We start from the raw sequence: 144,179 nt of genomic DNA on the forward strand, positions 1-144,179 counted from the left end.
CTTCCAAATTTATCCCTAAAACTCCTTACGAACTTTGGACTGGAAGGAAACTGAGTCTTAGATATATGAAAGTATGGGGCTGCCTTGCTGAAGCTAAAGTTTATAACCCTTTCTTAAAGAAGTTTGACATGAAAACAGTAACTTGTCACTTCATCGGGTATCCCGATCACTCAAAGGGTTATAGATTTTATTGTCCTTCCCACGTCACCCGCATTGTAGAAACCAAGCATGCTCATTTCCTAGAGGATTTCAAGATCAGTGGGAGCAGTGGCAATCCTTACCTGGATTTACTAGAAGTACAAGAGGTGGGGGGGGGGGGAGATCTACATCGACTACTAATTTGCCTCTGATCACTCCTCTTGTACCCACTCCGCGCGTCACTGCATCACCTACTCCACGCTCAGAACCTGATGCTACTCTGAATCCATCCGAGAATGAAGGCACCCTGAACGACAAACATCAGTACAATGCAGAACCTGCTAATCAACTCAGGAGGTCATCTAGAACTAAAACTGCTACTAATTTTGATGATTATGTAACCTACCTGACTGAAGCAGAAATGGATGCCGGAAGGTATACTGATCCTACCTCTTACAATGAAGCCATTACTAGTGATCAGTCTTCTGAATGGAATAATGCCATGCTCGATGAGCTTGACTCCATGAAGAAAAACAATGTTTGGGATCTAGTAGAATTACCCGACGGAGTAAACCCGTAGGATCTAAATGGGTGTTCAAAACCAAGCTAGATCAGAATAGAAACATTGAACGCTTCAAAAAAAGATTGGTTGCAAAAGGGTTCACTCAGAAAGAGGGAATTGATTATCAAGAGACCTTTTCACCTATCTCTCGAAAAGATTCCTTAAGGATCATAATGGCCCTCGTAGCTCACTTTGATTTAGAGCTACATCAGATGGACGTCAAGACCGCTTTCCTTAACGGCGACTTGTATGAAGATGTGTACATGCAACAACCAGAAGGTTTTAAACCTGAAGGTCAAGAACACCTAGTCTGCAAGCTGAAGAAATCCATTTACGGGCTGAAGCAAGCCTCACGGCAGTGGTACATAAAGTTTGATGAAGTTATGAAGAAACAAGGTTTCCTTAAGAATCAAGTGGATCAATGCACATACCTCAAGATGAGTGGGAGCAACTTTACTATACTTGTCCTTTACGTAGATGACATTCTATTGATAAGTAATAGTATAGACATGTTGCATGAGTCAAAGCGCATACTTTTGCATAATTTTGACATGAAGGATCTCGGAGAGGCAGCTTATGTTATTGGCTTTGAAATATACCGAGATAGAGCTAAGGGGATTTTGGGATTATCCCAAAGGGCCTACCTTGACCGTGTCCTCACTCGTTATAACATGCAGCATTGCTCTCCTTCTGTGGCTCCAGTAATTAAGGGAGATGTTTTCGGTTCTTTTCAATGTCCGAAAACAGAGGCTGAAAAAGAGCAAATGGCGATGATACCTTATGCATCTGTAGTTGGAAGCATTATGTATGCTCAAGTCTGTACTCGTCCAGATATCGCGTACATTGCTGGAATGCTAGGCCGGTATCAATCTAATCCTGGTCTAGATCACTGGAAAGCAACTAAGAAAGTACTTCGATATCTACAAGTCACAAAAGACTATAAGTTGACCTATAGGAGAAGTGACAGTTTAGAAGTGGTGGGTTATTCTGACTCTGATTTTTCAAAATGCAAAGATAACAAGAAATCCACTTCTGGGTATACCTTTATGTTAGCGGGCGGGCCTATCTCATGGAAGAGTCATAAGCAACAATTAACAACAACCTCAACAATGATGGAAGAATATGTTGCATGCAACTTGTCATGGAATGTTGTTGCGAAATCTTATTGCTGGACTCAAAGTCATTAACTCCATTTCCATGCCATTGAAGTTTTATTGTGATAACTCAGCTGCCGTTAGTTTTTCGAACAATAACAGTTCGAGTGGCGCTGGATTATATCTTGATACAAAGTACTTGTTCGTACGTGAGCGAGTTGAGGAAAATAAGCTTTGTGTTGAGTATATTAGTACTAAAAATATGCTTGCGGATCCGATGACTAAAGGTCTCCCACCTAAAGTATTCGAAGAACATGTTTCGAAGATGGGATTATCTAAAGATCTTATTTAGCATATTTGTACTTATGTTTAATAAAATTTCCTCATTTACCTTGATTTGTGTGTCCTTAAATATGTTTATGCATGCCTAAATATACATAGACACTAACTATACAAATCAAAGTCTAAAGGGCTTACTTATCAATTGATCCTAAAATTTACTTAAGTTTTAAATTTGTATTGTAGTATGATTAATGGGGGTCTTGAGTTGAATACTGATTCAAAGACTGTATTTCTCTGCTACAATTACAGTTTAGGACTAAAATGAGTATTAAAATATGGTCAGACTTATCCAATGCTCATAATAAATAACCCTTTGGCCAAGTGGGAGAATGTAAGAATATTATATGGCACCTCACGATTATTTATCTTATTAATTGATCAATTACCATAATTATCCTATTATATTATTGGTAATTACTTGATGGACGTAATTACTATTACCATAAATAATTAGGGTTTCCCCTTGGGTGTATTATAAATAGAGATTATCAGACAACTAAAGAGACACTTCATATTCTAACATCACACGGTCGAAACTCATTCCCTAAAGGGATTTTCGAGCCTCTCATCTCTTTGTCTCTCTGCTCACATAATTCCATTCTAAGCAATACACCCTAAAGGGGAACCCGATCAAGATCATGTCTTCGTCCCTCGGCCATGCGATCAAGGGTTTACCAGGTATTATCTAATCATTATTCTCGTTTCATTATATGATTGAGGAATCCTAATCCAACATCTTATTCAAATTAAAATCACAAAATATGTAAAAATGTATAAATTCATAAGTGTTTTATGTTTATTTTATCAAGTAATACCCATAAGTGTTTGTATTTTAATATGAAATATTAGTGAAATCTGGCAGTTATCATGTATATTGATAGTGCTTATTTGAGACACATGATTGGTGACAAAAATAAGTTTATAAACATTACATTAAATGATAATGATTATGTCACCTACAGAGATAATAATGTTAGAATGTTTGACTCTATAATAGGAGTTGAAAAGAGTCTGAGGTCTTCTCATAGCACAAACAACACAGATAGATTTTATACTAGTTCACCCAAACTCATGGACTACGTCTAGTTCTCCCTTAAACCAATTGCTCAAGAGGTTTCACTAATCAAATCAATTGATTAAACCTAGTACACAAACTCTCCATCTACGACATAAACCACTCTTGATTAGATTTTCTTAACCTCTCCCTAAGATTAAAACCTCACAAAAAGAAACAAGAACAATTCTCAAAGAGAGAACAATTTAAGCTCACTAGGATTAGTTCACAAAGTGCAGAATTACAATAATTTTTGCTCACCCACAAAGAATATTTAGCATTCTATGATCACTAAAAGATAGAAAGAATTGCATATTCTTGTTGTGTATTTCTTCTTCGTCTTAAGTCCTTTATATAGACTTGTAAGACGATCGTTGTAAAACTTCTTTGCCTAAGATATGATTTTTGATTGATTTTCTTCATCTGCACATGTTCTTCTAAAAAATCCCTTCATCAACGCTTTAATAAGAAACTTTACGTAGAAAAATATTGTATACTTCTTCATTTGGGCTTTTGTCTTCTATATTGGCCAGACCTCAGACATCAGCATCAGAGATCGACATCAGACATTGACATCGGACATCGGTGGTCTGGTTACGGTGATGGGCCACGTAAGCGGGGCCCCAGAAATAGTATGACCTGACACCTAGATATGAGAAAGACCTAAATCACGAGAAGGTTCATGCATGTGGTGTGTATAGCACATTCGGGTCGAACACAAGTAAGTATTCTTTGGAGGCGCCTGAACCCACGAGCACTACGGTTTCCCAGGAATACTGCATGCATGGCACGTGAAAAATTAGGGCACCCACAGAACAGATGAGCATGCAGCGTTGGTACATGAGTTGGTACCCTAGCGACCATATTGTTAGACTTTGCACTCTAAAAGAGGAAGGTTATGCGTCGTTGTTCTGTTAAGATTGCACGACAACGTGACAGTATGTCTTCCTAGTAACCCTAATTTCACTAGAAAGGAGGTTATAGTGAGACAGGGAAGTTAACCTAAAAACAACCTATAAAAGGGAGTTAAGATCTCTGGTAAAGGTACGTCGTTTCTAAGACTAAAATTGTTTTACATACTTATTGTTTCTTAGCCCAGTACTGACTTGATCATTAGAGTGCAATCAACAGGTATGGCCCCCACTGTTTCAACGGAACCACTCTCTATCACCTGAAGGGAGAACAGAAACCCCCAGAAATAGGAGGAGCCACCACCTGCTGCTAAAGTCAACGGCGACTGAGTCAACAGGCGAGAACATCTTCAATTGTTATGAAAACAATTCAAACATGTGTATATATAATAATTAATCTCGTTTAATCATAATCGCTCAAATATTTTATTTCTTCATTTTGTATAATTTATTGATCGTTTGTTAAATAAAATCTTTCCAAACCTTTTATATATATATATATATATATATATGTTGAAGGAATTGCCTCAAATATGTTTTAAAACACTTTTTTATATCTAGAAAAAAAATTCATTACGGCTTGATTACTTATTTAATTCAAAGTGGTAGATCGTTTATCATCAATCTAGTGATACCACTGGATGGTCTAAAGATCATTCAGCTAATACAAAACACATATTAGAATGTTCAAATAATAAATTCAAAATGACCAAGTAAATCACGTTGAGTTTTTGTTATCATCAAAACTCATAGATAGTTTGTTGGTATTAGACCTTCCATAAGGGCTTTATGGCTTCTAGGGTCTCAAAAAATAACAAAGAAAAAAATTTGGAGTAGGAGATGTAGGTGATTCATCTATGGATATATAGAATGTGTTTCTTGCTAAAGGTGTGAAGCATAATTTGTTGAGTATTAGTCAACTATATGATAAGGCCTTAAAGGTAACATTTGAGGTAAATAATTGTTTAATTCCAGATAAAAATTCCCACCAAGTTGTGTTAATTTCTAATATATTTCATAACATTTGCATGATAGATTTAGATTATGTATCATCATGTCATATTTCTTATTTGATTTTCAAGAAAGAGGATCCATCACTATGGCATAGAAAAGTTGATCATATTCACATATCACATCTAAGTAAATCCATCCATAAAGAGATGGTAATTGGTCTACCTACAACTATATTTCAAAAGGATAAGGTTTGTTATGCTTATAAAAAGGAAAACAAACTAAAGCTTCTTTAAAATAAAGAAAATTGTTTCTACTAAAAACATTTGGAATTAGATCATATGGATTTGTTTAGTCCATCAAGAACTAAGAGTGTGTGTAGAAATTATTGTCCACTAATTTTAGTGGATGACTACTCTATATCTACATAAAGTATTTTTTTTTAGAGTTTCTAAAAGTGGTGCTTTTAAAATTTTCAATAAATTTTGCAAAATTATCCAAAATGAAAAAGATTTGAAAATTAAGTCTTTAAGAAGTGATTATGGTAGTGAATTTCAAAATGAGGTTTCCAAAAAAATTATGAAGAATGTGATATTTCACACAATTTTTCAATTCTAAGAACATCACAACAAAATGGTGTTTTTGAAAAGAAAATTAGATAATTGGAAGAGTTAGCAAGAACCATATTGAATGAAACTATTTTATTAAAATATTTTTGAGTTGATATTGTAAATACAACTTGTTGTGTTTTAAATAAATTTTTAATTAGGCCTATTTTCAAATTTACACCATATGAAGTTTTTAAAGGAAGAAGATGATAATATTAATTTTCACTTTTATTTTAGTCAATTTTTGTATTAACATAATCAACTCTTCTTCAACTTTTAACTTAGTCCCCATTTTGATCTCTTTTCTAAAAAAATGGATTTGGTTACTATCATCTAATTATACCACTAATTCCCATTAATATTTGTTTAACAATTGAACATGATGTGTGGAAGAAGAAATAAAAGGTTAAAGGTTGAATTTTCAAAATATCACATTACTCACGTTGAGCGCCAGTTGGACCGAGAGCTACTTTTGGTTGTTGCGCCCAATGTATAATGTCATGTGTTGCACGTTGTTTTTACTAACGTGGCATCCTAAGCTTATTTCTCCTTTTTTCTTTGAGTGAATGAGACTTTTTTGGTTTTGGAAGAGAAAAAAAAAATGTGTTTTGGACACAAAGATCTATGTTTGGGTTTGGGAGTCTTCCTTTCTTCTCTTTTATTTTCCATCATCCTCCATTGTTCATCTTTACTTTTTGGGCTCTTCATGACAATGAAGAGCTAAACCCATTTTCTTGGGGTAAAATGTAACCAACTAAAATCTCATGTAATTGGTATTCTTTATATTGATATATGTTTTTTCATTCAATTTTAGTATTTTATTTTTATGCTTAATGCTTGTTGTGGTTTGATAACCCATAACTTGATATTTGGCTCATTAGACACTTTAAAATATCTTTTTGTAATCTAGAATTGAATCAAAATACCTAATGAAACTTGTGTCTAGGAATGGAACTTGACTCATTAGTTGTCTTAAACCATTGTTGTGAAAGCGAGTTTGTTTTATTAAGTGCTCAAAGAATTGATTCTTAATAGGAAAACTTAGGCTCATTCTACTAATGAATTAGGGTTTGAGTATACTTATGGGTTGACTTTAGCATTAAATTGGAAAGACGTTGAGTTATTAGATGCATAAAAGTGAGGTTTGGGGAAGTCTACCCCTAACAATAACATATCATATCATTTCTAATGTATTCCGCATTCTAAGTGTTTGATAAAATCCCAAAAAATAATTAATTATTTTTTCATAGTATTAATTTCTTGAATAGAAACACAATTAATGAAAATATTCTTTTATCTAATTTTGTTATCAATTGCAAGTATTGTTTTGTATTGCACAAGTTTTTTGGGAGAATGAAAAATACTTACTACTTGTTATTATATGATTGGTACATTTCCAATTGAACGAATTGTGCTAACAAGTTTTTGGTTCTGTTGCTAGAGACTTGTGTTCCAATACAAGGAAATTGTGCATTTATAACTCTTTTAGACTTTATTCTTTTGTTCTTACTTTTTATTTTTTTTCTCGCATACAATTTATTTGGACTATCTTGTTCTAGTCTTATGTGTGTTCTTGTGTATGCAAGGTACCATCTGAATAAGAAGGATTGTTTCCTTGCAACCCTTACTTTTTTACCCAAAAATATAAAAGACTGTAAATCTTCCATTCTTATATCAAATTTTGAGATTGCAATGTTCTGATATGAGCTATGAATACGTCTTTGCCACATGATTTCTTTTAGAATGAATTTGTTGTGTGTGTTTCCTTTAAGAAATGACCGAATGACACTTTAATGCTTGATTGTAATAATCTTGTTCATCAATTTCATGGTATCTCAATCAGATGTTGAGTATAGAAACTATGGATATTGTCTTTGTACACGTCATTATGTTCTTAAAACACATTTAGAAACTCTTCACGAATCTCAACAATCAATATAATCTTTATATTAAAGCATGAGTATCGCTGAAAATAATATCTTCTAATATCTCTAAATTATCATGTCTTTCTATTCTCATGTATTAATTCAGAAACATATTATCAAGACTTTCCAGATTAACTTAAATTTAACACTTAAGCGTAATAATAGATTTAATTTGATTTATATATCATTTGAAAAACTCTTTAATATATTATCAATTATATACTCCATTTTTTTGAAATCTTTCTTATACATATTTGAATAAGATCCATAAGGCATAGTTGTATTCATAAACAATTTATGATTACATAGGAAACTATATTTCTTCTTTGAAATATTAAAGCACATGCATAGAAACAGTTTTGCAATGTATTTCAAATCAATTTCGCAAACACATTCTATTCTTAGTTTCAACTATTCGTTTTGATTTAAATCATTTTCAATGATTTCACTATATCAAAACAAGTTTGAAAACATTTGATAATCATTTAAACATATATAGAATGTAAATATAAGTTTGTGAACTTCCCTTTGAAGATCATGTAACAAATTATGTAAATTAATTTCTATAAAGTGACTCACATGACTTAGAGTTTGGGCTTTGGGCCTGAATATGATTTAATAATAATAATATAATTAAAGGCTCATTGGTTAACATGAGAATATTTATCTGATGATATACCTAATGAAATCCTACATCTAATGGAGATTGGGAATTAAGAGAAAGAGAAAAGGGTTTTGTCTCTGCAAATAGTAGTTGTCTCACTGTTAACCATCACAAAAGTGTGTGACAAGAACAAAATTGCTAAAAGATAGATTGGGACAAAGGAGATAAAGTAACTGCTCAAGTAGGATCACTCATGGATCAAGGTAAGTACCTATCCCTTCTTGATTGTGTGAGAATCATATCTGTATGTGAACATTATTGTATGTGTTCAATTGTACGTTTAGTTTATTCATGTTTTAATTTACATGTGGTATCAGAGCCTTGTTACTCATTTTGTGATTCTCCATTAATGTTTTTCCATAATTTTAAGAACCCTACTTTTGTTCTCAATTTAATTAATCCTAATTGAAGAACCCTAATTTTAAAATTAGGGTTTATGGATCAAAGTTTCCATTCCTCAATGAGAGAACCTAATATGCACCTAATGCCATTAACGACATTAAACACCCTATGAACCTATTAGTGGGACTGCAAGCCTTCGTCGCATCCTGCGTTTTTCCATCACCGCCCATAACTGCAACGACGCTAGTGGCGCGCGCGGCGCGACTGGGTTTTCTGACCTGTGTGCGAAGCGGTGACGAGGAGGTTGCGCGGCGCGAGCGGTGGTCGCAGTCCATGGACCTTGTTCACGAGGTGGTTCTCGTGGTGGTTCGTGGCTTAGGGCGTGTCGTCGGTGATTGCGATGGTAATGACAGGGAGAGCTATTGCGATCCTACTCCGTCGTGCACCACCACCGGCAGAACTCCGGTCACGCCGATCCTTAAGGCGTCGTTGGTTCATTGTGTGAAGGTCCAGTTTTCTGGATTAGGGTTTCATGAGAAATGTGAAAGGGGTTGAAATAGTGAACCCTTTACACTAATGCAGAAATATATGCTTTTGGTTGAATGATTGTCTTCCAAAAGAATGGTTCTAGGTTTGTAATACGGTGAATGATGGTGCGCTTGGCTCATGCATGTATGAATTAATTCGCCGCACCTTATGTCATCAGTTTTTTGGTGTGAGGAAGTATCAGCCTTGGCATGGATGATGCAATGTCCACGTCCTCACGCAATTTGAATGTGACCAAATGTTGGATTCAAAATATTATAATATAATATAATTAAATCCATGTATGAATTATCTGCACCTCAAGTTATTAATTCCCTCAACTTTACGTTATCAATTTTATTAATATTTTTGTTAAAGTTTAATGAAAGACTTTTCCAAATTTTATTATATTATAATATAAAATAATGAAATGCATGTATGAAAAGAATTCAATTAATGAAACATATGAATTCATTCTTGCACCTTACGTCATTTATTTTATTAATGTTTTTATCAAATTTTAACTAATATTTTATTATGTTATAATGTAATTTAATTTGCATTATATTAAAGTTTAATTAATTGATTGAAAGTGAGGAATGGAAAATTAATTTTTTCGCTTTATGCATTCAATTTTAAATTGAAATTTTGGAATTATTTGTATGATAGATTTGTAATCACCAAAGTGACCAAATCTTTATGTTTTATTTAATTCTAAATTGTGGATGAATTTTATTTCAATTAATGATATAATTTCTGGAATTATTTGTATGATAGATTTGTTAATCACCAAAGTGATCAAATCTTTAAGTTTTATTTAATTCCATATTATTGATAAATTTTATTTCAATTACCCATAAAATGGATGCTAAATTATTTAAATATGGGTAAATGGAAATTCATTATTATAAGACATTTTTGGATCACCCAAAGGTTGATTAGTTGTCCTTATAATTAATAGATATGATTGTTGGTAGTGAGTATGTGTTATTAGTTTTGTTTGTATATCCAAAGTTAATAAGTGTTATGTGTTATCTAGTTAATGCATATATCATGCCAAATAAAGTTAATATTATCAGCATCATTATGTTTTGTGTATTAATGAATCTCCCAAAGGAGAACATTAGTATACATAGAATGTTATGAATCTGTATTGTATGTTTAGTTTAAGACTCGAAGTATTAATGTTAAGCATGTGTGATTGCAGTATCTGTTCATGTAGCCTTACATTCACAAGCTACGTCTGTTCCAGTCTTTAATAGTCTAAATTTTTCTGACTGAAGTGAAAAGGGTCCAATTTCACTTAGGTGTATTGGATCTTGATTTGGCCATTCGAATCGAAAAACATGCTGCTATTACTGATGATAGTAGAAATGAGGAGAAAGCTCATTATAGGGCTTGGGAAAAGTCAAATAGACTTAGCCTGATGTTTATGCGAATGAGCATAGCAAACAATATTAAATCTGCTCTTTCCAAAACCGAGAATGCAAAAGAGTTTATGAAATTTGTAGAAGAGCGCTCCCAAAATCAAGTGGTGTTCAAGCTTTGAAGAATCCAAAACTCATTGAAGGATGTTGAAGGCTAGGTTGTGCTTGTTGTTGCTGAGTTGTCTTAGATAGGATCTGGGGTAGATTGAGTTTTGTAATCCACTCTTGATTGAATCCAAAGTGTAGGCATTCTCAATCTTTTTAAAAGAAAAAGTGTTTTTCAAGCTAAGTGAAAAACAACCTGTTGTTTTGTCGAAACAACCGATTGTTGTATACTTAGGTGTTTTTAGAAAAGATTGAAAACTTTTTTTCAAATGGTTGAGCTGTTAAAACCAAAACAACCGATTGATTCGAGGAAACAACCGATTGTTTGTTTTGGTACCATAACAGAAAAATGGTTTTTGTTTTGACTGAGCTTTAAATTATTTTAATTGATTACGCTCCAGTCTTTAATGCTTTGACAAATCTTTAAATGCAATGAATAGTTTGTTAAGATTTGGTAGCAAATATCATCTTTGAATATCTTCAGAAAAACATATTTGAGGGAGAAGAATTAACACAAGTTTTTGAGTTTTTCAAAGAGTTGAGATTTGCTTAGAGATTGAGATTGATCAAAGTGTGTGAGATAGGATTTCTTCTTGTATTGATTTCAGATTTGCTTCTGTAACAAGTGTAATCCCTGTATCTGTTGAACAAGAATCTTTGTGTGTTTGCTGAGAAGTGTTGTGTGTTCTTGAGGGGATCAAGATCAGCATTCTTAGTGTTGGTGTGTTGGGCAAGAGAAAGGTGTGTCTTGAGGGGATCAAGGTCACTTTCTTGGTTGTGTTGTAAGTGATCTAGGTTTGATTGCTTAGTGGTGTTCCTCAGTGGTTTCTGAGAAGACTGGATGTAGCTCTGGGTTTAGAGTGAACCAGTATAAATCTTTGTGTGCATTTTCTCTATCCCTTAATTCTTTAAATTCAGTTTTGATATTTGTAAACTGGTATAAACAACCGATTGTTTCTGCGAAACAACCGATTGTTTTGTTGGTGTTGTGCTTTTAGCTTTGTGTTTTGAAAAACTGATTTCTTAATCAAGATATTCTCGAAGTAATTTCGTTCAAGGCTTAAAAGTTTTCGAAATCCCTCTTTAAACCATTCACCCCCCCCCCCCCTCTAGTTTAAAGCCATATATTCTAACAATTGGCATCAAGAGCTTGGTTCTTGAAAGTTATTCAAGTTGATCCAAAAAAAAAATTCTATGGCTAGAAAACAATCTTTTGAGGAAGGTGCTTTAATCTACAAACCACCTTTATTCTGTGGATTGAATTTCAAGTACTGGGAAGCCAGAATGAAAATCTTTGTGGAATCTATTGATCAAGGAATTTGGGATTCAATTGAGAATGGTCATTACATTCCAAAGTTTAAAAACAATGGTTCTTTCATTGCAAAACCTTTGTCTCAATGGACCAATGATGAATGTAAAATGGCCAAGCTTGACTGTACTGCTCAAAACATAATAGCTTTTGCACTAGATACTAATGAGTTTTTCAGGATATCAAAATGCAAAATTGCTAAATAGATGTGGGACACACTCAAGGCTGCTCATGGAAACAATGAACAAAAGGAGGTAAGGTCAAAGAGTCAAGCAAGAAGGAAAAGAAGGCAAAACAAGAAAAGCCTCAACCTCTGCTTCACGGCCAGAAAGGAGGTTGATTCAAGTAGTGTAAGTTCATCTAACTCCTCAAACTCTGAAAATTATGGTCAATTACTTCAAGCTTTTCAAGAAACGCATGAAGAAGTCAACCGATTGGCCCTCTTAAACAATCGGTTAAAAGAAAAGAATAGCTGGCTTGAAAACAGAGTAAAATCACTAAAGAGGAATTAGAAAATTCAAAAACAGATTTTGAAAACCTTGAAATCATTTATAGAAACTCCTCTTGCAAGTGTAATACTCTTGTTTGTGAAAATTGCAAAAATCTTGAAAATAAGGTTCACTATCTTGTTAAAACTGTGGATAAGCTTTCTAAAGGTCAATCCAACTTTGAGAGTGTCTTGGCATCTCAAAAATGTGTTTTTGGAAAAGCTGGATTGGGTTTTAACCCACAAAACAAACAAGATAGATTTTCAAAATCATTTTCGAAAATGCCAGAAAAACAACTGATTGGTCCATCGAAACAACCAATTGTTACATGCTTCTATTGCATGAAAAGAGGTCATTCTGTGAGGTTCTGTAAAATCCGAAAATATGTTGTTCCTAGAGGCTTTATGAAGTGGATTCCTAAGTGCAATAAAGATTCAATTGATGAATATATACAAAAAGGACTCACATTCATAAGGGGACCAAATCTTTGTACTTGAAAATCTTCTTTGTAGGAAATCTTGGAGGAGAGCAAGCAACAATGGTACTTGGACAGTGAATGCTCCAAGCACATGACAGGGGACAAATCAAAGTTCTTGAGCATCTCCTTTAAGCAAGAAGGGCGTGTCACCTATGGGGACAACAATAAAGGAAGGATTCTTAGAAGAGGATCCATAGGAGACAAAGACATCTTGGTCATCCATGATGTGCTCTATGTAGAAGGTCTAAAGCACAATCTGTTGAGCATTAGCCAACTATGTGACAAGGGATATCAAGTGATGTTCAAGTCAAACACATGTGAAATCTGTCTACCCAACACAAAAGAGGTAATGTTGGTAGGTAAGAGAGTAAATAATGTGTATCTTCTAGATATCTCTTCACCATGTTCAATTGGATGTCTTCTATCCAAGCAAGATGAATCTTGGCTTTGGCATAGAAGAATTGTTCATATTCACATGAATCACTTGAACAAGCTAATTTCAAGGGATCTTGTGATTGGGCTACCAAAGCTCAAGTTTGAGAGGGATCACATTTGTGAAGCGTGCCGAAAAGGGAAACAAGTGAAAAGTTCTTTTAAAATCAAAAATGTTGTTTCTTCTTTAAAACCCCTTGAACTTCTTCACATGGATCTCTTTGGACCCTCAAGAACTATGAGTCTTGGTGGAAATTATTATGCTCTTGTTATTGTTGATGACTTTTCTAGGTTCACTTGGACTCTTTTCTTGGAATCAAAGAGTGATGCCTTTTTTGCATTCAAGAAGCTAGCAAGAAGGTTACAAAATACAAAGAACTGCAACATAGGCTCTATTAGAAGTGATCATGGAGGAGAATTCCAAAATGAGAAGTTCAGCAAGTTCTGTGAGAAGATGGGGATTCTGCACAACTTCTCTGCTCCAAGAACTCCACAGCAGAATGGTGTGGTAAAGAGGAAGAACAGGTCTCTTGAAGAGCTAGCAAGGACAATGCTTAGTGAATCATCTCTTCCTAAGTACTTTTGGGCGGATGCAGTGAGCACCTCGTGTTATGTGATCAATAGAGTGCTTATTAGGTCCATTTTGAAGAAAACTCCATTTGAACTCTTCAATGGAAGGAAGCCTAACATCAACCATCTCAGAGTTTTTGGCTGCAGTTGTTTCGTTCTCAACAATGGAAAGGAAAACTTGGGGAAGCTTAATGAGAAAGCGGATCTTAGCATCTTCATAGGGTATTCTCTCACAAGTCATGCATATAGAATCTACAATAAGAGGTTGATGACTGTAGAAGAATCAGTTCACGTTGTCTTTGATGAGGTAGAACACAGAAACATCCAAATCCCGAAGACCAGAGCTGAAGAGGATGAACAAAGCATCAGTTTGGATAAGTTGGAAATCTGTGCAGAAAAACAACCGATTGAAATTCTGCAACAGAGTGAGTTGCCCAAAGAGTGGAGGATTCCTAGAGATCTGTCAGTGGAAAACATCATAGGGCAAATAAAGGAAGGTGTCTCCACACGTAGCTCCATCACAAACTTCTGCAGGCACACAGCTTTCGTCTCACAAATTGAACCAAAGTCAATTGATGAAGCTCTCAAGGATGAGAAGTGGGTTGAAGCTATGCATGAAGAATTGAATCATTTTGCAAGGAATGAGGTATGGTTTCTTGTCCCTAGAACAGATGAGATGAACATTATAAGTTCAAAGTGGGTATTCAGAAACAAGTTAGATGAAGATGGTGTGATCACAAGGAACAAAGCAAGGCTAGTTACCAAATGCTACAATCAAGAGGAGGGCATAGATTATGGTGAAACCTTTGCCCTTGTTGCAAGGTTGGAGGTTGTGAGGCTGCTGCTGGCTTTTGCTTGTATGAGTGGTTTCAAACTCTTCCAAATGGATGCCAAGAGTGCCTTCTTGAATGGCTACATCAATGAGGAAGTGTATGTAGATCAACCATCGGGTTTTGAAGATCATAAGCATCCCAACCATATCTTCAAGTTGAAGAAAGCTTTGTATGGACTGAAGCAAGCTCCAAGGCAGTGGTATAAGAGGCTTAGCAACTTTCTGCTATCACATGGTTATGAAAGGGGAATGGTAGACAAGACTCTCTTCATCAAAAAGTCAAATTCAGAAATAATTCTTGTACAAATCTATTTTGATGACATCATCTTTGGTGCTACACAAGATAGGTTGTGTGAAGAATTTGTGGCTAAGGTGAGTTTGAAATTTCTATGATGGGAGAATTGTCTTTCTTTCTTGGATTTCAGGTTAAGCAAACAAAGGATGGGATCTTTCTATGTCAATCAAAGTATTGCAAGGAGATTATCAAGAAATTTGAAATGGAAAGCTGCAAAGAAGCAAGCACTCCAATGCCATCAAGCTGCTATATGGATGTTGATTCTGCTGGAAAGAGTGTAGATCAATCCAAATACAGAGGATTGATTGGCTCTTTGCTATATCTAACAGCAAGTAGGGTGGACATCATGTTCACAGTGTGTCTTTGTGCAAGATATCAAGCAAATCCTAAAGAATCACACTTCAAAGCTGCAAAAAGAATTCTGAAATATCTAAAAGGAACATCAATTGTTGGGTTATGGTATCCTTCTCACTCTCCAATTCACTTAATTGGTAATTCAGATTCTGACTTTGCAGGTTGCAAGCTATATAGGAAGAGCACAAGTGGCACTTACCACCTTCTTGGCTCAAGCCTAATCTCATGGCATAGCAAAAAGCAAGCATGCGTTGCTCTCTCTACTGCTGAGGCAGAGTATATAGCTGATGGAAGCTGTTGTGCACAGATTCTATGGCTCAAACAACAACTTGCAGAATTTGGATTAAAGATCAGCAAAGTCCCTTTGATGTGTGATAACACAAGTGCCATCAATCTTACCAAAAATCAGATTCAGTACTCAAGGACCAAACATATTGAGATAAGACATCATTTCATCAGGGATCATGTAAACAATGGGAACTGTGAAGTGAAGTTTGTGGAGACCAAACTGCAACTAGCTGACATCTTCACAAAACCACTACCAAAAGAGAGGTTTTTCTTTCTAAGAAATTAATTAGGTATCCTTGATCTTAATAATCTCTCCTAAATCTGTTTTGTTTCTGTTAAAGTAGATTTGTGAAGACAAATAGGGGAAGAATTAATTGGTCTTGTGTATCCTTATCTGAAACTGTTTAATTCTGTTAAAATCTCTGATATAAAACTGTTTTCTGCTGCTGCTGATAAAAACAACTAATTATTTCGAGTAAACAACCGATTGTTTATCAGGCTTTATGTTTTAAATGTGTGAAAAACTAACCTTCTGCTGTAAGAAACATTGGATGGTAGATATGCTATTTTTGTAGGTACTGCTTCAGATTCAATCAAGTCAAACACAAGCACCAGGGATTTGTCTTCATCAAATAGAGGGAGATTGTTGAACCAAGTGGTGTTCAAGCTTTGAAGAATCCAAAACCCTTTGAAGGATGTTGAAGGCTAGGTTGTGCTTGTTGTTGTTGAGTTGTCTTAGATAGGATCTGGGGTAGATTGAGTTTTGTAATCCACTCTTGATTGAATCCAAAGCATAGGCATTCTCAATCTTTTTAAAAGAAAAAGTGTTTTTCAAGCTAAGTGAAAAACAACCTGTTGTTTTATCAAAACAATCGATTGTTTTATACTTAGGTGTTTTTAGAAAAGATTGAAAACTGTTTTTCAAATGGTTGAGCTGTTAAAACCAAAACAACCGATTGATTCGAGGAAATAACCGATTGTTTGTTTTGGTACCATAACAGAAAAATGGTTTTTGTTTTGGCTGAGCTTTAAATGATTTTAACTGATTACGCTTCAGTCTTTAATGCTTTGACCAATCTTTAAATGCAATGAATAGTTTGTTAAGATTTGGTAACAAACATCATCTTTGAATATCTTCAGAAAAACAGATTTGAGGAAGAAGAATTAACACAAGTTTTTGAGTTTTTCAAAGAGTTGAGATTTGCTTAGAGATTGAGATTGATCAAAGTGTGTGTGAGATAGGATTTCTTCTTGTATTGATTTCAGATTTGCTTCTGTAACAAGTGTAATCCCTGTATCTGTTGAACAAGAATCTTTGTGTGTTTGCTGAGAAGTGTTGTGTGTTCTTGAGGGGATCAAGATCAGCATTCTTAGTGTTGGTGTGTTGGGCAAGAGAAAGGTGTGTCTTGAGGGGATCAAGGTCACTTTCTTGGTTGTGTTGTAAGTGATCTAGGTTTGATTGCTTAGTGGTGTTCCTCAGTGGTTTCTGAGAAGACTGGATGTAGCTCTGGGTTTAGAGTGAACCAGTATAAATCTCTGTGTGCATTTTCTCTATCCCTTAAGTCTTTAAATTCAGTTTTGATATTTATAAACTGGTATAAACAACCGATTGTTTCTGCGAAACAACCGGTTGTTTTGTTGGTGTTGTGCTTTTAGCTTTGTGTTTTGAAAAACTGATTTCTTAATCAAGATATTCTCGAAGTAATTTCGTTCAAGGCTTAAAAGTTTTCGAAATCCCTCTTTAGACCATTCACCCCCCCCCCCCTCTAGTTTAAAGCCATATATTCTAACAGCAAGTTCTTTCAATAAAGAAAGGTATTTTATCACCTTTATTGATGATTTTTCACGTTATGGTTATAAATCGCAAGCAGTGAATGCCTTGGAAGTTTATATAAATGAAATGGAAAGGCAATTAGACAGAAAGGTGAAAATTGTCAGGTCAGATAGAGATGGTGAATATTATGAAAGTGGACAACAACCTGGTCCGTTTGCTAAGTTCCTTTAGAGACGTGGTATTTGTGCTCAATACACAATGCCAGGTACACCAGAACAAAATGGTGTTTCAGAAAGGCGTAATCAAACCTTGATGGATATGGTTAGGAGCATGTAAAGTAAGTCAACTGTACATGTTTCATTGTGGATGTATGCTTTAAAAACTGTCATGTATCTGTTGAACAGGGTTCCTAGTAAGGCAGTTCAAAAGACACCTTTTAAATTGTGGACAGGAAGGAAACCCAGTTTGAGACACCTGCATGTTTGGGGATGTCAGGCAGAAGTTAGAATATACAATCCGCAAGAAAAAGAAATTGGATGCAAGAACAATTAGTGGATATTTCATTGGTTATCCAGCAGAGTCAAAAGGGTATATGTTTTACTGTCCTACCCATAGCACAAGAGTTGTTGAATCTGGAAATGCATGGTTCATTGAAAAATGGTGAAACCAGTGGGAGTGATACTTCACGAAATGTGGAGATTAAGGAAGTCAGAGTACAAGTTCCTTTGACTAGTACTTCAACTTCAAGTATTGTTGTTCCTAATGTAGTTGAACCACTCAACGATGATGAAAAACAACAAATTAATGATCACGAGGTTAACAACGAACATGTAGTAGAACAACCACAAGAAATAGAATTAAGAAGATCTCAAAGAGAAAGAAGGTCAACTATTTCGAATGATTATGTGGTTTATCTACAAGAGTCAGAAAATGACTTAAGTATTGATAATGATCCAGTTTCATTTTCAGACGCCATCAATGATGATAATTCTGATAAGTAGTTAGATGCCATGAAAGATGAGCTTAAATCAATGGCACAGAATGATGTATGGGACCTTATAGAATTGCCAGAAGGATGCAAGAGAGTCAGGTGTAAATGGGTCTTTAAGACTAAACGTGACTCTCATGGCAATATCGAACGTTACAAGCCCCGACTTGTTGCCAAAGGTTTTACTCAAAAGGATGGCATTGATTATAAGGAAACATTTTCACCTGTTTCTAAGAAAGATTCCTTTAGAATTATCATGTCGTTAGTAGCTCATTATGATCTTAAGTTGCATCAGATGGATGTTAAAACTGCCTTTTTGAATGGGGATTTAGAAGAGGATGTTTATATGGACCAACCAGTGGGGTTCATTAAAGAAGGAAAGGAACACATGGTGTGTAAACTTAAGAAATCAATATACGGGCTTAAACAGGCTTCTAGGCAATGGTATCTTAAGTTCAATGATATTATTGTGTCCTTTGGATTTAAGGAAAACATCGTTGATCGGTGTATATACCCAATGGGAGCAAGTTTATATTCCTGATTTTGTATGTTGATGATATCTTGCTTGCAACTAATGATCTTGGTCTGTTAAGTCAGACTAAGAAGTTTCTCTCTAATAACTTTGAGATGAAAGATATGGGTGAGGCATACTATGGTATAGGAATTGAAATTTTCCGTGACAGATCACAAGGACTATTAGGTTTGTCTCAGAAAGCATATATTAATAAAGTTTTAGAGAGATTCAGAATGGATAAATGTTCAACATCTCTTGTTCCAATACAGAAAGGAGACAAATTTATTCTCATGCAATGTCCAAAGAATGATTTGGAACGGAAACAGATGGAGAATATACCTTATGCATCTATTGTTGGGAGTTTAATGTATGCTCAAACTTGTACACAACCAGATATTAGTTTTGCAGTTGGTATGCTTGGAAGATACCAGAGTAATCCAGGATTGGATCATTGGAAACCTGCAAAGAAAGTTTTAAGATACTTGCAAGGAACGAAGGATCACATGCTTACTTATAAAATATTTGATCATCTTGAGGTGATTGGATATACAGATTCAGATTTTGCTGGTTGTGTGGATACACGAAAGTCAACATTTGGCTATGTGTATCTTTTAGCCGGAGGAGCGATTTCATGGGAAAGTGCGAAGCAAACAGTTATTGTTGAATCCACCATGGAGGCTGAATTTGCATGCTTTGAGGCCACAGTTCAGGCTAATTGGTTGCGGAATTTTGTTTCAGGACTTGGAATTGTTGACATTATTGCCAAGCCGCTGAGAATTTATTGTGATAACTCCGCAGCCGTCTTCTTTTCTAAAAACGACAAGTATTCCAAAGGTGTTAAACATATGGAATTGAAATACTTTGTTGTTAAAGAAGAAATTCATAAACATAGAGTGTCAAAAGAACATATTAGCATTAATCTTATGATTGCTAACCCTTTAACAAAAGGGTTACCGGCCAAAACATTTACTGGTCATGTTGTAAATATGGGCATTATGTCTACTAGTGAATAATGAATGTTGTTATTAATGCTTATTTGACACTCTGAGCTCATTGATAAATAAAGTTTCTAAAACTTATGTTTTCTACTTTATGTATATGCATGTAAATTATGTTGTGGAAAACAAACTATGTTGTTATTGATGAAAATGACATTATGTTTGAACCTATTATGGATTTCTCACTATAAAGTCATATTAAGGAGAAAGAATGATATAGTAGTACATGGAAGGATATGTGTTGATTGAAATGACATGTAACCGCCATGACTTTTATTATTTCTGTATCCTTGATTTTGATTAATGATATAACCAATTTATGTAAGGCCTTTTAAATGCGCATTTATGTAATTATTAAATCATGAAAGTGTTATAACTCATATGAGTCAAGTGGGAGAATGTAAGAAATTATGTAAATTAATTTCTATAAAGTGACTCACATAACTTAGAGTTTGGGCTTTGGGCCCGAATATGATTTAATAATAATAATATAATTAAAGGTCCATTGGTTAACGTGAGAATATGATGATATACCTAATGAAAACCTACATCTGATGGAGATTGGGAATTAAGAGAAAAGGGTTCTGTCTTTGCAAATAATAGTTGTCTCACTGTTAACCATCACGAAAGTGTGTGACAAGAACGAAATTGCTAAAAGATAGATTAGGACAAAGGAGTGCTAAAAGATAGATTAGGACAAATGAGATAAAGTAACTGCTCAAGTAGGATCACTCATGGATCAAGGTAAGTGTCTATTCCTTCTTGATTGTGTGAGAATCATGATATGATAAGATCTGTATGTGAACATTATTGTATGTGTTCAATTGTACGTTTAGTTTATTCATGTTTTAATTTATAGATCGTCCAACGCGCATCATCCTCTATCACATGTATGACTTGATCATCGTCTGATGCATTGTAGAGATTTCATTGTTTAACATTGTGCTAGCTCTCTCTAACACTATATAAAGAGTTTGGTCCATTAAGTTCTTATGTAGACATCATTTATCATCTCTATAATTCTTTGTATAGCTCTTTCATAACTTGAACATCATCTAGCGAGTTCCTCTAAGATATCGTGTGTCTCTTTCAACTAAGACTTCTTCTAGCTTGTTCGCTCAACGTCATCGTCTTTCATGGATATATCGTATTTGACAATGTCAAATAGATTTTGTGTAATGTCATCTTTCTTCCTTCTAACACATCATCTATTGTGCATTCACGGTATAGTCTAGAACTTGTATTCTTTACATTGTTTGACATGTTTATCCTTTGTCAGTTTCAGTTCTTTGATAATGTCTACCATGTATAAAGCATCGTTTGTCATATTGAATCTTCACAACGTGTACTATTTGATATGTTCTTTGTGAAGTCTATTAGTTCATATCATATGCTTGGCTCTCATGACCGTCTAATATATTATTTGTGAAGTTTATTAGTTTATATCATCTGCTTGGATCTCATGATCATCTAATATATAATTTCTAATTGTTATGTACATGAGTAAGCTTGGTTATAAACCAAAATACATCTTATAGTATTGGTGATGTGACCAAAAAGTACATGAAGATGACCAAGGATGTTAAACTTGACGGGTCATCTCAACAAGCAAATAAAGACTTCATCAATAGATGAAATGGACAAGGCCCAAAGCATTTGAAGTTCTTCTTATTAGTCTTCTCAAAAGATGAGGCCCAAGCCCAATTAATATCTTTTTTGTAATATCTTTAGAATAGATTTAAAATAGAACATAAAAAGGGAAGTATGAATAGGAGTATAGGACTTATGAAGAGTAGTACCAAAAGTCACATTTTCCATGGAGCATTTTGGGCGGCATTTTCATATGCCTTTGCCTTCCCATGCCTTTTCATGTGACCGACCCTCTTTTCTATATAAAGAGGAGCTTGACTATTGTAAAGATACATTAGATTGAAATTGAAGTAAAGTTACTATTCTCAAATTGAGAGAGATTTTGTGAGACTTGTGCTCCTTCTCCTAGTTTTATCTTGTAGGTCTATGGGAACTCTCAAGTAGCGGCATTCTTCACTCATCTTGGATCCATTCATCCTTCAAGTGGCGTGAGCATTCCCTTGTCTACAACCACTTAAGTTTTCACCAACCTTTCATCTTCTTCTTCCATTTTCATTCCATATCAAACTCTTCTTGTTGTTGTTTCTTGAATTACAATCGGTTGAATGTTGCTATTGTTTGATTCTAATCGGTGGAATTGTGTTGTTCTTTTTTTAATCAGTTCAAATGCATTTTACATCATTCTAATCGATTCATCTACTCTAAAATGGGTTTCTATTCGGTTCATTGAGTTTGTTTGACATTTCAATCGGTTTTCTTGTTCTTGTTGTGTTCTTGAGTTGTTTGATAATCTTGATCTTAATTCTTGAAAGTGTCTATTAATGAATCATCTCCTAATCAATTCACATCAATTGGTTATCATCAAAACTCTTAGACTCTTAGTTTGATGGGTGATAAATTGTCTGATATCTTTACAATTGAATGTGAAGAACAATGGTAAGGCAAGCCAAGCAAATCAAGTTATACAAGTGATCTTGTTGAAAATACTAGAGTGTCTAGTCTTTTAGATTGTGTGTGAAATCATTGTAATTCTTCTCTTTGTGAAGTTGTACTAGTGTGAGCTTTCTTTGTGGTTTCTTTGAAAGTGTTTTTTGTTTCTTGAGAGTACTTAATCTTAGGAAAAGTTTAAGTATAACCTAAAGAGGTAGGAATACTCGTTGTAACCTAAAGATATGATAATATTGGTGTAATTAGTTGGTTAGTGGAAGCTCTTAAGAAGTTACTTAAGAAGACTAAACGTAACTCAAATTTGATAAAGTAGGATAAAATTCTTGTGTTGATATCACATTACACTTGTTGTTATTTATACTTTAATTCTTATCGTTAGACAGTCTACTAAACAGTCTAATTATTTTATCAATGGTAAAAATAGAATTTTTTTCTCCAAGAAAATATGCATGAAAAACTCAAAAAAAGAACTTGCAACTTTTTTACTTCTTTTAATATGTAAACTCAAATGAAAAAACAAATAAATAATAAGTAAAAGTATAGTAAAATTCATATAAATTTTGTGCAAAAACATTTTGAAAAAAAAAATTGATAAGAGTTTCGTGCAAATTATTATTCATAGCAAAATTTATAAGTATTTCCTAAAGAAAATTTTAAAACCATTAACAGGAAATATTGTGTTTTTCAATAGTGTTAATTTAATAAATATTAATGACTAATTATTTTTTATCTTTAAATTAATTTATATTTAATAAACTTTTTATAGTGAAATCATGATTTAAAAAATACAAACAAATTGTATTCTATTTCATTTTATTTTATTTATTTATTTAATTAAAAAATTCTTTTAGTACATTTTAAAGAAAATAATATTATATATTAGCTTAGTTTTACTTATAATAATATTTCTATATAAAATATAACACTTTTATGTTTATATTATTTATAATAACATTTATATGAAAAATGTTACAACAATAATTGAAATTTGTTTATTATAATATTTTAAATATAATTACGAAACTGTTACTAAAAATAATAAATGGTCATATCATTTTGATAACCTCTTTGGTTCAAAATGGCAAGTCATTGAATTTTTTATATTAGAAAAAGGTAGATGTGCATTCAACACAGTCTCAACACACATCCATTATAAGTGACTAGAAAATTAATAAACAAAAAATTAAAAATAATGAATTAATTATTCATTCATTCTTAATAGTCAATTAGTGTGCAATCTTTCTTGATAATGAATCTTTTACCTTGTTATTGGCAACATATTTTATTCTATTATAAAATATTGTGGGTAAAATTTTGTTCTCAGTTGACTAAATTACACAAAGGAAAGGACAAAAGGAAAATACAAAAAGTGACAATGGCCATAAATGTTTGCTCCATTAGTGGACATTACACACACTACACAAAGTTAAGGTCCTACAATTCTCCTTCTAAGTTTGAAATGGGTATAAAAACTAATTTAGTTATTGAAATTGTATCTCTTTAGATGTATTAGTTAAAACCTAAGAAAATTTTGAAGAAGTTCATAAAAATTTTAATATTTTATCTAAATTTTTAAAAATAATATTGCTAATTAATTCGTTGGAGTAATGAACAAAATGAAAATAAAAATTAAAAAATATTTTTTTATCAGTAAATAAAATATTACTATAAATACAGACAATTCAGATATATCTCAACCTTCTCAAATAACTTAAACGAAACTTCTTACTAAAGTTATTCATTAAAGTCTCTAATAAAACTCTGAAAATTTTCTTAGATTCAGGAATTAATTTAAAAATGTAATACAATTCTATAAAGACTAAATTAATCATTTATTCCAAAAAGAAAAAATTTGATGGAACTGTTTGAGAGTTAAACGAGTCTGTACCTTGGGTTAAATACTTAAATGCGGTGAACTCATTAGTTACCATGTTAAAAAGAAAATGATATGTACAATCATAAATATTTTAAATATTAAAAGATGTTTTAAAAGGACTAATAAGAATATAATGAATATGGAATAAGAATATAATGAAGATTTTAAAATTTATTTATATCGTGGTGAAATCATCTTTATGAAAGTAATTTGACATTTCTTTACAATCTTCATATTCAAGGTCCACTATCCTCAAAATGGGTGAATATTAAGCATTTATAGACCTATAAATAGACCTTTATATAGTCCATATAAAAAAAAAAATATTGAATGTTCTGGCTTTAAGTTTCTCAAAAAAAAATTGCTAAAAAAATAAAACCACATCTTTTTTGGATTTTTTTTATCTCAAATTAAACAACATTCTATGACTATCATGTAAATGTTAAGTATATTAACATAATTAAAATTATCACATCTAAAATATCTAAAGTTTTAATCATGAGAGGGTATCATATTTTGTAGCATTGATAAGATCCAGTTTAAAAATGTTTGATGTTATAATTTTAGAAAGAGAAAAGGCAAAATTCACTTTTAAAATTGTAGTGTTGGTTTTTCTGTAGCAGATTTGATTTTATTACCTAGACAATATATGAACATGAAATGACTACAGTTTGATTATGCGCAACCGTGCAATAAAGACAGTAAAGTGGTTACTTCTTGTGGTCCACACAAACCACAATAATTTCCGACATCAGATGATATTATAATTATATTTGATTACAAAGCATTGTTCTAATGTGACCTAAAGAGATGTCCATTTCCCTATAATCAAATTTTGGTTTCTTTTCAAACTTTGGATAGTGATGCTTCATCAACCACCTAATCATACCTCCAATCAAAATTTTGTTCAAAATGAAAAAAAAAAAAAAAAAACTGAGATGTAGTACAATAAACTATAATTATAATATGATTATAGTCATTTTTAGAAGGTTTTGTCTTTTATAATTCAGAGTACACTAATTATGGAGGACTGTTTCTTTCTGCACCTCCATCTAACACTCCATATAAAATATTTTTTTATCCTTTGTGTGACCTCATATTTTAGATTATATAATTCGGAATTATATAATCCGAAAGTCTGAATTTGATAATAGTTTTCAGATTATATAATTCAGACACGTATTTAAAAAAAAATTCCAAATTACATAATCTGGAGATTAGAAAAAACTTTCGGATTATGTGTTTGGAAAAAAAAAGATTTTTAGATTATGTAATCCAAAAGTTAATTACAAATTTTAAAATTAATTTCTAAAATACATAATTCAGAATATTATATAAAAATATTTTTTGAAATACGAGAAAATTTATGAAAGAGAGAAGAACTTATGAAAATGCAAGAAGAAACTCGTTATTTTGGAGGGTGAAGCCCTAGTAATTGCCCTTAAAGATTTTTAGGCATGTCAAAAAAGTGGGCTTATCATTTTATAATCTTCTTCCAAAGTTATCAAAGTTAATTCTTCCTGCACCCCGATGAATTATGACATGCATCCGATATATTTTAAAATTTTCAAAGTTACCTTTTGTTTTGGAATTGAAAATCTAAAATATAAAAAAAATTAAAAAATTAAATCTATAATAGATTTTTGTATTTTATAAATAAAATTTCAGAATAGAATTGGAAAATCAAAATCTCATTCTGAAAAACAATTTCGAAATATAAAAATATAGTTCAAGAAATAAATTCCAAAAAATAAAATCTGAAAATAAATTTTAAAAAATGATTGCATAATCTGAAAAAAATGTTTTCTAAATCTGTCTACATTTTCTCTTTCATCTGGATCTATTTCTCTTCTATGCTCTTCGATGAAAAAAAATATATAATCCAAATAGGACTGACAAAAGGACTATTGCTAGAGTGAATCAATCACCCATCAGAGTTTGATCATGTTATGTTACATTTAAGACGTGTACGTTTAACAAGTTTGGTCGTGATCTTATCTTATACATGAGATATTGCTTGGTGTTGAAAATTTAAATTTAATTGGAACATTTGAAAAAGTATTTGTCAACAAAATTATCTTAATTATAGTGGGTTAAAAGAAATATCAGCACAAAATTATCTTTTTGTTATAGTTTAAACAAGTCAAGATAAAATTCTTGACATTTTGTAAATTGGGAGACAATTTGCAAAGGTACAATTCCTTTTGCAACTTTAAAAAGCAAAAAGTTTTAAGCCTTTTTTAAATATTTTATGAACTAATAAACATTATATTATATTTATGTTAAAAGCAATTTATTGGTTCATCAACCATTTTTAAAAACAATTAATTAGATCTTTTTGATATTTGCAATGTTATTTGATTGTTGAGTAAGCTGAATTGGTTTAAAAATTGCAGATATTGCAAAATAAATTGAAGAAAAAGCCTCCATATATTGATATTCCGTCCAACTTTGAACCTTTAATAACAAATTTGGCATTATCTCGAAATAAATAAGCTTTCATGATTATCAAGCCAGTTAAATAAATAATAAATACCTATAGCGGATCACAAGTTTCTGTTTCAAAGTACAATTAAATTAAATAAATAGAAATATATAAATTAAATACATATTTTAACTATAAATTAAAAAAAAAATCACATTTTCATTATTCAAACTAATGGAACATAAATGTGTCTAATAGGAAAACAAAAACAGTTACCAAAATAAATAAATAAATAAAAATAGTTACAACAATACGAGCAAAATAGCAAGAAAAATGTTTACATTAAAATAGTATCCTCTTTCATGTATTAGTGTAGAAGTATAGATATAGATAAGAAAACCTATTTTGCTTGCATTGTATTGAAAATGTAAAACCAGAAATAGAATATAAATAAATAATAACTATGCATGAGGCGACCGAAAAGGAGATGAATGAAAATAATGAAATATTTTCCATTTGATGGAATCTAAACCACAATTCTGTTGTAAATGCCACTGTGGAATGAAGCAAAAAGAAAGATAAAACAATGATGAAAAATTGATGGCACTACAAGACAACACAACACAAGTGTACCAGTTATCTCACTTCCATTTGAGAGACTGCCTAATGCCTGTATAAATGAGTCCTAAAGATCTCCCAATCAAGCTAACTAAAAAGAATGAGATAGCATCACTCACTTTATCAATAACTGCTCTGATTATGGGCATGGTGATGTCAGACAACTCCAGGAAAAGGCTGAAGGAATATCGCCTACAATACATCAAAATTAACACCAATTATACTTACTGAATGAAAGTTTCTCCAAAACGAGTGTTTCTAAAGTGAGAAAGGGTGGGAGCGTGTACCTTTATTTCTTGTAAAGTATCATGATCTTAACAGGCTAAAATTTAAGAGTAGATATACCCGAATTGCTCAAATTAAAAGAGCCTTGTTTAATTATAACAGGAAGATAGATATATAAGCTACTCTGATCCATTTTAGTCCACCTTTAACTGAACTACACGGGGCTAACCTGCTAACCAATAGGACGATATTTTGCATGGATTGCATCCAACACACTTGATCCACAGACTAATAATATGGTCCACGGGCCAAAAACAATATAAAAGTTTTGAAAATATGTAAGAAAAAATATTAAAAGAAAATAGAAGCAGATGGTTAAACCTGAATTTCCTTAAAAAAATTATAAAAACCAAAAAAAGTCTAAAATTCAATTAAAAAAACATGGATTAATGAAATAGTACAACAGAAAATAGCCAATACACTCAAAGTAATGGTTTACGACTGCTATACAATTTTAATTATAAGCAGTATTTAAGTTAATCCAAACACTATTATGCTCATCTTAGTTTCTAACCTTCGTCACATTTAGACACTGCCAACTGCGTTTCAATGTAATTCCTACAATCAACTACCATCCAAATTTGACAGTTAACAGTTTGTCTTGCATGCCGACGATGTCTCATTTTAACCTTGCAAATATGGCAACCTCTGTTTTGAAAACAGGACCAGCCAATTCGAAAATAAGACCAGGAGTTGATCTGGTCACCGGTCAGTTAATTCGAAAATAAGAAACAAATCTTCCCAAGACCAGTGCAAATCGCTTCAAACCAGACCAAAACCAGTGCAGAAAACCACATTGCACCGGCCTTTAAAAAAAATCATAATTTAATTTTTTTAATTTAATGTAAAATATTTTAAGATAAAAAAACGCATTTAAAAATTATGCATTGATATAAATTATTTTACCAGTTATTATTATTTTTTTCTCTTGTAAAACATAATTTAGTTATTTTTAGTAATTTACAATTTTTGTATCTAGATTTTCTTAGAATTTTATATTATTTTATTATTTAAAATATTAATTTAATTACTACTGGTTCAACTAATAAATCATTAACCAATGCAGTGCTTGTACAATTTCAATTACTCATTCGATTCAAAACCATTCCTTCCAGCTGACAGTTGTTAAAATATATCATTTGCTAAGCATTTAGAAGTCTAATTTGGACCCAACAGTAGAAAAGGGACCTTATTTTCCAAGTTAAACCCAACAATATATTAGCAAAGCATGTGCCAAACAATCTAATTTAGATAACAGTTGGCAATAACGACTACATTATGCACACACAAAATGTGGAACTCAGTTGAAAAAATTGGACAAGCAGGGTCTGATAGATTTGAAGGTATGATTTGATGTCTCCAACCATTTGAAGATGAAGAATTGAAGTTTGCTTCAACCTTGATACAGATTTGATGATTTTATTGTTCGAGTCTTGTTGAATTATAATTCTTAGGTTTAAGGTTTGTTTGAGGGAGGGTGTGATGTGATGCTTGACATTCATATATTATGTGCTAAAATTGTTTTCAAGAATTTTTACATTATTTCACTTGGTTTAAATGAAAGTCAAGAAATTTTAATTAATTGAAATATACCCTGCTTAGTAAAAAAACACAAGTTTAAACATTTCAATCTATTAAAACATGTTTTAAATTGGTCAAAATCTTGGAATTTTTGTTAAAAACCAAATTCGTACTGTTTCAACCAATTAGAATTTGAATCAATCGATTATAATCACTAAAGAAGTCAATTCAAGTGAATTCAATGGATTGAAACTCGTTTTAACCGATTGAAAATTCTTTTCTCTTCAAATAGAAAACTCAAAATAGTTTTTCAAGTAACTTCTTTACAAATTGAATTGAAGACTTTATTATTGAAGAACTTTCTTGGAGCTCTCATTTTGAAAAATCTTTCTAAAGATCAGGTTTTAAGTGTTGCATCTCATTCTTGGTGTGAATCACTAAGCATTGCTTCTAGAGGGAATTTTCTTAAACTTCATTGTCCAGGTGATTTTGTTCCAAATTTGTTTTCTTTGATTAGGGTTATCAAGACTTGCCAGTGGAAAGGTTTCACAAGTGTTGTATGATCTTGTAGGATTCAATAGTGTAAAGTGTTGAAAAACTTGAAGTGTCTGTAAAAACTTGAAGTGTCTGTAAAAACTTGAAGTTAGTGGACTGCCTTAATTAGGGTTCTTTGGGAAGTGAACCTGTATAAACTTCTGCATTTTTCTTCTTGATCTCCAACTCTTTCACATTTGAGCATATGAATTTTATTGTTTGTACATCTAGGATATAAACAAATTGATAATACATCTCAAAGATCTTGATCAAGACTTTCCTGAGTTAATTGATCCAAAGAAAATCTGAATTTAGTTTTCTTTCTGAGAAAGTGTTAAGTTTTTAAATTTCAATTCACCCCTCATGAAGTCAAACCTATTTTTCTAACAGTGTCTAAACAAACATAATGAGAAATGCAGTGACAAGATTTAATTAAGCATGAATATAACGGGTGAAGAGAAAATATACCATCCTGTTAGGGCTCTTAATTCCTTGGTCCGCTTCACAGGCATTGAGAAATGGCTAATCTCAATGCAATGTAATTCAGGTGACGTTGTTTTTGAATTTTGCTGGGTAAGCTTCTTCCACCAATTTTGCTCTTCGATCTGAATACTGTCTGTTAGATCAATGGGTTTGCTCTCAAGAGTACACAGGTCGAAACGATCCTCATACATTGACACTACTGTGTCCATGTTGTGGCATAACCACTGATTCAAAGCCACCTGATAACAAGAATATCACCGAAAGTCTCTGTGAAATTTCATACAAAATTTAAAATAAATAATAAATGTATGCCGCCAGAAATAGGTAAATCTCACAATACATTTGACTCTCCACTTTATTGGGTTTGGGTGCCAAAAAAGAGTTTAGTAAGAAATGAATCACCAAAAGCTAGTTAAAATGTATCATTTTATCCGACATTAATTTTTAAAAGTAATGCAAGAAATACATATTTTGTGTCGATAAAGAATTATTTTAATAAACTTTGTCATTATCTACTTATCTATCTCACACACCACGTATATCATGTAATAAATTTCAGGTTACAAAATTCGTGATTTTAAAGATGTATATTTTGGTTGGTAGGATAAGAATAAAAAAAAAACATGTAAGTTAACCATGACTAAATGAGCAGATATAAACTGTCAATATTACCTGTTCTCTCCCTATACTACTAAATATCAGGAAAACAAAGTTATGGGAATATCAAATAAAACAGGGATAATATCAGGAAAACATAAGTTGTGGGAATATCAAAATAGAACAGTGACAATTTCAGTTCAGTTGATTTTCTGAAAATAATTTTGCTATAACTCCAAAACACATTCTTCAACAAAAGATGGAGAACTTTATTTTAAGTGAATAATTACTTTTTACAGAGGAGCTGAGGAACCATAGTGGAAACTTCTCTCAGAAAAGTATTACACATTCAGTTCTTACAACTCATTGTGGGCAGCCAATGACCATGGGCAAAAAACAGAAACGAGACCCCCACGCTTGAAATTTGAAAACTACATTAAGTACCTCGTTACGTAGCTTTTGGAGTTCTCTGGTGGATAAAGCACATAATGACATATCCAAGCTATTGGTTTTACTTGACACATCACTATCAACCGAATTGAACTCCAGATATATGCTTGCAACCCCATCTGCTAGAGCTACCACTAAGTCTTCTAAAATTGAAATCCCATGCACAGCAAATATACACGAATCATAATAACAATCCTCCCTGATAATAGATGGATGACTGGTGAGTCTCTTAAATCAGAAGATTACTTTTAAGAAAGGAATATTCAAATTCGTCCATCACAGTTACACATCAGCACAGTAGTCTGCCAAAGATTTTTGTTCTAAACTAGTCTTTCCTCAAAGTTAGTCACTTAAAGACAAACTTGGTTGTTTTAAATTGAGGGACTAGCTTGGATTATAAATCTTCGAAAGACTTATAAGCTCATGCACACATAACTTAGGAGGACCAACTTGAGGGTTTGCCCTACAACAATATAATTTCAAAACTTAAAGTGGATTAAAAGAAAAAATGGCATAAGGGGGGGGTGCTCCTCAAAGGAAAATGGCAAGCCATGGACACAAAATATGTCAATATGGACACTAATCATTGATCTAAAACAGATTTCCTGAGTATACAAGGCCAGATTTGTAGATCCTGAATTTAGAAAATGCACACGAAATAGATAAACAATGAATAAAAAAAATAGATAATAAGGTTGCTTTTACCTGGGAGAATCAAAAGTAAGATACCAAAGTAATTCTGAATACAGATCTTTCTTGCCAGACCTTGCAATGCTCTCAACAACAGTGTTATCTCCTTTCACTTTTTCAAGTATCATAGATGCAAGTTCCTAAAAACAATGTCAAACTATAGTTTCACTATCTGTTTAATGGAAGGAAATAGGAAGGATAGGCCTTTCTCTGAGAACCCAAAAAGAATCAACCCCCAAGTTGGAGAGAAAGTGGGCAGAAAAGCCCCAAGTTTTCACTTTTTTGTTTTGTTATTTAAAAACTTAATAAATTATATTGGATAACAGTTTTTAATAATAAATAATTCGTGTTAGGGAAAAAATAATAAAGTTAAAAGTTTGAAGTTTTTGGATTAAATTTATTTCTTTAATTAGTATAAAAATATCATATAATTTAGTTATTTATTTCCACTCTCTTCTACTCATCCAAACAAGAGCAATTTATCCACTTCTTTCTTTCATTTTTCTGTCCACCCAAACCCAATGATTTCTATTCTATTTTTTTCATTTCTGTCCCACTTATTTCTCTCTTCCTTGATTTATTCCTGATCCAAACAAAGCATAAAAAGAGAAGCACCTCCCGTTAGCTTCAATAGAAGTTGTACCTTTTGCTCTTGTATTCATTAAGGGTAAGAAAAAACTTATCTAGAATTGTAATTGACCTACCTTCTCCTTTCAAGGAAAGTACAAGCCTCAAAACGGTTGGGTCAAACACTCCCTAAATGAAACAAATTGTTACACCCCTTCAAATCTTGTGCCCTCTTCATATATCCATTCTTACATTGAATTCAGCAATTCTAAGCGTTCTTTATGTGTAGAGTTATAGTCCTTGATTGCAAAATCAATGCAATATTTTATCTTGAGAATTGCTATATACATGCACATGCATAATACCGCAATCTCAATTAATAATTTTCTAATCAATGATTATAATTCTACACTTTTTCTCCATCTAAAGTAAACTCCTGACTTTGGAAAACCCGAATTGGACTATCTGATATTTTTTGGAATTTTGTCCAAAACCTGAAATTAGAACATTGTTGAAATAGCATTTATCTTACTTACTTGTCTTATGTTTTATATTTCTATATAATATATCCTCCCACTCGCACCCTTATTGTACTTTTAGAGTTTTAGCTGTACCCATATATATGCAACCTAGACTTCTAGCTGTAACGACAAAAGTTAAGTATTGAGTGATATTATACTTTCAATAAATACCTTGTCAGCATTTCCCTTTAGAAGGAAAAATTCCTTTTCCAGCCACGCAGCACAGATAGGGTGACAGGACCGCTGAATTATTTCTGAAAACCTTCCAAACAGACCATCCATACCAACAGCTCTGGAAATGCTTATGATATTGTTGACCTGGAAAACAATTTTAAACAATTGATAATAGCAATAAAATAATTGAAAAAATAGCATACACCTACTTAATCATTTAGGCCTGCATTTTAATTTTGTTCATAAAAATATTACAAGGGGGAAAATTAGCAATAGAGAATCAAACTTTGGGAGTATTATTTTTAATTTCGAGATAACATATGGTAGTCAAGTTTTGTAGGTAAGTTAAAAATTGAGAATTCATCTATATATTAGAACGAAGCAACTGAATCACTAAACGAGTTATTTGGATATTAGTAAAAATAGTTATATAGCATTCATTAAGATTTCATTCAAATAAATACGTATAGAAGAAAGATATTCCCCAATATATTAATCTTATTCAGACGTTTGAACACTAGCTCAATAAAAAGGTATGGTATCCAAGACATGTTTAGAAAAAACATTTCAAAGATTAATTAGAACAGATCCAATGTTCACTCCAATTTGTCAAAATTCTATATTATACCAAAACAACATAATATAGCATATGACAATATTGAAGAAAATAAAGACAATTCCTACCTCTTCTTCAACTTGCTGAAAAGCAGCCCAAAGCAACCTTAACTTTGGACCCCTAGCAACAGCACTTAAACTCAAGGGTTTCTTGGCAGATTGAAGGATGATGTCTCCAGAATAAGCCTTGTCCTCCAAGGCATTTAGAGAATTCAAAATTTTTCCTCTCACCACATTTAGTACATACTTTGACTCAAGTCCATAATTTTGCTTTGCTGAACTGCAAAAGACACAAAAGCTCTCCTGTAGTTAGAAATAGACTATAGGTCTTTCTCAACCCACCAAACAAAATATTCATCAAATTAAACTGATAAAAACAATTCAACCTTGACATCTTGGTGTGCTTACCCTTACCTACCAGAAATGTCTGAGCTTTCAGGAAAAACATTTTTATCAGAATTAGTCTTTCGATAACTAGCATGAGATCTCTCAACAGGAATTACTCCAGCCATATAAGTAAGAAATATACTGCCCATCAAAAGCATCTGGTCAACAACTGGAACCAATTTAGAGGTTGTTGCACCATCAAAGTCAACCAAAGCCCCTAAACCAATGCACTTTAATGGAAGCTCCCGAGTACGTGTAGTGAATTTCAAATATGTGACCCTAAATACACTTCTGGAACACTTTCTGAACAAGAGAAATATTAAAAGGTCAGACTGCCAAATTCAAAATAGCTGGCATGAAAAGCAACAAGGATCACTGTTTATTGCATTATTGGGAAACTGATCCTTCCCACCAATCAACATTACATATAACTAAAAACAGGGTGAATTAGCAGAATCATCAATGTGGAATGTATTTAGAATCTACTATAGGCAAAAAACCATGCAACGAAATGAAATCCAGGTTTCTATGAAACGCACTATAATTTTCTATCCACACTATGAAGGCGAATTCGAACTTTAAGAATTCACTTTTAAATGTCTAAAAATATGCTAGCCAAGATTTACGACAAGCTAATTCTCAGAATTCTCATTAATGTGCCTCCTTCAAGTGCTGGAGGGAGGAAATAGAAGACCTAAAAACACATGTAAGGAGAAAAAAAAAACAGTAGGAAAACTCTTTAAAAAAATGTATGATTGAGAGGAGTGAAACCTTGGAACAGTCTTGAGATTTGTAATCTGACCCGAGAAGCCTCTCCCAGTAACTAGCCTTCTCTGAGTATTCAGCTTAACACAGAATGCGGAAGCCACACATTCTGCCATTGATAGAAACGTTGTGGCTCCACACTCAACACATTGCACTACCCCTACAGGCGTATTTGATCAACCTGAACCCCAAAAAAAACAGAAAGTATGTAAAAAAAAGCAAAAATCAAAAACCAAACAACCATAAACTCAAGAACAATTCAATATTCAAATAGTAAACTAGGATGAATTACCCCTGACAGGCACACTAGTGAAGTTAACAGCGAAAAAGAAACAAAAGGAGACATTCGCATTCTAATGTGAAACAATTACAACAACTCCGGAAGCCTCAAGAATCCTAGTAAATAACGCGTAATCCACTAATCGTAACTAAAATGTACAAAACAAAATAGATATTGGGGGAAACAATGGCGGTGAAACAAAATTGCGGTTCGTTGCAATGATAGTAGGAAAAGAGAAGGCAAAATTGAAAGGAGAACGAAAGAATGCGAGTGAGAGAGCGAAGAGTGAAGATAACGAAGTCATAGGTTGACGGGGAAAGGGAGCACGTAGGTTTGGAAATTGATGAGATGAGGATTGAATTTGTGCGTACCTGATTCGTTTCTTCTTGGAGACCGTTTTCAGAGTACAGTGAAATGGCTGGTAACTAACGGCCAGATTAGGGCTTTAAACCTTCCAAAACCTGCGATGCTGACTAGTTTTCGTAGTTGTAAGAACCGCACCGGGTAAGGATTTTGATCCTATGCCACCCACACTAAGATCATATTGCTATACTATGTTGTAAAAAATATCACATCCATCACTATTTTAAGATGTCCTAATTTAATTTTTATAAGTTTTATAGTCCCACATTATCTTTAAGATATTTTGTAATTTTTTCTTTAATATAAAAAAATTTAAACTTAGACTTTCATTAATATTTTATTTGATTTTCAACTAAATATATATATAAGATAAAAATAGTTTTTTTTTATTTTTAGTTTTATATTTTATATTATGTTAACATATATTTAATATTGAGATCTTACATGAGTTATTGTTAATTTCTTTAATTTAAGAAAAATATTTTTATAAGAAAAAAGTTCATTCAATAAAAATATAAATTCTTTCTTTTAACAAATATTTAAATAAAAATTATCTAAATCTCAAGAGCACACGATTACATCAAAGATCTCTTAAAAGATATGCTAAAAGTTGTTTCATGCCATCAACCATTATGCATGCGCTTCCTGACAATTCTAGAAAGGTTATCTATCTTATATGGTCTCATGCTTTTGTCTAGTTTGGGAAAAACACTCTGAATGACTCATTAGTTATGAACCTCTAGTCACGTTAGGTTTTCAAAATAAAACTAAGTTTTTCATAAAATGGTATAGGATCAACCTAGGTCACTTTATAAACATGTCATACATGAATCATTGTATGTATTCTTTATTTCACAAATTGATGAGGGAGGAATTGGAATTGGAATTGAAATGTAAGATGAACTAAAAAGTTAAACATATATAGTGAAGACTATATCATATATAGACAATCGTCTAATGAACCGTCTAGCAACACCTAAGAATGTAATGACTAAAATGTAAATGACAGAATATTAAAAATATGAAAATAAAATTCAATGTAAACTAAAGACACAAAAACTTAAATGAAAATGATGAAATACAGTTGTTAGACGGTCTGGTCTACAATCGTTTGTTAAACTGTTTAACTACTGTTATGAAGAGAATAAAATGGATTATGTTTGAAGGGGTTAACTATCACTTTTGGAAAGTTGGAATGAAAATCTTTATTAAATACACTCATAGAGAGATCTCGTATGTAAAAAAAATGATCATTTATTCCTAAGCATGTTGTTTGAACGGTTGAAAGAACCTTGGTTTGATTGGTCTGAAATTGAAAATAAAAAGATTCAATATGTTTGCATGGACAAAGGCATTGTATTTGAGTCTTTTTCCTTATATGTTCTTAACTTTATCATTTTTACTCAATGTAAGACTCAAACTCACACTTAAATTTTTAATAATAATAGTTTATATATATGTTAAATAACTTTACTTAATGTTAATTGATGAAATCTAATAATAATATCATTTTATGAATTCATCCAAAGTCTTAATATCCTTCTTAACCTTTTCTAATTTGTTCTACATATTTATTTGAAAAAAAAAGGAAAAGAATTACATGATTTAATTCTATGATCACAAATCACAAATGTATTTGAAAGGTCGGCCTACACACTAGTCGCAATTAAACAATCAATCAATATTTATATAAAAGAGTTTTTATAATTCAACCTAAGTTATAATTTAATATATATGTATATTTTGATCGTACCCTATTTGATATCCTTGTTAAGGAATTAAAACATTAAAGTAGTGGTTGATGGTTGTTTCTCTTTATTCATCACAAATATAATAGTACTTAAAAGTGGTTCCAAAGTGTTGATATAATCCTAATTAGATATGGTTCAATTGAAACTACGGGGGAAAACATGAATTTTTGACTTCTAAGAAAAGCTTTGGTTTGATTCTAGAAAGTAAAAAAAATAAAATAAAAAATCAATTAAGTTTCTTCATAAATTGAATCTTAAATCGGCTTATACATATGTTAAAAATAAAAATTTATAAAACTTCTGTAAATTACATTTTTTTCTCTCCTATAAAAACTTGTCCAAAGAAGCTCTTGGAATAAATTCTAAGAGAAGCTTATGTACCTAAAATGTCCTACACCTCCTTTATTTCTTGGTCAAACTTTATAAAACTAAAGATATAACTAAACATTCATACTATTATTCTTATAACCAAACAAGAAGCTTATTCCAAAATATACTAAAAAATAAAACCCAAATTTTAAAAAGAGAAAATTTATTATCTATTCTAATTGTCTTGTTAGTCTTTCTCAACTCTTCTTCAAGCTTAGTAATATTATTTTTAGTAATTCTCCATTTGAACTCTTCTTGTAATTATTAGATTCTTAATTCCATTCCATGTTGACACCAATTTTTGTACGAGTAAGACTTTACGTTCTCTAGAAAGTGCATTTTGAGTATTTCAAGTGTTTTTATTCAATCTTTGTAAAGTTTGTTTTTTGAAATAGTAGATTAGATGTAAATTTGAGTAAAATCAACTATTAAAATTAATTTTATATTTTATTCTACTCCTTTTATCTTAAAAGTTTTTTTTTTATAAAAAAAAATCTGTGTATTTAAGGATATTAATTCTGCACTTAAAATTTGATTGATTCAAGAAATGGCCTTTACAAAGTTTAAACAAAATGTCTTGATTTTTACCAATTCCATTTTCTCTTGCTAATTTTCTAACCATCATATATTCTACCATGATAATTAAATATATCATGATTATGACTACCTCGGACCCACGAGAAAACAGGAGCTTATTTTTCATAATATTATATAATTGTATAATCATTTTTATTATTTTATGTTATTTTTATTAATTAATCGAAACTATTATTTGACTGTATTTTTTTTCTTCAAATTGAAATGTCTTATATGATTAAAAAAAATAGTATATATATTAGTTTAGTTTTTATTAATTAATTTATATTTATAAATTTGTATTATATGAATTTTTAGTTCATTGCAACATATCAAAGTGCAATTGATCTAAGATAATATATATTTTAATACGATAGAAAACATAAATGAAAAGTTAAATTACGGAAAAAGAACTAAAAGTTAGTATATATTAATAAAAAACAAAAATATTTGTAAGTTATGAAATAATAATATATGGGTATAATAAAAATAAAAACTCAAATATTCAATGTCTTAAAGTTTTGGATTAAAAGTGAATTTTGACTTTTTAATATGATGAAGAATTAGATTTAATCATAAAAATTCTAATTATATATATGTATGTAATTTTTTGAAAATGAAAATTAATACAATACGAAATGTAAATGAATAAAAAGTTTACAACAATCTACTAAAAATTATTAAAACTATATTATTTCTTTAATATAATAAATAAAAAGTTTTGTTAAATAAGTCAGAGAAGAGAAGGTGCAAGGGAAGTACGTTTACGTGTTTAATGACGTGTGTTTACTATTTAATATTATTGGTATTAGAATTCCCGGAAGGAAAGAGTCTTGTGGTGTGCCTCCTTCTCTTCTCTATGACGTTTCCTTCTCCGTTTCCCAAATTTTGAAAAACCCACACACGCTTTTTCTCCTTCACCTTAAAACCCTTCTTCTACAATCCACCACTATTCAACTCCTTTCTCTCTCTCTCTTCTCTCTCTCTCTTCTCTCTCTCTCTCTCTCTCTCTCTTTCTGAGTTGTTAATTTGTTTGCTTCATTGATCTCATGTCGAGGCAGCAATCGCTGATATACAGCTTCGTGGCGCGGGGCACGGTGGTTCTGGCGGAGCACACCGACTTCAATGGAAACTTCACGAAGGTAGCTTTGGACTGCCTTCTCAGACTCCCTGCTTCCAACGCCAAATTCACCTATAACGCCGATGCTCACACCTTCAACTACCTCACCGATAATGGATTCAGTAATCTCTCTTCCTCTATAGCTTTTATTATTTTCATTCCCGCAGATTTTCATATTTTTCTTCTGTTATGTTTTTTCGATTCACAATTTTAATTACTTTTATAATTTCTTTCTAAGCATATAAATATAAACAATCTCAATTACGACTTTAATTTTCACTATTTTTTTAAATTAGTTAGTGTAAATCACCTTACATATAATTTTAGAAATAGTTACTATATAAATTTTTTACTCCTAGTACGTATAACAACATGTTATTGAGAATATGTTTGATAAACTTAACTTCCAACTAATAAGATAGTTTATAATTTCTAAATGATAAGTTATCAATTTTAAAAATATTGTATTTTCGGAAAAAAATATATTATTATACAATTATAATTTAAATCTCAAATAATTAAATTTTTTATTACTTTGATTTATTTTTTAAATATTGTATATACTTTTTTTTATTTAGATGTTTTTTTATTTTTTAAATTAACTGATTTAATAAGTATTAATTAAATTTACTTTTTATTTTATTTTTATATTTTTTTGTCTAAAATTTTATTATATTGATTTTTTTATATATTTTTATTCTGTATAATTTTCATATAACACTATAAAATGGGATTAATTATTTTAATTCGTGATATTACATATTTTTTCATGTGAACATTATTATGTTGATTAGCCCCTAGTTAATTTCTATATTAGTAATTAATTTATTAATTTTCTTGAATATATTTTTAATAATAATATAAAAGTTGTATAAATTCAATGTATTTGAACTAAATTAAAAAGTTATCTTCTTCAAGATTTTGGGAGATTAACTTTCATATTTTATCTTCACCTCAAACCAAAAAAAATATATTAAGCTATCAATATATAAAAAACCTCGTATAATAAACAATCAAAATTAATTTTATTCGTGAAATTTAATATAATTATATGAAAATTAATAAATTTCTCATATATATATAACTAAATAATGATATAAAATTTATAATTATTTATATATTTTAATTACTTTTTTGAGAAAACTATATATGAATTGAGTATATATAATATTTTTTATTATCATTCGATTACAAATTATATATATGCGTATAATGATTTTATTATAATTTTTAATAATTATCTTAAAAACATATTAATATAAATCTTAGAAGTTATATTCAGTGTAGGTATCATTTTGTGCCGGTTTTTCCTTCTTTTTCTTTGGCTGCGGATATACTTTGAATTGCTCGGTGGTAGAAACGGTCTTAAGGAACATTCTAATTTCCACATTTTCATATAGTTGACTCGTCTTCATTTGTGTTCTATCATATGGACTTTCCCTAACATTGTATTATTAACTAAATTTTATAAGACTTTAACAAAATTTGGGAAACTCACTATTTATTTAATATGATTTTTTTTCTTATTCTATAATTTTAATAAATTTTAGCCCTTTATTAAATACAAGAAAGTATGTATTACTAGTATTTAAAGAATAATTAAAAAACAAAGTATCTTCTTTTTCTCCAAACTTCGTATTTATATTTATCTATATCTATATATAAAAGAGTATCTCTCTTTAATAGTTATCAAATTTTTTCTTATTTTATCCTTATATCAATATTTAATTTTATTATTGTATTATAGACATTGTGTTATTTTTTATTTTTTCTAAAATATATTAAAATAGTAAACAATTTTGAATGTAGAGCAGTTTTTTTTTTATTTTAATTTAATTTTTTGAAATACATCTTCATTTCTTCAATTTTTACGGACGATTATTGTTTTCCAATTTCAATTTTCAAATTTTTGGTACTTTATCATTGTTTTTTTTTTCTACGCTCTTACTCACTTTATTTCTATTCTACCTCACATCTTTTGAAATCCAATAACATCCAATAACATGACTATTTGACGACTTGAAACAATTTATGTAACAGAAAAATTATATTTGATTTTTTGTTCAGATGGATTAAAATTTGTGATTAAAATTAATCTTTGACTTAGTAGCTTAAAAAACATGTAACATCACTAAAAATAAAAAGTAAAATCAATTCTTATAGTTAGTTGAGAATTAAATAAACTATAGCGACATTCAAACTAAATTAACCATTCTTTATCACCAAACTTTACATCGCCAGCCCCCACCCCAGATTATAGGATAGTTGTTTTAGATTGCTGGTTGTGAAACATAATCCAATATTCATCACTTGTTTTGTCTTAATGTATTCGAATTGATGTTAAGTCATTTTAAATTATATTAAAATATTAGCTAATATAATTTTACAGATAAATGGTTAACTTCATGTTAAAGAATTTATTTATGTCTAAAATTAATTTTGAATTTGATTTAATTTTTTAAGTAGCTTTTATACTGAATGAATAATTTTATACTAAATTCCATTATTGACTACTTTTATTTTAGAATAAAATTATTCAAGTATTACTTCTCTTCAAAATCGATTTTAATCCAAATCAGATTTTATTTTTTTGGAAATGAAAGCATGTATGTATCAGTTATGGTTTGCTTACGAGCATATAGCGACTTTTAATATACATGGTGTTAACCAAAAACAGCTATGATGCGATACATAAATACGACAAGCTAGTGGTTGAAAGATTAAGATATAATAAGTACGACATATTAAGATAAACAAAAACATTATCGTGTACGCTTTGTTTGTTGTCAGTCTATGAAATGCAAAAAGTATGATTTCGGCCAAAAGTTTTTTTTTGTATATTTTTAATTAATGTTCATTTTAAAAATTGTGTTAAGCTTATTTCCTGTTCGTCCTTTTTGTATTTATCTGTCAGTATTGAATAACCAGTTGTGAGGAAAAATATAACTTTATATATTTCTCACATTTTATTAATTTATTTATATTTCTTTATTTGTTCTTAATATAGATTCTATTTATATTGGTTTGTCATTATTATAAGTTTTTATTTTGAAAAGATTAAAAATAAGATTAAATTATAATATATTAGTAAGATAATCTCATTTTCAAGTTGATTTTTGCAATTAAATTAAATATAAATTCACTATTAAAGTATTAAAATTAAAAATAAATGAGATACATATTTTAATTTTATAAAATTAAATATAAATCTAGTTACTAAAACCTCGTGAGAATATAACATAAAGTGATGGTAGTAAAATTTAGATAAAAGTGTTAAGAATAAAGTTTTGATACCAACATGCATGCACAATTTTTTTATTTAAGTATAATATGGTTAACCTCTACTGAAATGTATGTTTATAATTTGTATATGTTTGCTTGTGAATTAAACGACAAATAGTTGGACTCACATGATCTATTATTTTTAGCTTACTGTGTTGTGGCAGTGGAGTCCATTGGTCGCCAACTTGCAATGGCATTTCTTGAACGCATCAAGGATGATTTTAGCAAGAGATATGGTGGAGGAAAAGCTACAACAGCCACTTCTAAAAGCTTAAACAAAGAATTCGGGTATTACTTACTGTGTTTACCATGTTGTGTAAAGCAAATTCAAATGGGGCGTCTATGTATTGAAGAATTGTACTAATAAATGAAGCCTTTAATTGTTGTGTGTGGTTTTAGACCCAAGTTGAAGGAACATATGCAATATTGTGTGGAACACCCAGAAGAAGTTAGCAAGCTAGCGAAAGTGAAAGCTCAGGTTTCTGAAGTCCAACAAGTTATGAGGGCAAACATTGATCAGGTATATGGTAGAAAAATTATACTTTCACACGGAGTTGTATAAAAAAAATTAATAGAATAATTGAATTTATATATATATATATATATAATAATAATAATAATAAAAGATAAATTTATAATTAAATGATATATAAAATTATTAAAATAATAATATTTGTGCTAATCAATGTAATATGTGTTTAGGTTCTTGATCGTCAAGTTAAGATTGATGTTTTGGTGGGCCAAACTGAGGATCTTCGCAATCAGGTACTTCTAGATTATCACACAAATTAAATAAATGTGTATTTGGTTTTATGTTATCTCATCTTAAGTCGAAGTATAAATAAACATAATTATATTCGGTTGACACAAGTGAAGTGGTAGTAATTTGTGTTTTTTAACTAAGTGAATTAAGGTTCCAATAATAATAATTAAAAAACATTCTTTTTAATAATTTTATCACTTACTCTATTATGGATTGAAATTTATTGAAACTCGTCTAATTTATGATTTCATTTTCATATTAACAGCTAACCAATGATATATTAATAGCTAACCAAAAATAACATAATATTTGTGGATTTAAAAAAAAATTATGTGTCCACTTACATGTTTTATTTTCTGTTAAAGAATTAATAACAAGTTTAAAATTATTTTAAATTAAAACAATTTTGAATAACTTTTTCTTTAAATTGCAAACTTTAAACGAAACTTAATGTTTACTTACTTTTAGAATAAAAGCGCTTAAATTCAAGTTACTTACTTCACTTCAAAGTCATATTCAGTAGAAATCAATTTCTAAAACAGTAGCTCAAACACACTAAGTCTATGAAAAATTGAACTAAATGATTTTAGATCAAGCAGGTTAGTTAATCCTTTTTAGTTAAATAATGTCGTGAGCTGGGAAAAACTTAAAATAGAACATCACTAGCTAGTAAAAGTTTAATAATATTTTTAAATATTAAAAATTTATAATATTAAATTTAAAGATAGATGTTGATAAATTAAAGAGGATTATCTCAATAGTTTTCTTTACTTTATAAGCACCTTCTTCAAATTTAAAGTACGAGAATCACATTAAAATAAATTTTTTATTTATAAACCATTTTCCACGTAAATGAAGGGTTCAGTTGGCCTAATGTATCTAAAGTGAATAATTGTATAGCATGGTCACTTTGCCACGAAAGTATCACAAAAAAACTATCATAGATGACTACATGTTATTTCAATAGATTCTTCCTATGCTGCATTTATGTTGTAGCCCAAATGTACTTGTCAAGGCAAATTAATTGTGGCAAAAATGTACTTGTCAAGGAAAATGAAAGTGGTTGAAGTCATTTTGAAAGAAGATACTAGTCGACTAAAAATATCATACTATATCAGAATCTAGCTATTAGATGTATTAAGTAGTGTTATATGCACATTGTATTTTCATGGATCAAAACTTGCATTAAAAATTCGTGGGATGTAATTGGTATGTGTATGGTTTTGCAGAGTGAAGATTTCCGGCGGCAGGGAGGGCAGTTAAGGAGAAAAATGTGGTACCAGAACATGAAGATAAAGCTTATAGTACTTGCTATCATTATTGCCATAATTCTCATAGTTGTTCTTTCAGTGTGTGGTGGGTTCAATTGTGGTGGATGATACTTACCAATCACCTACAATGGTTATAAAACTCTCCCACTTTTGTAATTTAATATACTTGCATAACATGAACATTATATAAAATTTGTTTATTTCATTAGCATCATAAGGTTTCATGTAGGGTGAGGGAATGACATGCCTTGGCACCTTTAGCACATTGGTAGTTTCCCTTTTGTTTTTCAGCCAAACCACATATTTTAATGTATATTCATGAGTTTCATTTTGATACATAGTTATTTTAATAATTTCTTCTTATGATAACTTCATTTTAATTATTTTTTTTTGAAGTATTTTGATGTCACATCTCTAGTATGTGAATGAATAAAATTAAGTTTAAAATATATAATAGTATATTAAAAAATGACTAATTATGTTTTTCACCTATTATACCAATGAAATGATTCTCTATGAATAAATCCTAAATTAGCCAACTTATCAGCACATGCATTCCCTTCACGAAAAATATGAGTAACCCTAAACCTGATTTTCCCAAGGTAATTAAGACAAGTATTCCATCGATTACGAAACATCCAAGGAACATTGGTCTTAGCAGTAAACACTACACAAACCAAAGCAAAATCACATTCTAGCCAGACATTAGTAAGCCCCATCTTTTGAGCTTCCTCTATAACATGTATAACCTCATTAAACTCAGCAACCAGAGTAGTCTGAACTTCAAGAAACGCAGAGAAAGCTCCAATAAATTCCCCCATACTTCCATGGAAAATACCTCCACAAGTAGCAAGACCAAGATATCCCCTAGCAGCCCCATCAGTGTTAACTTTAACCCAGCTTGGTGAAGGAAACTCCCATATAACATGAAGAGGACGAATAATTTTACCAATACGAGTATTAATACCAAAAAACTTGATCATGTTAAAATCCAACATATCATTCTTTATTGAAGCTTTACACGAATTACTCACTAGACGAGTTAGATATTTAATAACCGAAATAACCCTAGAAACTTCAATCTTATCCTGAAAATGAGCATAATTCCTCATACGCCATAACATCCAAATAGAAAAAGTTATCACAACAAGTTTAATCTATTTAACCAAAGATCTACCATTATTCTTAATAAAAGATAGAAGACCGACCATCCTTATTAGAGAAATGAAAAGTAGAAAAAATCTGCCGAACCCAACTCCAAATACGCAAAGCATTAGAACATTCAAAACATAAATGATGAATAGATTCCTCGTGTTTTTTACAAAGCGTACACATAGAACAAATATGCAGACTTTTATCTTGAATATGTTGATCTGTAGGAAACCGCCCATGAAAAACTTTTCAAAGGACAAGAGTTTTGGAAGGCAGAAGATATGAAGACCAAATAAATTTACTCCAACCACAGGGAACTTCTGGATCCAAGAAAAAGTACTAGCTGATTTAAGAGTGAAACAACTAGACTCATATAGAATCCAATTAGGAATATCCTGTTCCGCCCTAACCATGATATGACTAAAAAGACGAGGCATCTACTGTAAAGACAATGGAATATTCCAATCACCACATGTCCAAAACTGAGAGACGATATTCGGAATGCTAGCACCGTTAGATAATCCTACAATATTTGCTAAAGAAGTAGTACCACACCATTTATCATTCCAAAAATTAATAAAAGAACCTGTACCAACAATCTGAGAAGTATAATCAAATATAGTAGAATAAAACTGTTTAATTCCAGGCCAAAGAGATGAGGATCTATAATCGAAACTCGTATTTTGATTTAAGAACCCTGGCTTTCAAGAGCAAAGACCAAGGCTTGTTGCTTTAAGCAAAATTCCAAGCAAGCTTATGAAGATATGTATTATTTTCATGGTGAAGGTTAATAATCTTCAAACCTCCATTTTCAAGGGGAGAATAAATCGTAGCCCAATTAACAATAGTTATACCTTTTTTCATAATATCACCAGTCCAAATAAAATTTTCACACCATTGCTCAACTTGCTTAAGAAGAGAAACATGCCATTTATACAAATTAAAACTATAAGTTAGAACACCCGTAATCACCGTATTGACCAACTGAACCCGACCCATCATGCTAAGAGATTTGCCCTTCCAAGAAGCAAGTTTCAATTTGATTTTATCAACTAAAGGTTGAAGAAAATGACCCCTTGGAGCACCAACAAAGATAGGTACTCCTAAATAAGTGAAAGGCAAACAACCATGATTACAAGAAAGAATACACTGAATTTTGGTGACAAATCTTGCACAATTATCCATGGTGAAAAAACTACTCTTAGAATTATTAACATATTGACCCAAGAAATCACCATATGTTTTTAAGAAAAATACTCAAATTTCTAAGAGACTTATTATCTGCCTGACAGAAAACAAAAAATGTCATCCACATATAAAATATGAGAGGGAGTGAGAAAACCTTACGGACTAGCCATATGTAGTATATTCTTATCATTCACAATTTTTGAGATACCTCTACTAAGAACTTCCTCTACTAAGAACTTCCTCTGCAAGACAGAAAAGTAGAGGAGACAAAGGATCACCTTGTCTAACACCTCTACTACAAGGAAAAAAATCCACCAAACTACCATTTATTATGACAGAAAGCATAGCTGAACGGAGAATAATAATAATTCAACCGAAAAACGAGGGGTGAAAACCAAAGTGTGACAAAACTAATAATAAAAACTTTTAACTCGGAGTGTCAAAGGCTTTGTGAATATCAACTTTGTAAGCCACGTTATCTCCATGAACCTTTTAAGAAAGCAAGTTAATAGCTTCAGAAGCAATACCATTACAATCCTGAATTTGATTGCCCTGCATAAACCCATACTGATTAGGAGAAATAATTATGGTAGCCACAAGAGCAAGCCGATCAGCCAAAATCTTAGAAATAATCTTAAATTTAAAATTGGCAATAACAATTGACATGTAATCTTTAATGATTCAACACCCTGAATCATAGGAAGAAGAGATACCACATTATTGTTCATTCTAGGAAGAACCCAGTTTTGTATAAAAAAAAACTATTGAACAACATTACAAACATCTGTCCCAATAATTTCTCAACAAGAATGATATAAAATACCACCAAAACCATCAAGAACACTATTACCATTAAGGTTAAAAACAACATTCTTGATTTTCAAAATTACTTATATGAATTAGTTAATGGTTTATTTACAAGTTTTTCTTAATTATTAAAATTTAATATAATCAAAAATGTAAAATTTCTTATCAAACTAACTCTTCTTTAAAGACTAAGATATCATTCTATATAAAGAAATTAAATTCTCTTAACTAGATCTTTTAATATCTTACACTATCATCTAAGTTTAACATGGTTTTATATAGTTTTTATATATTTTTTATTATATTCTTATGTGTTACTTGTAATAACTGTATACTAAGACCGCGATCTAATTAGAAATTGCTCATCAATTTTATAAAAAATCTATTATAAAAAAATATCTAAAATTAAATTATTAGTATATGCAAAATATCTAATCAAATATGCCAATAATTACACGTATTTAGTATGAATAGAAACATTTTTAAGGGAGAAGAAAAAAGAGAGACATATAAACTTTTTCTAAGAAAATAAATTTAAAAACTCAGGTATAAATGTAACGTTCTTCTAGAAAAGGACACCGTTCTTCCAAAACTCACGACTAATTTGAAAATGTATGGCAGCAAAATTTGAAAAGCAAGAAACTCTACGGTACGGCGTGGCACTTCCGTAATAAAAAACAAACCCGAGGGTATTTGAACAAGCCCTCTTTCTTCCATTTCACGCTTGCTTTACATCTAAGCCAACAAAATCAAACCCACTTCTTCTCTCTCTCTCTCTCTTTTCAACGCTCTGTGTACAGCGGAAGAACGAAGCCTCCTCGTTCTTCTTCTGCGCTTTCTCTCTCTACAACCGTAGCCGTTCCTTCATTCTTTCGTTCTCCTCAGCCTGCCACGTCACCTTCCTCTCATACTCTCTCGGCGTTGTTCCTTCTGCTACGGTTGTGGTTCCGGCGATGGGACAGCAATCGTTGATCTACAGCTTCGTTGCTCGCGGTACTGTGATCCTGGCCGAGTTCACCGAGTTCACCGGAAACTTCACGGGCGTGGCGGCGCAGTGCCTCCAGAAACTCCCTTCCTCCAACAACAAGTTCACTTATAACTGCGATGGCCACACCTTCAACTACCTCGTCGATAACGGATTCAGTAACTCTTCTCTCTCTCTCTCTATATATGTATATATATATATATCTACTTGTTATCTTGTTTTGCTGATCTGCTTCCGTTTTCTGATATTATTGTGTTCGTTCTCGGAACCGGATTCTGTGCGTTTAAGCGCTCGCGCTGTTGTCAACCAGCGCCGTTTGATGAAGATCGGACGGGTCAAATCTCGGATTGATGTTTCAAATATGATTTGCCCGATCTTCATCAACTTTGGATGTGCGATGTCCGTAACCTCTTGATCTGTGTGCTGGTAATGAAAAAAGAAACAGAAATAGCGTTCGACACACGGCGTGTGTTGCGTGATTGATCAGGTTAACGCTTGGGGATCGAACTTTGTTGCTCGAATGCGAAAAACTAAAAGTAAAGGCGGAAATGGAAGCAGTGAAGTAAATTTGTGTAACTGAGAATTGGATCATTTATATGTTATGTTTATATGCATATATGATAGTTTCTAGAGTTGTGTCTGTTGTTGCCGTTCTGTTGCTCGCTGGCTTATGACAAAGCAGTATTTGTAATTTTAGTAAAGCTATTTTTGGATAGTAAGGGATATAGAGGAATTTTTCCATTATTTTAGTAGCCGTTGGAAAGGATGCTTAAGGTTTTAAATTTCAGTTGTGGTTTCATCACAATTCTTGACTTGTGGAAAATTGTGATTGATGTGGCCACAGTTGCGGTTGCACTGAGATTCGACCATTGTGGAGAGTCCAAAAACCTTGATGTTGCTAAATCACGGTCAGGGATCTCTCTTAAAACCATTTAGATGATTGAGGAAAACTTAGTAGTGCTGTAAGGGTTTTGAATAGAAATCCTTTGTTTTTTCTGGCGATGGACTATATGGAATTAAAAAGGTTTAATTCGGGCTTTATTGCTAGTAGCTTTGTTAAAACAATCCTTCTCTTTATCTGCTGCCCAGCTTTTCATAAAGCTGTTTTTTCATGTATCTAGAAGGGTCATAGGCTATACCCTATTGCCTTTTCTTTTTTTTCTCTTGTACGCCTACCTTTTATGAGTAAAATATACACACAAGTGAGGAGCAAGAGACTCACTAGGTTCTGTCTCAAATTGCTTGACTGTTTTTTGAAATTCCTGCTTTCTGTTCTGATACTTTGTTTTGTTTTATTGACTGAAGTAATAGTTACAGTTAGTTAGGACTAACTAAATGCCGCTGAATATTGTAGCTTATTGTGTGGTTGCTGTTGAATCTGCTGGACGGCAGATTCCAATTGCTTTCCTTGAACGAATCAAGGAGGATTTTACCAAAAAGTATGCTGGAGGAAAAGCGGCAACAGCTGCCGCTCAGAGCCTCAACAGAGAGTTTGGGTATGTATGTGTACTGGAAATTTGTATTTATAATCTTCTGTAATGAGATCAATTATTGTGAAATATTTGTTGTAGTATAGACCTAAGTTGAAGGAGCAGATGCAGTACTGTGTTGATCATCCAGAGGAAGTTAGCAAGCTTGCTAAAGTGAAAGCTCAGGTTTCAGAAGTCAAAGGGGTTATGATGGAGAATATCGAAAAGGTAAGCCAATAATCTTTTTTGAGCTGAGTGGGTGGAAAGCGTTATTATGAGGGTAAAATTATCCCCTAGTTTATTTTTTGCTGTGGTAGGCATATTTGTCTGTAGGGGATTTGAATTTAAACTTGTATATTCTTGTAATGTTTTACTAAGTTGCTGTGACGTTTATATCTAATTTGGCAGGTTCTTGACCGTGGGGAGAAAATTGAGCTTTTGGTGGATAAAACAGAGAACCTGCGTTCTCAGGTCCATTTTTTTGCCATTGAACTGATATTTTATTGATTCAGTAAATTCGAAGTAATAGATTATTAGAGATTGAAGTGTGGGAACCTTGTGCGCACTGCATTCTATTTAAACCCCACTTTTTTATTGGTATTTTTTGTTGTCAATGTAATAGAAATAATTATATATTAGACATAGGCATCTACAAACTGACTAGGGAATGCTAATTTGCTGTTTATATCACCAGTTTGAGGAAACTATAAAAACATAATAATCTATTAGTGTGATATGGTCTTGGAGACAGATACAGCAAATAATCTATGTATTATTCATTTTTGGTCACATTTACATTATTAGAATAATAAATGGACAATTTTCGGCGAATTTGGTCTCTTATGATAAAACTGTCTTACTTACTATTCTGCCCTTTGATGCGTGTATGTTTCTAAATAGAAGTCATCAGTTAGGCAAGCCTATCACACTGTCAAAGTATTGTTAAGTATTGTGGGATGCAACTCTTGTTCATTCATGTTTTGTTGTATTTTTCCTTAATGTTTCCTTTGTAAACATTGAATTTGTTTTATGCGTGCTGACGTAGAGCAATTGGTAGTTTTATTGTACTGTATTTATGTCTTTCAAATAAAATTTTTCTGTGCCTCATCAGTTAAATTGATCTTGCAGGCTCAGGATTTCAGGCAGCAGGGAACCAAGATTAGGAGAAAGATGTGGTTCCAAAACATGAAGATAAAGCTAATCGTTCTGGGTATCATAATTGCCTTGATTCTCATTATTGTTCTTTCCGTTTGTGGTGGCTTTAACTGTGGTAAATGAGTCTTCCCACGTCTTGGCTTCAACTGTGGTATTTGTCTCCTCACTCGATAAGATTTTGCCACTGTGCGTGTCGACATGGTGCTTTTGAGTTTTTGGGATTTACATTCTTCCAAATTCGATGATCAATATTACATGGCATTGCTTGTATAGTGTGTAATGCATTTAGTCCTTCTCTTATTGTCTCCCATAGCGTAATGCTAGTTTGCCATTTTCTATAGTTTAGGTGGGAGTATTACATTTGGTTTTCAAGATTATGCTGTTTTATTTATGACACATTTAAGAAACCAACCCTTACGTAGTTGAGCTATTATTACCATAGTTTTTGGTTAGACTTGCATTTTGTGTGAACCTAATGTGCTAATTCTAAACGCTGGTGTTTGGTTGAATTGCTGGTTTTTAATTCATTCATTAGGTTTGCTCAATTAACTGAGTATTTCGTTATTAGCTAGCACCAAACAAAAACAAGCAAACGGACGTCAAACACGAACAATACAAATGGTGTTTGGGAAAACGTTGGGATAATCAGATGCACATTTTTTCCAGCCCATTTTTCCAGACCATTTACAAATGGTGTCTCTCGTAAACCAAGCACGTAAAATATTGCTTTTCAGTTTCATGCATTCGAAGAGTTGTTGGCATAATTCGTTTGCTGTACATTCAATTGTCCCAAATGTTCTTGTAATTTTCTTATGCAAAATTCAACGTCGTGAAATTTTGGTGAGCTGTAAGATTAGTTTCTTGTGATAACAAGAGGTCGTTCTTTCTGCTTGAGTCGCCAAATTTATTTAAGGTCCGTAGGTAAGTGAGTTAGTTGAGAAGTCTAAGGAATTAATAAACATTTGAATGAATGTTGTGAAATTTAATTTGACCAGCGTAGTTCTGACAAAGATATTCTGGTAATCGAGCTAAGATCCTTGCAATAGGGAACGCAAGTTGAACGACAGACTCTTGGGAGATCATAAACTGGAACCTCACGGGAAAGTGATTTATGCTTCCCCTCCGATACTGGAACATGATGAGGAAAAATAATCCAAGAAAAATTATTTAAGATTATCCATTATTTTCACACCAGTAAGATATTTCAAAATTTACTGAAGGGTGTGTATGAATATACGTTGGAATGAGTTGAACGGGAAAATTGCATTTTCAATGCTAAATGAAGAAGTAACGTGCAAGTTGGGTTGAGTTAAAAGTATAGGATGAAATAGATAAAGTTAAATCTATACACACACTAAATGTATCCTACCAAATGACAAGTTAACCATTAATTTTACACATATGCTCTTTCTAGACCTAGAATAGAAGGAAAAAAAACCTAAATTTTGATTAAGAATGTAAAATAGTTCTAATTATTCTTGACTAATTTATTGAAGATGGATTTTAAAAAAATTCAAAATAATGACATTAAACAAGATTAAATTGATTATGTTTATGTTCATAGGAAGTTATATTGATAATGCATTTTATTTATATTATAATTCAATCCTGTATTTTTATTTTTAGTAAGATGATGTACTTTTATAATATTTTTTTTTTCATTTAAGATGATTTCTAAATATTCGACAATGAACATGTTAAGATTAGTAATATAGAAATTGAAATTTTAATTTATATGGAGTTTGATGCAATATAGTATTTAGAACGGTTTATACACTATTAATATAAAATATTTTTGCGGACATACACTAAAAATTTATATTTCATCAAGTTATTAATGAATGCATGTAATATAAATATTTTTGCGCACATGCAATATATTAATGAATAAAACGATATAGTAGAGTGATCCAATCTTATTATTGTGATCACAAAGTATGAACATGATAATTATTTTAAAAGTTACAACAAAGACAATTTTTTATTGATTAATTAACTGAATAATTTGATAATGCATGCATGTTAAAGAATTTACACGAATATACTAATTATTTTAAGTGTTGCTCATTTTGTGTCCACAGTTTGCAGTATATAAATGCATGACTTGCATCATATTTTCCTTTCTTTCGTCTGATATGACACATTTGGTTGAAGCATAAAAGTTTCTAGCATGAGAAAGGTGAGTTATTATCACAACAAAGCTTAGAGATGTTTTCTCTTCATCATATAACAGGGAACTGCCACAACTGTTAAAGCATGTGGTCCATGTCTGAGATGATAGAAGGTGACTAAACGAAGTTGATCTCCATGTTGTCTATGAGTGTGACTTTCCCAAACCATGCACCGATACAGAAGACAACAGGACCCTTCATCTGTTCCACTATCCCCAAATTATTTTGATCAACAAACTGCAGAAATATGCATGTAGTTGCATTTAACAATACCTTCTATTATTAATAACTTCTTCATTTGGGTCCAAATATATTTTAGTAAGCCATAAAGTAACTTTGGCATTGCTTCATTAATTGTGTGCTTTCAAATTAAGCGCAGAAAAATATGTAGCATCTTATATTATATAACACTTTTTTTAAAACAGTTAGTAGTTAGTTTTGGTTATGTTTTAAAAAAAATAGTTGCGTTGTAATAGAAGGTGAACGTATTTATAAGGGATTGTGCTTTGGTGAAAAATGGGATAAGAACTAGGGTTTGGACAAATTAAATGCTATTTTTATTTTTTAAGATTAGATGGAGGAGAAGGATGATTTAGACAAAGATGAGGAGATGAATTTAATAACACATAGTCTGGAATTGTTGTCTGAGTCGCAATACATGTTTCTTTACATGCACTTCAAGGAGTGAATGGTAGAAGTACTTTATAACTAACGAGTATGATTAGAGAGGGTTTCACTTTTAATGGACACAGGTAACACCCACAACTTTATTAGTGAGAAGTTGATGAAATAATTCGATTTAAAGATAATTCTTATCAATGATTTTTCAATAATTGTGACTTTAGATAGATAATTCAGAATTACTAAAAAGTGTCTTGGTGTTGAATGCCAGTTTCATAATCAGACTTTCCAGCCTGACTTTTTGGTATTACCTAGTACTAATTTTGGAGTTATTCTGGACATGCAATGGTTTCAAACATTAGGGGAGATTATATGGAATTGTGCACAACTAACTATACCTTCAATCATAAGGGAGATAAGGTGACTTTAGTGGGAGAAAAGCAAAAAAATGATAATGTTCAGATTTCTAGTAAAGTTAAGCTTGCAGAGGGTCACCCAATTTTATTGGCCATACAAGGTGCAACTACTTTTCAGATTGCATCACATTCTCAGTTTCTGCATTTGACTACACAACAACAACAACTGGATGAATTATTAAATCAGTTTGAAGATGTTTTTCAAAAACCTACCCAACTTCCACCACCTAGAAGGTATGACTATAAAATCATTATACCTAGAAGGTATGACTATAAAATCATTTTAAATAATGATGTTCCTGTTTCTTTGAAACCATATAGGTATCCTCATAACCAAAAATCTGAAATTGAAAGACAAATAAAACAATTATTATCAACTGGATTTATTAGGGAGAGTTCTAGTTGTTATGCTTCTCCCTTGGTTCTAGTTAAAAAAAGAATGATTCTTGGCATTGTTGCACTGATTTAAGACACTACAAGAAAATCATGAAATAGAAACCAAATGTTAGAGACCAAAATAATTAGTTACAATAAGAACTAAAATAGAGACCATTTTAGAAACTAAAAAAAAAATTGGTTTCTAAATTAGTTTCTATTGTTTTCTATTATTGTTAAATAGTTTCTAAATTGGTATCTAATTAGCAACTAAGGTTTTAACTACCAATTATTTAGTTTCTAAATTTGGTAGCAAAAACCTTGGTTGCTAATTAGATACCAATTTAGAAACTATTTAAGAATAATAGAAAATAATAGAAACTAATTTAGATACCAAATTTCTTTTTAGTTTCTAAAATGGTCTCTAATTTAGTTACTATTGCAACTAATTATTTTGGTTTCTACAAATTGGTTTCTATTTCATAGTTTTCTTGTAGTGAGAAAATATAATATTATGACTATTAAAAATGACGGATTGTGTGGAGCTACAACGTTATAGAAAATGAGAATGATAGAATGCACATCAACCTATTTTTCACCATTACTCATAAACTTCTTCTTAAAGCCACAAGGTAAAACTTCATCAAAATTATGGACAAAATTAAAATAAATGTAGATAAACCTATCGTCACCAGAAACATAAACATCCTAATTTAAGAAAATTTGAATTCAAATTAATTAAAAAATTTGGGTGAATCATAAATACTCTTTAAATTGATAAATTTGTTTTGGTTTGTTTAGGAAATTTCTGGTTGGCAACCATTCCCAATTGGATAATGCTTTAAAACATGATGGGTTGCTATTAAAATAGTTAGAACATATAATAAAAATAGAAAATAAATTTTCTGTTTTTGGTATACAACCACCGTCCAATGATTCTAAAAGATATGTTTTCCTTTTACTACTTCACAAATACGATATGGTTTCACCGAAAATATTAACCGTAATATGATCAATACATGCTAATTATTTTCATTATGCCTTATTAAAAATCTTACAAAAACAAGATGTAAAAAATCTATAAGAAAAAGAGTACATAACTTAAACATGAAGGTTTTGATATTTCACGACCAAGATTTGATGTATTGTCTCTCATTTCTTTGTGTCATCGTTCTTCCTGTCACTTGCATTTCTAAAAATGATGCATGATTGATTTACCTGCCCCATGGTGGGTGTCAAAATGTTATAGCCAAGTAGGATGTCTCTCAACTAGAGCATTTAGTTTAGTCAGAAACAGTGGTTCCTAGTCGAGTTGTTGTTCTCCTTTACCAGGTCACCCCCTTCCCCCTTATATCTAGTAGTGCTCCCCCTTCTCCTTGTACTTGATTTTATTTTCAGCTACATTCCCAAATTAATTACAATCCCATATATCTAGTCAATCTCTACAATCGTTGTTCCTAATCGAGAAGTAAATGGGATGTTTTCACTATTGCAAGAGATTGGCGTCAGGTTCGTTTTACCCTATTATTAGGTTCGACCATGATCTCGCAGTCTCCAGCCTCAGACATAAGTGAATGAGGCTGATAAGTTTAAAAAGTAATTGATTTTGAGACATATCCTAGAGATTGATTGAAACTCATACCATTGACCTAAAAAAAAATGAATTTTAATAAAATTTTGAGTCTCTTTAAATCTCTTCTAGGTGTACAATATAAATCTTCTCTTTAGTGAATTAGTTGAAGCACATTCCATTTTAATCCATATTAAACCTCAGTTATATTTCATAAAAGATAAATATAGAAAAGCTTGTGCTTAAAGATCAATATCATTGAATATTTTCATTGTAAAAGCTATACCTCAATGGAAAATTTATTGATAAAAATATATAAATATTAAACATAATTAAGTTTTGAGTCACTCATAAATTTAGGGTATTTTCAATATTGGAATTTGTCGGCAAGTGAAGTGAAGTGACTGTTTAATTTTGTGTCTCAAGCGTAATATCACGAACTTAAAAAATAATAAAAATAGTTATTTAGAACCCTAATTATTTTTACTAAAATGACATCATTTCATTTTTTAATTAAATTGTAAAACAATGTAGAGATACAAAACAAAGTTGTTTGGTAAAAATAATTAAAGTTTCATAATTTCATTCTTTTTATTGTTCAAGTTCGTGTTATTGTACTTGAAATTACAAAATCAAATGATCACGTAATTCATTCTAATGCATGGTAGGAACTCAATTAAAAAATATAAAAATTTTAAACACTCAATTTTTTTAATAGAAACTCAATTAAAATTACAAAATTTATAAAAGACTTCAAACTTAATTATATTTATTTTTACTTTTATGTGAAAACACTTTAACAATGATGATGCAATGTAATAATGACGTCAACCAAATTGATGGTAGAATTAAATGACAAAAAGTCAATTAAAAAATATAAAATTTTTGTACACTCTATTTAGCAAAAAAAATCATAAAAACTTAATTGAAAATAGTCAAATTGGTGAGAAATTTAAAACTTAATTAAGCTTAAATATTAAAAGTAAAATAAAAGAGTATTATGAAAATGTAATTAATAAAAAAAATTATTAATTACGAAAATTACATTTCATGCTCTGATGTGAAGCTATAATATATTTTTTCTATTTTATTATTTTTTATTATAAAGAAATTGTTATTATTCTTTTAGCGGATGCATAGAGTATATAAGTAAATACAAATTTATTTTTTGATTAAAAAAATATTTTTGATTATAAATAAACAAAATAATTTAATATTATTCTTGAGTAATTAGAAGTGTATGTTAAACCTTTTATTTAGTCTAAGTTTGGTGTTATTTTAAGTAGTACTCAGTCCTTCAATGAAAAAAAATGCAAGTTTTAGTGCTTCCATACATACTATTGGGTGGGCCTTGGACTTAGAATGAAGGGCAACGACCTACACATAATAAGATAAAAAAAATGTCCAAATAATTATATAGTAAGATCTTTTTTATCTTGTCTGTGTTGTTTTCATAAATAAATTGAAATATTTATCTTGTTTCATATCTAGTTATTTACATTCAAATTAAAATCTGACATATAATATAAGTGCAATTTATATACTTGGTCAGCTTTTTATGTGTTCATTTATACATTATTATTAAATAGTTATTTTAACTCAAACATGAAACGGATCAACATATAATATATCTTGTGAACACTAAAATGGATTACATTTAAAAAATAAATTTCAACCCAAACATTAAATTATAGAGAAATTAATGTGACACTATAGATTTCACAATTATTTGATTGAATTACTTATGAGTAATGAATATTATGGCATTGGTCAAGCTAAAGTTCAGATTTTGCATTCCAAATTACACTTTAATTAATCAAAATCCAATTTGAGCGTGCACCTTCATACCTTCTTATCGCAACCCATACTTCTTAAAATACAATAAACATCCTTTACTTTATTGATGTTTTTTTATTTATTTTGGAATGGATGGTATGAAACAATTTCAAATTCTCTAGGTATTTTTGGATTGGGAATACTTTCAAGATTCTATAATATAGAAAAAATACATTTCAGAAGATTATGAGATTCAAAAGGTATTTTTGAATTATAAAATTTGAAAGTTATTTTCAGATCCCATGATATTTTTTGAAATTTGTAATCTAGAATGTGATTTTAAGAAAAACAAATTAGATATTATAGAATAGAATACCTTCCAAATTCTACAATCCGAAATATGTAAATAGAAAAAAATATACATTCGGATTATAGAATTCAAAATATATTGTTTTAGAACAAAAGTTCCTATGGGAAACAACCTCCAATTGGTTAATGTAGAAAGGATTTCATCTTCGCTTCCAATAATTCTATCAATCAAAAGTGGGCTTCCAAAATTCTCATTGAAGTTCTTAAAAACAATTGACTTATTGTTTTGTTCTCACTATTAATTTACATCTAGATCTCCACTCCATTCAATTCCTCACAAAAAAGTAACTTCTCCAACACATTAAAAATCTACACAAAGTATATGAATTTAACAAGCTAATTGATCTCTAAATGAAGAAATCTCCTCAAAAATTGGAAGTCTCTTTGATCTAATTGGACCCCATTCATTAACCAACCGTTCCAGGCCTTTGATGAACTCATCATCCAGGCCCAAAAGATCTGACAATTGAGGAGGAGGTAGCATGGACCTCAACTCTTTTAGCAAATCTTGGGCCCGTTTCCTTGACTTGCTATCGTCTGAGCCCGGAAGATTTCCTTTTAACACAGCTTCAAGGAAAAACTGGGCCTCCTCAAATTTGGCCTGTTTAACGAGGCACAGGCCCAAGTTATAGGCCTTGTTACAATCTGGATCAATCATTTGGGCTTTCCGATACACCACTTCGGCCATCATGTAGTTCGTCTTTTGCATGTAGGCCCAGCCCAGGTTTCCCTGTAGAAAAACAATGGTAATAATCTTAAAAGTGAAAACATAGGAGTTGAATAATAAGTAAAAATAAAGGTTTTTGTTTGAGATAAAATACCAGTAATCTTGAGGTTTCTTGTTTAATAGAAACTTGGAACTTTTTGCCATGAGAGCGTGCTGTCTTGGTGGGTTTTCCATTGAAGGCCTCACCTTGGTAGATCAACTTCAACTTTCTCTTCAGCAATTCTATTTGTTCATCTATTTTCCCACATTTCTACCATTTCAACAAATCAATTTTTATGTATAAACAATCCTATTTATAGCACCAACAAAGAATAAAACACATAAAATTCTACCAAAAAAAAAGACATATGATAAGTATAAGCAATGAAATAAATTAATTAACTTAGTCCTTTTATGTTTGAAACTTTTAAGGTTTTCACACGATTAACAATGAATGAATATGTCACTTATTAAAACTATACTATTAAAATAGTATTACTCTCTCAATATTTCATTTCTTCTGCAAATACAAACTTCGATGTTGTTTACTTGGAGTCAAAATAAAATAAAAAAAACTCAGAATATCAATAAATTTGAATTTTGTTTAAAGCTTACAACTGCAATCATTTTCAGAAGTGAGTTTTAGATGGAGGGAGTAAATAAAAAAAGAAAAAAGAAAAGTAAATAACATGGACTTCATTTTTGGAGATATTACTTCACTTGCACACAAATATAAGTTAAAAAGTTTATATTTAGTGGACTTAAATATAATTAAATTGTAACTAACTTGATCCTATTTAATGCCATTCTTATGTTTAAAATTAAGACCATCCCAATAAGTATGATTGAGTATCATTGATAAAATATAGTTATAGTTATTTATTTTATAAAGTCAGGAGCATTAAATAAATTAAACTAACATTCTTAAGCATAGTAAAATCAGATAGTTTTATCTATATTTAAATCCAAAGAGACATCATATAGTCTTAATGAGCAAAATAATATAATAAAATATTACTATTTTGTTCTCGCAAAATAAAAAATAAAAAAACTTAAAACACTTGTCATCAGAGAAATGGTTGGATCATGAAAAAAAATATTCATCCAAAGAGGATATTCAACAGTATCACATCATTCTTAAAAAATACATATAATCGATATTGTAAATAATTTTTTTACTTAAATATGTTTTAAATAAATTTTATTTAACTTTACATAAAAATTTGTGTTTTTACTGTAAAGAAGCAAAAAATTCTATGTGTCGCACTTAGTTTCAAATAAACTAGACATGGCACGTAAAATCCCTCTAATGGCAAATTTATTAAAAGATTTTGTTTGTTCAAGTTAAAATAAAATTGAGGAAGAAACTTTAACACTACAGAAAATCATCCAATAGAAACCAATATTTAAATACCAAAATAATTAGTTGTAACAGTAACTAAATTAGAGACCATTTTAAAAACTAAAAAAAATATTTCTAAATTAGTTTATATTATTGTTAAATAGTTTCTAAATTGGTATATAATTAGATACCAAGGTTTTAACTACCAATTATTTAAATTATAAATTTGATAGCAAAAATCTTAGTTGCTAATTAGATACCATTTAACAATTATAGAAATTAAAATTTCTTTTTCTCTAAAATGTTCTCTACTTTAATCCCTATAACAACTAATTATTATTTTTTTTCTAAAATTAATTTATATTTTTTTTTTAGTGTAATTGAAGATGCATTTAAGTTAAAAGTTGAAATTTGTGAGTGTGATTAGCAATTTGAGTGAAAGGTGAGCTACAAAATAGACATAAAGGTATACCTTGTAGAGATCTATGAGTACATTATCAAGGGACTCTTGGGATTGTTTGGAGCAAAGAGCTCTAAATGAAGAAATGGCTTCAATGGCTTCTTCAGATCTCTCCAATTGCTTCATCACCACTGCCATGTCCTTCAGAGCACTGTCCACTTTGTCCCCACTGTTTATTGCTTTCCAAAACAACACAATTGCAGCTTCCAAATCCTTCACTACCAGCTTCACAATTCACATCATTGTTCATTACCACAACAAAATCCATTATTATATGCCTAATAACTTCACTTGTGCTTTAACAAAAACACACAAAGATCAATCAGATTCATATGCTTCTTGAATCAAACAACCAAATCATGAATCACCATAATTATCAATCTCAATCTCTGTATCAACATCAAATACACAAACACAAGTGGTGTAATTTAGAAATCAATCAATGAATTAATCAAAAAAGGAAAAACACCTTAGAGTTAACCAGAATCACGTTTACTACATCCATAACCTCCTTAAAGAATGATTGAAAAGAAATTGAGATTAAAGCAAAGAAAGAGGTTATGTACCTGGGCATGTTTTGCTCTGACATAAGGGGTGTCCCCATAAGGAAGCTTGTGAAGTACATGGTAAAGGTCTTCTTTTTTTCCTCTTGAGGAACTGTTGTTGGAGCCACTTGTTTCTTCCATCACTGTTGTGAGACACACAGAAACACACACAAAATAAGAAACAACAACAAAATTGGCTGTTCTTCTTTTCTTTCTTCTTTCGTTAGTTAGGATTTTTACGCGTTCGAGTTTCAACGCACAATTGTGTTGAGGTTGAAACAGAGGGTGAGAGAACAACGTTGTGAACCTGGACGCCTTCGCGTCCTTGTTCCTTTTTCTGTCACTTTTCACGCTGTTGAGTCAATCGACGACTGTGAGCAAACTACTTTGCTTTCTGGGACACGTGGCGGCCTGTGATTTCGCCTTCGGAAACAACGTGCACCCAGCTTCAACCGTTTACAGAAAAAGCCAAGAAAAACAAAAAAGCTACTTTGTTTTCTGTGATCTTTTTTTTTTTTTCACAATAGACCCAAATAAAAATAAACCTTTTTCTCCTACACCCCAATTCAGATCATGCTTTTCTTTTTGTATGGATGTTTTTTCTGTTATTTAAAAGAATTTACTAAACTATTTCTGTTTAATAAAAATCATATAAATTTGACAATTAGTAAAAATAATTTTGATCAGAATTAGTATTAAATGACATTGTTCAAAGTGGTTATACTAATAATTATTATTTAATTTAAAACTATGATGGTTATTAAAAAATAATGTTAACTATGTTTATAAGTAATAATAATTAGAAAGAAAAATATTATAAGATTTGAGTATTTAAAGTTAATTATTATCATTCATTAACTGTATTTTTAATAGAAAATTATATATATATATATATATATATATTTTTTTTTTGTAAGTTATAGTTAATTAATTTATTAGAAGGGATTGCTTGAATAGTAGTAATTAGAAATCAATATAATAAATGTAAATAAGATAGCATAAAAGTAGGAAAATATGGATTTGATTGATTGAATAGTGAAAATGATCATAATGCAAGATACTTAATTGATAAGTTGTTTAATGATCGGAAGTTGATGTTTTAAGATTTATGGAATAGTTATTTTTAGTATGACCAGGTAAGGTATGTGATAATAGAAATAACTTTTTTCTTTTTCTTTGATTTCCATATATATTCTTTATTTGCTTGATTTTGAGTGATCCTTAAATGCTCTCTACATTTTAAGGACACAATATTCATCTCGTCTATGGTGCTCAATAGTTTTCATGCTTCAATTCACTAAACAATTTATTATAAACCTTAAATACTTGTTTTAACCTGTTCAAAATATTATATAAAAATATAATAATTCATACCATAATTTATTCAGCCTCACAATAAATTTGTTAATTGATCACACTTTAGTGGATTTATAATTTCTTTAACTATAATTTTTGGGTTAAACATATAAATTAAAAGTACATAATGAGTATTTGTCTTTGACTATAATATACAAGAATGAATCTTTGAATTTTGTTTTAATTTTTTTTTAAATTAAAGAATTTTTAACCTCCAAATTTTTTTATCATATTATATTATGATTTTTATTATACTTATCCTTATTATTAATATTAATATTACTAATATAATTTGTATTATTAATATAATTTATATTATTAATATTATTAATTTTTAATACATTACATACTGATATTATAATATATATGTAACACTTTTTATTATTTTTAAATTAAATTTAAAATAAGTTATATTCAGTATGTAACATTTTTTTAAATAAATTTTTAATACATTACATATGGATATAATTTGTATGTAACACTTTTTATTATTTTTTAATTAAATTTAAAATAAGTTACATATGAATTATATATGTATTATATATGTATGTAACAATTTTTTTAATAAATATTTAAATGTCTTACATATGGATTATATCCGTACGTAATAATTTTTATTTTTTTAATTAAATTTTAGATATCTTACATACGGATTATATCCATATGTAATTATTTTCGTTTCATGGCACCAAAGATACATACGGATTATAATCGTATGTAATTATCTTTGGTTTACATACGGAAAAATCTGTATGTAATGTCTATTTACATACTGAATAGAATCCGTATGTAACGTTCACTTTATATATAGATTTTTATCCGTATGTAATTCCATATTTTCTTGTAGTGTTAACTCTTTCTTAGAGGAATCATTTGATGTGACTTGTTCTTGCAAACAAATCTCTTTAATAGACAAAAGTATCAAACATTTCTTACAACATAGAATAAGTACAAAGATATTCGTGATGTATGAGGTTAGCTTAGATTATGTGTGTATTGTCTACGCAACAAATATGCTTATTAGACGTAAAGATAAACTGCATAATGTTTTATCGTTTGTTAGATATATTATCTTACATGCAAAGTATATCCATGTTAAACTTATTTTCAACATTTCTTCAAAATTATTAGGTGTTGATATTTTGCTCTGACATGTGCATTCTCCAATGATTTGACTATTATTATTAGTTATAATCATTGTTGCAACCTCTCTCCCTCTTTTCATTGGTGAAAAAAATTATTACATAGTAAATATTTAGTAATAACTCTAACTTTGTTCTATTTTTACATGTTTATTGTATCTTCGAAGTGTTTTTAGTTGTTTTATTCTTAGTTTTCAGTAGAAATTTATATTTTTGAAGGTAATTAGAGATTTTAATTCAAACTGAATTAATACCGAATTTTTAGGCTAAACTTCTGGTCTTTCCCGTAGATATTTGTTTCAGCTTATTTTTAGAGCTATATTGTGGAAAATTAGATCATAATGTTTTGAGTCCATAGCTAATTAAAATAAATCACAAAACTTGTAGCAAATTAGAAGTTTTAGTAGATTTACTTAGGGGTACTTTTGTAATTGTATTCACTGTAGTGTGGGTCCATTTCGGTGCAACTTAGGCCCCTATTTTTCTTTTCTTCAAGATTATAAATATAAGATAATGTAAGACAATTAAAAAAAAGGAGAATTAGAATTTTACAGCTTATTTAGTTTAGTTTAGAAAGTTAGTTATAGTTTACAATTTTCAGCTTATATCCATTCAAGTTTTTTTTCTTCTTCTTCTATTTTCTCCCATGCTTTTGTTTTTTTTTCAAAACAATCACTTTACTAAATTTAAATTAAAAAAATATAAAATTATGTTTCAAAATATCACTTCTTTATTTTAATGTTTTAGAAACATAATTTACCCATTTATATTTTTTTTTAAATTTTACGTTTCTGCATTGTAAAAAACCCATTATGATAGTATATTAACAATTATAATGAAATTGGAAAAGAAAAAGTAATACTAGTAAATTAAAGTAATTTTAATTTTAGTGGATATCAAATAGTTAGAGGCACAATAAATGTTATATTTTCTCGGCTCAATTAATAACACGGCAGAGTAAAATCTTGGACTTTTGATAGGTCAAGTAAACAAATTATTAATAAATATTTGATGCTGAAATATTTTTTTTATATTTCTTGATAATTGAAATACTTTATTGAAATGAGAAAATTAAAAGTTTATAAATTTAAGTTGTATTATCAAGCAAAATAATTGAAAAATTAAAAAATTGAAATGAAACTAATTCAAATTTAATATAATTAAATATTTTATTAGAAAGTTCATTGATGAGAAAGGTTTATTTGTGCTTTGACAAACTTTTTTTTATAGAGTTAGGTACATATAAACTTTCAATCAATATGCCAAACTTATTGAATGTTTTTAAAAGAAGTTCCATAACTATTCATGATAAATCACCCACTTGATTTCCCACAATTTATGTTGCTTGAGGTATTTTTATTTACTGTGTTGCAAGAGTTACTAATACTACACTAATTTAGAGTAAGATAAATCAATGATTATTTTGCTATATTTTCATATTAAGTTTTTATTTTTAGAATATTAATACATATTTTTATCATTTTTAGAAATTTAACACATATAAAAAAGAATAGTGGAAGCTAATTTCACTGAAAAATGTTTAATTCTAGAATTATATCTTTCATTTTTTATGTTGTGTTATTATTGTTTAAAAAATAAATCATATGTTAAATCAGTATTTTATTAAATTTTTAAGTAAAATAGTATTAACGAATATGATAATTAATACAAACACAAGTGTGTAATTGTTTAATTAAACTTATGCTCTTTTCCTTATTTGAATAATAAATAAAATAGTAAATGATTAAATTATTAAGAAGTTTAATTTATCATTTATTAACTTTTGTTTATGAAATGCGACTTACTTTCATGTAATAAAAGAGTAAATGTCAAAATTGTAAAAAAGTTCAAATTGTTTAAAAAAGTGTAAGTATATTTATTATTCATGACAAGACGTAGAAGTCAATAACCATTACTTGAATAAAAGAAAAAATGCTTAAAATATTGAAAGAAAACTTATGGATACACCAGAAAAAACTATATCACAAAATTACTGGAATCAAATTTGAATTGTACATTCTCCATAAAAAAAAACAAGATATTGGAATGAATGCCCAACCAAAAACATATATCATAATCATAATTTATCACCAACCAATATTACACGGTTGATAGATAATTTTATCTATGACTTGATTACCAATATTGCATTATTATTAAGCAATTTCATATTTTAATTCAATATCTCTAAATAAATAATTTTATGTGTAATTTAATCTCAGAAAATTGATTTGTAAAATAAAATTGTACATTTACCTTATATATTATTATAATTTGATTATTTCTATCCATCTTTATTATATTTTGAAAATATTTATTAATAGGTATCAACATCTTGAATATAAAATTTTAGTTGAGATTCAACTCGATTAGAAATTAAATCAAATTTAACTGATTTTGTAAAGTTATATTATTAATATTAATATGATTTTGTCTAATCTCATAAATTAAAAAAATATCACAACTTAAACAAACTCATATATTATATAAACCCATTACACTCTTGTTTATTGAGTGCTATATTTTATTATTAAATTACAAGATACAAGCAAAGCTTATTCTAGTTTTTTTTCTCTGACCATTTTAGGAAGAAAAAGGGTAGAGGGAGAAAAGGCAACAAGAGAAGAGAAGGAGGTGGATATACATACTTGCAAGAAGCTAAAGCTAAGATGAAGAATAAACAAGAGAAAAGAAAAGGAGAAGTTATTAACATGCCAATTGATCTCTAAAGGAAGAGATTTGCTCAAAGATTGGAAGCCTTCTTGTTCTGTTTGTGTTCCATGCATTTACCATATCATCTATCCCTTTCACAAACTCATCATCAAGCCCCAAAGAATCAATAAACTCATCATCTTGTGGAAGATTTCCATTCAACTCTTGAACCAGTTCCTCTGCTCTTTTCCTTGATTTCATCTCATCACACCCTGCAACTTTTCCTTGCAAAACCTCTTCAAGGATGTAATATGCTTCCTCATAACGAGATTGTCTCATAAGGCACAGGCCCAAGTTGCAAGCCTTGTTCGCATCAGCTTCCACCATTTGGGCTTTCTTGAACACAACCTCTGCCATCATGTAGTTCTCCTTTTGCATGTAGGCCCACCCCAAGTTTCCCTGCACCATCATCATCATTCAATGTTATACCAAAACCTTTTACACATTCAACTAATGCTATGGTATGCCTTGATTAATTGCCTAAATCACACGTAATGGACCATTGAGTTATTATCTTTTATTACTCAATTATGTATTTTTTGTGATTACTAAATTAGATAAAATAAAATAAAAATAAAAAAAGTTGACTTTATTTTGTTATTGTTTATTATTCTTGGGTTAAGGGTCACAATTATGCTATTCCCATGAAAAGTTAAAACTATGAAGTATTTTTCAGAGCTTTGGTTTTAGCACGATGCTTTCAAAGAGAATTCACACCAGATTCAAAGCTGGCATAAGTAATTTAAATATGTAGAGCTAAGAAATGGTCAACAATCATGTAGTGTAGTATAGTACCTATAAAAACCTAAATTATGTTAGCCATATTCTCTAGAAATGTTCATGATGCAATATTTTTTTCTTCTTTTGAAGTTTCAATATCTAAGCAAAATAATTGTCAAAGTCTATATATATATATAAGAAATAATTTAAGTACCAATAATCTTGCAGTTTCTTGCTTGACGGAAACTTGGAACTTCTTGCCATGAGAGCGAGCAGTTCTTGTGGTTCTTCCATTGAAGGCCTCTCCTTGGTAGATTAGTCTTAGCTTTCTCTTTAACAATTCAATTTGCTCTTCTATTTTTCCACATTTCTGTTTTTCAGGAAAAAAAAATAGATTTACCATACAGTTTTTCATGATTGATCATTATGAAATGAAAATTGTGTGTTTATATATCATGGATCATTTGACCTTAAAAAATCATACAAATTCCACTAAAAGAAGCATATAAATTGTATTGAAGGGATTCATACCTTGTAAAGGTCAAGAAGAACATTATCAAGTGACTCTTGTGAGTGTTTGGAACAAAGGCCTCTAAAAGATTTGATGGCTTCAATAGCTTCTTCAGATCTATCCAATTGCTTCATCACAACTGCCATGTCCTTTAGGGCACTGTCCACTTTATCTCCTGCATTTATTGCCTTCCAAAACCACACTATAGCTGTTTCTGGGTCCTTATCAACCAACTGACCTCATATGTACAAAATGGTAAGTATTCATTCAAATTCAAATATATTGAAAGTCCTATCAGAAGAAAATACATCAACTGATATATAGTGAAGAGGCTTGGCTAATTAGTTTTAGTTGTTTATTACTGTGTTTGCATCCTTAAGTGAAACTAGATCTGATATCACGATGAAGCAAGATTATCATTTAGCACATATTATTCTCATTATTAAGGGATAATCATGTTTCAAGGATTAATGCATGATAATGTAAGTGTATCTTTGAAAATAAATAACATTATTACTCCGTCTTTATCCCTCTTTTTTTTTTTCTTGCTCCTATTAGATCTCACTGTCAGTGCTGTATTGAGAACTAAACTTCAAAGGTTGACCACCAGAAGAAAAAGAGATAAAACTTGATATCATATAAATAGCTTCAAAAACAAAAAGGAAATATATTCCTAGAATTTGTAAAATTTTATGGAAGTTAAAGAAGCACCAGATCTAAATTATGTGATAGAAAAAGAATGTGGAAGTTACAGTACTTTGCTGTGTAGATGTTAACCCTCTAAAAGTCAACAAAACAAATAGCTCATTACATGTCCATGCTTCTGAATATGTTTTTGGGAAACAAACAGAGTAACTTGTTATAGCATGATGCCATACACACAGTGGTCAATTCAGAATGACCCTATTTACACTAAAGCACTAAAGCCCTATTTCACAGCCCCAAAAGTACAAAAACAGCAGAATACACTTTCAATCACTCCTAATACTGTGAATCATAAAAATTCTTGCAAAAGAAACTTAAAATTAAGGTCAAATTCAAGAAGAACAAAGATGGTGCAGTATATGATGCATGTGGACAAAAATGATTTTAACTTAGTATTTCAGCCACCAAACCACAGGCTCTGAGCAGCAGCAAAAAGTGAACTAGAATTGAGAGGTGTAAGCATATATATATATATATATATATATATATATATATATATATATATACACATACCTGAGCATGTTTGGCTTTGACATAAGGAGAATCTCCGTAAGGCACCTTATGAATAACATGGTAGAGGTCATCTTTCTTTCCTTTTGAACCTTTCTTGCAGGCACTAACTCCTTCCATCTTTCTCACACAGTTTCACACAACAAACAGTTTTAATTGTTGGTCCTGTCTCTATGAATTGTGATGAGATGAGAGAGAGAAAGGATGTGAAGGGAGAGTGTATTCTCATAAAGAGAAACCGAAGACATAAAGAGGATAATATATAGAAAAGAATCTGTGACATAGAAGTGAATCTAGATGGAAATGCGACCACATTTCGTTGTGCATAGTATAACACAAAACAACTAATCATGTAACCCCTCAAACCTAATAGCCATGCGCCACGTAGCATCTAGTAATAAATATTGTTTCACGTGTCGTTTTGCAGTGAGGATAGAGTGCCAAATTCGTACCACGTTCACTCCTCACCAGTATCCTCTTCAGTCTTCACTACAAGAAATAATTAAGGATGGTGTTTTCTCTTTTTCAGATATTTTAAGCACTCCTTATTTTCATAATGGTTATGCTAAATTTGATGTATACCAAAGATTAATTTTAAAAAAAAGATTGACCCAGATAATAATCTATGGAATATTGGAGATACTAGGAGAACATTGGTTCCATATCTTTAAAATTGTAATTTTATTTTGGATTCTTTACTTGAGATTAATTATTTTTGTGCTCCTGTAATGTGAAGGTTAGATTTAAGAATTATTGAAATATTTTATTCCATAAGTTCCTTAAAAACAAAAACAATTCTGAAGTTCTTATCTAAGGTTTTTGTCGTATTTTTTTTTGTTGGTTAATAGAATTCACCTTGTATCTTTATATATTCTCTTTCTATTTCAATTTAAATACTATTGTATTTTGTATTATAAGTTTTGAAATAGGCTAGAAATAGAAAGATATTAAAATCAATACAATTTTACTTTATTTGTGAGAACAAATAAAAAATAATCAGAAATACATACCAATTTATTTATGAATAAAATATAATTAGTTAAATAATGAATAGTAATTACATTTTTATGAATTGGGTTTTTGTGTAATACATTGGGTTCCACAACCAAATTCACAAATTTCAAATATGATAAACTCAACATAATTACATAATAAATATATAAAAAAATATTAATTATCCAATAATTTTGGTATGAAATAATAGTTTTATGTTTTATTATTTGTTATATAACCTAATTAATTTTATTATTTTAATAATAATTTTTTTTTTGCGTTAAAACCTAAATACTTTTATTATAAAAAATAAGAATATTTAAAATTTTAATTTTAATTTTTATTAAGAGTTAAAGAAATGATAATATCATTTTAATTACTCAAATTGGTGAAATTACTGAACAAAATTGTTCAATACAATTTTCATGTCTTTTTTATAACCAAATACATGGATGATAAGATGTTAATGTTGGTATTCTTTAAACTCAATATAAAAACTCATTGATTCTTTAGTTCCAATTTTATTTATATGGTATCCAATATATGTTAGAGCAGCATTTGTACACTCATTTCCAAATAAGTGATAGAAATTTTCATTGATTTTTTATATTCATCTACATTATTAGGACTACCAAGAAAGTCTCAGTATTTCATATATATTCTTTATAATTTAATATTTATATTATACATTATATCTGTATCAAACATTATATCTTCTTGAAAATATCATTAAAAAGTTATTGTGTTCACTCCTTACACATGCATAATCAATTTTTTTAAATAAAATATATTATTAAAATTATAAGCACTCAAAGGAGTATGAGAATATCATTTGGATGAGGATTGCTTCTTGAGTGATATTTCTCTAGTAAAATTAAATTACTTATGACACTCTCCTTAATTAAGTTGTATTATTATTTTTCTACTTAAGTTTTAACTTCTTTATAATATCACTTGAATAAGAATTTTTTTCTTTGAATAAAATTTATAAATATAGAAAAATTCAAAACATCCCAAAATCCCCCAAAACTATCAAATACTAATCACGAACCTGTACTATATTATTTATACTCCAAAATCTATTATAAACTAATATGGTTCTAAAGTTCAGCCAACAATGATGTCATTTTACTTTGTATCATCCATCAAACAAAAAGTCATAGCAAATATTTAATTATAAAATATACCTCACTTATTCTCAAATTAAACTATGGAAATGTTTCAATTTTTTTATAAAAAGGTTTTTACACAAGTTTATAAGTTATTTTCGTATATTCAAATTATAAAATATTTCTTATAAAGTTATTAATTGCACCAAAACCAGACATTGCTTTAAGATAACATCAAAACTAAAACCAATAAATAGGACTACTATGATTAAATTTTTTTAAGTCAAACTAAAGCTATATTAGTATCTCATTAGGTCAAAAATAAACTTATCAACATGTATCAACTCATAACTAAATGGTTAAAATTAAAGAAAAAAAAGTTGTCCTAACTTTAGGCTGCTTGTGCTCTAAGGTATCTAAGACTTATATAGAACATAATCAAGTAAAATCTTATGAATTTTCTTAAAAACTTCAAAAATCCTAACTCAAACCATAACCAACACAAAAAACTCAAAAGTGTAAAATCCCCATGCATTTCAAAAACCTAAATCATCCATGTGATACTTTTAAGAGAAGGAAATAAAAAAAATTGTATGCTTAAAAACTCTACAACTCTAAATTGATGATAAAAGAAAAATTAGTTTTAAAAACTAATTTATTAGTCTCTAAAATCTTGATAATAAATAACTAAAATTTTGATAATTCATATTAAATACCAATTCAAAAATTACATTTTAAATATTTATTAATAATAGAAATTATTTTATATATTAATAATTTTTTAATTTATACAATAATATTTAATCGAATCAATATAATAATTAATTATTTTTTCTGTAAAATTAATTGATATTTAATAATTTTTTAGTAGCTCGACTAAAAGATCTTTACAAGGAGAATAAGAAAGATAAAAGTTGTAAAGAGTAATAAAAGGAAAAAAATTAATAGAAAAAGAAGAAGGAGGATAAAAATTAATGAAAAAGTTGGTATCTCAAGTTAATAAATTTTCTATTTGCTACCTATATCTCTCTTATTTACTACTATAATCCATAGTTTCAAGTCAAACTGCTCTCACTCAATCTATCACTTAATATCTCATCTTATAAACTAAACATAGATAAATATATTTACTATTAGGTTTCTACCTATAATTCACCCACATGAAAAATCCAACAACTCAATGATAAAAATTCTATGATCTACAATACCCATATAAAACACACACTCTACATAAAACATATATACCCATATAAAACACACTCTACATAAAACAATAGATCAAATAGAGATAATTTTAAACACAAATTAAATTTAATTATCGTATTTTAAATAAATCCACAAACTTATTTACTAACACACAATTCTTAAAAAAATATATTAAATAGAATGACTTAATTATCTTATCTTGTATATATTATATATATTGAGATTAAAGTATTAGAATAATTTCATTATACATTAGTACAAAATATCAAAACAATGATCCTAGAGAAACAAAAGAGATGGCCCAGAGCTCGTAAAAGCTCTGATTTATTTAATAGAAAATTGATTATTCGTCAAACTAGTTGTGTAGAAACCCCACAACACAATAATGTTGTTGAACGCAAACATCCATATATTATGAATGTCGCTCATGCACTCATTTTTTAGTCTCAATTACCTTTTTGTTTTTTTGTCATATGCTATCAAACACTTTGTTCATTTAATTAATAGAACCCCTACTTCTCTTTTACGTGATAAATCACCATATCAAATGGTTTACAATGAAATACCAGATTTATCTTATAAAAAATTTTAGTTGCTTGTCTTTTGCTACTACTACTAGTGTTCAAAAAACAAAGTTTAGTTCTAAAGCAAAAAAAAATGTGTTTTTCTCGATTACAAATATGTGATAAAAGGTTTTCCCTCCTTTTGATATGAATCAAAATAATATTTTTGTGACACGTGATATTTTTTTTATTAATAAAAAAATAGATTGTTACAAGAAAAATCCATTTTAGTTACCAACAAAAAGTGGAGGCTATAAAAAAAGAAGTCACTAGTCAGGGTGAAGTCTACTCAAGTTGGACACAAAAATAAATGTCAAATATTGTGTTCACAATGGATACCTTTAACTCACACTAAAAATTATCAAAATAATAATAAGTTGGTGTCTAGAATGAGGACACAAAGTAGATGCAATGAAAAAAAATGAAGTGATAGACTAATATTTGGGTCTAGAATGGGGACACAAAGTGAATGCATGTTAAAAATTATTAAAATAATAATAATAAGTTAGCGTATAGAATGAGGACACAAAGTAGATGCAATCAAAAAAATAAGTTGTAGAATGATACTGCGTCGAGAATGGAGACACAAAGTGAATGTAAGTTAATATTTTATTACATTCAGCATAGGTTTAGGCGACACTAATATTTGTTTCCCAGGTAGTGTCCCCAATGACTACAATTTACTCACATTTGCTTTCTCACGTAGTGTCTCCAACCACAACACTAAGTTTAATTATTGTTGGAGATCCCGCATCAATTAGAGATTAGAACATTTCATAGTATATAAGTGGGTGCAAACCTCACCTTATAAGCCAGTTTTATGAGGTTGATTTAGGCTTAAAATCCACTTCTTAATATGGTATCAAAGTCATTTCGAACCTATCCTAGTGATTGTTTATTGGGCTTATCAGACCACTTGCTATCAGTCTGTTATTAGACCACCCATAATATATAGTCCCACATACGAGTTGGTAGCCTCGGCGTGAGGGAGGTATTGGAGATCTCAAATCGACTAGAGATTAGGACATTATGAGGTTGAGTTAGGCTTAAAGTCCACTTCTTAATAATTATTTAATTTTATATTCATTTTAGTGTCCCTTAAACCTACGTTATAGTTAAATAATACATTTTTCTTTATGTATGCTTACCCAACACTATCTTGTAAATTTGTGCCTCATTGGAGGTCGTCTCTAATGCATAGACACCAAAAACTTTCATTTCTATTGGGACACTAAGCTCGCACTAGTCCATGTATCATCTCTCTTTTAATGTTTGTGTCATTCTTTTGGGGACTCTACTATCATTATTTCTTGTAGTGTTATTTTATTATTTACTTAAAATAATATTAGAAAAAAAATGTAATTATTGCATTAAAAGAAACAAACAAAAATAAATTTAAAAATTATTAAAAAGGTTTAAATAAAACATGAAGTGAAATGTAAGTATGATTTATTAAATGTAGTTTAACTTGAACTAATCTCGGTTAGCAACTCGAGTTAAACATTTAATTGGTTGATTCAAGTCAGGAAAGTCCATTATTAATCACAAATTTTTTTCATCAATTAATTTTAAGTCAAATAATCTCTATCAAATTTTATATAAATACCTTTTTATTACACTGCTTAATGTTTTGCGATTCCCTTGTGTAAACAGTTTCAGCAACCGGTTAGTTACCACCTTACTTAGGTTTAGATTCTAATCTTTGAAAAGGACGACAATTGAATTTAGATTTAAGTATTTACTGTACAGATTTTTATAATATTTTAATATTTAGACATATGATCTCATCGTGCTTATTAATTGTGACAAATTAAATTATTGTCAGTAATTTTTTCATTAAAAATAATTTTATTTTTTCAGTAAAAATAATATTTATATGGAAATGCATTCTGTGACAATTATTGTTATTATTTGTGACAAATTAAAAATATAGATCTGAGTCATATAATTAAGTGGTCATTAAAAGTTAGTCTCTATTTATAACTTGGGTTATTTTTATGTAATCTGAAATATTCTTTTTATGCAAAAGCTTTTGATTGTTTTTCACTATAATTGAAAAAAAATATTTAATGATTTTCAGAGGTTTATTTTCCGCGGAATTAAACCATTTATATTAAGTATGTTGATAATTGTTTATGTTGTAGTTTTTAAGTAGATAATTAAAAAGTTTGGAGAATTTTCGTTTGTACTACGACAACATTTTATGGATTTTGTTTCTAATACATTGGTTAAAATTTGACTGATCTCGGTAGGTCACGTTTTGGTCTCTCAATGGTTTAATGTATTATTTCAATTATTGTCATCAAATAGTAATGTGTCGTTAGATTTAATAATTAATATTGTATTAGGTTTAGTCACAATTAATTTTCTAACGATAATTATCTTCTAAAAAATATTTATTAAAAGTAAAACAAATTCTAGAGACTTAAAACTACCAAAACAAATTAATAGCAAACAACACTTATTCAATTATTCAATTTTGTCTTAAGAATAAAAAACAAAAGGCTAATATTCAACGGGTCAAAATCAATTTCTTTTCTTTTTTTTAGTCATTTCCAAATTCAAATTACTAATGGAAGAAGTTACTGGTTAAAAAAGTCATTAAATGGTCAAGGAAATTATCTAAAATTGATCTCAGAAATTAATATATGATATAAAACAATAAAAAAATGGCAATAACACTGGTGCATTAGATTTCCTCCACCCACCTCATATGTTATTTGGTGCCATTAACCCATAAAACATGTCAAATAAATAATTGTCACATCAGTTTTATTCATATCAAAATATTAATTTCACAATTGTGGAATCTAAGACTTTTAAGTAGTTTTGTTAGTTTAGGTGAAAGCCACAAGTTATTAGATAGAGTTATACTAAGTGCCAAATTTAAACATTAGGATGATTATAAGGTGAGTTCCAATCCAAAGTGTCAAAACTGCAATAACTAATCAACTTGTAAAAAAATCATAAATTCAATTTGCTTTATTGAGTATCTTTGCTGGTAGAATATGTCTATTAAAACCACTCATCACATCTCTTCCATTATATTATATATATATATATATTTATTTATTTATTTATTTTTTCTGTGAATTGACTTTCCATTTTCAAAAAGAATATAACTAATAACTTGAAGTTTCATATTATCTCTCTCTTGCAACCTATTTTGGAGAATTTTTTTTGATTAAATTGATCTACTGTTTCATATAAAATTACCGGTGGAACCGAAACAATTTTTTTTTTTAATTGTGATCCATTGGGCATAGATTCAATTTTTTATTTTTCTTTTATCTATTTGAATTTTTCTTTACAGTTTTCGGTGATATCAACATGCCATTGTGTCTGGATATCTTATCCATCTCTCGGGAAAATAGATATTTCAAAAAATATTTTTAATTGTGTATCTATTTCAACTTATTTTAATCATACTATTGTTCCGTATCATTATGAAAGAAAATTATGGTAAAATACAATTTTTTTGGAAATGAAAAAAAATTTTGATATTTTGTCTTAAATTCTTTAACTTCAGGATACTCATTAAAAAATCCTCTCTTTTTAAAAATATAATTGATGCAATAGTCTTATATTTAGTAATTCCCGAACTCTATGTTTGGTATTGAGATAATCAAATAAGTAAAAAAAAATACTATTTTTACGAAAAAGACCGGTATTTCTTTTATTTGAGGGATTTCAATTGGTTTAGTTTATTTTTTCTTTTTATTTGATCCATTGTGTTGTTCTTTGGATTTGTGTTTGAGTTTGGTAATCCTTTTTATAACTCAAATATATTATATTTGTGATGGCTGATAAAAAATATACTTATTAAAAATTAGGTATCTACCATATATGGAAATAACAACTTTTAAGATAATAATTTACATTGAATTGTGTGAAAATATGAAAAAAAAAAAACACAAGTAGGGAGTGTCAAACTGTGATTTTTTGAACTTTTTGTAGTTTTTTAAGATATTATCTAATGTGCAATGAGACAGTAATTTTACTTGATAGAGGATATGTTAAAGCTTTTTTAAAAAAATAGTTTGTAAAACTCTTATTCTTTCGTTACTGAAATATAATTATATGCAATAAAGAAAAAAGAAAAAAGATTTACATTGTGATATTTATACTAGTTCATTTGATAGTAAATACTATGTCTCATTTGATAGTAAATAATATGTTAAGTTATCAATCAACTAATTAAATTTTACTATGCAAAGTACCACTCTAAGATACAACAAAATATTATTTGGAACTTAGTTATTCATGGCTAGATTAACCCAAGAATTATTTGGAACGCAACCACTAATAACATGAGCATTTTTTGGAATACATTCATTCTTGGCTAAACAATCCAAAATATTTTTTGGACAATAGTCACTCCGATCTAAAATAGAGTATTATTTGGTGTCATATTTCATATTAAAATACAGACACTTATGGGTATTTATTGATAAAATAACTATAATTTAACCCCTAATTTATTAATTTAAACTTTTTTATATATTTTATGATTATAATATGAATAAGAATGATTTATTCCCAAATTTGTGTTAATTTCATAATTATAGGAGAAAATGGAGATGAAAGGGCTAAAAGAGAATAAACAATATGAAATGGAAAGGTTGGAACGCTTAAAACTCACCCAAAAACCCGCCTAAGCTAGAAGCACTTCAGAGGAACTCGTCCAAGCGAGCCTAATCTCGCCTAAGCGAGATCACTCCAAAGAAGTTAGGTTTTTTCTTGTCCAACTCGCCTAGGCGAGCCCAATCATGCTCAAACGAGAAGTCACTTAGCCCAAGCTCAACTAGATTAAATATGAGCTGCGAGACACAACCCTAGACATCATTGGGAGAATAAAAGGTGATAGAAAACCCTAGAAGAGGCATGTGTCAAGGAGAAACATCATGTATATTCTTTTCTTGATTTTAGTGCTTGTAATGACCAACGTGAGTGACTAATTCTACATTTTGGGATTGAGAGTAATTTGTTCAAACATTTATGTATTGAGGTGATATTTAAATATAATATTTTGTTCTTCATTGATGATTGGTATTGTCATTTTATTCTTAAGGCTTGTTTATCATGATTTTGATTCTTAGATTTGACCGAAAAGTACTTCTAAGTTTATGATCTAAGTGATAATGCTTAACATATTTGAGTGCTAATAATATATTTGAAATGTTAATTGCTATCAACATCTAATCGTAAGGATAAGAAATTTTTATAAATATGCGAGGAAAATATATTTAGGAGACTATCTTAATAATTTTATATGCAAGAAATCAATATAAATGAATTTTATATGGGCATCAATACCAATCAAATGATAGAATATTATTATGCTTTTCAAAATACAAAAGAGTAAGAAAGATGAATCCCAATTCCAATTTTCCCAATTGAATCAACAACCCTTTACTTTGCTTTATTTACGTTCTTGCAATCATATACAACAAACATCCTACAAACTTTTACTTATTTGTTTCTATTTAGTGAATCATATACTTGATAATTCAATTGTTCCTTGTAGATTTGATATCCATCATTAGGAACAAATTATTGTTTTTGACACGGTACACCTACTGGAAAAAAAATCATCAGACATCAACCACTCATGGATAAACAAACATAATTATTAAAAAGTGTGATTTAAATTATCAAAGGGTTCGCTGAGTAGAGAGAGGATTAACATCTTTCAACGTATACAAAGAATAAAAATCTTATAGATTGCTAAACAAACACAATAATGTTTTACAAGGCTTTTTATGAGCATAGAAAGATTTTCTAGCAATAGCACTTACCAATTTGTTCTCTCTTTCCTTTACATGAAAGGGTGGCTTTATATAGAGTCTAGAAGAAAAAGCCATTTCAAAGCTTTTTCTGGCCATTGAGAACTTCAAGATATTACATTTTCTTGCTCTAACAAACGAGAATGTATAAATGTATTAAATTTGTTTCATGAAACATTAAATGTTAATCTCCTTTTCAAACAATATCTGAAAGCACTACTTGCAAGGCTTAGGTTAGAGAACTTTTTACTCAAAATTAAGTAAAATTGCATATTGTATTTGACAGATAGATGGACTAGAGTTAACGCAAGCTTGTATCAGGATGATTGTTGAAACCAAACAATTTTAGCTTGTTTCCTAAGGGATACTGATATAGACATATGCTCATGTGAATCATTTTGCTATGTAGAATTTTAACATTTATAGATCCACAATTTTAATTTGACAACTTGTGTAAATTTGTTTGATAACATTCTTTTCTCTTATGTATGTCAAGTTTGAGTCAAATTGTAAGTTTAAACATATTCCTATCGAAGTTGGTTCATCAGTCTCTAAGCTTATCTAACTTGATTAAAAAATAACCAAAATTTTATCGATAATTGATTCTATCAAATTTTAAAAGTGTTTAAACAATTCAACTTTGTATTTAATACATTAACTACTTGTGGTAACCCTTTTTGATTAAATTCACAACTCTATGGACATATAGATATAAATTACACTTAATGTAAATGTAAGAAATTTTGTATTTAATTACTTATTAATTACTCTTAAATATGACAGTGATCCTTTTTAATATATTAATTTTATCATTTTGGTTTCTTAAATATTTTTTAATCTCTTTGGTCCATATAATATGAAAATTTACTATTTTAAATCTCTAATCTCATAGTCTTATCGTTAAATGACGTAAAATAAATGAAATATCATATCATTAAGACATTTGACGTCACATATTATAAAGTATTTCACTTTTAGTACCATAATAAAATAGTTTAATTAATTAAAATATAAAAAAATAAAGTATAAATCACAAAAGAAAATATAAGAAGACCGAAATTATAGATTTGAAATTAAAGAATATCAAATTTGTAATTTAGATTTTACTTTTATAATTTAATGACGGTATATAGTTAGTATAACAAATTTACACTTGCTACCAATAAAATAATGATTGATATAACATTAAAAGATATTGTAAAAGTCAACATTTAGATTATTCTAAACTACTGTTCCTAAAGAATAAAAGTTAGTAAAAAATGTTTGTGCGACTTTAACTGTTAAAAATGAAAATATTGAATTAAATGTACACAAAAGTATACTATTTACTACAGGTATATATTCCTCCAACACATGGATGGAATATTACTGTAGTAAGAGAAGATAGAATAGAAGTGTGATATTAGTGACAAGAATGATATGATAAAGGTTTGTTGTTTTGTCTTGAACGATGTGACGATGGGATGCCACTACTGCGAACCAGAATGAATAAAAACATCATTCGCAGTTAGAGTAGGAAACAAAAGAAGAGATAGAGGAAGATTGAGTTGCCATTTTCTTGACGTCACCACATTTTTAGGGTTTATGCAATGGAATCTGGACAGGAATGAAGCTTGATTCACTGAGATACTTTGGATGAAATTGTCAACAGCTTATGCACAAGAGTTGTGACCAGATACACTTGGTATGAGTAAAGTGTCTATTCACGTTTCATAAATCCAAATCATTGGATGAATGTTTAAGTGTATTAGTGTTAATCTAATTTGTTTAAATTTAAGTTATTGTTCAAATTGTATGCAACAATTGAATTCTTTTTATCATTATTAGTCTCATGATAACTTTTATTTATTTATTAAAGACTTATTGGTTACTGTTTATGAAGTCCTGGAAATTTTAATCTAAAACCTTTAAATAAGTATAATTTTGGGTTTTATTATTCTGGGTCTGTTTTTCTTTTTTAGTCCACTTGGGTTGTATTATGTATATAATGTATTTTTTTAAACTTTCAACAACTTTTAACAATATTGTTTTATGTTCTTCTTTTATATGAACCCATTATAGTATTAGAGTGGGCTTGACTCGTTATGTTTTGCTACGCTCTAATCTTTCTATTTCATTTGCATTCTTCTTCTTCTTTTTCGTTTTCTCTTTTTTCTCTATCTTGCTATTGTTTTGTTTTTCTTTTCTCATATCTTCATGGATTTGTCACAAAACCTATCAAGCACGTATTATTTGCACTCAAGTGAGAATACGGGAATGATACTTACCATACCTAAACTTGATGGTACCAATTACCATACTTAGAATAAAGCCATGAAGAGAGCCTTATCTCTAAGAACAAGATCAAATTTGTGGAATCCCTCAACCATCGCGTGATGATGACCTATATGAAGCATGGGAGCACTGCAATGTTATGGTAATATTATGGATCACACGCATATTGTTTGCACAGATCATGCAAAGCACATTATACATAGATAATTGTTGGAGATCCCATATCGACTAGAGATTAGAGCCTTTCATTGTATATAAGTGGGTGCAAACCTCACCCCATTGAGCCGGTTTTATGGGGTTGAGTTAGGCTTAAAGTCCACTCTGTAATAATAATGTCAAATATTTGTAGGAGGATTTGAAGGAAAGATTCTCCAAGAGTAATCATTTTCACATCTCTAATCTTCTACAGGAAGTAAATTCTATCAAACAAGACGAGAGAAGTATAAGAGAGTACTACACTGACTCAAAAATCCTATGGGAAGAATTGGACTTTCTACGGCCAATCCCAGCGTGCATTTGCAGTGTAAAATGTTCTTGTAGTCTTTCAAGAATTATTCTTTAATGGAGAGGGGCTCATAGAAGGATATAATGATGTAAAAACATAAATATTACTTCTTGAACCACTGCCTAACATAAACCACATTCTTTCTTTGAGTTTTGCAACAAGAAAGGCAAGATAGACAGTTTCAAGAACCAATGTGAATGAAAACCAAAGGCTCATTCAACAATGCTAGTCAGCAAGCACAAAGATTCAACAACAAAAACAATAGCAATATGGAATGGAAAAATAATAAAAGAGGAATAGGAGATAACTTTGGGAAAAATTGTTCATATTGTAATAAAAAGAATCTTACAACAGACGAGTGATATTTCAAGCATGATTTTCCCCCATGGATGAAGCAGAAAAGCAATCATGTTGTTAATGCTATGGAAAATATGGAGGAACATGTTGCAAATAAGGAATATCCACAAGATAAGTACAATAATGAACACTTTGAGCATTGCACAACTACAAAAAATCGTTGACATTTTGTAATTTCCCAATGATAAAGAGAAAACGAATGGTGAATCTTCTATTCAAACTCTTGAGAAAGATAATATGTTTACAATCTTTTGGGTTCTAAATACTGGTGCTACTGACCATGTATCTTGTAATATCTCTTTTTTTCCTGACTTATCATAAGATTAAACCTATGAGAATTAAGTTGCCTAACAACACCTATGTCAGAGCCAATCAAGTTGGGATTGTATACTTGTCAAAGGATTTTGTGATACATAATGTTTTATATATAGCAGACTTTACTCTAAACATCCTCTTTATGCATCATCTTGTTTCATCTTTGAAATACAAACTTATATTTTTCCCATGATGCTTGTGAAATACAAAAAATGAATTTATGGAGGATGATTGGATGAGCTAAAGTACAGTGTGGCTTATATCATATTAATTATATTGCAAGAACAAATGTCATTCTTTCCATACAATCTGAAAAACTTTTTAAACATGCAAAAGATCTTGTGGCATTGCAGAGTTGGTCATCCATCACACAAATTTCTTGAGTGTTTGAGTAAGAATTACACTTATATACACTTTGATAAAAAAATGTTTATATTCCTTATTACTTGGTCAAACAACATAAGCTTCCTTTTCCTTTAAGTAATAGTGTTTCTGAGAATGCCTTTGATATAATTCACATAGATATCTTCCGTTTAGCATTCCCTCTATGCATGGTCATAAGTTTGTTCTCACTATGGTAGACGATTACACTAGGTATACATGGACATATCTTATGAAGAATAAATCTAAAACCAGAAACCTGCTAATTAGTTTTGTCACTGTCGTTCAAAATCAATTTAGTAAGAATATCAAAACAATTAAAATAGACAATGGTCAAGAGTTTTGATGGAAAGAATTCTATTATAAATATGATATCATGTATCATACTATTTATGTTGAGACTCCACAACAAAACTCGATGGTGGAGAGAAAACACCAACACATTCTTAACATCATGAGAAGTCTCATGTTTCAATCAAATTGCCTAAGGTTTTTAGGAACAACATCATTGCTCATGTAGTATATCTTATAAAACATATTACCTTCCCCTGTTATTCAAAATAAAAGTCCATATGAAATGTTACATAATTCTATGACTAATTTCAATAATCTTTGTATCTTTGAGTGCTTGTGTTTTGCTTATACATTAGAAAATAATAGGAATAAGCTTGACCCTAGATCTAGGAAATGCCTTTTTCTTGGTTTCAAAAGCGGAATCAAAGGTTATATTGTTATTGATATCAATACCATAGTTTTTTTTTCTCTCAAGAAATGTTATCTTTCATGAATGCTTCTTCTGTCAAATTATCAATAACAAAGTTCAGAATGAAGACAAATATGATCAAGGTTTCCTTTAACATATCCTCGACTATACGCATGCTAGAAATGACATAACCGCTTTCAATGATAATAAACCCTCTAGAGAAGACTCTGATAGAAATTTCAAATTCACAAGGATACGTAATACTCCTTCTTATCTTGAAGATTATCATCATCAACCAATAATGTCTTCATAAAGAAAGAACATCAACAACAATGACAAGGTTCGTTATCCACTTAATTCAGTTATGTCATACACAAAGTTATCTTATACACATCTTAATTATATTATTTCTTTGTCTTCACAAACTGAACCGAGAACGTATGAAGAAGCCACACAATCATCAGAATAGATAAAAGGCCATGGACAATGAAATCAAAGCTCTTGAAAGAAACAATACGTGAAATATTGTAGATCTCTTTACTGGAAAGAAACCCATTGGATGCAAATGGGTGTATAAAATCAATTGAAAGGCAGATGGAAATATAGAAAGATACAAAGCTCAGTTGGTCATGAAAGGATATCCACAATGCAAGGGTATTGATTTCACTAACACTTACTCTCTAGTCACGAAACTAACTAATATAGTGTTCTTCTCGCTAGCAATCAAAGATTGGTTTATAGAGCAATTGGACGTTGGAGAGTTGGGTGAGGAGAAGTGTATGTGGAAGTACCTCCTAGCATCAAGAAAAAGAAAGCCACTCAGATTTGCCACTTAGTTAAGTCTCTGTATGGATTGAAACATGCAAGTCGACAATGGTATGAAAAATTAGCATCATATTTGTTTACCATTACTTTTTCCCGGTAGTTTAATGTTGACCATTCCTTGTTCATTAGAAAAACTGAAACTTCGGTCATAACTCTCCTCTTATATATAGACGATATTGTGCTTGCTAGAAATAACATAGATGACATTACTATTGTCAATAATTCATTAAATACAACTTTTAAGATTAAAGATCTAGGAAAATTGAAGTTCTTCTTAGGATTGCAAATTGCTCGTTCGCAAGACAGAATACATATATGTAAAAGAAACTACACTCTTGATATCATAAAGGATATTGGTATGCTTGGTGTCAAATCTACTACCATTCCCATGTAGAAGAAGAATGATAAATTTTTTTATCAAAACGACAACGTGCATAATGCTTCAATGTATCGAAGAACCATAAAACGACTATTATATCTTGTCAACACGCAACTAGACATTTACTTTATTGTCCAATTTGTCCAAAGACCATCTACACATCATCACCAAACCATACAACGTATTCTAGATACATTAAAGCATCTCCTGTCTAAAGTATATTATCTAAATCATCCATCCTACATTTAAAAACTTTCAGTGATTCGGATTGGGCTTCATGCTCTATAACTTGTCACTCTACAACTGATTTTTGCATATATTTAGGAGAATCCTTACTTTCTTGGAAAATAACAAAACAAAGAATCATCTCCAAATCCTCCTTAGAGTAGAGTATCACACTCTTATTTCCACTTCATGTGAGATACAATGGCTTACATATTTGTTAAACGATCTCCAAGTTGGCACTGCTAGGAACATCGCATAGAACAATAGTTTTCGTGAACACACAAAGCATATCAACATCAAAACAATCCACAAATCTTTTCACGAAAGCATCAGAATGAGAAGTTTTTGTTACGATTATTTTCAAGCTTGGAATTTTTTCTATCCACAATTTAGCTTGAGGGAGGATTTTGAGTTTTGTTGTTATGGACATATTGGGTTGGTTTCCTCTTTTTTATCCCACTTGGGTTTGAATCATGTATAAAAGAAATTTCTTTTTGCACCTCTATAGTTTCTTCCATAATTATTATAATTCCAAAAATAATCTTCTAAATTTATATTTTCAATTTTATAATTTGAAAGTCATTTTTTGGATTCAAAAGTGACTTCCAAAGTGTAAAATTCAGAAGATTGTTGTATTCTGAATTCTAGTATTCAGAAGTCATTTTCTAGATTTAAAAATAACTTTTAAATTCTACAATTTGAAATGCAAAGTTGGCTTATGAATTCTACAATTCAGAAATAATTTTTTAGATTTAGAAATGACTTCCAAATTATAGAATTCAGAGTTGAACTTTATATTCCAAATTTTAAATTCAAAAAGTCACATATTCTATAAAATTGGAAACCATATGCACAACAAATAAATTATTTAACCATTTTTCTTTACAATATTTAACATATTTATTGCAACTTTGTCATGAATCATCTGCTACAACTTATCTTGCAACACATACCCATTAGTTGAACACCATAATTTCATCATTAAAACATATCTCATTTCTTTAAAAATTTCTAATATCTCAAAATAATTCCATATATTGAGTTCATAAGACTATGTAGATGTTTTGTCAACATATTTCATTTTCTTTATATGTACAAACTTTCTCATGGTCACAATTACAGCTTTGACAAATAATAAATATATAACCCTCTCAAATAAGAGAATGCACAAGTAAACTAGAAATATTATAAACAAAATTGGCACATACACTCACAAGTAAATAGTGGATCAATGACAAAAAGCATTTGCATGTGGTGGGAAAAAACCCTAATCAAATCACAAAGTGCACAACCAAAATCCTATTTATACAATATTTTAATCTCTTTGTCAATAATTAAACACAACAACATTAATCAAATAATAGTGAATATCATTGACCTTAAGTAAATGCAAAACCAACGAACTCCACCAATCCACCAATCCATAGCGACTCAAATGAGAAGCAACCACTACCAATGTATTCTTCAAAAGTCACATCTTCAAATTTCACCAACAAACCATCGATCCAAAATGCATGCAGTCAACTAATTTTCACTGAGAAAACAATGTCCAGCTTAAAAGATAATTATCAAATTAAAATCATGATTGTTCTTCGTTAACTAATATAATGAACTTAAAAAATTGCATTGACTCCTTTTATATTAAATTGAACGAAGTTGAGACTTTTTTTATAAATAATCAAACTAAATTGGAAAAAAATAACAAATAGAGGGGGGAAAACTATTTAACCTATTTTTTATCTTTAGAAAATGGACTTGTGCCAAAAAAAGTCCTTTTCTACCTGTCATGTGCTAATGATTGATCTGCATGTAGTTTTTATGCCGTATCTTAGTTCAAGACAGTCTCAGTCACTAAATTTCCAAATTCTTCTATTTGTTTGGATCATGGGAATTTGTCCCTCACCGTCGTCATCGTCTTCTACGGCGTCGTCTGATTCTTCAACCAGCGCAAAGGCGTGGATTGTCCATGGAATTGTGGCAGCAGTGGTGATTGCAGCGGCGGGTGGGTACATGCGCTTACTTGACGTGATTTAACAACTTTCGGAGGTGGGTTTGGGTTCTGGGCATTATACCCGACCGATATGCCTCTTCTCGGTGTTTGGGAAAGCCTCTCGTTCAAATCCTTGGCAAGCCCATCACACAGAACAAGGGAGAGGGTAAAGCTGGCGGCAACCTCGGATCAGGTTGTGGCAGCCGATGAAAACATTGCTCACAACTGTCAAGAATTTGGAGATGATGTTACTATGAAATCAGAATCTTGCAGAAATGGTACTGAGCGCTGCAATGAAGCCAAAGAGAAGCCTGGGGAAAATTATGGTATTGTTGTCAAAAATTGAGGGTGATGAACCAACTTATTGAACCTGAGAAAATTGACGGTGTTCTGAAACCTTTGCGGGGAGCTCCAGATGCAGTGTTCAGCAATGCAGTAAAATCTTTAAAGCCTGAAGATGCTGATGACCCAAATAGAGTGAAATGTGCGGTAGATAATGGTGGTTATGCAATCACGAGGATTAGTCCCATTCAGCAAGTCAGGGATTAATCCCGTATTTGCTTCATTTGGGATTCAGAGCTATAATGCAAATCTTTGCAATTAAAGGAGGAATTTTAGCCTCGTCTTTCTTCACATGGCTATTTTTATTATTATCAAATATTATACACATTTATGAGCACTATGAATCACTTTCATGCACTATGAATCTTAAACTCCTTTTGCAGATGGAATTCACAATTTACAATCTCCAGCATACATGAAGTCTGTTGTCAACGTAAAAAATAGGCATATACTTGGATTTATTTGAACCCCGCAAGCTTATCAAAGAAAAAGCTACTTTTGATTAAAATAAAAGCCATATATAAACCAGATACAGATAAAAATATGGTATTGGCAACCATAAAAGTTGAAATGAATTACAGCAATCATAACCAAGATGCTTTGCAACTAAATCTAAACATGAACAAAACCTTGCCCACTTCAATTTCATGACAAAAGAAACATAAAATACTGCCTAATAATGCTGGATCATGAGCCACATCACACTATCAACACAGTATTCTTAAAACATTAACCCCACTGTCAAGGCAAGCATTTACCAAGAATGACTAGAGCACCCTTCGCAATCATGCCTGGTTTGCACCACCCCTTGTACGTCCACCCATTCGGCCCCTGCCACGTCCATAACCCCTTCCTCCACCTCTGCCTCTTTCATACCCACCACCTCTGCCACCTTCATACCCACCACCCCTGCCACCTTCATACCCACCACCCCTGCCACCCTCATAACCACCACCCCTGCCACCCTCATACCCACCACCCCTGCCACCCTCATAACCACCACCCCTCCCACCCTCATAACCACCACCACCCCTACCACCTTCATAACCACCACTACCCCTACCACCTTCATAACCACCACCACCCCTCCCACCTTCATAACCACCACCACCACCCCTCCCACCTTCATAACCACCACCACCACCCCTCCCACCTTCATAACCACTGCCACCCCTCCCACCTTCATAACCACCACCACCCCTCCCACCTTCATACCCAGCACCTCCACCCCTGCCACCATCATAACCCGTACCTGTTGCAAAATGCGACAGTTTAAGGATAAGATTAAACCTGGACAAGCATCTTCCAAGACACATACTTCAGACACTGACACAAGACCAGATAAAGAGTAGACAAAACGCTTTTCCATAGACGAGAAGAAAATAAACCCACATTAGCTCTTTACACCACCAAAGATAGAAAATCTCATCATCACAAAAAATGAAGAGAATAAGTATCAAATAAACTTACCACGATAACCCCAACCTCTACCTCGCCCACCACCTCGTCCCCTATTTGAATACCCCCCATTATCTGTAAAGGACAAAGCACAAATAAAAAGTCTAATAAAAAAGAAAAGTATATAAACATTCCAAAAATAAGATGAACAATTAAAGTAAATGAAATGCTTAATCAAAAAGAAAAGTATATAAACTTCCAAAAATAATATGAACCACCAAAGCATTACAACTCAGTGAACAGAATGGATAATACCTTGATAATTTGCATAACCCCCCTGGTAGTATCCATATCCACCTTGATAATTTCCATAACCACCTTGATAGCCATAACCACCCCTTCCCCAATTCCTTCCTCTTCCTCTACCCCGACCCCGACCTCGTCCTCTTCCATATGAGTCTAATTAAGATATTAGATGTGCTGAAAGTTAGAAATTATTGTATTTAACATTTTCACCATTAATTATTGTAGTAGCTATATGCAGATCACCTTCATTTCCAGCATTATATGGAACACGTGCTGGTTTTATAGGTTGCTGCTGATAATTGGAGTGTGGCTTTGGTTGTTCCACGTTACTTGGAGATTGATAACTGTAAACAAATCCCAATCGTATAGACAACAGCCCCAGATTTTTCAGATCAAACAGCCAGAAAAGGATTCCAAATATAGGCTTGAAAATTATCTTTAAAGGCCATTTTCAAAGGCAATAAATCAACTGAATAAAAAGATTGAAAATAGGATACCAATTTTGTTAAAAACTCACCCAGGAGAATTTTTGTTTAATTCTCTAGCTGATAAGGTGATTGAGATCATAGATACATGTCGAGTCATTTCCACACTGCATTAAATGTTGATGTTCAATCTTAGCCACCAAATATACAAAGATTGTGTGCAGATTAAAACTTCATATAACACTTACGGTACAAGACCCTCTTCAATGGGTTCCCACACATCGGTTATACTAACTGAGCTGATGCCAGTATCTTGGTGCAGCCTGGGAATTCTCTTCTGTTTAAGATGACAGATAGCCAACAATGAAAAAAACAAACTGAATTTTAATTTAGCTCATTCTCTATATTATATTATATTAACTTTAAAGCAACCAGTTATCATAGATTTATATGTCAGGTAACCTTCTCGTTTTTACTACCAATTATCTTAGGGATATTTGCAATTTTTGCATGTTCAACTCTTACTAAAAACATAAGCCAGACAGTCATTTGCATGCATTTGAAAGTATATTCAAGAGGCACAACAAGAACATCTTTCAAGGAAATATAACCTTTAAAATCTCGGCAATGGCAACTGTCTTGCTGATTGCTTGTCCCATTGCCTTTAATACAATCTCTTTTGCATGCTTTTCCTGGATAAATTACAACAGAAAAGAAAGCATAAGAAAGCATAAAAGGACCAATGACTTGATGAAGCATGTAAATCATGATAATAAAAGATGGGGAGATGCACATATATTAGTGTAAATAGTTTTAGTTATTCATGACTTATACATAGTTAACAAAAATAGTTAAAAATAACTCAGACAGATTACATTTACTACAAGAACCATGACAATTTTTTTAACTAACCAGGCCAATCACAAGCTTCAACAAGTCAACCAAAACTATAAATTTTTTTCCATTTAAAAGGTGAGAGAAGCTTGAATCAATATATTCTCACAATCTAACTAAGCAAAACGTTCTCACAATCAAACTAATATCTTGAACATAAATGTGAGTGATTAACTAACTAGAAATGTTCCCTGAATGGAGAAATGAAACTTATATAACAGGTTAACAAAAGGATATATAAATTATAAATTAAAGTACATATATTAGTATCTAGAGATAAAGTGAACAAAAGCCATTAATTCACAATAGCACCAATAACAACACATTACACTGGACCAAATATATAGCAAAACAGGTTTAAACAAGTTTGGCGTATGTCAAAACATGCATTCATAAATCATAAAATAAAGCAACATGCATGAATCTCAAGCAAAATTTGCATTATGTTAAATATAAAACAATATTAAACAATGCAATGTCAACAAAAGAGTTGGATGATCTCATTTTTAAGAGGATTTGAAAATAACACAGCAGACAGATTCTTTTTATTGCAAACTAAATGTTGTCAGTTGTGGCACAGTGTGGGTTGGAATTGATGAAACAATTTAAAGCACTGTGGAATCTACCCACCATAACATGCACAGAACCATCATGATTACAATTTATAAAAGATTTCTAATTGAATTTGGGATTGGAATTGTAAATTACCAATTACTATGGTTCTTGTTATAAGTGAAACTGTTGAGTGAGCAAGAAAAATAAAGATAACATAACATTGGGAAAGAATTCAATCAGAAGAATGTAGAATAAACACCTATAATGAGAAGATGATACCAGCTCATAATAGAAAGTGTTGTAATGATAGAGAACCAACAAAGGCACCAGAGCAAAAAATAAATAAATGGAAGATAACATGGTTAAAATGGTCATTAACAATACAAAAGAGCATACTAATTTGATCTTGTGTATTTCGTGGCAGAGCTCAAGGCATTGTTTGATATATGTAGCCAATCTCATCAAGTGCAATAACGATTGACAATATGATTTCCTAACTATTTCAAGTCCTTATATTTCTATAACATAACTTTCTAATTAACAAACACAACATACTTCATTTATACCATACTCGTTTAAATTCTCAGTATGTTTGTATACATATATGTGGATATATGTATGTGTATATAAATATGTATATATTTATGTGTGCGTGTAAATAACACATAATTGAAATCTTAGAAAAACGTAATAGAAGTGAGGGTTGAGTAAAGGAACAGAGGGTAACTAGTGGACTGCACAGAGCTTGGTCAATTTTAAGTAGCAGGGGTAGCAATCAATGGTGTTGTAGAGACCAGATAAATGAAGGGATTAGCCATAAATAGCAAGGTGATCAGTTAGCAGGAGTTCTTGAAGATGGATGAAATTTGATGCAGTTGGCTTTAAATGTTAATAGGGGAGGAAAATGAACAACTCAAGGCCTCGGGTTTTCTGGTGCCATATATGCTGGGGAAACTAAAAAAATAATAGAGTAAGGTCAGTGGGAGAAAAATATGGGTTCAGAAAGGATGCAATAGCATCGCAAACAGCTCTAAAAGGATACAATTAGTGTGACGAACAAAACCTCTAAATGCTTCCAGACTGAAAATCCATGGCGGCCACCAGCCACAAAGAGCTGCAATGGTGCTATTAAATTTGCATGTAATTGGTGACACGTTTTAGCATGCTTCAATAGTTTGAAAAGCTAGGGTAATCTACAAAAACCTAGTACATATCCGTAGCACAGCTTTTTAGTGTGCTTCCCCAAAGTTTTCAAATTGAAGCCACAACACTATGATTTTGAAGGTTATGGTGGACATTGTCATTCTCCTCTTCATTCTCATAATCCTCTATTTTGTTCAATATATTGTCTTTATCTACTGTATATTCTCATAATCCTCTATTTTGTCCAATATATTGCATGGATGAGGTCAATTGATATTCCATCAAATTTGAATTTCATAACTGTGTTGCATCTTTTATTTATCTGTGGGGATTAGTTTAGCCCATTTTCATCGAGTTTAATGATGCAGGTTCATGGTACTGGTGCTGACTTGGACACAATATGCATTAGACCTTCCTAGGTGAATCGGGAGGGAAGTTGGGAATGCAAATATTTTTGTTGGTGTGGTCCATCAAAATATTATGTTTTTGTAACTGACTTTTCATGTTTTCATTAACATGAGGATTTTTTCTACGCATTGCATGATATCCTAGCTAACATGGAGGAGGTCTCTAAATTGCAACCAATTCCAAATGCTCATGTCCCAGTTATTAAATTCAAGTTTGATGGAATATCTATTGACCTCATCCATGCAATATATGTATATAAGCAAATATACAGTAGGTTAAAGACAATGTATTGAACAGAATGACGAGGATTATGAGAATGAAGAGGCAGTGTCCACCATAACCTTCAAAATCATAGTGTTGTAACTTCAAACCTTGACTTTTCCTATTGCATGGAATAACCACCAATCAAAGCCAATTTAAATCAGTCCTGGAACAAAAGGCATAACACATGCATAGTACATCACCCCATTCCATAATTACAACATTAAGCACCATGTTTGTTACATCATAATAAAACAAGACACATCGATCATCGATCATCAAAACATAAACCCCAAATAGTGAAACAAAACAAAAACACCATCAAAGCATATAGCCAACAAACAGAACAATCCAGAAACTGAGAATATCTCAATACTCAATCCACAGTAAATGCATTCTATCGCAAATAAAGGTTTCCATAACCAAAGGCCAAACGAAAACAAACGCAAACACAAAATGCCACCAATCACAAACCAAACCTCATCAATCAAAACCACCACACACCAGCATTCAGCAAATAACCAAAAAAACAATGACCAAAACCGAATCCCAAAGCCCGAAAATGCAACCCTGGAAGAAAACCCCAATCAGCAGAAAATGCAAGGGTTTCTCATTCTGCGGAATCATCGACGCATTCACGAAACGGTAAGTGAACATCAAAGGACCTGAAGAAGCGAAGAGGCATAGGTGATGTAGTTGCGAATAGCACCCTGAGTCGTGATTCGGATCTCATTCTCGTTGATAGGAGACTCTGGCTTCGGCTTCTCCACCTTCTGATACCTATCCATGGCTATGCCAAGAGAGAGAGAAACAGAATAAAAGATGAATAGAACGTGAAACACTGAGACTGAAACCCTAGCGTTAAAACCCTAGGGAAGAAGAAGAGAAAAGAAAATAGAATAGAATAAAAGGGTAAAGTGTTTTCTTAAACCTCAGGCTCCGTATTATGCTCAGGTTTGTTCACTCTATTCTGCAGGTGCACGCGCCTATCTTATACTCCTCTCTCATCCTCCCCCGTGCATTCCACGCACGGCTGCGATTGATTTTCTTCGGACCTTCTTTTTTTGTTCTCGGATAAAGAACCTTTTCTTTCCTTTTGCAAAAACGGGTAACGGGATAGGTTGTTTCGCAAGCGTGGTACATGTGCTTTCCTTGTTAAGCACATAGTTTTTTTTATTATTATTTATGCATATAATATATTTTTCAATTAAAGAGAAACTAATAATCCAATTCAATTAAATATAAAAATTGACTTAACTTAGGATGATGAGATATATATAAAAATTAAAAAACATTAATTAACCACTTACGTAATTTGACTCAATTTTCACAATAAGAGCCAAAATCTAAAGAAAACATTTTTTGTTGTTAGGTTTCTCTAATAAAATGGTTTGGTTCAATTTGAGTATCCCTATTTTAACATATTTTTTCCAGAATTTTCTTGAACGTAAAAAACACTTGTGAAAATTTTGCCCCTCCTTTAATTTTATGTGAATCCCACTTTTTTATTTAATTAATTGCACATATAGTTTTCTAATTTCAACTTGTAATTTTAACTAAGAGGATATAATCATTTAAAAATGTTATTAACGCCATTAATTTAAGTAATATATTGAAATAATAAAACAGAAAAAAAGGTATACTATAATCTCTCTAACTCAATATTTTCAACTATCTATTATTGACTTGATGAATCTTATTTCTTATCTAATTATTCTCTATTATGATTTCTTTTTAATTTTTAATAATTTTAAATGTCAATACAGATAACTTAGAAGAAATGTGTTTAGAAAGCATGATATGCTAACATTTTTCATTTATATATATATATATATATATATATATATAAAAGTTAAATTCAAAGGACAAAAATTTATTAAATAAAAAATAGTTTTGATAGTGTATACATAATATTTAAGATGAAAAAGAAATTCAATATAAAAATGTGAAACATGATTAAAATTGAGATTTGAGACTTTAAATTCTCAAAATAAAATAAAGTTCAATGTGAAAAAAAGTATAACAAACAAATTTGAAATAATAAATAATTTAAAAATTTAAATAAAAATAAAATATCTTATTATTGTTCATAGTTTTATAATATTGGTTACATAATATTATATATATATATATATATATATATATTATATTATGACAAGTAAATTTTACAATTTTTTAAGTATTTCACTTTTACTAATTTTTTTATAACCCAAGTATCCCATGTGATGAACAATTTTGCATGAGCTAAATAAGATAATTTTTAATAATTCTTATATTAATTCATCTATATTTCAAAGAACTTTAGTCTATATCATTTTCATAATATTATAAAATAATTTACTACTTTTGAAAAAATATTTAACTTTAAATTTGGGTTTAATGCTTTTTTTTAACATTATTAGGTTTTTATTTTACATTTTTATCATATTATTTTAAAAAGATAGTATAGAACTTAATTAATACTATATGGTATTGGAAAGCTTTACAAAATACAAAATAAATTAGTAAGATTATATATAATAAATATTAATAATATTTAATAAAATTTATATATTTTATCAAGTCAATTTTAATACTGACATACTATATTTAGATTTTTCTTCTTTATTTCATAATTTTTTTTTCTTTTTGTCATAAATAATTTCATAACATAACAAGGATCAACCAACTTCTTATGCAATATATGTGACGTCAAAAACAGCTCAAAACATAATAAAATAATATTTTAAATTCTTTTGTAAATTTTCATAAATATTTTATGAAAATGTACAATCAAAAGACAATTTTACACTTAGAAATACAATTTATTAAAGAACTTCAAAAACTTAGTTTAAAAGTCATTTAAGTTGGCACAAATGCAATACACATGTAGGTTTAACTAGATATGAAAAAAAAAAATACTCCAAGATTTTCACATAAGATAGTTTAATAGCACAAATTACATCAAATTTAAACATATTGAGTTTTCCTAGGCAGATTAACTTACAACATTAGAACTAGGTTACTCATTATAAAAGATTGCCTCTGTATACAAGGTTTAAGCTCTCTCTTCTAGGTAGTTGTTAATGAACAAAACAACCTTGTTATAAACCTTTTAAGGCATAGAAAATTTGTAACAGCTCATAAGATCGTCTTCTTTATCATCTAACCCTGAGTCTGAATCTTCCCAGGTTACTATTAGACTTTTTTTTTCTTAAACTTGGATTTTCTCTTAAATTTAGGACCTTAATCTGCATATGCCCAGTTTTCTTATCGTCAAAGTGATATCTTGTGAGGCTTCATTTTTTATTTGTTGAACAAAGTTTCCTTTCTCCTTTGAAGAACTATCTTGTTTCCTTGTCCTCTTTATTTAAGTATATGCTTAAATTTTCAGGGACCTAAGAGATACGTCCTCTTCTTCTATTAAACTTTTGAGAGTTTTAATCTCCTTTACATAACAAGAGTAAATTGACCTTAGCTTTAAGACCTCTATCAGATCAGGTTGGGCTTCATTCTAGCTTTGATATTGTAGATGCCCCTCATGCACTCTTAAGATTTCTAGAAGTTCATCCCACATGAGCTTCTTTAGATCGTGTGTAACACCCCATAAATACATCTAACTATTACAATACAAATCCTACATGCTTATATACAAGCTTAGAGTTTCTCAAAATATTCCTAATACATGATTAGGACTTATAGAAATATAAATATTTAAAATAGAAGGTTCAAAAGAACATCTTAAAGCCCTCAAGAACCTCCAACACCTGTATAATCATCTGCTTGTGTATATAGTACCGTCATCGCAGTTCACAACACAATAAGAAAAACAAGGGTAAGCTAGTGAAAATAAAATTTTATAATATACATAATTAAATCAAAGAGAAAGCCAAATTATATGGATCAATTTCTCAATTATTAAATCTTCTTCAAATCCCAACATAAAACAATCACATAAATCCCACATGGATCTACACATCCAGGATATTCAACAAACATAATAACAATTGACGCCTTTCGGAAGACCCGTATTAAGTAAGTCCTACCAGAGACTAACACCTAATCCAAAGATTACCAACGAATCCAAGAGAAATGATTAGGGTAAGTTCAATACAACCCAAGTCGTACATCTCATATGTCACGGTGTGCATGAACTCCCCCATCAGCTTCTCACCACCTGATATCTTAGTCTATGTGACTTAGATCATCAGTGAAGCTTGGAGATCTCTGTTACCACATAGGCATCAATACTTAATACACAAACGAATATCAGTCCATACATTCTCCCAAATGTATGAATTAAATTCCATACCATTTTCATCATAAAGTATCATTCAAAATGCGATCAACAACATTTAAAGTCTATTTAACATAAAAAAACAACACTTAAATACTAAACCATCAAAATCTAATATTTCTATAAGTTTAAATAATATATAAACAAACAACACAATATATAAACACACAACATCCCTGCAAGAGAAATTGAATATGGGGACCACGTCCCCTCCACATCCAGATCTTCTAGCCTAAGGTGTTATTAAAAATTAAATTTAGGTTCTCTTACCTAAAATTCCTTATTCTGACATAAATTCTACCTCAAACAGGGGAACCACTCCAAGAGCAAGTTATCCAAACATTACCATATATTTAGTATGGGTTTATTCAAGTTGAGAGAAACATTTTTCTTAACTGGCCCCACTAAGATTGATGACTAAATCATAGAGAAAAACAGAGAATAAATGATCTTTAGAGTAAAAATGAACTTACTCTGTTTGAAAATATGATTGGGTAGAAATGTTTCTTAACTCCTTAGTTACAACGTGGTGCGATCAAATTCTAAAATAGATGATGTATGGGGTGAGAAATGAAGAGAGAAGGGAGAGAGAAAGAAGGAAATGACCGTGGTGTTGAGGGGGGGGGGGGGGGGGGGAAGGGAGGTCTGCATAATTTTTTTACAGAGTTACAGTATCTCCAACTACAAAAAATTTCTTCCTAAAAAATGAACTTACTAAGAAAGAGATTAGGTACGATTCTCGTATCTCCTTTTCAATTTCTCAAGTGGAATCTTCAGATACGAGATCCCACAATACATTCACCAAGGGAATACTTCTCCCATGAAGTTATTTCACTTGTGAATCTAAAATTCTAATTGGTTTCATTTCAACTAAAAAAATTTCTTTCACCTGGATTAAATCGGACTCTAGAATGTGGCTAGGATGAGGTGTGCCCTTTCTTAGCTGGGATACATGGAAAATATTGTGAATGTTAGCTAAGGGAGGAGGAAAAGCAATTTCATAAGCCATAGGGCCTATTCTCCTGAGAATTTGATAAAGTCCTGTGAATTTAGGAGTCAATTTCTTCGATTTGATTGTTCTTCCTACACTAGTGAATGGTGTAACTCTATGAAAAACATGATCATCTGCAGAGATTTCTAAATGTCTTCTTCTTTTGTCTGCATAAGATTTTTGCATGCTAAAAGGTTTTCAATCTTTCCTAAATCATTTTGACCTTCTCATTGGTTTTTTGTATTAATTTTGGTCCAATTAACACACTCTCACCATCCTGAAACCAGCATAGAGGTGTCCTGCACTTTCTTCCATACAATGCCTCAAAAGGAGCCATTCCTATTCTAGCATGGTAACTGATAAGTGTCTAATTTCCATAATATTTCATATTAAAATATAGGCACTTGTGAGGATTTATTGCTAATTTACATATAAAATAATCCAAAATTTATGAATTTATACCTTTTTACATTTTTTATGAGCTTTATTTGAATAAGAGCATTTTATTCCCAAATTTGGTGTTAATTGCAGACTTTTAGAGAGGATTGAAGATTTGGAGTAAAGGAGAATAATTTGAGCTAAAAAAATAAAGTTGAAAGGTCCCAGAATGGAAAAAGATGCAAAGAAAGATTGTGCATTTTTTATGTTTTATCACTTAGCCCATTAGCGCGACATAGGAAGCGACCTAACCCTAGAAAACTAGGATAAATAGAGGGTTAGAGGCTCAACCCTAGTGTGCCAGATTGAGAGGAAAACACCATAGAGTGAATTGTAATCCAATTGGAAAAATGGAAGGTGCTAGAAGTATGCATGGCTAGTTCTACCCTTTGGGATTGGGAGTAATATGCTCAAACTCTTATGTATTGAGGTGATATCTTATATATTAATATTCAGTTCTTGATTGATTATTGGTATTGTTGTTTTACTTTTAATTTTCCATGACAAATTGAGAATCTTAAATCTGATCGGGGGGTATTTTTAGGGTTTGGACCTAAACAACAATACTTAACATATTTGAGTGCTAGGGATAGACTTGAAATGTTAATTGCCATTAACGTCTGAGCTTCGTTCTAAGTTGTTCTTATAATTATGCGAGGGGTCGATAGTTAAGGAACATTCTTAAGGATTTTATATGCGAGAAATCGATATAAATGATTTTTATACGAGCATCAATTTCAATCAAAGAACTTAATATTGACATGCTAATCAAAATACATAAGAGTGAGAAAGATGAAACCTAATCCCTATTTTTCCAACTTGAAGCAACCAATTCTTTGTCTGTTGTCTTATTGATCAGTGCCAACACAATTAATTCAAAACCCTTTTTATTGTTCTGTTTTTATATTTAGCGATTATTGTACTCAATAATTTACTGTTCCTTGTGGGATCGATATCTGTCCTTAGGGACAATTATTACTTCTGACAAACGCGATGCACTTGCCGTAGAAAGTCATCAGTAACTATTATTGTAAGTGAACTCTACTAAAGGTAGAATTTCATCCCAAGTGCCCAAATGATCCAACACACAAGTCCTAAGCAAATCCTCTAAGGACTGGATAGTTCTCTCCGATTATCCATCAGTCTAAGGATGGTATGTTGAATTGAGTCTGAGTCTAGTCCCCAAAGCTTCTTGAAGTGTTTGTTAGAATCTGGGATCTCTATCTTATGTTGGATGGTACACCATGCAATCTGACTATTTTATTTATATAAAATTGGGCAAACTTCTGCATAAAGATTCTCAAATCTATAGGTAGGAAGTGTGCCGTCTTTGTCAACCTGTCCACTATGACCCAAACAGAGTCATGGTTCCTCAAAATACGTGGTAAGTGGGTAACAAAATCCATTGAGATATTGTCTCATTTTCACACTAGAATGTCTAACTAAGTTAACATACCTCCAGACCATTGATTGTCAATCTTTGATTTTTGATAAGTCAATCAAACAACTAGATGTTGGGTTTAATAGTGCCAAAGTTCAAGAGGGGGGGGGGGGTGAATTGACCTTTTAAAACGTCTTCGCAGAAACAGTGTTTAACCCAGTTTTACAGAAAATAAATCGATTTATGTGAAAATGAACAGATTTATTTCAGCACTGTTTTTCTGTTTGAAACGCTTTTAATTCAGCAAGATTAATCACAAGATTATGCAGTGAGAATTTCCAGCAGCACACACACAAATATCAGATTAAAAAAAAACAGTGAATCACAGAAACTGCAAGCTTCAATTTCAAGCAATTGATTAAGGTTCAATTGATAGCATGCTAATTAATTGAGTTACCTTTGCACACAAGCTGTTCCAGTGGACTTTAACAGACTATGAATGTTCTTCTTGATATTAAGCAATTTTCCAGAAATTAAGAACACTTAATCACAGAACAACAAGCTTCAACTTTTAGCAATTTGTTTAAGGTTCAATTAATGATATTGACAGTTTCTTGATCAGCCTATCACAGTCAATCTGTTCCACTGGTTTTAGCAGATTCTGTATGTTCTTATCAGATTACAACAACTTTTTCAGAAATCAAGAACAGTATGCACAGTGCCCAGAAAGAACAGATTTATTTTCAATTGAACAGATTTATTTCTTTGCTGTTTTATCAATTATGCAGAAACGAAATTGCAGAGAGAGAGAGAATGAACACAAGCAATTATACTGGTTCACTCAACCTGAGCTACATCCAGTCTTCACCAACAACAGGTGGAAATCACTAAAACACAGTACAATCAAGTACACTTCCCACTGTTCTTGAAACCTACAAGAACTTAGGTACTCTTGCTGAAAAAACCTATTTCAGCACTCACACACACATCCACTCTCCAAGAACACCTATCAAGAAGAGGATTCAACCAAACTTTTACAAGTAATAAGAAGTGAAACGACTACACCTGATTGAGGTAGCAAAGATCAGCCTTAAACCAGTAGGCAAGATTGCTAGAACAGTAGCTGCACCTCACACCAAGCTTTTGGAACCAAACCAAGAACAAGCACTTTGTGATTTTCGAAATCTTTGAAGAACAAATGCTAATCCTTGAAAACACTTAACTCTCTGCTGTCAAAACTTGTTTTTTGCAAATGTATAAACTGTTTGAATCATTGTTAAACTCAGAAAACAAGTTTGCATTTTATAGAAAGCCAGCTTATAACAGAATTTTGAAAAACAGTTAAAGCTGTTATAAAATGAACAGATTGAAAATAAAATGAACAGATTTATTTTCAAAAAGCAGTTAGAGAATCTGTTAAGTGAGGAGACTTAGTCAACCATTCTGGTGCAGAGATAAAACTGAAAATGTTTAAGCTTGTTATGGCACCAAAGAGAAAAAGAATCTATTCATTTACAGATGAACATATTTATTTTTCAAAACAAAAACAGAGAAGGTTTAACTATTTGAAACTCAATCGTTTTGAAAAGAAGAAGACTTAGTCAAAATACCTTATGCACAAAATCTAATTTTTTACAAGACTTTAGCCAAGGCATCAGTGAAGAAAATGAATCTGTTTATTTAGAAAAGAACAGATTTATTTTTATGCAGTAAAACGTGTTTTTGTGTAAAACATGTGAAAAACAGTTTTAGAAAACTTATGCTTGTTCTTAACACATGGCCAGTGGTTATGAGGTGAGATACTCAGCAAAAAGCTACTCTTAGACAACCTCTAAGCACTAACTAAGACATACTTAAAGCAAAGCACAAATACATGGAAAGAACATAAAAGTCTTCATCAAACACAGCATACAAGTCTTCATCAAACACAATCTTGAAGGGGCAGCAACCATCTTCAACAATCTCCCCCTGTTTGATGGAGACAAATCCCCATAGCTAAACCTCATAGCTTTGTTGCTTTAAGCACTTGTACTGCACCAGATTTTAAACTAAAAAAGCACCTGCACTGCACCAGATTTTAAACCAGGCAAAAAACAGCAGTATTGCATAGCATATGAATTTATTTAAAGGTGCAGAATTAACTCCCTGTTACAGCTAGCATCACCTAGCATGGTGAGCTATTTTTCTCCCCCTTTGGATTCATCAAACAGAAATTATAACCATAATAGTTCAGAACCAGGAAACCAAATTGTTCAACATTACAGAAACTTTAAAACAGATAAAGAAAGCATTAAAAGCAAAGAACTACTGATCCTTGTAGTAAAGCTCTGCAAGCTGTGCCTGAACTCCTTCAATCTGATTATCAAGGTGTTGGAACCTTGCATGAGTAGCCTCAAAGTGTGCCCTTTGTTCTGCAGACATGACATCAAGACGGTACAGCACTTGCCTCTCAAACATAGACATTGGTTCTCCACGGTATTCTGGACTTTGATAAGCAACTATGGCATTTGCAGCAACTTCCTCATGTTCAGATTGGGCAGCAGGAGAGTCATCTTCCATGGCAACAGCTTCATCCTCATCCTCATGTTCTGCTTGAGTGTCCTTCTCCTTGAGAACCACCCACTTGTTTTCAATTTTGTGAAAACCCATTTTGGTGAGAGTTGAAGTATCAATCTCACTTACAGCTTTGATAGGGTCATTTCTCTCATTTGTAACATCAATACCAAAGTAATCAATTAATTTGGAAACAAGAATAGCATAGGGAAATCTGTAATCAGCCAACCTTTTTGACTTGAGCATGTGTTCATTGACAATGAACACCCAATTTACCTTAATCTGGTTCATGATGCAGTATAGGAGAATAAGATCCTCTTCATGTAAGACAGCATGGTTTGTTCCTCTTGGAATCAGTTGCCAAGCTATAATGTAGGCAACTAGACGTGGAGTGAGGTTCAAATGCCCTGCATGGAATCTGTTTATGCTCTCTGTAGGGTTCCTCATGCAACTTTTGTAATATTGCAGCTTGTTGAATTCTGAAATTCCACTGGTGTTCCCTTTCCCTACTTTCAGTCAAGCATACTTTATTCCAGCCACAGAATTCCACACCTCACTTGTGATCTTCATCTTTGTCCCTTTCACATAAGAGACAACATTCTTCCCATCCAATGTGAGGTTAGTATAAAACACCTTAACCAAGTCAGGATAGACATTACCCGTTAATTCCAGCATCTTTTTCAGTTTCTGGTGCTTCAACACAGCCCTTGTTTCTACCAATTTTTCAGATTTCAGCCAGTTGAAATCCAGCACCTTGGGTATGTTGATCTGCTTCCTGCTTGTTTCATGAATGTAGGCATTGATGCCTTCTTCATTTCCAGCGAACCATCCTTCTAACACACCTTGAGAAGTGGTTTGCTTTCCCTTGCCTTTCTGTTTTTGTCTTGAAGACGAAGCCATGGTAACCTGAATTCTTTCCTTGATTTCAAATGGTGAGAATAGAAAGAGAATGGCCAATGTGGGTAGCAAGTATTCACACAGATTTATAGCAGAATAAATGGATTGATATGGCAGTTATGAGAAGATATGCATGAAGATTTTATGCTTCTGAATTTTGTGCAGAGTATCTTTGAAAATAAGCACCAAATCTTTAGGGTCACGATGCATACACTCAAATTCTTATTGAGCACCCAAACCATCAAATCGGTTACATAACCATGACCAAAACCGTCAAAGGTACAGAGGTTAATGCCCACTAAATCAGTAAAGTAGTCAAAGATCAGAATTTCTCTTTCCTAGTCATCAATGCGTATCAGTGCAGAAAATAAACACATTTAATTGCGAATAAACAGATTTAATTTTTTACTGCTAGGTACAATTGACATTTATAATACCCAATTCATTAAGCAGAAAATTAAACCTATCTTTGGCTAATGGTTTTGTGAACAAATCAGCAAGTTGTAAATCAGTACCAATGAACTTAATATCACATGTTCCATTAGATATGTGTTCTCTTAGAAAATGATGCCTTATTTCAATGTGTTTGGTTCTTGAATGCATGACAGGATTTTTGGTTAAGTTGATTGCACTTGTATTATCACACAGCAGAGGTATATGGTTAAGTAAGATACCAAAATCATTCAATTGCTGTCTAAGCCATATAGTTTGAGCACAGCAACTCCCTGCTGCAATGTATTCTGCTTCAGCAGTGGAAAGAGCTACACAAGCCTGCTTTTTGCATTGCCATGAGATCAAGCTTGATCCAAGCAAATGGCAGGTTCCACTTGTGCTCTTCCTATCAATTTTGCAACCTGCAAAATCTGAATCAGAATACCCAGTTAAGCTTAATGAAATGTTACCTGGATACCACAAGCCAACTTCTTTGGTTCCTTGCAAATACTTCAAAATCCTTTTGACAGCATTGTAGTGTGATTCTTTAGGAGCAGATTGAAACCTTGCACACATGCATACTGCAAACATTATATCTGGCCTGCTAGCAGTAAGATACACCAGTGATCCTATGAGTCCTCTGTATTTGGTTTCATCAACAGAAATTCCAGCTTCATCATGATCCAAATGACAGCTTGTTGAGAAGGGTGTGCTGATTGGTTTACACTTGTCCATTTCAAATTTCTTCAGCAGATCCTTGCAATACTTAGCTTGACTTAGGAAAATGCCATCCTTGAGTTGTTTGACCTGCAAGCCTAGAAAATAGTTCAACTCACCCATCATTGACATTTCAAACTCACTCTTCATGACCTTCACGAAAGCTTCACACAATTCTCCATTGTTTGATCCAAAAATGATGTCATCCACATATACTTGGACTAGAATTGAGTCATCTCCTTTTTTCTTAATGAACAAGGTCTTATCTGATGTGCCTCTGTCATAGCCTTGTGAGGTGAGAAAATCACTTAGCCTCTCATACCATTGCCTAGGAGCTTGCTTGAGTCCATAGAGAGCCTTTTGGAGTTTGAACACATATTCTGGATGTTGATGGTCTTCAAAACCTGGTGGTTGTGAAACAAATACTTCTTCATTTATATAGCCATTTAGAAAGGCACTCTTCACGTCCATTTGAAATAACTTGAACCCTTTGATGCAGGAAAAGGCAAGCAGCAGTCTAACAGCTTCTAACCGAGCCACTGGTGCATATGTCTCATCATAGTCTATTCCTTCTTCTTGATTGTACCCTTTAGCTACAAGCCTAGCCTTGTTTCTGGTGATCACTCCATGCTCATCCATTTTGTTTCTAAATACCCATTTTGTTCCAATTACATTCATCTCAGGTATTCTAGGAACAAGAGTCCAGACTTCATTAAGAGCAAACTGATTCAGTTCCTCTTGCATAGCTAAAATCCAGTTACTGTCCTTGAGAGCTTCCTTCAAATTCTTGGGTTCAACTTGAGATACAAAAGCCATTGCTTCACAGAAATTGTTCAAGGATTTTCTAGTTGACACTCCTTTCTCAATGTTCCCAATGACATTATCAAGGGTTAAGTCTCTTGGGGTTTTCCACTCTTTTGGCAAACCTGCAGCTGCAGTAGATTCTTGTATAGCATGTGTATCAGCAGTATCAAAATGAATCGATTCATTTTGATTTAAAACAGATTTAAATTCATTACTGTCAGGTTCATCAGCAGTTTTAGATAGGCTATGATCAGTTTCATCAAAAACAACATGCATTGATTCTTCTACTATAAGCAACCTTTTATTGAAGACTCTATATGCATGACCATTCAAAGCATAACCAATGTGCACACCTTCATCAGATTTAGCATCAAACTTACCAAGATTTTCTTTGCCATTATTCAATACAAAACATTTACATCCAAATACTCTAAGGTGACTTACACTAGGTTTTCTGCCCTTATACAATTCATATGGGGTTTTCTTAAGGATTGGTCTTATTAAGGTCCTATTTAAGACATAACCTGCAGTATAAACAGCATCAGCCCAAAAATACTTAGGAAGCTTAGATTCATTTAACATAGTTCTAGCAAGTTCCTCTAGTGATCTATTTTTCCTTTCAACTACACCATTTTGTTGGGGTGTCCTAGGGGCTGAAAAGGTATGAGCTATCCCATGCTTCTCACAGAACCTCTCAAACTTAGCATTTTGAAACTCTCCCCCATGATCACTTCGAATTGATTTAATGCAGCAACCATTTTCATTTTGCAGAATTTTTGCTAATCTCTTAAAAGCAGAATAAGCATCATGTTTATGTGCAAGAAATAAAGTCCATGTAAATCTAGAGTAATCATCCACAACAACTAAAGCATACAAATTTCCAGCCAAGCTAGCAACTCTAGATGGACCAAATAAGTCCATATGTAACACATCCAATGGATTTTTGGTAGAGACAATATCCTTTAACTTGAAAGAGGATTTGATTTGTTTACCTTTTACACAAGCATCACATAGCCTGTTATCCTGAAATTTAATGTTAGGTAAACCAGAAACTAAATCTTTAGATTTCAATTTATTCAAGTGATTTGTGTGTATGTGAGCTAACCTCCTGTGCCACAACCAAGACTCATCACTTCTGGACAGCAAACACTCATTTGAAGAGTTAGTTTCCATGATATTCAACAAGTAAATGTTATTCACTCTCTTACCAGTAAACAATGCCTTACTAGATGAATTACTTGAGATTGTGCAGCCACTTGACTCAAAATTCACTTTGTATCCTTTGTCACAAAACTGACTTATGCTGAGAAGACTATGCTTAAGTCCTTCTACATACAGCACATTCTCAATGGTTGTTGAATTCCCTGTTCCAACAGTTCCTCTGCCCAAAATTCTCCCTCGGTTATTGTCACCATAGGTCACATGTCCTTCTGCTTTGAGCTTTAAGCTGGTGAACTTTGTAAGATCTCCAGTCATATGCTTGGAACAGCCACTGTCCAAGTACCATTGGTTTTTCTTGCTTCCAATCTGCAAAACAGAATAAAAATATACAAATGGTACCCTTTTCAGTATAGGGTCCAGCACAGATTAACACCTTCTCTTTGGTAGCCACTTAGCTAAGTTCTTAGGCACAAGATGTCTTCTAGCAATGCAAGACCTAGATGTATGACCAGATTTCATGCAGTAAAAACAGGTTACATGAGATGCCTTTTTGCCACTGTTAAAAGCTGGAAAAACTGATTTTGCTGGAACAAAAAAACTTGAAAGCTTTTTGACATTGGTTGTATTTCCAGGGGTATAACCAAGTCCATTCTTATTGAAAACAGCATTCTGTGATCCAAGGAGAGACTCAAGGTTTTCTCTTCCCTTGGTGAAATTGGAAAGGGTTTTCAGCAAATATTCCACTTGTTTTTCCAATCTTTTGCAGTTTTCACAGTTTTTAATAGAGGCATGCAAGCAAGTCAGTTCAAGGCTTACCAAATCTGTTTTGGCCTTATGCAATTCTTCTTCAAGTGTTTTTACTTTAGGTGCAAGCACATTATTCACCTTTTGCAGCTTATTGCATATTACAGCTAGCCTATTGGCTTCCTCATGTGTTTCCTTGAAGGCAGCAAGCAAATCATCATAGTTATCAGAATCAGCAGAGAAATTACTTACTGATTCAGAGCTTGACTCCTCATCCTTCATCATAAAACACAGATTGTTCTCCTCATCTTCTGTTGAAGAACTGCTAGTTGAGGAAACTTCATTTTCCTCCCATGAGATGTAGGCTCTTCTTCCTTTGTTCCTTTCAAATTTCTTGCTGGCAGATTTGTCCCTTGTTTGATTGTCTGGACAATCTGTTTTGATATGCCCTGTTTTGCCACATCCAAAGCAAGTATATTTAGAGGAATTTAAATCATTAGGTTTACGATACCTTCTTTTCTGCTGGTTCCTATTTTTGCTTTTCTTCCTCAGAAATTTGCTGAATCTTTTTGTAAGAAGGTTGATTGTATCATCATCTTCAGCATCTTCCTTTTCTTCCTTGATCTCATCCAATTCAGTTGCTTTCAGTGCCAAACCTTTGGGTTTCCTCTCTGTTGTTTCCTGTTCTTTAAGTCTTTTAAGCTCTAACTCATGCTCCATCAGCTTTCCAAACAGTGCAGTAGTTCCCAATTTTGACAGATCACGGCTTTCAGAGATAGCTGTCACCTTTGGTTGCCAGCTTCTGTCGAGGCACTTCAATATCTTTATGTTGAGCTCCTCCTTATCAAATTCTTTTCCCAAGCCAGTGAGGTGATTCACAATGTGGGTGAATCTTTTTTGCACATCAGCAATGTTCTCTCCTGGTTGCATTCTGAACAGCTCATACTCTTGGATGAGTGCATGTTTCCTTGACCTTTTTACATCCTCAGTCCCTTCATGAGTCACTTCTAAGACTTCCCACATCTCCTTTGCTGACTTACATTGAGATATTCTGAAGAACTCGTCCATTGTCAATGCAGAAGTTATGATATTCTTGGCCACCAGATCATGTTGAGCTTTTCTCCTTTCAGTATCACTCCACTCTGACCTTGGCTTTTCAACTTGTTCATCTTTGACAATCTGCATTGGCACATAAGGTCCATTGACCACAGCTTCCCAAATTAATGCATCAATGGATTCCATAAAAATTCTCATTCTAACTTTCCAAAATGCATAATTCAATCCATTAAACATAGGTGCTCTATTTACAGCAGAACCCTCAGCAAAAAGCACATTAAACTCAGACATTTTTACAAACAACTTGATTAAACTACAAGTCCCAGCTCTTGATACCAATTGTTGGGTTTAATAGTGCCAAAGTTCAAGAGGGGGGGGGGGGGTGAATTGACCTTTTAAAACGTCTTCGCAGAAACAGTGTTTAACCCAGTTTTACAGAAAATAAATCGATTTATGTGAAAATGAACAGATTTATTTCAGCACTGTTTTTCTGTTTGAAACGCTTTTAATTCAGCAAGATTAATCACAAGATTATGCAGTGAGAATTTCCAGCAGCACACACACAAATATCAGATTAAAAAAAAAAACAGTGAATCACAGAAACTGCAAGCTTCAATTTCAAGCAATTGATTAAGGTTCAATTGATAGCATGCTAATTAATTGAGTTACCTTTGCACACAAGCTGTTCCAGTGGACTTTAACAGACTATGAATGTTCTTCTTGATATTAAGCAATTTTCCAGAAATTAAGAACACTTAATCACAGAACAGCAAGCTTCAACTTTTAGCAATTTGTTTAAGGTTCAATTAATGATATTGACAGTTTCTTGATCAGCCTATCACAGTCAATCTGTTCCACTGGTTTTAGCAGATTCTGTATGTTCTTATCAGATTACAACAGCTTTTTCAGAAATCAAGAACAGTATGCACAGTGCCCAGAAAGAACAGATTTATTTTCAATTGAACAGATTTATTTCTTTGCTGTTTTATCAATTATGCAGAAACGAAATTGCAGAGAGAGAGAGAGAATGAACACAAGCAATTATACTGGTTCACTCAACCTGAGCTACATCCAGTCTTCACCAACAACAGGTGGAAATCACTAAAACACAGTACAATCAAGTACACTTCCCACTGTTCTTGAAACCTACAAGAACTTAGGTACTCTTGCTGAAAAAACCTATTTCAGCACTCACACACACATCCACTCTCCAAGAACACCTATCAAGAAGAGGATTCAACCAAACTTTTACAAGTAATAAGAAGTGAAACGACTACACCTGATTGAGGTAGCAAAGATCAGCCTTAAACCAGTAGGCAAGATTGCTAGAACAGTAGCTGCACCTCACACCAAGCTTTTGGAACCAAACCAAGAACAAGCACTTTGTGATTTTCGAAATCTTTGAAGAACAAATGCTAATCCTTGAAAACACTTAACTCTCTGCTGTCAAAACTTGTTTTTTGCAAATGTATAAACTGTTTGAATCATTGTTAAACTCAGAAAACAAGTTTGCATTTTATAGAAAGCCAGCTTATAACAGAATTTTGAAAAACAGTTAAAGCTATTATAAAATGAACAGATTGAAAATAAAATGAACAGATTTATTTTCAAAAAGCAGTTAGAGAATCTGTTAAGTGAGGAGACTTAGTCAACCATTCTGGTGCAGAGATAAAACTGAAAATGTTTAAGCTTGTTATGGCACCAGAGAGAAAAAGAATCTATTCATTTACAGATGAACATATTTATTTTTCAAAACAAAAACAGAGAAGGTTTAACTATTTGAAACTCAATCGTTTTGAAAAGAAGAAGACTTAGTCAAAATACCTTATGCACAAAATCTAATTTTTTACAAGACTTTAGCCAAGGCATCAGTGAAGAAAATGAATCTGTTTATTTAGAAAAGAACAGATTTATTTTTATGCAGTAAAACGTGTTTTTGTGTAAAACATGTGAAAAACAGTTTTAGAAAACTTATGCTTGTTCTTAACACATGGCCAGTGGTTATGAGGTGAGATACTCAGCAAAAAGCTACTCTTAGACAACCTCTAAGCACTAACTAAGACATACTTAAAGCAAAGCACAAATACATGGAAAGAACATAAAAGTCTTCATCAAACACAGCATACAAGTCTTCATCAAACACAATCTTGAAGGGGCAGCAACCATCTTCAACACTAGAAACTTGGCTACATCATTCTTCATGCCATACCACCAATAAGACTTCTTAAGTTGGTCATTTCTGGATGTAAACTGATTTTTCTTTTATGATCTTCAGATAAAACTGATTGCTTTAGTTCATTATCCTCTGGTATGCATATTCTATTTTTGAATCTCAAAATACCATCAACTCTTAAAGAGAAGTCTTTAGCTTTGTCAGTATTTAATAAGCTCATTATGTTCTTCAATTTTGAATCTTCCAACTGCTTCTCCTTCATCTTCTCCAGAAATTCATTAATTATAACAAATATATTACAACTAATGCAATTTGAAGACATGGAAACCTCCAAATTCATACTCCTGAAATCTTCAATCAATGCTAGCTCTCTAATCATAAGCGAAGACATCTAAATCTTTTATTGACTCAACACATCTACAACAACATTTTTCTTCCCAAGATGATATATCAATTGCAAATTATAGTCTTTCAAAAATTCAATCCACCCCCTCTACCTCATATTCAACTCCTTCTGATCATACAAATACTTCAAGCTTTTATGATCACTGGACACATTAAAAATAACTCCATAAAGAAAATGTCTTCATATTTTTAAAGCAAAGACAATTGTTGTCAATTCTAGATTATGAGTAGGATAGTTTCTTTCATGCACCTTTAACTGACGAGAAGCGTAGGCAACAACTTTCTTATTCTACATAAGAACACAACCTAATCCCTGATAGGAAGCATCACAAAAAACTTCAAAAGACTGATTGGTATCAGGGATTGTCAATACAGGAGCGTTACTCAACCTTCTTTTCAACTCTTCAAAGCTCATCTCACATTGTTCAGTCCATGCAAAAAGGATGATCATTTCTACTCAATTGGGTCAAAGGAGCCACTATTTTAGGAAAACCTTATATGAATCTCCTGTAATATCCTGCTAATCCCACAAAGCTTCTAATTTATGTAACAGTTTTAGGACATTCTCACTGAAGTACAACCTCCACTTTAGAATGATCTACTGATATTCCATGTGCAGAGATAACATGTCCAAAAAATTGTATTTTTGACACCTAGAAGTCACATTTTGAAAGTTTAGCATATCAATGTTTTTTCTCTCAAAATGTTCAGGACAGTTCTAAGATGTTTTACATGTTCTTCCCTTGTATGAGAATAGATTAAGATATCATCTATGAACGCTGCCACAATCCACATTCCATTATGTACTTTCATTGTCTGTGGAAAAGAAAACACACATATAACAACACAACTTTACTTCTACTTAGTCACGTCCAATGGTTGTAACATTATCCCAGGTCTACTTCAATCTTTTATAGGTCAGACAAACAAGGACCTATAGAGCTACTTCCTTTTTATGTTGAACCATCACAAAACTTCTTCAAATATTATCTTAGTTATGTGTGATGCACATTAAATCATTTTTATAATTTTTATACTAGACTATGTTCTCTAACTTCTTGTTTGCAAATACAAACAACTTATCCTAAACCTCATAATTCCCCCTTTACTTCCATAATGAAATTCTCAGTCCACTTAGTTCTTAATTCTCCATTAATTTTAGTCTTTAACCATTACATAAGACACTTGAAATATCTCTTTGCTCATGGTAGTTTCAACCAAATTTTCCTTCCCCCGATGTTACACAAACTTGAAATCTTACTCCTTTAATAACTTCACCAATATCTTTTGTCTCATGTTTAGTCTCGTTTGATCAAACAAGTACTTAAGATTTTTACAATATTGAATGTAACTAATCAACCTTCTCTATAAATTAATTACACATGATTTTTCATTTCCATGATAGCCTTGTAACAACATCATTACTCACTCTTACCAATCATATTTAGATCTATTTAGATCTATAGGTTGTCTTATACACGTTTTCACTTTTTACTTAAAGTATTTGGATACCCGAATCTCATGTCTACTTTGAAAACATTGATGTTTCATGCACTTTGATCCATCATACCATCATCCCTCAACAATCTCGTTTATCTTTAAAAAATCCACACATAATCTAGATTCCTCATCCTTCTTCTTTACCAACAATATTGATATTCCTCATGATAGCATACTCAACACAACAATCTATTTTCTCTAATTTAATTTTTCAACTTTATTACTTAGATGAAGTCATTTTGTAAGGTGTCATTAACACCAATCTTGCTCAAGCACCAGACCAAAGAAAATTCAACTTTTATCTTTGAAGACAACCTTGACACTTACTCTGGAAAACTATGTATAAAACTTCACTTTGTCGAAGTACTACTTATCTAACCTATATTATTTATCTCTATTCGAAGTCGAATTATGAAACAAGTTACTCTAATTCGTGACTCGTTCCATACCCATTTCGCAACTACTCATTCCATATTATTGGAATTTAAAGATGTCACATTTCTATTCATCATAATTTTAAAAAAAGTGATTCACATAAATTCAATTCATCTCCAAAGATTATATCTAGGTCCTCCAAAGACAGGCATCTCAAACTCATTTAGAATTTGAGTCCATCGGTAATAAAAACCACCTACCCTGTATATATAAAAAATACTACACTAAAACAAATGTTGGTGTAAAACTATTATCTGAAAAGATCGCTTTAAAACTTAAAACCAAATACTTACACTGATTAAATTTATTTCCCTAAAATAAACCTGTGTTCAATACCAACTTCACGTAATATAAAAATAACCATCCCAAAAAATAAAATAAAAAAGTATATTCTACTTTTAGAATTAAGATAGAAAATAATCTTGATTTAGTTATGAGTGTGCACCCTCGCCACTCTATCAAGATTCTTTTTATTCTTAATACTTTCATCTTTATTCATAACAACTAGTTTGTCTCAAACACAAATAAGATTTCAAGAAAACAACTTTGTCAAACACTTTTTTAAAAACTTTTAACTAAGCCTTGAGGCTAGACTTAAACAAAAAATCTACATGCAGGATAAATAGAATAAACCCACTACTCTTGGGTTATCCTAAGGATGAACCATTAAATGTAACACCCCAAAAATACATCTAACTATTACAATACAAATCCTACATGTTTATATACAAGCTTAGAGTTTTTCAAGACATTCCAAATACATGATTAAGACTTATAGAAATACAAATATTTACAATATAAGGTTCAAAAGAACATCATAAAGCCCTCTAGAACCTCTAACACTTGTTTGATCATTTGTTCATGTACATAGTACGTTCATTGCAATTCACAACACATCAAGAAAAACAAGGGTATGTTAGTGAAAATAAAATTAATTGGAACCTATCTTTAGCATTGAGGTTGTAATATAGAAGGGACTGAAATAAATTATAATGATTTATGGATGTAATATAAGTTTTCAGTTTTATTTCACAGAAATTTGTTTTAGAGGTGCAAATATTAAGTTTTTCTTTTCAGTTTTGAAATATAATTGGCATTCTTGAAAGAAATTAAAACATATATTCATTATGCTGTAGTTTAGAATCTTCAAGAATGCTTCAACATGCTATAGAAATTACATTATTTTTTTAGTGAAAGGAGATGTCCAAATAATGTCTAATTTGTAAGCCTATTATGCTAGCAAATCAGGTCTGTTGTTGTCCTGGATTTCTGTTGTTGAATTATTAGGATTCTTACAATCCTACAATGTTATTAAGTTGTGCCAAGCTTGTACTAGTTGTTGTGCCGCATTTCTTCTTGATTTCATAAATTGATTTTGTGGTACTCAAGGTTTAAATTACAAGATTAATGTTTCTTTTTTCTTTCTGTTATAGTAATTTCTATTATAATATAATTTAAAGAATAATCTCTATGGCATTGTGACTAAAGTTAATCATTCACAATTTAGAACTGTTGGATGGTTATTTCTTTGTTATTTCTTGGTGTGAGTGAGTCTACCGTGAAATTGGTTTTCATTATTGATTTATATATTTACCAAATTTAATACTTGTGGGGGCCATGAGTTTTTTGGGTTTAAAACAATTCCATTTCAGTCTGTGATGTTTTGATGCATGTGAGACACTCAATCTTGAAATAATACATGTGGGGTTCATATTTTTATTGCTCGTAAATTACTATTTAGTGCCTATTTGTAATTTGAAATTTTAATTGAAAATATGAATTTTGTTTCACATTAACATTAATAAAATTCTAGGTTCATAATATACAAGTGTGGTTGTCATTAATGTATTTAGGTGCTGCATGACCATCTACAATTGTGTTAAAATTGCTATTTCATTCTTGTTTGTAAGTTGAAATTGTTGAATTGTAACTTTGAACTGGTTTAGGTACAAATGTTGCTATTTGTACACTATATTGGTTTCAGAATATTTATTATTATTTTTAATTTTATTAAGGAAAAAATTGATGAGCTAATGTTAATTATATATTGATCATCAGGAACATCAATGATGTATTAGTATACTTAAGCCTATATATTGCTTCGAGAAAAGATGTTCCAGAATATTTTGTTGTAATGGCGGCTAATTTGGTTCATGCATCCATCAATGAGGTATGTATATATTTAAATATTTATTGGTGTCTTTTATTCTATAATTATAAACATTAACTTAAAATTATTTATTTCAGGCATCAAATACTGGAAGTGGTGCTCCATCACCTAATCAAATAATAGGATTAAGTGCTGGAAGCAAAACTGATTAGGGATGTGTGTTTTAATTCTACACTTGATTAGGGATGATGTATGAACTTTTGAACAATTATGTGTTTTCATTTCAATTATGTATCAACTTTTGAACAATATTATGTGTGTTTTAATTTTCAATGAAATGAGTGGATGCTTATAAGTTTTATATATTATTTCATTTTATTAGTATATTTTCTTTTTTTATTATGAAAATATATTATGTTTAGTTAATTGTGCAAACCATATTATAAAAAAATATTATAAAAAAGAATATAAAAAAATTAAAACTATATATATTTAAAAAAGGATAAAAAAAAGGCGGTTAAAATTTATTTATTTAGAAATAAAATTATGACAATTAAAAATGCCACATTATGCCCTACATAATGGCGCCATAATCTTCTTCAATGAATTAAATTGTGTCAGTTATAACTGACACTATTTATATATAAAAATCGCCACTTTAAACATAGTGTTAAAGTGGCGGGTGTTGTGGCGGGTAGTGTGAAACCACCACATTAAACTTTGTGGCGGTCAGTTCTATGGCGGTTTGGGAAACCGCCACACGCGTATATTGTGGCGGTTATAAACATCACTTTATACAAAATAACTGCCACAATATACACTGTTTTTTTGTAGTGATTATATAATATACACAATTAAGTAAAAAGAGAATACCAAATTACATGGATCAATTTCTCAATTATTCAATCTTCTTCAAATCCCAACATAAAACAATCACATAAATCTCACATTGATCTACAAATCTAGGATATTCATCAAACAAAATAACAATTGACGTCTTTCGAAAGACTTGTATTAAGTAAGTCCTACCAGAGACTAACACCTGATCCAAAGATTACCAACAAATTCATGAGAAAGGATCAGGGTAAGTTCAATACAACTCAAGTCGTGCATCTCATTTGTCACGGTATGCATGAACTCCCCATCAGCTTCTCACCACCTAATATCTTAGTCTATGTGACTTAGATAATCAGTGAAGCTCAGAGAACTTTGTTACCACATATACATCAATACTTAAAACACAAACAAACATCAGTCCATATATTATCCCAAATGTATGAATTCAATTCCACACCATTTTCATCATACAGTATCATTCAAAATGCAATCCACAACATTCAAAAGTCTATTTAACATGAAAAAACAACACTTAAATACTTAACCATCAAAATCTAATATTTCTACAATTTTAAATAATATATAAACAAACAACACAATATATAAACACATAACATCCCTGCAATAGAAATTGAATATTGGGACCACGTCCCCTCCACATCTAGATCTTCTAGCCTAGGGTGCTATTAAAAATTAAAGTTAGTTTCTCTTACCTGAAATTTCTTATTCTTACGGAAATTATACCTCAAACAGGGAAACTACTCCAAACTTTAGGAACCTAGAGCAAGTTATTCAAACAATACCATATTTTAGTATGAGTTTAATCAAGTTGAGAGAAACACTTTTCTCAACTGGCCCCACTAAGATTGATGAATAAATTATAGAGAAAAACAGAGAATAAGGGATCTCTAGAGTAAAAATGAACTTACTCTGTTTGAAAATTTGATCAGGTAGAAATGTTCCTTAACTCCTCAGTTACAGTGTGGTGCGATCAAATTCTAAAATAGATGATGTATAGAGTGAGAAATGAAGAGAGAAGAGAGAAAGAAAGAAGGAAATGACCTTAAGGGGGGGGGGGGGGGGGGGAGGGGAGGGGGGGGGGTCTACATAATTTTTGTACGTTGTTACATCATGGGCCTTTATAATGGTCATTGTCTTAGGCTCCCAAGTATTTGACATCCTATCTAGCAACTTTAGGTAGATATGAACCTTAGAGAAACTTTTTTTCGGGAGCTTTTGCTCATTTAGAAGAATTTGCATTCTTTAAACTTGTCATTTATGCTTTCACCTTCTTTCATGGTGAAAAATTTATTAGTGTGAGGGTCGTAACTTTTTTGAGTTCTACATCTTTATTTCCCTCATAATTGATTATCAATGAGTTCTATATCTCCTTGGTGGTCTTTAACCTACAAACATATTTATATTCATTTTTGGATAAAGCACATGTAAGAGTGTACCTACTTTTTTTTATTTAACTACATTTGATTAAACTTTTCTTCTTCCCAGTCTTCCTTTGGGGATGTGATCTCAATGTCACCACGGGTGATGATTTCCCACATCTAATAGTGTGTGGACTTCATGTACATCTCCATCTCATCTTTTCAGTAAGGAAAATATTGTTCAAGGAAAGCTAAATGGTTAAAGAAGGAAGCTCCTTCATAAATCAAATGTGATTCCCTTCATACTATCTTGTTGGATCATTTCCTTTGGCAGTTGTTAGACGCTAAACCCTTTTGTTACCAACTGTGAAAAATAGGTCAAACGCAAGAAATGATGTTTAAATTTTAATTATTTTTGTTGCATATTTTCACAAATATTATTTGTTGATACATAATGAAACAATAGTTTTCCACTTAACAGATAATTTGTCAAAGACCTTCAAAAGCTTAGTTTTAAAATCTCCTTATTAATTTACCACAGATGCAAAAATATGAAATTTTAACAAGATAGCAAAAGAAGAAAATACTCACATATTTTTATACTAATTCGTCTAACAATGCAGACTACACATAGTTTTCAATCAATAGATTGACTTCTACTTTGCAGACTAACTTTGTAAGTTACGAAACGAGTATTATTTTAGCTTTTAGTTACTCCTAGCTAACATGTTTGAGTATTGTTTCAAAACATAGTCATTCCTCACTAACCCATCAAGTATTGTTTAAACACTTATCCATTCTTGACTAAAAACCCGAGTATTGTTTTAGAATGTAGCCACATGGCTAACCCATAAAGTATTCTTTAACAAGTAACGACTCCTGGATAAGACAAGGTTTTTCTAACATGTGATAAAAAAAAGTATGACAAAAGGTCACTCAGTAGAAAGGGTAACGTCTTTCAAAATATACATGGTTTAAACTCTTTCTTTTAGTTTGCTAATGAACATAATAGTGTTCTTATAAAGCTTTTAGGGCAAAAAAAAAAAATCTTAACAATGTTTTGGCACTTTGAAAATCAAACTTTTCTACTTCTCTTCTTGAAGGATAATTTTATATAGGTGTTTAAGAAAATAGCCATTTTAAATCCCTTCTAGCCATTGAGCAACTTCAGCTAATAAGATAATCTTCCTTACATTTGAGCAACTTGATCGTAAAAGATGTATTAAATGTGTTCATGCATGCATTAAATGCTCTTCTCCTCTTTAAGTAACAACTCAATAGCTGGTACAATTTATCAGGCCTTGGTCAGAGAGCCTTTACTCAAAATTGTGTAAAGCGTTGAACCATACAAGGTAGATAGTATTTTCCATAGTTAACAAAGCAAATGTTAGGCAGTTGTTGAAGCATAACAATTTTAGCTCGTTTTCCAAGAGATTATCGATGTGACATATGCTTTTATGAATCTTCTTGGCAGATGGAGGAAGTGAACAATCTCTACAACAGAATAAATATAAATATATTTTTTTGAACTACAATGTTAACTTAATATTATGTATGTATCATCTGACCACAACAATGCTTATCGGGCATAATATTATATTGTTTGTTAGACGAAACACTTGCATCTTACATGATCTGTTGTGAACAAAAATCTTTTGTTTTACAAACAAAGTAGGATCATGTTCTACACTTTGTTGGTTAAGATCACTTAATCAAAACCTGGACTATTGGATTTCTCTATAAAACGAGCCATAAAAGATAGATGTTGTAGACATATATTAAACACTATGAGTAAGGTGTTGTGTATTAGATGATCGGTCACATTGTTTAGATGACATGATACAAAACAAATGACATATTCAACAAACTTCATTTTAACTTTAGTCTTCCATCAAAACCAACTTTAATTAGAGTTGCCAATTTTATAGTGATATAAACTCTTGTCTACTTTTATAAATCTTTACTTGTTATTTGATTATACATGGTATTGACGTGGGAAACATTAATATAATTTTTTTCAAGTAATGTTTAGATTAAGGTGCATGTTGTTGTACAATGCATCTTGTTGTTGAATTTTAAACTTTAGACTTTTGGACAATGATATATCATGATTTTTTGTATGGATAAATTGTAATCTTTTTTTAGTTTTTAATTAGGAAAAATGGTTCATTGGCTCATAGGCCTAGCATATGGTCAGACTAGCCCAAAAATTATGGTATGTCTTAAAATATACAATAAAATGGCATGTCAAAATTATTTAACTTCGCTGATATGGTTGGGTTAGAGTAAGACTAGACCACCCGTTTTAACAGCCTTACCCTAATACCCATAGTTTTACAAAGATTATCATCTTGACCAGACGTTGGACCATCTTGAGTCGTAACAGCTAAATTTTTTTTGACCTGTCTCTTGGGATAATTTTTTTCCCAATGACTTGGTTCTTTGTAGTGATTACAAAAGTCTCTTTTAGCCTTCCCTTTCTTCTTGTTTATTTCCCCTTCAGAAAATTAAACATTATCAACCTAAATGACCCAACCATTTATTCCTCCATCTGCCTAGTGCCAAATCTCACAATTATAGAGGCAAAACTTTAATCCTTCTAGTGGGATGCAATCCTTGTTAACTCTCAACTAATTGATGAAATTTTCAAACTAAAAGGAAAATTTTCCCAAAATGTTACTGATAAATCATTATTTTCCATATTCACGTCCATGTCTCGTAGTCTTATAAAGATGCTTTTTCAACAATCATTTCTTAAAGAACAACTCATTACAAATGGACTTAGTCATGAATAACTTTTCGAACTTCAACCATAACTCAAAAACATACTCTCCACTCATAACTTCATAAAGAACTTCATTTAATAGAGAAAAGAGACACTAGTGCAAAAAGGCCCATTTATGACAATACAATTACAACACTTTTATAGATAGACTCTGTTCTTCAAAACACAGTGACATTTTTGAAATTAAATTTGTTTAAAATGACGACTTCAAAACATAGTTGGCGTTTTCTATGAAACACTTTCATGTAAAATGGCGATTTTACCTCATAGCCACCCTTTTAGAGTCTTTTTATTACCTAACTCAAAGCGCGCCAGTTACGCTTTCATATTTCCTTGTCTTCTGACACTTCATTTTCCTCTTCTTCTTTGTGCTTTTTCTTCATCTCGAGCCATTGTTATCTTCGTGTCGTTGGGTAAGTTGCTTTCGAGCTCTCTACTTCTTCTTCACCATTGTTTTTTGTTTTTTTTGTTTTTGTTTCTCTTATTTGTTTCTTTTCTCTCATTGTTGTGAAGGTTCTTCACCATTCCTACTATTTCATTTCCTTGCACTATTCTTTGGGTTTTCGCTGCCTCCATTTGCTACTTCGTCGCTGTCGTTCGCTATAGTCGCCGCTGCCGTTAACCCGTTGTTGTCGTTGTCACCGCTCTTCACCACCACCGTTGCCTTCACGCACAAGGTTGATGGTGTTTTAATTTTTGTTAAATATTTTTTAGTGTTATTAATTTGTTTATTTATTATAATTTGTATTTTTTTTTAAATTTAAATTTATATTATGTTAGCTTTTAAGTTAGAATAGAACTATTAAATTATTAGATTGTAGATAGATTTATATTATTTAGTATTTATAATTAATTTAATGATTTTTAATTTGTATATTTAGTATTTATTATAATTTTTATTTATTATTAATTTATATTATGTTAGTTGTTAGGTTAGAATAAAATTATTGTTTTGGTATTGAGTTCGAGGGTATTTGACCCTCGACAATTGATATCTGTTGGTATTGATGGCGAGGGTGTTCGACCCTTGACAATTGATATGTTTTGGTATTAATTCGAGGGTGTTCAACCTTCGGAAATTGATACGTGTTGGTATTGAGTATGGGGGTGTTCGACGCTCGACAAACGTGAAATTTCACACTTATTAGTAAACACCTGAATGACTATTGCAAAATATAATGGATAGAAATTGGATTAATTTTGTTTGCTTAAGTGATGAGTACGAAAGAGGAGTGAATAATTTATACAATTTGCGCAACGTAACACCAATAATAGTGATCATGATGGAGTAATGATTAGGTGTTCGTGGATTAACTGTCTAAACGGAAGGGGACTGGATGTTAAGAAAATTAGGGAGTACCTTCTATGTGATGGGTTTCTTCGATCTTATACAACTTGGACATGACATAGTGAATTATTAAATTTACCAAGAAAAAAATCAATTTATAATAAAACAAAAGTTATAGAAATTAAATTTACAAAAAATATTAAATTTAATGAATGAAATATTTATATTTAGTTGTTTATGTTAACAACCATCATTAAGACAATTAGCTTTATATTTTCACAACATTTTAAGTTTTTAAATTTCATGGACAATAATTAAAAAAATATCTATGTAAATTTATTCTAATTTTATTTTATCTTTTAATAATAATTTACTCATTGTTTGTGCATATATGTTATATGTGTACGTTTTGTTAAAAGTACGAATAATCTATACAATATTTATTTTTGAATATTCTAATGCATTGCATATTTGGAGTTGAAGTCGACAAATTTGTCTTACTTCTCATTTCTCTAATAAGGATGATCTTCTTTCTTTTATTAAGAGTGATGGTAGTCCTTTGGTTAAATTGATTATGCTTACTATGACAACTTTTTTTTTATTTGGATATGACGTATAAGAATTATGCTAGATAAGATTGAGGTTTCTAGGGCTATCTCGGTCATTAAAAATTTAACTTATCTAGTGAGAAATTCGTCTAAAGCTTCCATGAAGAATGGTATGTTGGATTTCAACGTGGTTAAGTTTTTTTCGTATTAATATTTGTAGTGGTAAAGTTCTTCGTCCTCTTCCTGTTAGATAAGAGTTTCCTTCGCCAGACTGTGTTAAAATTAATACTTATGGGGCTGGTGGGGTGTATCCTGGTTTTGCTACTTGTGGAGGTATTTTTTGTGAAAACATGGAAGAATTTATTGGTGCTTTATCTGCATTTCTTGAAGTTCAGATTGCTATTGTTGCCGAGTTTTATGGAGTTATACATGCTATAGAGGAAGCTCAAAAGATGGAGCTTACTAATGTCTGACTTGAATGTGATTCTGCATTGGTTTGTGATGCGTTCACTACTTAGACTAATGTTATGTGAATGCTTTGTAATCGATGAAATACTTGTCTTAATTACTGTGAAAAAATCAGATTTAGGGTTACTCATATTTTTCGTGAAGGGAATGCGTGTGCTGATAAGTTGGCTAATTTAAGATTTATTCATAAAGAATCATTTCATTGGTATAATAGGCTTCCATTTAGTTTGTTTTTAGAATTCTTTATGAATAGGTATAATCTGACTATGTATAGTTTTTGTTAACATACGAGTTTTGGTCTAATTTCCCCTTATTTTTATATATTTTTTTTCTTTTCTTTTAATAATACTTTTTTCGTATGGTAGCAAATGATTGTTGTTACTTAAGATGTCAACATAACTGAGATGTCAAGTTATATAATGATACCTAACATGAAAACTTTTAAATAAAAAAAAATATTTTTTGAATGAGAAACATTTTCATAATAGAGTTAATAATAATTATTTTTACCTATTCATTAGATTTTTGAAGAAAACTTGACCTGAAATGAAGCCGTTCTTATGTTTCATGTGAATGTCATATTCTTACCCAATATAGAAATATGGTTTTCCAAATTCATATTTATGAAAGCTAAAAGCCTTTCTTTCATCAAAATCTTTCATGAGATTATTCAAAGAAAATTATATATAAATACTAATGATGGTAATAATAATAATTATAATTGTGATACATGCACATAATTTTATTCCTTTATTTAAATTCTATCTTACTTTTTCTTTGATTAACTATTTTACAATTATTATTTTTATATAATTTGTTTCTAATACTTAACCTATATCATACGGGATCAATGATCAAGAAGGCCCATGGTTTAGGACAGTGACCTCCAAGTGGCGGGGACGTAAGAAAAAGGAAAAATAAAATAATATATATATATATACTTATTTTCTAACTATCATTAAAAATATTAGTTATCTGACATTTAGAATTTCAAAATAGTATTTTGTTTTCAGATGACTTTTATAATCAGTTTTATTGTTCTATATTGTTACAAATTTGTTTTCTATTTTATTTAATAATAATGCATTAAAATCACTAAACTAGAAACTAACCTGTGTATTTTTATTACATTCAAATAGTAACTAATTTTACCTTTCTAAAGTAGTTATAAAAGATAAACAAAAATCCATTAAACTCTGCCTTTCATTTAGTTTAATAATTAATTATGTTTCGAACTTAAAATCATAAACTTTAGCCTCTTACTCTTTTTTTTTTCTCTCTGGACATTGTTTAATTATGCCAAGTATTTGTAGTTTATTATTTTTATCACAGAACAAAAAAACAAGTTAAAAAAGAAAGAGAAAATGATACCAAATTTCAATATCTTCAAATTAAAAAGAGGAGCATTATTGTTGACAGGTAGAATCAAGAGGAACCAGTCTTAATAAAAATGGACTGTTTCTCCCCGCACCACCATAGGTTATTTTATCACCCCTATACAAAATATAAAAATATCTTTTTATCTATTAACTTCTCTCTTCTGTTACCCCTATACAAAATATAAAAAATACCTTTTTATCCTTCTTATGTCACCCCATATAGTAACTTTCAGATTATTCCGAACATGTATTTGAAAAAAAGACTTTCGAATTATATAATCCAGAAGCTAAAAAAAACTTCTAGATTACATAATCCAAAAACTAATCATGCATATGAAAAAAGATTTCTGGATTATGTAATCCAGAAGCTAATTACGAATTTGAAAAAAACTTACGGATTTACAAAATATTACAGAAGGGTATTTTTGGAAATACGAAAATTTATGGAGGGGTGAGAATAATATATGGAGGTACAGGAAGAAACAGTCATGAAAATGTGATATCTAAGATTGAGCATGGACACCTATGGAGAGATTCAACTATGTTACTAACAGCATTAACCAAAGATGATTTGAGAAATACTGTTTTTATTGCAAGCTCAAGCTTTCTATTGAATAGTCTTTGAAATGGTGATATAAGAAAATGGATCATTCTTGAAAGAAATGCAACATGAAACAAAATAATTCACATGATTATTAATTAAAATTACAAAAAGCTATTACAGAATAGAGTTTGCCAATATCAGTAGGAAAAATTGTTAACATCCATACTTTGTAACAGCTATACTATACATACAACACATATAGGACTATTATCTATAACATACTTTATGTCAGCTTCTGTTCCTGCTTGATATCAATGTTGCACATACTTTTGGTACAGCAACATGCCAGCATCTGGATACTACCATCTGCAGCAAATAATTCTTCAAACTGATATTTTCTTCTTTCAGAAGTTGTGTGTTCCCTTTGTTTTCTATTAATTGAAAATCACGGGGTCACACGGATAGAGATAAAAGGAAACAGCATCATATTATTGAATGTTGAACAATTGAAATTAGATTAGTGAAGAAGTAGAAAATGGAAAATCTCAATAATGGTAATCAACTTGTAGACAAAAAGTAACTTCCTGACACCACCAATCAATAGAAGAACTTCAATTAAAATAAAGTTTGAACTTGTGAAAGCTGCAAAACTTACTTTAAATTCAACATTTCAATATATAGATAGAGAATAAACCAAGAAACAGCTTATGGGCAATGGAGAAACTATGATCATAAACTTTCAAAATGGAGTTCTTGTCTTAAAAAAACTAAGCGCTATAGTACAGACCAGAAACATCAATGTAGAAGATAATAAACAAAATTCATACACAGTCCATTAACAATTCAAACCTCTAAATCTTATAACTATTATGCTAAAAAGTGCAACTAAGTTTGTAAGGGGTCAATTAACTATATTAAGTAATCACGACACTGACACTGAATGATGATAAGGGCTGAAGCTCAAACGGGTAAGAACCTCTTTTGGTGCAATATGAAACTCATGTTACTAACCAAGAACCAATCATACAAAGAGATGAGAAGAACAAGACAAACCCAACTGACACACAAGTCAGTCAGTTATAGTATATAAATAGCAATGTTATTACTGTAGTAGCAGGTTTTGGAAACTGGGAGTGCTGAGACTCTCACATTCTCAGTAATCAATACAAATTCACAATTTACCTTTTCCTCTCTATTCTTTCTCTTTACCTCTACTTCAGTGTATTGTGTCGTAAATTCTTTTCATTCTTGGTACCAGCTGTATCAACTGGTAGCAAAGCTCTGATCTTAGGGCTGTGGGTATCAAGAATGGATGCAAGTGAGGCAAGTAAAATACTTCAATGACTAGGAAGAAAATGGAAGGAAAAATGGAAATTGTAGAGAAAACACAAAATGAACGCTCCAGTTTGCAAACACCAGAAGAAGAAAATAAGCCTGGAGGAGGAGTCATAAATATCTTTAGCCAAATCACGGTAAAGAAAGACATTCTTCACATCCATTTGATGAAATTACCAGCCTTTGGAGGCTGCAAATAGAGAGAATAGTTCTAACAATGTCATTATGGCAACTGGAGCTAACATCTTTAGTGTGGAGATTCGTGATACCACGTCAATAAAATTTGCTTTTGATGCCTTATTTGATTTTCCTTCCCTCTATATATAATGCAAGCACATTTACGGCTAATCATTACAATTTATTTCTAATTCAAAATTGATAGGCAGACTAGTACGCTATCAAATTAATAGGAAGGATTAATAATGGATTTCCTTGATTATGATTTAACGTGATTACCTTATTAACACAAAAGGCCTAACCACAAGCTTATTAACACAAAATACCTAACCACAAGCTTTGTCCTCGTTTTTATGGTCCTTTTCAGATTTTGGATAGAATTGGTAAGGTAGCCTATAAGCTGAATTAACCAGAGGATAGCAGGATTCACCTGGATTTTCATGTGTTTATCCTGAAGAAGATAGTCAGCTCACCACAATTGTGAACATAGAGCATCAACTCTACCTCATTTTCACATCAAGGACAAGGTGGATCTTTTTATTTCTGGGAGAGAGAGAGGAGGGGGTTGTTTTGTTAGGAACTCAAGAAATAAGAACAAAACAAACCCAACTGACCCACAAGTCAGTCAGTTATAGTGTATAAACAGCAATTTTATTACTGTACGGTTTTGGAAACTCACTATGAGAGTGCTGAGACTCTCAAATTTTCACTATCCAATACATATTCACAGTTCCTTTTTTCTCCCTATTCTCCCTCTTTAACTTTACCTATGTGTTGTAGTGTAAATTCTTTTAATTCTTGGTACCAGCTATCTCAAAAGGCACTTATAAATTATTGTAAAACAAAAAAAACAGAACAGAATAGTATAATAAAAAAAAGAACCTCAATTATGAGTGAGATAGTGTGAAGTAGAAAATGGTAGGTAATGGAATAGCTCAATAATCGTAATCAATTTGTACACAGAAATAAGTTTATGACACCTTCAATCAATCATTAAAATAAACTTTGAACATTATTAATATAACAGACTTAGCCCATAGTTTCTATTATTATTTTCATCTGTAAATAAACAACCCTGTGTGTGTATTTTACACAAGGGATATTAATCCTATATTTATTATCTTTAGTCTTAATATGGTATCTAGAACATAGGATTAGAGTTCAATTTTTTTTTCTGGTAAACCCACCATTCACGGTATTTTCCAGCTGCTGCCGTACTCCTAACAAATGTACTTTAAGTTTAACTCAACCTTACAAAACTGGCTTGTAAGGTGAGGTTTGCATCTACTTATATACTATGAATTGACCTTATTTCTAGTCGATATGAAGTCTTTAACACAGTTCCTCACGCCAAGGCTGCCAACTCATTTATGGGTAGTCTGATAGTAGTCCGATAGTGGGTGACATGATAGTTCCAACACAAACTCTCACTAGGACAGACTCCAAATGACTCTGATATCATCTTAAGAAGTGAACTTTAAACTCAACCCTAAAAACCGACTTGTAAGGTGAGTGAGGAACTATGAATTAGTCTTATCTCTAGTCGATGTGAAATCTCCAACAAACATATTGAAAACTGTAAACATAATTTAAATTCAATATATGTGTTTATGCGTGTAGAAAATGAACCGCATAAGACAACTAAGCTTCTATCTATGCTGACATCACAAAGTGTGGGTCTCTAGACCACCACCAAGGAAGATACTAGTTCCATCATGATTGTTTTACTTAAGTATAATCTTGATCAATTATTTAATTGTATAGTCAAGATTAACTCCTCCCATCTTATGCTTTCACTAGTTATTATGAAAAATAATGAATCTTCACCATATTTTGAGCACAAAAGGATGTTGATGATCAAGATTCGATTTAGTCAATTCTAATTTTGACCAGCCCTGTACAGTAAGGTAGTCAAGATTAATTGTTCCTATGATAACAAGTGGAAACAATACCCACTTAATTTGCATACACTTTATCTAACTAGAGTCAGGATCCATTTGAACTGTCAACCATTTGACCTTGACAGTTTACTCACTACTAAGGCTTGATACTTAATAACAAAAAGAAAGCTTACTCCTAATTAGAGAACTTCCTCTTAACTTTCTGCATCACAATTTTTTTAAATATGCTTATTTAACTTGAAGTTCTATAACACGAATAACAAGATGGTTATAAAAGTATGAATTCGAGCATCAGCAAGAACTGAAAATAGGGTAATTATACCATAAAGGAGAAAAGTATCTGTTTCAAAAATTTCAACAATATTTCTGAGCTTGATCGAATTATGAAACTTTGTAATGCTAATTAGTCTAATTATGCAGCTAAACTGCTTAATATGTCAGTTCAGCTAGCATTTCTGTTTATCAGAACCATAACATGTTAAACAGATAAATAAAAAAGAACAACAGCGTTTTTCCTTTCCTAACTTTCACTTGCAATCTTTACCAGAAGAGGTAAGCGAGACATAAATACATAAACATCCACTCACAGCAATAGGATAAAAAAGGTAAAAAAAAATACAAAATCAAGCAGCATAGTAGAATCCTTACTAGCCAATGTAAAAGGCAATAAACAAAAAAAGTGTTGCATACAGCCCATCAACAACTCCAACCTTATGCATGTTAACCAACTAATTTTGTAAGGGGCGAATAACTATTATACACACAGTTAAGAGACAGTAGTTAGTACATTTAATAGTTAGTACAGTTACGAGAAAAATGCAAACACCACACTGGGTTTGATAACTGAAAGCTCAAACAATTAAGACGCATTTGGTGCAATACCCTCAAGCCAACCAATATGAAACTTATCTATATTTGACCCAAAGAGCCAATCAACCAAAGAGATGATAAGATAATTGGGACTATAAATGATTTCATGACCAAAAGAAGCAAACAAATTATTGTAAAACAAACAACATAAAACAAGCAAGGCCAAAAGAATACACATTAACTTAATTTCATAATCACAAGCCACTATAATCATTCGTAAAACAGACAAAAAGAAGAAAACAAAACCAATTTATAAGGTTAAATTAAGTGCTCCTTAAGAAACTATGAACCGAAAATTGGTAATGTCAAGAAACAAAGATACCTAGTATTGAAGATCAGGGCCATGACGTTCACGCAGAATACTATGCAGTGAAACAGTTGAACAAAAGCTAATAACTTTGTGAAACCTGTTCATCAGTGATGGCAACGGGGGCACTTTCCTCCACACACACCTCCCACTCTCCCCATCAATCTCACACACACAAGCAGGGTACATCCTATGGTAATCCTCATTGTAAACATATATAAGATCCCCCAACCCAACACACTTCAAGCTTGCAAATTTATCATCCTCATCACCATCAAACAAGCTACAGAGCAAATCATGTGGCATCACAGCAATCTGGCTGAACCTCATGGTCCTCTCATCAACCTTCCATAGCACAAAGGAAGAAGATCCGTGGGGTAAACTGCACACCCCAGCAAGCACAAGCATCTCCCTACAAGCAACCAAGAAGGAGAACACAACCCCATGAGGTCTAAGGGTGTGAACCTCACTCCAAACCCTATGATGCAAGTCAAAAGACGAAACAAAGCAAGAGTATATTTCAAAGACATAAAATTTCCCTTTGAAGAGGGCAGAGGATAGGGAAGAGGAGGAGTTTCCTGATCTGAAATCAGGAGGGAGAGGAGGCCCAAGGTCCCAATTCCCCAGAAGAGGGTCATAAATCTCGACATCCAAACGGTCCTCTATGTCAACAAGGTTCCCAATGAACTTGACCCCACCGACAACAATGAACTTGGGGTGACTAATGGTGGTACCTTTAGCATCATGGAAGACACCCAATAGAGGGTTGATCCTGGGAAAGTGGAGGGGAGGGGTGGCGTGCCAGGAAGGGTGGAGGATAGGGGTGTAGAGGAAGTTGGGGGCAGTGATGAAGAAGAAGGAGTTGGTGCCAATGAAGGAAGTGTTGGGTTGGTGTGGATGGTGGTGTTGGGGGGTGGGGAGGAGGAACCAGGAGTTGGAGGAAGGGTCAAAGGCAAAGGACTGGTTGTTCTTGGAGGAGATGTTGTGGATGCCATGGAGGAAGAACCATGGGTGGTTGGAGTGATTAGAGAGTATGGAGAAGGAAGGGGAGGAGATGATGGAGTGCCATAGCTTGCAGACTGTTGAGACTCTGATGAGGGTGGGGATTGGGAGCAGAGAGAGGATGAGCTGGATGAGGTCAGAGCTTAGGTTTGTGATTTCTGTCATCTCATCTTCATCAGATATTGCATCTCAGAAAAGGGAAGAAGGAAACAGAAGAGTAATAGTTAGTGGTTGAAGCGTTGACGGGGTGATCAGTGCCGTGTGTTGAGACTTAATCCATAAAACTCACTCTTCTTTCCGACAAGTTCTCTTATTAGAGATCACACGTGTCTTTGTTAGTATGCATAGTGGGCCATGAGAGAGTAAAGAAAACAAAAGAATTATTATTGAAAGATATATCTTGCAAAGTCACTATAAAAGTATATATACATAGCCCATGCAAATAACAACTAACTACAAGGGAGGACGTTACAACAGAATCCCTAACACTCCTCATAAATTTATGGTGGCTTATTAATCACAGTGAATTTAGTTCAGATGGGTTTTGTAAAGGGATCTACAACTTGATAGCGAGCACAGATGTGAAGGAGTTTAACATGTTGTTGGATATGGTCTCTAACAAAATGCAAATCAAGTTCAAAGTGTTTTGATTTGGAGTGCATAATAGGATTAGCACTAAGGAGAACTGCACCAAGGTTGTCAGAGTAAATTTGCGGAGTAGATGTGGGAATGTGTAACTCACAAAGAAGGGATTGAAGCCAAAGAATTTTAGTCATAACAGCAGCGATGGCATGATACTCAGCCTCTGTGCTGCTACGAGACACATTTTTTTGCTTGTGAGTGGACCATGAAACGAGATTGGAACCAAGGTAGACACAATAGCCGGTTGTGGATTTACGGTCATCAACATCAGCAACCCAATCAGCGTTTGAGAAGGCTAGAATAAACGAGGAGGAATGAGGATGAAGCATGATGCCATGATCAAGGGTACCTGCAAGATATCGAAGGATGCGTTTGACGGCTTGCCAGTGATGAACATGAGGGTCATGCATGAACTGAGAAACTTTGTTGACAAAGTATGATAACTTTGGTCGAGTGACAAGAAGATACTGCAACGCTCCAATAACGGATTTGTACAATGTAGGATCATAGAAGACTTCAGATGAGGAGGAGGATTGTTTAAGACGAAGGGAGGAAATCATAGGACTGGCTTGTGGGTTGGAAGTTAGCATGTTGGTTTTGCGTAGAATGTCACGAATATACTGAGTATGAGAGAGATGCATTTCGCCACTTGGGGTGCAAGAGACTTGAATCCCAAAGAAATGATGAATACGACCCAAGTCTTTTAGAGAAGAGAAGGAGTTAAGACGAGTGATGAGATCGGTGATAGCTGTCTCAGAGGATCTTGTGATGAGAATGTCATTAACATACACGAGTACAAAAAGAGTATATGAGGAGGCAAACTTAAAAAAGAGCGAGGTATCACTTTTAATGGAATGAAAACCAAGTTGTTGTAAGGTAGTACTTATCTTTCGAAACCAAGATCGAGGTGCTTGCTTCAGGCCATAAATGGCTTTATGAAGATGGCATACAAGGTGGGGATCGGTGGAAGTGAAGCCAGGAGGTTGTTGCATGTAAACACGCTCGATTTGTCGGATAGGCCAATGAGATGCAACAACATAAGCAAGAACAAGACGAATGGTACTGTGCCAAACAACTGGACTGAAGCTCTCAACATAGTAAATACCTTCAGTTTGATGGAAACCTTTTGCCACCAGTTGTGCCTTGCATCGTTGGAAAGAACCATCTGCATTAAGTTTAGTTTTAAAAACCCATTTGCAACCAACAAAGGGTGCGCCTGGGGGAAAAGAGGTTAAAGTCCAAGTGTTATTTGAGAGTAAGACATTGTATTCGTCATGCATAGCAGTGAACCAAATGGAAGACGCAATAACATCTTTGACCGAGGTGGGATGGGAGGGGATAGAGGGTAGAGAAGTATGATAAACTCTTGGTTTAAAAATGCCAAGTTTGGCACGGGTGACCATAGGGTGAGTATTTGTAGAAATAGGGGTTTGGGAGGGGAGAGTAGGTGAAGCAGAGTGATTATGGGGTGAGGGAGAGGGAGAAAGAGAGTCATTGTTTATTACTAATGATGGAGAAGACATAGAGCATGATTGCATAACAATTATAGAGGGAAGAGGTTCAGAAGAAACCTGAGAAGAAGCATATTCAATTTCAAACCTGTTGGTGTGATCATTGCAGGGGAACACAAATTCGTTGAATATCACATGCCGCGAGATGATGGTTTTCCCTTCAGGAGTAAGACAAATATAACCTGCATGTTGAATACTATATCCCAAAAACAAACAGCAAGAAGAACGAAAAGAAAATTTACGTTTATTATAAGGTCTTAGGCTAGGATAACAAGCACAACCAAAATTTTTAAATTTGTTATAATCTGGTTGTCGTTGAAACAAGAGATGATAAGGATTATTACCACTTAACACTTCTGTGGGGAGAACATTTATAATGTGAACAAAGGCAATGAAAGCTTTAGCCCAGAAACTAAGAGGAAGAGACGTAGTAGCAAGCAATGTGAGCCCCATATCAACAATGTGGCGATGCTTGCGCTCAACAGAACCGTTTTTCTCATGAGTGTAAGGACATATGAGACGATGATGTATACCATGTTGATGGAGAAAAGGAGTTAGAGAGAGGTATTCACGCGCATAATCAGTTTGCAGAGCACAAATTTTATGACCCGTTTGATTTTCAACCAGCGTTTTAAAAGTTTTAAAAATATTGATTACTTGAGTTTTTTATGCATGACATAGATCCAAGTAAATTTAGTGTAGGCATCTAAAAAGGAAACATAATAACAGACACCATTGGAAGCCATGACAAGAGAGGGGCCCCATACATCAGTATAAGTCAATTCAAGAGGTTTAATGCAAGTATTTAAAGACTGATGAAAAGGTAACTGATGACATTTCCCACGAACACAGGCGGACAAAAATGAACATCATTGCAAGCACGAATATTACATTGAGAAAGAATTTGTTTAAGAACTTTAAAACTGCAGTGGCCAAAACGTTCATGCTAAGTGTTTACAGTGAGTTTATCAGCAGCAAAGAATATTGTATTTACAGAACAGGTAGGAACAAATTTTAATGCAAGAAAAATGTACAATTCATCCTTAAGAATGCCTTGAAGAAGAACTCTTTTCGTGACCTGATGAATAACATAACATGCATTAGAATGAAACTAAAAAATGACATTATTATCACGACAGAATTTCGAAACACTGATAAGGTTCTTAGTGATGTCAGAGACATGAAGAAGGTCAGTTAAAACAAGATCATGATTGGAAGTAGAAGAACGAAGATTAGTAGAGCCAATAGCAGAAATTTTCAAACCTGTGCCATTACCCATTTTTACTGTGTCAGTGCCATCATAGGGATTCTTGATAGTGTAGGCAGAGGAGTTGTTGGTAATATGATGTGTGGCACCGCAATCTGGGTAACACAGAGGATCTTCTACAGAGGAAGGAACACCCAACAGAGAAGACGCCCAACAGAGAAGAAGTGTGGGACTCATTGTCTTGTAAAGACAAATGAGTGAAATTGGTGTGAGCTTGATTGGAAGGATGTGGATCGTACCGTTGCCAGCAGTGCTCAGCGGAATGCCCAAGTTTCTTGCAGATTTGACAAGTGGGGCAAGAGGATGTTGAAACAGAGTGCCAAGAGTCTGGAGGTGGCGGTCGAAAACTAAAGGAGCGAGCCCCATGCAAGGAACTGAAACGAGAGGAGCCACGTTGGCCACGATAATTGGAAAACTTGGTCTTAGATTTGGCAGTTGTGGAATTTACTGGATTCCAGGAAGCTACAACAACCGTAACAGGAGATGTTAGAGGATCAAGAAGGCGATGTTTTTCGAGCTGTCCTTCTTGTGCTAACAAAAGAGCCTCTATCTCATTGGTAGTGTAGGGTTTAGATCTGGACATTATTAAAGCCACGAAAGGGTCATAGTCCTTAGAAAGACCATCAAGAATAACCTCCACGTGATCTTCAACCGTGACCGGAATCAATGATTTTCTTTATTTCTAAAAGATAAGCACTTACAGTCCGATCATTCTTGGAAGTCTTCAGGTGTAACTTGTATTTCTTAATCTGGGCACGAGTGTTGGAAGCAAAATACGTATTTAGGGTAGACCAGATTTGAGAAGATGATTCAAGACCCACCATTTTTGTCAAGAAGGGCACAATCATAGAAGCTAACAGCCAAGCAATGATGAGATTGTCTTGTTGCTTGTAGAAGGAGTACACAAAATTGGAGGAAGGAGGAGATCCATCCGCAGCAGCAAGAGAGCATGAGGGTAGTGCATAACCATCAAGATATGCGGTTAACAGAAGACCGTCAGTAGTTGCAAGTACCTGTAGCTTCCATAATAGAAAATTATCATCTGAAAGTTTGAGAGAAATTGGTGTGGTGAAATGATGTAGAGTGGGAGCAGAGCGCTGCGTTGAGTCTAGGGACATGGCTTGAGTGGAGGTAGCGGACGACATTTCGAAGAGGAGAGGGAAGAAAAAGAAGAAGCTCTGGATACCATGTTAGTGTGCATAGTGGGCCATGAGAGAGAGTGAAGAAAACAAAAGAATTATTATTGAAAGATATCTCACTTACATTGCAAAGCCACTATAAAAGTATATACATATACAGAGCCCATGCAAATAACAACTAACTGCAAGGGAGGATGTTAAAACAGAATCACTAACAGTCTTTTAAGGAAGCAGTTGGGTACGTGTCTTTAAGGAAGCAGTTGGATCTAAGTTCATCTAAATCACCATAAACATTATCTCATAGAAAAGTGATAGATGTACTTCAGTGACAATTAGGGATCGGAACCTCTCTTTGCACCCTCATTGAAAAAACACAGTGCAGTTAAAGTATGTTTAGACTAATTATCTTAATATAGTGATTAATTTAGGTTCATTCCACATAATTTCTAGCTTGGGTGAGTTAGTTATGGAACCGAGCGATTACTCCCTATAATTTATATAATATTTTATTTGTTTCAATTCTAACCAATATTATTAAAATAATAATAATAATATTTTTGAAGTGAACAAAAGATCACATTTAATTATCTTTTTTTTTTTAAGTTTAAACAATATTTTATTGAAATATAAAAATATATAGCTTTGACATTTGACATTTATTATTTTTTTAAAGTTTAAACAATATTTTATTGAAATATAAAAATATATAGCTTTGACATTTTACATTTATTTAATATAGATGTTAATTTTATGTTTATTTAGTTGATTTAAATTTTGTTGTTAAAGATAGATTCATGGTATACAATAAAAATGTAAAACATTAAAATAAGATATAATTATATGAATATTTTTTTAAAAATGTTTTGCTTATGTAGGCTCACTTATTTTTTCATGGGTCACTCCTTATGCGAAGCATGTCAACAAAACCAATTCCTATTAGTTCTTATACGTGGCAAAATAATGATAAGTGTCATATTTCAATAATATTTCATATTAAAATATAGATATTTATTAATATTTATTGATAAAAAAACTCTAATTTATAAATTTAAACATTTTTACATGTTTTTTTATTATAACACGAATAAGAAAGATTTATTCCCAAATTTGTATTAATTTCGGGATTCTAGGAGAAAATGGAGATGAAAGGGCTAAAGGAAAATATACAAGATAAAAAGGGAAAGTTGGAACGTTCCAACACTCGTCCAAACTCGCCTAAGCCAGAAGCCTTCCAGAGGAACTTGCTCAAGCGAACTCAATCTCACCCAGGCGAGACCGCTTTAGAGAGGTTGGACTTTCTCTTGGCCCAATCACACCCAGGCAAGAAGTCACTTAGCCCAAACCCAACTAGGTTAAATATGAGGCGTGAGACACAACCCTAGACATCATTTGATAGAATAGGAGGTGATAGAAAATCCTAGAGGAGGCAACCGTCAAGGAGAAACATCTTGGATCGTTTTTTCTTGCTTTCCATGCTTGTAATGACCAACATGAGTGGCTAATTCTACCATTTTGGATGAGAAGTAATTTGAATGCTAGGAATAAATTTTAAATGTTAATTGCTATCAACATCTAATCTTAAGAATAAAGAGTTTTTATAAATATGTGAGAAATTAATATTTAGGAGACTATCCTAATAATTTTATATCCATGAAATCGATATAAATAAATTTTATATGGGCATCAATATCAATCAAATGATAGAATATTATTATGATTTTCAAAATAGAAAAGAGTAAGAAGGATAAACCCCAATCCCAATTTTCTCATTTGAATAAACAATTCTTTACTTTGCTTTATTTACATTATTTGCAACACAACAAACATCCTACAAACTTTTATTGATTGTTTTTTATTTAGTGAATCTTATACTTGATAATTCAACTGTTTCTTGTGAGTTCGATATTAGGGAAAAATTATTACTTCTAACACGGTACACTCGTTGGATAGTCATAAGCTAACCCGACTTGCTTTTTGTGGAGCGGGCTAAATTGTTTTAGCCTGCATTATCATCCCAATAGGCGAGGAAATTTTTTTTTTCTAAAAACAATAAATCATGATTTTGTGATGGCGCATGATGAATTAGAGGAGTGTAAGTTATGCAAATAAGAAAGAAATAAATGAAGTGAGAAGGGTTTGCAAACAAAGGAAAGTGTTTTGCATTGTAGCATGTGGCTCAATAGTTTGAGAATTAGTTTTGGATCAATCAATGACTGTACAACAGTGATGCGAGAGAGTTTTTTGTAGACGTTCCATGTATGTCGAGGTCGATAAAATGCAGTTATTAGTTGTATAGTTGTTATGAATGTCATGAATCTCTTCTTGATGCCTTGTACAGTTAATGGTGCACTTGAAGATCAACTTCATGATTTTCATTGCATAATTTGGTTGTTGAGACTTGGAATGATTAGCAAGATGAGGTGTTAATATGAATGAATGTGGTTATATGTGGTGTGCAGTTGGTTAAATGTTAGTCAGGTTTGGATGACCTTGTATGTTGTGTATGTGAAACAATTATTCTTAGCAAGATGAAATATTAAAGTCATGGTGGAATATGGTTACCTATGTTGTGCTAGTCGTTAAATGGTCATTATGATTGAAAATGAGTTCATTAAGATAACAATGATTGTGGGACCTGCATGAATGGTGGTGGAATGATTGGTTAAACAAATTTTATTGTGACACATTGGTTGGGGGAGTTGTGATTGATTCTATCAGTGAAGATGACTGCAAAATATGTGGTTGAATCACTTATGAAATAAGATTTAAGTAATGTTAAACATTCAACAATCGTTATGATTATCATGAACCCCTTTTTTATGTTGTGTTCAGTGAATGGTTCAGTGGAAAATGTTCCTTAATTGGTTGCACTGCATCATTGTGAAAGGCACATGATTTGTATTCATTGGCAAGATGACTAGTTAAAGTTAGTGTAAAATGTGGTTACATATGTTTATGAACTTGTTAAATGGTAGTTGTGATTGGAATGATGTTTAAGGATTCTAGAAGGAGCATGGCCACGATGGGGAGAACTCCACGCCTAGGATGTTTTTATGATTGACACCTTATTCAAGGAAAATGTGATTGCTTCCATAAATTAATAGGCTTGCAAATTATTTGGTTATATTAACTTTACTATGCAATGGGTTAAATAATGTTATACTTCCATGAGGATTGTGAATGTCATCAATCCATTGGTCATGGTTGTGTGAGAGAATTTGATGGTCTCAATTGCATAGTAGTATAGGTGACAATATTAATGTGGAAAGGAAAAATATTATAGTAAAGGTAAAATATGGTTAAATATAATGTGTTTATGGTTAAATAATAATTATGATTGGAAATGATGTACAAAGATAAGAATGAGGTCGATAATTGTATCAATGGTTCAAAAGTTATTGGTTAAATTACTTTTTGGTTCACACCAGTGATGAAGGAGTTGTCATTGATTCCATGAGTGAAGGCGACCATAAAAGATGTGGTTGATTGATGAATATCATCCAACCTCAAAACTATTGGCTAAGAGGATAGAATAAAATGATGCTTCATGGAGGAAAACTCTACAATTGAAGAGTAGAATACTAAGATTTTCTTCCTTATTCTTAGTCTTGTAGATATTGTATACGTGTAGTTTCTTTTGTAATTTATTGTAGATTTTTGTAGAAACACATGTGGGCAATATTTGGGCTGTAAAAGTCAGCCAAGAACCCTAAAGAATTTGGCCAAACACTAGAGTAAAGGATAGTATAAGTCTCACATCATGTGGAGTAGGTCATTTTTGTAAGAGCCTTATTGGACTTGTAGGGGCTACGAATTTTCTTCATTTGCAGCTTCCTTTTGGCTTGTTTTCTAAGTCCTGCACTCATTAGGATATGAAGAGCAAAAAGCTTATTCATCTATGAATTAGACTCCTTGCCCCTTGTACACTCACTCTTCGCTTGAGTGAGAATTGAATTGTTTTGTAGTTTCTTCTTATTGTCTTTGGTCATAAATGAGAATAATCTTCTCCTCATTCTCTCCAAAAAAACCTTCTTTGGAAGGGAAAAATCCAATCTTCTTTTGAAACTTGGAAATTTTAAGAATTTTCTATCTTCTGGTACTTGGGGAGAATGGTGCTTTTCCATCCATTAACACCAAAGCTAGGTTAGAGGTCTTCAAGAGATAAGTCCTCCTTTCTTTTCTTATTGTCTTAGGTTTTTTTGTCTTTTTCATATTTTCTTTGAGTTTAGGTTACTTAACTTTCCTTATATGTTCTATATCTAATTTTGTTCTAAATTGATTCAATTACTTAGTTTTAGTTTTCTTGAAACAATTGCATGTGTCTAGAAAACTTTATAACATGTTTTTGCTCAATCTTTTGTCATAGTTAGATTTTATTTTTAATCTATTCTCACTTAGCTTTGAATTTATGAATCTTCTAAATTTGTTTAGTGTCTTGTTTGTTCCATTTACATGTTTATAATTCCATTAGAAGTAGACCTCAAATTTTTGCACAAATTTTATAAGTTATTATTTGCTATTAGATCATTATAAAAGTTCTGAAAATTTTCTTTCTCATAAAAAAGAGTGCAAACCACAAGCTTCTAGTCTGTTTCATTGGTTTTTAGGTTTAATCATTTGCTTAAACTTGTTGCACACACTTGCTAGTTGATTTGAAGTTAACTTTGAGCCAAAATTGTGAGTTGCTTGTGGAATTGAATTGAGAAAGTAAAAATGCATTTTCTCATAATCTGGAAAAAGAAAGAAAAATATGAGAATTAAAAACACATGTTACAAAAGCAAAATATAATAGCAATCCATACCTTATACCACACTTTTAGATGCGCTTGCTTGCGCGTTTCTAGTTGTTTGATGACTAGAATTGTATCATGAAGTATCTTTAAGTGAAATTTACTTCTTAATTCCATTTGAAAACTCTAGTTGTATGTCTTTCATATGTTCTTGATTCAACTTGCATTTTCTTTATTTTGTTTTAATACTCATATTTTAGACCAATTCACTAGATTTATTTTATGTGCTTTCCTCTAAACTTGCCTTATTTGTTTTCTTCTTGTTTCTTTTGAATTCTTTGAGTCTTTTCATCTATATTATTTCATTTGAAAGTTGTCCATTCTTATTTGAGTTTTTTCTTATTGTAATTTTTTACTTTTAGTGGAAGTGAAAAGACTTAACTTTTTCTTTGCTTCTTGAGAACTTACCTCTCCTTAAGGTAGTATTTTAGAGGTTGAAGAAGAATAGTTGAAACTACTTTTATGGTGACTTTAAGAGACAAGGAATGACATGATTGAAGATTGGACCTAAAATAAAAAAGCACAAAATTTAGGGATGACAATGTGAGGTGGGCTATGCAAGCTGACTCGCAGTCCGCTACCAAAAAGCGCAGGACGGGCTCACTAATCTAGCCCGCTGACCCTTTAGAATCGCCCTGCATAACCTCCAGCTCGCGTGGGGCAACACCGGAGTGGGTTGGCCTGCTGACCCGCATAAATAAAAAATAACTAATATATTGTTTTGCAAATATAAAATCATACCACACCCACACATCATTGCAATGTGATCTTTATTTTATTTTAAAAAATTGAATTTAATGTACTAAGAAAAATAATGCTTTATTTTAATCATCTAAAGAAGTTAATATTAAGAGTGGTAGTGAATTTAGTTTTAAGTAAAATCTTATATTTAAAATTTGTTAATAAAAAATAATATAAAAAAGAGATTTCAATAAGATAGATTTAAAAAAAATTCCATCTTCATTAAATATTTTGCAGAAAAAAATTTGATAAGATACTTTAATACATTCACATATATTTTGAGGGAAAATAGATACAAAACAAAACTTTAATTATTTTTAATAAAACCTTATAACAATCCTCATACTTGAATTCCTTTATATTTTTATCTTAATTGAATGAATTGAAACATTGATGAAATTTTAATTTTGCAGCAACAGATATAGGATTTTTATAATTAATGAAATTTAATTTAATTTTTTTAAATATTTTTTTTATGCGGGCTAGCCTACAGGCCCGTGGGTTACCTCTTATGCAGGGCAGACCAGTGAAATGAGTCCGCATTCATTGCGCGGGGAGGGCCAACCCGACCCACATTTTGCGGGTCAAACGCGGAAAGGGCTAGCCTGCATTGCCACCCCTAATAAAATTGAGTCAATGACAAAATATTTCCATCGCAAAACCAAAAATCTGTCACTAAAAATTCGTTTCTAATATGTATTCTTGTTTCTAAATTGTTTGTCACAATTTTGTTGTTGTTGTATTTTGTGATTGTTGATCTTGTGTATTTTCTTTGTTTTCTTAGGTGTCTTGGGAAAATGTCTTTGATACAATCACATCTCCCAAAATGAACATTGTAATAGAATTATTTTAGACTTGTAAAAGTGTTCCAAGAGGTTCACAATGTTATTTGGATTTTCACACTAAGTTCATTAATATATCAGGTTGAAACCAACCATCACTTACCAAAAAGAAAATGTGTTTCTGTAATCATTCAGTACAAACCAAAAAGAAGGCATACAAAACTATTACAAGAAAAAAAAAATTAAAAACTAAGGTTCTAGGCCTTTGTTATCTCCTTGACCAGCGTCATCCTCGCTCTCCTCGGCCTCACCACCCGCTCCTTTGACAGGGATATCATCGATCGCATCAACTCCCCATGTTAAATGTCTTTACCAATATTGAATTTGTCTTCGCCGACTGGAGCATATAGAAGAAGACAACTTGTGAATAACTTGATCGAAACCTTCCTCATGAACGCTGACAACTTATTTTTGAAACTTCAAGAGCACGAGTTGAACTTTAAGCTTTTTAGAATTTGCCTTATGATGAGCGAGAGTCATCTCGGTTAGACTTTGCTCCAGTTTTTTCATATCAACTGGAAGATTTTTCTCCTTTTGCTTCAACATCAAGCACTGTGTTTGCCATGAACGATCGATAGTTAGGAGTCACGCTAGGTCTCAACCTTGCAAGCTCTTTCCTCTAAAGCCACGTTGGCTTCCAAAGAAGCTTTCAAAGAGCTGGTCGACTCAGCCATCTCTTCGTTCAACTTAATCATCTCGACAGAAGATCCCTTTGAAGCCTTGGCACCAATCACTCGAGTAAGGACAATGGCACGACTTTGCAACTCCATAGAAGTAGCCACCAAGTTTTGCACCAAGGTAGTAATCTCTACCTCTCTTGGCAACTGTAAGAGAGTTATTAACTCCGTTAGAAAAATGGTAATCACCTCTTAAAAGAGGTGTTAGCATATTGGTACTAGAATTAGAAGATGAAGGTTAGAACCTCTTCGAAAACTTCTACAAGGATGAATGCTTCTTGGATGGCCTGTCCTTTCTCTTATGTGTTTTCTTCTTGGGATAGCAAGTCAACAATAGGGGTGACCGAAGTAGCTTTACTAGGTGCTAGAGACACACTAGCTTCTTTAGGAACCTTTTCAACAACTTTTCTGCATTGCTACCATAACTTCTTGAACACTTGCTTGAAGTTGGGAGAAACATTGACCATGACACCTAGAAAGCATAGAACCATTTAGCAAAGTTAACAGCAATGAAATCCACCCATTTCTTAGGTGAGAGAAATACGACAAGGATCTTTCGAGTGGGTAACCTCCATAGTAACTTATTTAAAATCTCGAAAACCATTTTATCCTTGGGTTATGATATTTTGACACCCCTTGCTCCACCCTACACCCACAATAAATATTAAAATTTGTAATAAAAAAATTAAAAAAAAAAAGAAAACATCTCCTTAATGAAAATACAAGCCAAATGCAAAATGTTTCAAAGTTAAAAAAGTTATAAATTTTTATAAATAATTAAAATATTAATATTTATTGAAGTGTAGGTGTCAAATAAACATTTTTGTTTTATCCTTAGAGGTCATCATAGACCTCATCCAACCATGTTACAAATGGGGTTCCTAGTCCAATAAAAAAAGAACTTCAATTTATCGTGTAGAAAAATCTATGACCTAAAGGTTCCACTACATTCTTGAAAACCCCCCTTTAAATTTTTTATAAGAGGTATAAGGGGCAAATGTACACATGCTTGAATGACTGACAAGGGATAGTCAACCAACCAGGAAGGAAGGTCGCGCACTGTAAAAATGTAAAAATACTTTAGGCAAATGTTTTAGTTAAACATCTCGCACACAAAGCAAAAGAGTTGTAGTGAGGACCAATTGTTTGGGTGTAATTGCATCAATGTGACATTCAAAACTTGCAAGACACCTATAGTAAACTTGTCAACCAAAAATTGGACACAAACATCCAAAAACAAGCAGACATACATTTAAAAGAAGTCTCGGACCCTTTCTTGACCATGGCAAACATTGTTAATGGTGCTACAACTTTCCATATAACAATACCCACCTCAAAATCACTCTTTAACATGGGCATGCTTGCTGCGAAGGAATCTACCATAGACACCCATCATTACTCAAAGAAGTACTCGGTCACACGAGAATCCACCCAATCAGAGCTGGTCCTAAGGTGAAGATCACTCTCGGGCTGCTCTATAGCAAGGTGCCCCGCCCTACACGACAACCCCGTTCTAGAAGCCGAACTCACACCAACTACCTCAACCGAGGACTCATCGACATCTTCTGATGACCACCCTCTCAAAGAAGCTGGCACGTTCGAAGAGGAAAACATCACTAACCTAGATGAAACACAAGGAATTCTCTTCACCTAGCTATTACTCGAATCTCTAATAAAAAATATGATTGGTCCTTAAACAATGACCCACCACTATTTATAGCAAATGAAACATGGAAATCCAAGAGACACTTCCACTCCTAACCGTTAGATAGATTTAAATCCAACACTTTACATCAAAATGAGCACAAATCTAAAAATGAAACGCTTCAAAGCCCTTCAAGAGTATACCCACGAGCCTGGGGAACTACAGAAGAAGAAACCAAATGCGTCTCAGCTGAAACATTTAGATCAAGTAAACCCTGTAAAGGTGGAATTTTCTTGCAAAATTTCTAAACTCTCAAACCAAAAACTTCTCGAAATTGGGGGCTAATGTACTAGATAAGGTCCAAACCATAATCTTGGCACTACTTGTACCATATAAGGACGAGACCATCTCAGCATTATTCAATCAAAAAAATTACGACATCAATGCCGACATGACGGAAAACTGAAACAACATATGACAAACATGCAAGATTAACTCCTAATAAAAATTGATATAAACTCATAGCCATACTTAATAAAATGAGATTAAGCACTTTCGTCTACTGATCTGGGTTCATTCACATGAAATTCCAAAATAACTCTATAAATATAGTTGACATTGAATAGAATTAATTATTGCTGGTACACTACCATTTTTTTTGGACGCGAGACATCAAGAGCAACCTTTAGAACGAGATATACTCGGAACATCACAATAGAAATAACTTTTAAATTGGTTGTTCTATATAATATATTGTTAGATTGCATGCACTCGGAAGTTTCACAAACCATTTAATTAGAAAGAAAAACTATAAAATATAATGATAAAAAATTACCTCAAAATGTTTGATGGGAGCATGATTATGACGACACTTTAGTGTTTGTTTTTGCATGAGTAATATTTATGCGAAAGGAAGAGTGCAATTTTTTTACGTTTGTTTTCTACTGATTTTGAGATGAATAGCAAAGACGGATTTGTGGGAGGATCCACTGTAAGGAAAGTCAAAAAACGCCACCTATACATACGAGATTTTACAAATTTCATTCTCATTTTTTTTTTCATTTTCATTGTGTTTCGTTTTTTCATTACTACACTGCTCTTTTCATAGCCACATTATTCATATTCAGCTTTCACGTT

General features: G+C 31.6%; 7 protein-coding genes and 1 pseudogene across 10 annotated transcripts; 3 read left to right on the top strand and 5 right to left on the bottom strand.

The window, feature by feature from the left end:
* Window positions 1–27,295: 27,295 nt before the first annotated feature.
* LOC137823800 (uncharacterized) lies at window positions 27,296–35,853 on the bottom strand. 2 transcript variants are annotated; one of them, XM_068629073.1, is made up of 9 exons: window positions 35,666–35,853; window positions 35,021–35,195; window positions 34,277–34,552; window positions 33,932–34,142; window positions 33,245–33,391; window positions 32,001–32,125; window positions 31,290–31,494; window positions 30,234–30,487; window positions 27,296–27,617 (listed from the first exon to the last, which is right to left on the bottom strand). In XM_068629073.1, the coding sequence occupies exons 2-9, from the start codon at window positions 35,128–35,130 to the stop codon at window positions 27,449–27,451; spliced, it is 1,497 nt and encodes a 498-aa protein (XP_068485174.1). In that variant the 5' UTR covers window positions 35,131–35,195; window positions 35,666–35,853; the 3' UTR covers window positions 27,296–27,448. The 2 variants fall into 2 exon arrangements, with proteins under 2 accessions (XP_068485174.1, XP_068485175.1); XM_068629074.1 differs by having other exon boundaries at window positions 35,307–35,667.
* Window positions 35,854–39,166: 3,313 nt separating this feature from the next.
* LOC137823801 (vesicle-associated membrane protein 722-like) lies at window positions 39,167–45,142 on the top strand. The gene is made up of 5 exons (XM_068629076.1): window positions 39,167–39,595; window positions 42,902–43,043; window positions 43,155–43,275; window positions 43,458–43,520; window positions 44,748–45,142. Exons 1-5 carry the CDS (start codon window positions 39,403–39,405, stop codon window positions 44,895–44,897), a joined length of 669 nt encoding a protein of 222 aa, XP_068485177.1. The 5' UTR covers window positions 39,167–39,402; the 3' UTR covers window positions 44,898–45,142.
* Window positions 45,143–48,513: 3,371 nt separating this feature from the next.
* LOC137827252 (vesicle-associated membrane protein 722) lies at window positions 48,514–52,054 on the top strand. The gene is made up of 5 exons (XM_068633522.1): window positions 48,514–49,079; window positions 50,276–50,417; window positions 50,498–50,618; window positions 50,799–50,861; window positions 51,519–52,054. The coding sequence occupies exons 1-5, from the start codon at window positions 48,890–48,892 to the stop codon at window positions 51,666–51,668; spliced, it is 666 nt and encodes a 221-aa protein (XP_068489623.1). The 5' UTR covers window positions 48,514–48,889; the 3' UTR covers window positions 51,669–52,054.
* A 6,948-nt stretch (window positions 52,055–59,002) lies between these two features.
* LOC137825653 (protein SULFUR DEFICIENCY-INDUCED 1-like) lies at window positions 59,003–62,223 on the bottom strand. Its single transcript, XM_068631377.1, has 4 exons — window positions 61,918–62,223; window positions 61,364–61,576; window positions 59,665–59,820; window positions 59,003–59,573 (listed from the first exon to the last, which is right to left on the bottom strand). Exons 1-4 carry the CDS (start codon window positions 62,035–62,037, stop codon window positions 59,172–59,174), a joined length of 891 nt encoding a protein of 296 aa, XP_068487478.1. The 5' UTR covers window positions 62,038–62,223; the 3' UTR covers window positions 59,003–59,171.
* A 4,636-nt stretch (window positions 62,224–66,859) lies between these two features.
* LOC137825654 (protein SULFUR DEFICIENCY-INDUCED 1-like) lies at window positions 66,860–69,856 on the bottom strand. Its single transcript, XM_068631378.1, has 4 exons — window positions 69,556–69,856; window positions 68,358–68,570; window positions 68,041–68,196; window positions 66,860–67,505 (listed from the first exon to the last, which is right to left on the bottom strand). Exons 1-4 carry the CDS (start codon window positions 69,670–69,672, stop codon window positions 67,101–67,103), a joined length of 891 nt encoding a protein of 296 aa, XP_068487479.1. The 5' UTR covers window positions 69,673–69,856; the 3' UTR covers window positions 66,860–67,100.
* Window positions 69,857–87,054: 17,198 nt separating this feature from the next.
* LOC137824663 (3-deoxy-manno-octulosonate cytidylyltransferase, mitochondrial-like) lies at window positions 87,055–87,767 on the top strand (annotated as a pseudogene).
* Window positions 87,768–87,982: 215 nt separating this feature from the next.
* Window positions 87,983–94,008, bottom strand: LOC137826004 (uncharacterized). 2 transcript variants are annotated; one of them, XM_068631842.1, is made up of 9 exons: window positions 93,827–94,008; window positions 93,561–93,685; window positions 90,246–90,326; window positions 89,883–89,971; window positions 89,727–89,801; window positions 89,453–89,553; window positions 89,219–89,362; window positions 88,976–89,038; window positions 87,983–88,757 (listed from the first exon to the last, which is right to left on the bottom strand). In XM_068631842.1, exons 2-9 carry the CDS (start codon window positions 93,681–93,683, stop codon window positions 88,291–88,293), a joined length of 1,143 nt encoding a protein of 380 aa, XP_068487943.1. In that variant the 5' UTR covers window positions 93,684–93,685; window positions 93,827–94,008; the 3' UTR covers window positions 87,983–88,290. The 2 variants fall into 2 exon arrangements, with proteins under 2 accessions (XP_068487943.1, XP_068487942.1); XM_068631841.1 differs by lacking the exon at window positions 93,827–94,008 and having other exon boundaries at window positions 93,561–93,813.
* A 30,314-nt stretch (window positions 94,009–124,322) lies between these two features.
* LOC137824024 (F-box/kelch-repeat protein At3g24760) lies at window positions 124,323–130,090 on the bottom strand. 2 transcript variants are annotated; one of them, XM_068629445.1, is made up of 2 exons: window positions 128,802–130,090; window positions 124,323–124,627 (listed from the first exon to the last, which is right to left on the bottom strand). In XM_068629445.1, the coding sequence occupies exon 1, from the start codon at window positions 129,951–129,953 to the stop codon at window positions 128,802–128,804; it is 1,152 nt and encodes a 383-aa protein (XP_068485546.1). In that variant the 5' UTR covers window positions 129,954–130,090; the 3' UTR covers window positions 124,323–124,627. The 2 variants fall into 2 exon arrangements, with proteins under 2 accessions (XP_068485546.1, XP_068485547.1); XM_068629446.1 differs by having other exon boundaries at window positions 124,323–124,562; window positions 128,802–130,071.
* Window positions 130,091–144,179: the final 14,089 nt, after the last annotated feature.

Source organism: Phaseolus vulgaris, chromosome 8 (assembly GCF_000499845.2).
Source record: "Phaseolus vulgaris cultivar G19833 chromosome 8, P. vulgaris v2.0, whole genome shotgun sequence".
In the NCBI taxonomy this organism is placed as follows: domain Eukaryota; kingdom Viridiplantae; phylum Streptophyta; class Magnoliopsida; order Fabales; family Fabaceae; genus Phaseolus; species Phaseolus vulgaris.

Excerpts from the sequence above, each read along its gene's own strand:
- LOC137823800 (XM_068629073.1), bottom strand. The coding sequence starts at position 35,130 with ATGGCAGAATGTGTGGCTTCCGCATTCTGTGTTAAGCTGAATACTCAG. Across the intron at positions 32,126-33,244 it reads TAAAGGGAAATGCTGACAAG|GAACTTGCATCTATGATACT; the intron begins GTATTTATTGAA and ends CATTGTTTTTAG. Across the intron at positions 30,488-31,289 it reads TCCAAAAGCTACGTAACGAG|GTGGCTTTGAATCAGTGGTT; the intron begins GTACTTAATGTA and ends TCTTGTTATCAG.
- LOC137823801 (XM_068629076.1), top strand. The coding sequence starts at position 39,403 with ATGTCGAGGCAGCAATCGCTGATATACAGCTTCGTGGCGCGGGGCACG. Across the intron at positions 43,044-43,154 it reads AGCTTAAACAAAGAATTCGG|ACCCAAGTTGAAGGAACATA; the intron begins GTATTACTTACT and ends GTGTGGTTTTAG. Across the intron at positions 43,276-43,457 it reads TGAGGGCAAACATTGATCAG|GTTCTTGATCGTCAAGTTAA; the intron begins GTATATGGTAGA and ends ATATGTGTTTAG.
- LOC137827252 (XM_068633522.1), top strand. The coding sequence starts at position 48,890 with ATGGGACAGCAATCGTTGATCTACAGCTTCGTTGCTCGCGGTACTGTG. Across the intron at positions 50,418-50,497 it reads AGCCTCAACAGAGAGTTTGG|ACCTAAGTTGAAGGAGCAGA; the intron begins GTATGTATGTGT and ends GTTGTAGTATAG. Across the intron at positions 50,619-50,798 it reads TGATGGAGAATATCGAAAAG|GTTCTTGACCGTGGGGAGAA; the intron begins GTAAGCCAATAA and ends CTAATTTGGCAG.
- LOC137825653 (XM_068631377.1), bottom strand. The coding sequence starts at position 62,037 with ATGGAAGAAACAAGTGGCTCCAACAACAGTTCCTCAAGAGGAAAAAAA. Across the intron at positions 59,821-61,363 it reads TACTCATAGATCTCTACAAG|AAATGTGGGAAAATAGATGA; the intron begins GTATACCTTTAT and ends TTGAAATGGTAG. Across the intron at positions 59,574-59,664 it reads AAGAAACCTCAAGATTACTG|GGAAACCTGGGCTGGGCCTA; the intron begins GTATTTTATCTC and ends GTTTTTCTACAG.
- LOC137825654 (XM_068631378.1), bottom strand. The coding sequence starts at position 69,672 with ATGGAAGGAGTTAGTGCCTGCAAGAAAGGTTCAAAAGGAAAGAAAGAT. Across the intron at positions 68,571-69,555 it reads TCAAAGCCAAACATGCTCAG|TTGGTTGATAAGGACCCAGA; the intron begins GTATGTGTATAT and ends ATATGAGGTCAG. Across the intron at positions 67,506-68,040 it reads AAGAAACTGCAAGATTATTG|GGAAACTTGGGGTGGGCCTA; the intron begins GTACTTAAATTA and ends ATGATGGTGCAG.
- LOC137826004 (XM_068631842.1), bottom strand. The coding sequence starts at position 93,683 with ATGGATAGGTATCAGAAGGTGGAGAAGCCGAAGCCAGAGTCTCCTATC. Across the intron at positions 89,039-89,218 it reads GGGTTATGCAAATTATCAAG|ATAATGGGGGGTATTCAAAT; the intron begins GTATTATCCATT and ends TGTCCTTTACAG. Across the intron at positions 88,758-88,975 it reads TAGAGGTTGGGGTTATCGTG|GTACGGGTTATGATGGTGGC; the intron begins GTAAGTTTATTT and ends ATTTTGCAACAG.
- LOC137824024 (XM_068629445.1), bottom strand. The coding sequence starts at position 129,953 with ATGACAGAAATCACAAACCTAAGCTCTGACCTCATCCAGCTCATCCTC.